General features: G+C 43.4%; 5 protein-coding genes across 22 annotated transcripts in view; 2 read left to right on the top strand and 3 right to left on the bottom strand.

Annotated features, from left to right (window-relative positions):
- The first annotated feature begins 4,528 nt into the window (after positions 1-4,528).
- ITM2B (integral membrane protein 2B) lies at positions 4,529-26,344 on the top strand. Its single transcript, XM_028703975.2, has 6 exons — positions 4,529-4,780; positions 15,527-15,655; positions 18,131-18,337; positions 21,559-21,669; positions 22,963-23,113; positions 25,670-26,344. The coding sequence occupies exons 1-6, from the start codon at positions 4,658-4,660 to the stop codon at positions 25,756-25,758; spliced, it is 810 nt and encodes a 269-aa protein (XP_028559808.1). The 5' UTR covers positions 4,529-4,657; the 3' UTR covers positions 25,759-26,344.
- Positions 26,345-31,287: 4,943 nt separating this feature from the next.
- Positions 31,288-86,598, top strand: RB1 (RB transcriptional corepressor 1). Of its 8 annotated transcripts, XM_028703810.2 has the most exons (27): positions 31,289-31,442; positions 36,107-36,221; positions 37,579-37,688; positions 38,487-38,621; positions 42,705-42,743; positions 43,237-43,304; positions 45,200-45,310; positions 47,653-47,795; positions 48,510-48,587; positions 50,016-50,125; positions 51,996-52,073; positions 53,859-53,946; positions 55,000-55,116; positions 56,085-56,141; positions 56,228-56,259; positions 56,359-56,435; positions 57,808-58,016; positions 70,268-70,386; positions 73,408-73,547; positions 75,787-75,932; positions 77,655-77,759; positions 78,828-78,941; positions 79,549-79,715; positions 81,183-81,213; positions 82,769-82,908; positions 83,520-83,569; positions 85,471-86,598. In XM_028703810.2, exons 1-27 carry the CDS (start codon positions 31,372-31,374, stop codon positions 85,542-85,544), a joined length of 2,724 nt encoding a protein of 907 aa, XP_028559643.2. In that variant the 5' UTR covers positions 31,289-31,371; the 3' UTR covers positions 85,545-86,598. The 8 variants fall into 8 exon arrangements, 7 of the variants coding, with proteins under 7 accessions (XP_077775087.1, XP_028559643.2, XP_077775068.1 ...); XM_077918942.1 differs by lacking the exon at positions 48,510-48,587; XM_077918946.1 differs by lacking the exons at positions 83,520-83,569; positions 85,471-86,598 and adding an exon at positions 81,323-81,464 and having other exon boundaries at positions 82,769-82,905.
- Positions 63,518-65,880, bottom strand: LPAR6 (lysophosphatidic acid receptor 6). The gene has a single exon (XM_028703962.2). The coding sequence runs from the start codon at positions 64,697-64,699 to the stop codon at positions 63,659-63,661; it is 1,041 nt and encodes a 346-aa protein (XP_028559795.2). The 5' UTR covers positions 64,700-65,880; the 3' UTR covers positions 63,518-63,658.
- Positions 86,599-86,659: 61 nt separating the features above from the next.
- Positions 86,660-115,053, bottom strand: RCBTB2 (RCC1 and BTB domain containing protein 2). Of its 11 annotated transcripts, none has more exons than XR_013390662.1 (14): positions 114,862-115,047; positions 113,625-113,690; positions 110,722-110,847; positions 110,258-110,408; positions 108,709-108,875; positions 107,535-107,693; positions 104,937-105,044; positions 102,521-102,663; positions 98,958-99,148; positions 94,983-95,109; positions 94,727-94,866; positions 92,331-92,461; positions 89,361-89,553; positions 86,660-88,560 (listed from the first exon to the last, which is right to left on the bottom strand). XR_013390662.1 is itself a non-coding variant. In XM_077918979.1 (14 exons), exons 3-13 carry the CDS (start codon positions 110,845-110,847, stop codon positions 89,413-89,415), a joined length of 1,584 nt encoding a protein of 527 aa, XP_077775105.1. In that variant the 5' UTR covers positions 113,625-113,690; positions 114,862-115,047; the 3' UTR covers positions 86,660-88,560; positions 89,387-89,412. The 11 variants fall into 11 exon arrangements, 8 of the variants coding, with proteins under 8 accessions (XP_077775105.1, XP_028559686.2, XP_028559673.2 ...); XM_077918979.1 differs by having other exon boundaries at positions 89,387-89,553; XR_013390663.1 differs by lacking the exon at positions 86,660-88,560 and adding an exon at positions 93,478-93,583 and having other exon boundaries at positions 89,415-89,553; positions 114,862-115,053.
- Positions 115,054-119,551: 4,498 nt separating this feature from the next.
- Positions 119,552-119,702, bottom strand: part of LOC114582708 (uncharacterized) — a 2,626-nt gene continuing 2,475 nt past the window's right edge. Inside the window, exon 1 of the mRNA XM_077918933.1 lies at positions 119,552-119,702. This exon is cut by the window's right edge and continues 2,475 nt beyond it. The gene's annotated coding sequence lies outside the window, so the exon portion shown is untranslated.

Below are 119,702 nucleotides of genomic sequence, written 5' to 3'. Positions count from 1 at the left end.
AATAATAATAATAATAATAATAATAATAATAATAATTTATTATTTGTACCCCGCCCATCTGGCTGGGTTTCCCCAGCCACTCTGGGCGGCTTCCAACAAAGATGAAAGATACACTAAAATGTCACATATTAAAAACTTCCCTGAACAGGGCTGCCTTCAGATGTCTTCTGAATGTCAAGTAGATGTTTATTGCTTTGACATCTGATGGGAGGGCGTTCCACAGGGCAGGCGCCACTACTGAGAAGGCCCTCTGCCTGGTTCCCTGTAACTTGGCCTCTCGCAGTGAGGGAACCGCCAGAAGGCCCTCGGAGCTGGACCTCAGTGTCCGGGCAGATCGATGGGGGAGGAGACGCTCCTTCAGATATACTGGACCGAGGCCATAACATAAACATAAACAATACATGGCATTTATTTGCTGCAGGTTTTACACATTACTTTAGAAGAACTCTGTATTAACACAGTATTTATATAATCTTTTCCCAGACTGTTTAAGTCTTTCATAGACATGATCTCAGTAAACCTTTAAAGGCAATATGAGGATTCTCCAGACTGAGGCTAGTGACTGTGGGGGGCTGTGGCTCAGAGAGAGTAGCTTGCCTAGAGAATCATCATCATCATCATAATTTTATTTAAAGGTACCCCTGCCCGTACGGGCCAGTCTTGCCAGACTCTAGGGTTGTGCGCTCATCTCACTCTATAGGCCGGGGGGCCAGCGCTGTCCGCAGACACTTCCGGGTCACGTGGCCAGCGTGACAAGCTGCATCTGGCGAGCCAGCGCAGCACACGGAAACGCCGTTTACCTTCCCGCTAGAAAGCGGTCCCTATTTATCTACTTGCACCCGGGGGTGCTTTCGAACTGCTAGGTTGGCAGGCGCTGGGACCGAACGACGGGAGCGCACCCCGCTGCGGGGATTCGAACCGCCGACCTTTCGATCGGCAAGTCCTAGGCGCTGAGGTTTTACCCACAGGTGGCTCCCAATCGAGTATTAAAAACAATACAGCAATAAAGATTACAAACTTCCCTAAACAGGGCTGCCTTCAGATGTCTTTTAAAAATAGGATAGCTGCTTATTTCCTTGACATCTGATAGGAGGGCGTTCCACAGGGTGCACCACTACCGAGAAGGCCCTCTGTCTGGTTCCCTGTAACCTCACTTCTTGCAATGAGGGAACCGCCAGAAGGCCCTCGGCGCTGGACCTCAGTGTCCGGGCTGAATGATGGGGGTGGAGATGCTCCTTCAGGTATACAGGACTGAGGCCGTTTATGGCTTTAAAGGTCAGCACGCTTTGAATTGTTCTCAGAAACGTACTGGGAGCCAATGCAGATCTCTCAGGACCGGTGTTATGTGGTCCTGGCGGCCACTCCCAGTCACCAGTCTAGCTGCTGCATTCTGGATTAATTGCAATTTCCGGATTACCTTCAAAGCTAGCCCCACATAGAGTGCATTGCAGTAGTCCAAGCGGGAGATAACTAGAGCATGCACCACTGTGGTGAGACAGTCTGCAGGCAGATAGGGTCTCATCCTGCGTACCCAATGGAGCTGGTAAACAGCTGCCCTGGACACAGAATTGACCTGCGCCTCCATGGACAGCTGTGAGTCCAAAATGACTCCCAGGCTGCACACGTGGTCCTTCAGGGGCACAGTTACCCCATTCAGGACCAGGGAGTCCCCCACACCTGCCCAGCCCGTCCCCCCCCCAAAAACAGTACTTCTGTCTTGTCAGGATTCAACCTCAATCTGTTAGCCGCCATCCTTCCTCCAACTGCCTCCAGACACTCACACAGGACCTTCACCGCCTTCACTGGTTCTGATTTAAAAGAGAGGTAGAGCTGGGTGCCAAAAGCAAGGAGGAGAGAGAGAGACTGACCAGCTCCCCCCAGGCAACATCCTCATTGTTTTCTCCCCCCTTACTTCATCAGATGGAGCAAAATATGTTTATAGTTTGATTTTGATTTACAAACCGGGGTGGGTGGGGGGAGGGGGCAGAAATAAAAATTACTGTGGTTTGTCTCATGTTTTTAATTACTCATAGCTCATCACTAGGCAGTGTTTATTAAAGTTACTGTGACCAATACAAAAAAATCAAAATAGTTTGCACTTTACATTCAGGCTTTGCATTGGGGGCTGTATCCCAAAATTTAAGCTATTGGGTTTCATGAGTTTTCTCTGTGCTTGCAGGCTTTGTGTATGTCTTCAAACAGCACTCAGGGTTACCTCATTCTGTGTAACTCCTTGCTCCTGCCTGAGACTACCAAAGCAGGTTCAGATTCAGTTTTTATTGGCAAAGAGTGTAAACATGGCTTGGGTTATTTAATTATTATTTTTTTCTATAGGCCACCTTTTGAGGCATAGCTTGCTCACAGAATTGTAGAGCTGGTCTCAACAAAGAGTAAACCAAATGTTGTATATATAAATCAAAAGGGAACACCACAAATTGATATTATTGATAGCCGAGTAAGATTGTCTTCTATGAACACGGTTTTAACAGTGACTGTGAGGCCAATTCTGGATCCACATGTCCTTCCACAGTGGGGACATAGGTTTCCGGGCAGAAGTTGATCATGGTGAGGGTTTGCCAAACATGCACATTTCTACTTATCGCCCTGAGTTCTAGTGTCTTCAAAGTCCATGACACCTTTGGTAAAGGCTGTTTTCCAACTGGAACGCTCGCAGGCCAGTTTTTTCAAGTTGGTGTTTATACTACATTCTTTTAAGATATGCCTTGAGAGAGTCTTTAAACCTCTGTTACTGACCACCAGTATTACGCTTTCCATTTTTAAGTTTGGAGTAGAGTAGTTGCTTTGGAAGACGATAATCTGGCATTCACACATGACCAGTTCAACAAAGTTGATATTGAAGAATCATTGTTTGATACTTATGATCTTTGCTTTTTCCAGTACACTGATATTAGTTCACCTGTCTTCCCACGTGATGTGTAAAAATTTTCAGACACCCCATTGATGGAATCTTTCGAGGAGTTGGAGATAGCGTTTATAAGTGGTCCATGTTTCACAAGCCTACAGTAAGGTTGCTAGTACAATAGCTTTGTAAACAAGCATTTTGATTTCCCTGCAAATCTCCCAGTCCTCAATTGAGAGAAAGCTGCACTCGCAGAGCTCAGGTGATGGTGGATTTCAGCATGAATGTCAGCCCTTGTGGAAAGGTAGCTGCCCAGGTAGAAGTGATTTATGCTTGGATTTGTGGTGCTGCAGAGGGGTGTTTTGTGCTTGTTGGTGCAGCACTTTGTTTTTGCGGATGTTGAGTGATAGGCCAAGCTTTTCATAAGCTTCTGCAAATATATTTAGGATGATTCGGAGCTCATCCTCTGAGTGTGCACACACTAGGTTGTCATCAGCATATTGAAGCTCCATGACGGAAGTTATGGTGACCTTACTCTTTGCTTACAAGGCTGTATTTTGTCTCCCTGCTTATTTAATTTATATGCAGAATACATCATGCGAAAGGCTGGGCTGGATGAATCCCAAACTGGAATTAAGATTGCCGGAAGAAATATCAACAACCTCAGATATGCAGATGACACAACCTTGATGGCAGAAAGTGAGGAGGAATTAAAGAACCTTTTAATGAGGGTGAAAGAGGAGAGCGCAAAATATGGTCTGAAGCTCAACATCAAAAAAAACGAAGATCATGGCCACTGGTCCCATCACCTCCTGGCAAATAGAAGGGGAAGAAATGGAGGCAGTGAGAGATTTTACTTTCTTGGGCTCCATGATCACTGCAGATGGTGACAGCAGTCACGAAATTGAAAGACGCCTGCTTCTTGGGAGAAAAGCAATGAGAAACCTAGACAGCATCTTAAAAAGACCCTGATGTTGGGAAAGATGGAGGGCACAAGGAGAAGGGGACGACGGAGGACGAGATGGTTGGACAGTGTTCTCGAAGCTACCAGCTTGAATTTGACCAAACTGCGGGAGGCAGTGGAAGACAGGAGTGCCTGGCATGCTCTGGTCCAGGGGGTCACGAAGAGTCGGACACCACTAAACAACAACAACTCTTTGCTTTCAGCCTACTCAAATGAAAGAGATTTCCATCTGTTCGATAAATGATTTCTACTCCGGTGGGGAGTTTCCCTTTGACAATGTGTAGGATCATGGCCATGAAAAAAATAAACTGGGGTGACAACCCAAGCCTGTTTAACACCTGATCCCACTGTGAATGGTTCACTCTGAAAGCCCTGGGCCTGCCCTATTTGCGGGCTAGGGAGAAAGACGTTTCTTTTCCCGCTGGCCAGGTGCGGGTTTGCGGGGAGGCAGCCGGGCGAGCTGCCCTCGAGGGGGGCGGCTGCCCCAACGGGGCCCGGCCAGTTGAACAGCCACAGGCGAGGAGGAGCCGTCCGCCTTTGGCGCGCCTCTCCTGCGCGGGTGGCTCCTGAGGCAGCTTCGCCCGGCGGCTCCCCCGGGCCCGGTGCCTCCGCCGCAGGGCCTGGTCGGGGCGGGCGGCGCGGCCTTGGCTCCTCCCTCGCCCCGCCCTCTTCCGCGGTCGCTTGCCTGAGCGAGGCGGAGGCGGAGAGCGCAGGGAAGGGAGGCAGAGGCGCAGGAGCGGCGCGCACCTAGGCCCCAGCCCCACCCTCCGCCGCCGCCAGCCCAGCGGAGAGCCGGAAGTTCCCGGGATCGCCCCTCAGCCCCCGCCGCCATCATGGTGAAGGTGTCGTTCAACTCGGCCTTGGCGCAGAAGGACGCCGCGGGCCGGAAGGAGGAGGACGAGAGCAAGGAGGAGGGCGGCTGCAGCCAAGTGCTGATCTTGCCCCCCGGCGCCAAGGTGAGCGGGCGGGCGAGGGGGGCCGGCTCCGTCCGCCAAGGCCCCTTCGGGAGGGAGGCCTGCGGGGCGGCCCGGCCCAGCGCCCTGCAAGCGCCGCGGAGAGGCCAAGGAAGAGCTCGGGGCGGATCTAAAATGGCTGCCTCGGGAAGAGCCGCCGAGCTTCGCCCCCTGCTCTTCGGCGGCCTTGTTTTCTCCGGGCCGCGCTGGGAGCTGCCTCCTCAGTCCGGGGGGCGGCGGGGCCCTTGGGGATGCCGAGTGGGCCTCGCCCCGCCCCGCCGCAGTTGCCTCGTTAGCGGGGAAGGAAAGAGGTGCGTGGGCAGCTCCATCCTGCTCGGGTAGCCGCCTCTTTTGCAGCAAGACGGAGGAAGGTGAAGCGTCGTTGTGCCAGGTTCCCAGGCGGGTCGGATGTTGCAGCAAAAACAGCGGAGACAAACAGATCTATTATGTCGGAAGCTTCATGGCTGGCCTTTCCTCCAAGCGCAGGGAGTGTAACCGGTTTTCTTTACACCTGTATTTCTGCCCGCTGAAAAGCACACTTAATGTAGCTGACGAAGTAGTCAATAATCGAGGAAAACCTATGTTAAAATTAATAATTGCTCTACACATTGCCACAGGATATTGTACCAAATTGTGATGACATCAAGTAAATCATTACTTTTATGCAGTGAAGCAGTGAATTTAATCTCCAATAAGGCAGTGGATGAGCCATTTAATTTCCATAATCCCAGTCAAGTTAAAACTGGTTTGCAGCATTCTGATAAGTTTTAGGTTACCATTTTATAATGATGGTACATGGTAGTTAAAATAGTCTGGCGTTTTCTGACTTTCTAAAGACTAAACAGTTCATATTTCCACTTTATAGTTCTCTAAGCTGCAACTGTACGTATATAGATTACTACAGCAAAGAGGAAATAGGATTCAGCAACATCAAGCTATTGAAACTTTTGCCATGGCTCCAAATTTGGCATTCCTAGGTTTGGGTTGAAGCTGTTTGGAAAACGGATACACAATTGTTCTTCAAAATGGAGAGAAAGATTAATTATGAGATTAGTGAGTTTTATTTTTTAAAAAAATGTTTTCACTATCAATTGGCACAGTTAGATCTGCTCAGTATACTGTGTTAGATTTCAACTGTCCATCTTCAGTTCCTCTGATATTTTAGCTGAAGTAGACCAAAGATCTTTTGCAAAGTTGGTGCTATCATTTGATGTGGAAAGGTGGGGGTTAATTTGGTCTTTGTAACAGCTGTTCAAGAAGCTGCTGCTCCCCCCCCCCCCAATCTTTCCTTACTTGGGATCCAAGCTCTAAACAGTGTATTGTGGGGTTGAGGTAGGGGTGACCCTTTTTTATTTCCCTTGAGTTGCTGGTTTGTGTTATCCAGCAAGGGCCTAGTATTAAGGAAATTAAAGGAGGAAATCAAGCATACAAACTTTCCTGGTATGTTGATGTTATTTCACTCTTCCTCTCTGACTTGATTTAATCTTGCTTCATAGCAAGAGCTACAGAATCAACTGGGCAATGCAATCAGCTGGACTAAGCCAAAAGCAATCCCCCTTGCCTAACACTTTGCACTGTCTGCCTTGCCTGGAACATTACCTGGAAAATGAACAGATTTGATGCCTACACTTCTGTACAGTGGGCCTGCCACTTACACAAGAGTTTGGTTACAGGGGTCCGCACACAAAGGCAAAATTGGGAACCGCCTTCCTGTGAGGTAGGGGGCTGCATACTGGGGTCTGGGGAGGACCTGGGGGGGCCCTGAGAGCTTTCCAGGGCCCTTCTGTGACTTTCCCAGACCCCAGTAAGTGAGGTGGTGCCTCCTTTACTGGGTTTTGGGACATTCCCAAAGCCCTTGCTCTGCCTTCACCAAAGTCGGGTCAGCGAGGGAAGGAGGCATGAGGGCTCCAGCCTTGTCCCAGAGTCTTGGCACCTCATTCGCAAAGTCTGGAGACTGTTTACTTGGCTTTGGGAAGGTGGCTGAAGGATTTCTGCTCTCCATTCCACAACAATACTTTGAAAAATGTTCAGCTGTTTCAGAGATTTTTCCTGGGGGGTGGAGTCTAAGCTATGTAAAACTTACTCCAGATAACATGCTAACAGCAGAGAGAGGCTTGATTCATTAAAACATCAATCATAATCAATACCAAAATACATTTTTATTAGCACAAACTAAATGATGGATTACCTTGACTGGGCACAAGTGACCCTATCATTGCCATAGCATGGCTCAGATTCACTGGTCTCAATTAGGTATTTACATATGATTGCTGCCAGGAAATAGACTAGGAGTACAGTGGCAGAGCAAGCAGATTTTGACCCATTTGCTGTTAATTTACTCAGTACAGTGGTACCTTGGTTCTCAGACTTAATACATTCCAGAAGTCCATTCCAAAACCAAGGCACGCTTTCCCATAGGAGGTAATGCAAAATGGATTAATCCGTACCAGACTTTTAAAAACAACCCCTAAAACAGAAATTTAACATTAATTTTAGTATCTAACGAGACCATTGATCCATAAAATGAAAGCAATAAACAATGTTAATGGTTTTCTTGCCTTTGCTGCTTTTATTCATTTCTGCAGTTGCACAATCGATCGATCAGTAGCTGAACTGGGTTCTACACAGTTACAAAAACAAAGTCACAAGTCATCCACAAAAATGAAAAAGCCACACAAACAAAAAGACAAAAAATAGCAAAAACAAAAGCACCAAATATAAGATCCAAATATCACCTCAGAACACCTCAGAAACAGAATACTTCTTTTGGAATGGTAGGGCGCAAATTAGCAGCACAATACTAAAACCGGAAGAGGAACTTTTCAATTACAATGGTAGGACACGAATTAGCAGCGCAGCACTAAAAATGGACGCTCAGGACTCAAAGCAGAGCATGTTCGGCTTCCAAAACAAAGTTCGAAAACTGGAACACTCACTTCCGGGTTTTCAGCATTCGGGTTCCAAGTAGTTCAAGAACTAAGCTGTTCAAAAACCAAGGTACCACTGTATATGGGGTTAGGTAAAGAGACACGGGTGGCACTTTGGTCTAAACTACTGAGCTTCTTGGGTCAGCACTTCAAATCTGCACGATAGGATGAGCTCCTGTTGCTCTGTCCCAGCTCCTGCCAACCTAGCACTTTGAAAGCACACCAGTGCCAGTAGAGAAATAGGTACCACTGCAGCGGGAAGGTAAATGACATTTCTGTGTGCACTGGCTTCTGTCACAGTGTCCCGTTGTGCCAGAAGCGGTTTAATCATGCTGGCTACGTGACCCAGAAAGCTGTCTGTGGACAAACGCCAGCTGCTTCGGCCTGAAGCGATATGAGTCCCACAACCCCGTAGTCGCTTTTGACTGGACTTAACCGTCCAGTGGTCCTTTACCTTCTTACCTTTACCTGTCTGGGCTAATCCACATATCCTGACCTCCTTTAAAACAATCCTGTGGAATGCACAAATGTATATACTCTAAATGAAAACTTGTATGAGAATAGTACCTTCATATATTTTTACATGCTCCAATTTAGGTTGCTGTGCTGTCCTTATCTACTTGGCAGTGTAGACTCAGTACCATGCTAACAGTTCTGAAAATTTATTGGTCCACTTTCCATGTAACACACTAAGCCAATTTAATGAGTGAGCGTGAACGTACTCAGCAAAATTTACAGCTGCTTCACTTTTCTTGCAATCCTGCTGCTGCCATGTTATGAATGGGGCAAGACAAAGAGAGAAGCAAAGCAGCTCTGACCTTTGCTGCTGTGCCTTCACTCTTGCTCATTCACACTTAGCTATGGTTTGATTTAGCAGAAAATGCAGATTAGGCCACAGACCTAAGTCATGCTTAGAACAGGCTGTTTGAAATTGCTAACTTATGAGTGTAACATGTTGGGCACCATGCTCTGGATCCCAACACCTTTCCATTATCTGAATAATATATGTTGGTGATGCGTTCCATTCAGGTGTACCTTTTGGAACTTCCTTTTGGAAAAAAGTTATGTGTAGAAGTTATGTGTAGCGCGGGTGGCGCTGTGGGTAAAAGCCTCAGTGCCTAGGGCTTGCCGATCGAAAGGTCGGCGGTTCGAATCCCCGCGGCGGGGTGCGCTCCCGTTGTTCGGTCCCAACGCCTGCCAACCTAGCAGTTCGAAAGCACCCCCGGGTGCAAGTAGATAAATAGGGACCGCTTACTAGCGGGAAGGTAAACGGCGTTTCCGTGTGTGGCTCTGGCTCGCCAGAGCAGCGATGTCACGCTGGCCACGTGACCCGGAAGTGTCTGCGGACAGCGCTGGCCCCCGGCCTCTTGAGTGAGATGGGCGCACAACCCTAGAGTCTGTCAAGACTGGCCCGTACGGGCAGGGGTACCTTTACCTTTTACCTTAGAACTATAATAACCATTGAGACATCACTCCCTGTGCTAGGCTACAGCCCAGTGAAGTAGGTGCTATCAAAAGGCAATCCATCTTCCTTGTGTTGAGGATTCTTTCGGGGAACAATCCCCAAAGAATACGAGAAAGCTTGGGTACAGCTTGTGGTTAGTGAGCAGAGTTTCACCAAGAGTTCTGGCTTGAATAGCTCAGTTGGTAGAGCATGAGATCCAGCTGAACTTCCCAGTAGAGGACAGCAAACTGCAACATGGTACTTGCTTTGTGGATATGGAGATCTTCACAGTGTACCTAACCAAGGATCCTGGGGAGAACATCCCTGCTCTCTGGGTGACTGTGGTGAAAAGTGGGGAAGAAGAAGAGAAAGAGACATAAATATCCTGTGCTGGGTGTTGGAAGCATCTGGGTCTGGTCCGACTTGCAGGTATAGGGCGCTACACTACTACTGTAGTAAATAAACCGTTTTGACCTCTTGCATTTTCCTGCAGAGATGCTTTAAATTCTAATCAGGTTGAGCACCACTTGGGGAGATTTTTGTTTCTTTCTTTTAGTGTTAGTGTACATCAGGGGTGGCCAACTCCCAAAAGACTAAAATCTACTCAGAGTTAAAAACAGAGTTAAAAACTGGCAGTTCAGGTCAAAGTTGTTGAGCTTTCTTTAGAGGAGCCAAAGTTGTTGAGCTTTGGGACTATATGGAATTGGCGGAAATGACTGGCAGAATCCAAGACCAGGGACAAGAGTTGGTGGAAGAAGATTGGAAGAAATTTAAAGACTATTTGCAGAAATATTGTAAAATTAATGAATGTTAAAATGATGTTGGATTGAAAATAAGTGGTATTGCTAACAAGGCTAATAAGAATATGCAAATATGGATTGATAATGGATGAAAATAAATAGTTATAGCAGGTTACGATATAGAGTTAAGATAAATGAAAGAGGGTAAGGATTTGCTGAATTGATTATGTAAATGGGAATACAAAAAAGGGGAGGTGTGAGGAGGTCAAGGAAACAAGTAAACGAGCTTAAAGACATCGAAAAATGGATTTATTTCTAAATTTTTTCTTAGTTATTTGTTTCTTGTATTTTGTATTCTTTTTTTCCTCTTCTATGTATTTTTTGGTAATTCCTGTATTTTTCTTTTTATTTCTTTTTCTCTTATATGTTTTCTTCTTATTTTGTGTTCTTTTTATTCTGTAAACTTATGTTTTTTTGTAAAACGCTAATAAATATCTTATATAAAAAAACACAAAGTTGTTGAGCTTTGGGGGGGCGGGGCGGCGTTGCAGTGATCTACCAGGGTAGATCGCAATCTACCTCTTGGATGTGTCTGGTGTACAGTGGTACCTCAGGTTACATACGCTGCAGGTTACAGACTCCGCTAACCCAGAAATAGTACCTCAGGTTAAGAACTTTGCTTCAGGATGAGAACAGAAATCATGCTTTTTTTGTGGTGGCAGCGTCTACAGTCGTACCTTGGAAGTCTATTTGACTTCCAAAACATTCAAAAGCACGACTTCTGATTGGCTGCAGGAAGCTCCTGCAGCCAATCGGAAGCTGTGGAAGAAGCCCCATCAGCCGTTCGGCTTCCAAAAATAGCTCACAAACTGTAACACACTCTTCTGGGTTTGCAGCATGCAGGAGCCAAAATGTTTCGAGAACTAAGCTGTTTGAAAAGCAAGGTATCTTTGGGTGGGGAGTAGTTTGAATGATAGGGGACGCGGGTGGCGCTGTGGGTAAAAGCCTCAGCGCCTAGGACTTGCCGATCGCATGGTTGGTGGTTCGAATCCCCGCGGTGGGGTGCGCTCCCATCGTTCGGTCCCAGCGCCTGCCAACCTAGCAGTTTGAAAGCACCCCCGGGTGCAAGTAGATAAATAGGGACCGCTTACTAGCGGGAAGGTAAACGGCGTTTCGTGTGGTGCGCTGGCTCGCCAGATGCAGCTTGTCACGCTGGCCACGTGACCCGGAAGTGTCTGCAGACAGCGCTGGCTCCCGGCCTCTTGAGTGAGATGAGCGCACAACCCTAGAGTCTGGCAAGACTGGCCCGTACGGGCAGGGGTACCTTTACCTTTACTAGTTTGAATGATGATGTGCTGTGCTGCTTCCAAACCTGTGATCCTGTGTATGGGGCAGAATATATAAAAGGAAACAAGCCAAACCAGTTCCTTTGTTAAGGTAATGACTTTGGCTGCCTGTTTAAGTACTGCAATTTACCAGTCTAAAGAGGTTGCCATAGAAATAAATGGGTGGGTGTCAACACCCCACCTGGCTGGAAGATAAAAGTAGGTACAGTGGTACCTCTGGTTAATTTGTTCTGGAAGTCCGTTTTTAACGTGAAACCGTACTTCCGGGTTAGCGGAGTCTGTAACCTGAAGTGTTTGTAACCTGAGGTTTTTGTGCTGGAGACACAGAAAAATGTTTGCTCTGTGCTGGATTTTGGGGGCTCCCTTGGAAACGAATGGGGAAGCAAGAGATAGGTAATTTTAATCTGCTTCACTATGCTAACTTTTGTTTGTTTTAAAGTAGGGTTGTGTTTTTTTCTTGATTTTACTGTGTTATCTTTTTGTAAACGAGTTTTAGGGTTTTGTAATCAAGCAATGTATGAATTTTATGAAATAAGTGAATTTGCTTCAGAGCTAATGCTGACCTTCATTCAAAGAAAACCAAGCTTTGGGTAAGCGTAGGAACCCATGGATTCTCTCACTGCTTAGAGATTGGAGTGGCACGTAACAGTACATTTTCCTCACTAAATTCAGATTTTCCCAGCCTGAAGATAATCTGATATGGGAAGAAAATCAAATATAAAGTTGAACGTTGTCTGATAGTAGACACCCTGGAACATATAGTATTGACGGGTTCTTTTTCATATGTGGTGGCCTCACCCGCTCCTCCTGTTTGGGTTTCATCAACCCAACAGAAAGGATGCAGCTTGCTATTTTTATACTGGCTGTTGCTGAAAGTGCATTCATAGTTGGTTTTTAAAATCTCTTTTGCACAGAACTGCTCTTGCATGAAACAACCGTATTTTTTAATTTTAAAAATTGCAGGAAATGGAGTCAGGAAAGGAAAACAAAGGGTGCAAGGAGGTGACAGACTATTCTGCAAGAAACTCCAAGTTCTTGGCTGCTTTGCAGTAACACACGTGCATGCACGCACACACAGTGATGTTAAATTCTCAAGAATATTCTCAATTACTGAGAATATTAGAGAATTTTCATTTAAAATAGGAGAATTCACCATTCTAAGGTGATGGCACCAGTAATTGTCATGTTTAGGTTTGGTATAAGGAAACTCAGTAGTTAAATCCTATTTTATTCTTCCATTAGAACGTGTACATGTTATAGGACAAGTCAAAAAATACAATTGGCATGTTAAGGTTTGATACAAGTAAATTCAGGAATAGGCTATCTTGTGCTTCTAATAGCTTTAACACTTAACTGTTTTGGTGACTAAAACACAGCTTGATAAACAAAACTTTATGCATACATATAAAAAAGAAGCCATTAACATTACATATATTAGCATTATATGATAATATATTTCAGTATGTCTATCTCTGGTAAATGGCACTGCAAAAACCAATTACTGGCACTAAATAATAATATAGAAATGAACAGCTGTTTAAATCAAAGCCACCTCACATGCTGTTACATGTAGTTTTATAGGCCTGGGTACTTCTAAGTGTATAAAGCATTAAAGCTACTTTCTGTAAAAACACACACTGTATGGCCAGGGGTATGGAATTGCTAAGAATAAGGTCACACCAAAATAGAAAAAAGGCTGTTACATATAGTTGAAATACGTACGAATTCTAATGTTTATCAGATTAAATGAATAGCATTTTTAAAACTAAAAAAATGTTTTCTGTAGCTCAAATTTCAGAACTGTCAATGGTGAATGACACAATGCCGAATAATGTAACTGGATCAAAAAAATCATTATTCATTACTTACACTGGCAATATCACCGCTTGACTTATTATTTATTTATTTATTATTAAATGCGAGTTGTAAAACTGGTTCTTGCATCACAATTTATAGTTTGTGAAGAATATTCTCCAGAGAATTTTCTAGCAGAGAATATTCTCACCTAACTACACACACATACCTTTGCAAATCTGGTATATTGAAAAATGTGTATTAAAAAAAGTAAATGTTCGAGTGTGCCCTTGCTTTCTAGCTAGATTTATCCCTACAGTACCAGTGAGGAAATGTCTTCTCACCACAAGCTTGGAAGTGGGGGATGGACCAGCTTGGCAATGATTATAGGCTTACAGAGTTGTGACCAGTTTTCAGTTACTTGATCTTTAAGACAAAGCAGAGCCTGTGTCTGTCTGTCTCTCTTTCTCAAATACTTGCAAGCATGCCCAAAGTGCACCTCAGGTTTCTGGAATTTAAGGAGGGCAGGAAGGGCTAATTGAATGGAGGGGACAATAGCATACCGTGCAAGTACATCCCATAAAGCACTGCCCACTAGTGTGGATGTTGAGTTAAAAATTGCAAGCTGTCATGTGTGGATGAAAGTGTGCACATGGAAACAGTGACCCGTGTACAATGAACAGCCTAGTCTGGACACAACCCCATGCCATTGTCATTAACAGGTGTTTTTTTTCTTCTGTTGTCTTTATATTATTGCACTAAATACACTTTATTATACGAACAGTGTGTGTTCACTATATAATTGTATTTGCTGTGATTTTCCACCCTAATTTAGAGGGAGAAATCCATTTCTGCTTCTTCCATTCTTTTTCCCCCAACTAAAGCGCTTGAGGTTTGATAGCTGTTCCATCTGAGTTCACTCCAAATTGTACACAGAATCCTTTCTTTCTCAACACTCTTTTTGCCAATTTAGGATGTCTCTTGATCTCTCCGTCCATGGCTTTGTTGCACTCCTTGGCTGTTTCATTCCTCCTAGACACTGTGTGAAGGACCTTTCCATTTCACCATCTATTGCCTTCAATTATACCATTTCACTCTCCTATTCTGGCAGTCATCTATCAGTGTTGTTTTCCATAGCCTTTGAGTCCTCTTTAATTCCATTTTCTATTTCATCCTGTTTTCATGTCCCATTTTATCATTTCAGCTCTAATTTCTCTTAATTGCTCATCTAATAATTGCTGTAAGATGTCAACAGTCAATGGAATGCCCAGCAATGTATTTGCCATACTGAATGTACTTGGTCTTGTTAATGGTTCAACCCAGCCACTCCCTTAAGATATTCACATTTTCTACCTTAAGAAATTCAATCTCCCACGTCCACCATAAGATCTTCACCGCATTCTCCCTTATCAGACCAAAATTCCTTTCCCATGGGAGAAACTGTTAAGTAGAGGAATTACTTTCCATTTCAAGGCAAATATTCTGTAGGGAAGCAGAAAATTAAAAACAGAACACTTAGAGAGCTCCTTTGCCCATTTAAAAACTTCATTGGATTAAAAAATTAAAGCATGCTTTTTGTTTTGTCTTTAGCCTTTTATAATTGACTCGTCTCAAAATCAGAAAGTAGCTCACATACCAGATGTAAATTTCCACTGACAGACAGCTAAACCTCTCAATTTCAGAGATCTTAAGTCCCACCCCCTCTGGGTTTCTAGGAGCTGGCAGCTTCTCAGTCTTCTGACTCAGGCAGCAGCTTTTTCAGGTTAACCCCCATTTACTCTTTATCTCTAGAGTGAATTTCAGTAACCAGGATTGCTTTGGCTTTCGTCATTCACCACATAATTATCTCTGTTGGTGAGCTGTCGACAAAAGTTGGTCAATTTGCCATGACCCCCCAGAAGCCCCCCACCCCAGTTATATAGCAATTTCAATATTAAAAAATATACAAGATAACAATTCAAAGCTCTCATACTAATCATTTTTACTTAGAAGTAAACAATGTATGTACTTGAAGTTAACAGTGGTGCCCCGCAAGACGAATGCCTCGCAAGACGAAAAACCCGCTAGACGAAAGGGTTTTCCATTTTTGAGTTGCTTCGCAAGGCAAATTTCCCTATGGGCTTGCTTCGCAAGACGAAAACGTCTTGCGAGTTGTGATTTTTTTCGCTCCCCCCCCTTTTCTAAGCCGCTAAGCCGCTAATAGCCTTTTAGCCGCTAAGCCTTTAATAGCCGCTAATAGCGCTAATCCGCTAAGCCGCTAATAGGGTTGCTTCGCAAGACGAAAAAACCGCTAGACGAAGAGACTCGCGGAACGGATTATTTTCGTCTTGCGAGGCACCACTGTATCTACTTTGATTTCAGTGAGTGTACTCTCTGACTGTGATTTAGTTTGGTATCACCCTATGCCTTTACAAAGAACCACATATCCATGCATCTATATGGCCTTATAATGCTTGATGGGCACAACTTGATTACTGTTTCCCTTTCTATATTTATAGGATCCAGAGGGCGTGGTACCTATCGCACAAAGGAGGGCTTGGTGTTGGTGTATGTGTTTTGGATTAGCTTTTATGCTTGCTGTGGTGATACTTGGGGGTGCCTATCTATACAAGTATTTTGCATTCCAGGTAGGTTGAATATATTACTTAAATGAGTAAATACTTTAATTGTTCTCTTGGTACTATTTTGACAATTTTCTGCTAGTTACCCAACTTTAACTCTTCATAAAAAAGGTGAAGGTAAAACCCCCAACATATTTTAACCTCTTGCCCTTGTATACTTGGAGCTAATTCACATGTTAATTTTAATCTTTTTGTAAGGAAAGTTCCTGCATTTAACGTGTATGGCCAGGGATCATCAGTTTGGGGGGACCGGTTTTACTTGCCAGCCTCAAATCAGTTGTTGTTAGGACACTTCTTTCCCAAAGCTAGGTCTCTGAAACTTTGCATGACCTCAGAGATAATAAATCTGCTTCAAGCTTGGAATTGAGAGCTGAAACAAACCTTCCCCCAACAAATAAGAGATAGAGGGAGGATAGAGGCTTCTTCTGCATCTGCATCTAATGGCTGCTGCAAGCTCAGCTACAGATAGGTGCTTCAAGCTCAGAACTGGGAGAGTTGAGGCACAGATGCAAGCCTGTGTAAGCTCTCTTCTTCGATTGAGCACAGAGCACAGATTGAGACAGAGGCAAGATGGGAAGGCTTAAAGCATGGGTAGGCAAACTAAGGCCCGGGGGCAGATCTGGCCCAATCGCCTTCTCAATCCGGCCCATGGACGGTCCAGGAATCGGCGTGGTTGTATTATTATTATTATTATTATTATTATTATTATTATTATTATTTTATTTTATTTTATTTTATTTTATTTTATTTTATTATTATATTATTTAAAATGCATCTCTGGGTTATTTGTGGGGCATAGGAATTCGTTCTCTCCCCCCCCCCCCTTCAGCATACAGTCTGGCCCCCCACAAGGTCTGAGGGACAGTGGACCGGCCCCCTGCTGAAAAAGTTTGCTGACCCCTGGCTTAAGGGTATGAGGGAGTGGGGATTGGGATGTGATCTGTTTATTTCCCCCCAAGGAACTTTTCCATTAGAAAAATGAGAAAATAAAAAATTGTGCAAAAGTTTTTCAAAATTAAATATGAAATCCTCTTTCAATCATTGTTTTGAAATATTTTTTCAGCCAACTCACTGCTTCAAAACAACTAGATACAAGCTTCAAAGGCAATAATGTTAGTGATTGCTGATTGAATTCACTGAATTGCTAAGTAGGGATTCGGTGCTGGAAACTATTTTAAAAGCTTCAGAATGCAGAACACTTCAGGTATTTGATCTAAAGGAGGAGTCATATCAACCATATTGCCCCTGCAACATGACTGCTAAACATATTTATAGTATAGCCTACAACAGGCTTCAGATTCCTCCATATTGTGCATCAAATGAAAAATGTGATGCATGTTTGAAAATGCATATGTGCAATCAGGGAATAAACTTAACATGAAAAACTGGGGAAATGTCTCAATTTTTTTCAAATCTTTGAAGCTCAAAGTTCAAAATCCAAAGCTATACACCTGAAAGATGATGATTAGATGAGACAAAATAAATGAGTTTTTCTGTTATTTTCAATTCTATATTATTGATGGAGTAGGATATAAGTAATTCAGGGTTCAAGATATCGAATCAATTATGTGCGTACATGACATCAGCTTCCTGTTTATAATTATGCTACAGTAATATCCAAATTTATTGCAGTTCTTTAAATACATTGAGTTGAATCCAGACTTAGTCGAAACTGAATTAACACCTATTGATTTCATACTTGAAGCATGACTAACCATTATAGGAATATTTTTTTCTATAGGAAAACTCTAAATACAAGAATATTTAGAATTTTTTCCTCTAAAAACCAAAGTTTCTACAGCATAATGCTGGTCTAAATATTGGTTCCAACCCCTCATGATAAAACTTTCCTTATTTTCTACAGTGTTCATAGTTTCAATTTTAAACTGTTAAATTTTATTTTTAATCTAAATTTTCCTGTTAAGAAAATAGGATATAATAAATATTTATAGCAAAGCTTCCCGGGCATTTTGCAAAAACACAGTAAGTTATATGTGATATTTTATTGCTTTTAAGAACATGCAACAATAATAATTTTACCCCACCCATTTGGCTGGGTTGCTCCAGCCACTCTGGGAGGCTTCCAATTCCTAAAAGCATAATAAAAATCAAACATTAAAAATGTAAGCTTAGGAGATGTAAGTCTAGGTTTGAGAAGAGAATCCATAATGTATGTATTTCTGTTTTCCCAAACTACTCCCACAGTGTTTTTAATTGACTTTAAAACTTCCAGATATTTCAATTGATTTCCCCCCAGAAATTTCCTGTCTCTAACTGGACACCTGGACCTGCCTGGGTTACACCTGCTCTTCACGCCCTGCCTCCCCTCCACTATGCTTCTTGAAATAGCTTTGAGATGAAAGAAAAAATAGCACTTTAGTGCATAAGGAAGGGGTCTGGTACATATTAATGGTTTAAGGGTGATTATAAGTGCCTGAAAGCTTGCATAATATTTGCTTCACTTTTAACTTTGCCCTTTAGGAAAATGGCGTTTACTTCTGTGGAATAAAGTATATTGAGGATGGCTTAACATTAAGTGAGCCAGATTCAGGCGCCCCAGCTCCCCGTTACCAGATCATTGAAGAGAACATTCAAATCCTCAAGGAGCAGGAGGTGGAGTTCATCAGTGTGCCTGTTCCAGAATTTGCTGACAGTGATCCAGCTGATATCGTTCATGACTTTCACCGGGTAAGGACAGTCTGTAATGCGAGTGAGAGTTTCTTGCCATATGCTTGTCTGTAGCCATGGATTGGTTGTGTTGACTTTCAAAAGCAGGCTGTAGTTCAGTCCCTGACATCTCCGACTGGGCTGGGAAAGGCTTGTATCTGAGACCTGGAGAGCTGCTGCCAGTCGGCATAGACTAGGGTGGGCAACGTATTTTCACCTGAGGATCTTATTTGTTCCTGACCAGTCTTCTGGAGGCTGCATGCCGGGAGAGGGCAGTGCCATCATGAAGAAGGCCACTGCTCACATGCATCCACAAGTGACACAAAAGTGATGCATACACTCAGGCAGCACACACATACCAGCTTCTCATGTGCCATGCCCTATGTAGCCATTGGGAACTGCCACATCAAGGTGCTCCAGGGGCTTTGAGATGGCAGCTTCATGCCATTTGAGTTACTGCAAAACACTCCAGCTGTCTTCTCTACCCTTTCATGATGGAACTGCCACTCCTGATGAGTTCATTGTAGAGCCAGTGCTCAGGCTGTGTTGGAAATGATGCCCTTTTCCAGTAATGCTCGGATACTGGCACTGATTGCTGAACGTTCTGGCGCAGAGGTTGTATTGTGAAATTGGAGAGAGGCCAGCATGGGGCAGGTGAAGCCAGAGGAGGACCACTAGCCACTGACAGTTGACAGAACTTGTTATATATTTGATTTTATTGCCAATGCCACAGTGCGTTCAGTGCATTCAAATTCACAAAGCATTCAAAATCAGGGAGTGTCTCGAGCCCAGATAGAAATGCTCAGGCCGTTCATCATCCTTGTGTAGTAGAGAATATTTGAGTTAGATCAGGGGTCTGCAACCTTTAAGACAAAAAGAGCCACTTGGACCTGTTTCCGAAGATAAAACAACAACTGGGAGCCGCAAAACCATTGCGACATTTAAAACAAATATATCTCCGGAGCCGCGATCTGACAGCGGGCGGGAAGGTGACGTCGGGACGGTGCGTGACTAATGCACGCACCACCCCCATGCGACGTCACAGCCAGTACAGCGCCCGCCACAGTGAGGAGTGTCGGGGCGCACAATGCCCCTCCTCCCCTCGCTAGTATCCACCCCGGAGCCGCGGCAAAAATGTAAAAGAGCCACATGTGGCTCCGGAGCCGCGGGTTGCAGACCCCTGAGTTAGATGGACTGATGATACGATTCAGTTTAATACAGCTTCCTGTGTTCCTGTGCAATCTCATAGTTGCAATAACCGCAACTACTGAACATGCCCTAAAGCCTGTGAACAAGAGGGTTTGGAATGTGGCAGGTATGGAAATGGGAATTTTCAGTCCTTAACAAAAGTCCTGATTTTCTTCCCTAATTCATGTCCCAGACAAGGAAATGATGGATCCCACCCCCACACCCCACCACTGATTATGGTAAAAAAATAATGATGCGAGTACAAGGGAGCCCTGCAGCAAAACGTTGCAGTGCATCTTGCTCCTAACAGAAGTACTGTTCTAGGCTTCACCCAGCCTGAAACGGGAACCTTGCACTGCTTGGAATTTACCATGGGCACTGTCCCACTTTTTCCTGCCTGTGCAAAAGGGCTTCAGATTGGTATGGAACAACATTTTATTGCTGCGTAGTGTAGTGAGGAGGGTAATTCACTGCTTGCCATAACGCTTTTAAGGGCCTGGGCAGGTCAGCATCCTCGCTCCCTTTTTCATTGTCTTTTCTGTTACTACCTTTTCAACATTCCAGGGTTTATCTTCCCACAATCATCAGACTTGCATCATTTGCCCAAATTCCAGTTCCTTTAATCTCCCTTGCAGTGGAAGTGAGAGCTGCCCATAGAAAGCAGTTGGAAAGCAAATTGTTTTAACTTGGCTATGATTGATCAGCACTGTTTATATTGTCCCCCACCCACAAGGTTTTAATGATTGATGTTTTAATGCACTTTTAATCTTTTGCTGGAAGCCACCGAGAGTGGCTGGGGAAAAATAATAATAATAATAATAATAATAATAATAATAATAATAATAATTAATAATTAATAATTAATAATAATAATAAATTGCTAGACTCAGCAAAAACTAGCAGCCGCCCGGAGTTCATGTTTCTGGTATTCATTGTGAACTAAACAGTTTCCTCCATACAATCAGTTATATCCAGCAGTTTCCTTCCTGCAGAATGGAAATGGGGTAGCTGTGATCTTCAGGTGTTGCCCTCCAACTCCTATCAACCTGAGCCAGCATTCTCAATGGTTAGGGACCCACAGTGTGGCCTCAGTGTACTTTCAGCTGATGGGATATGTGGCTATTTGAGTTTACTTTTAGATGAAATTTCCCCCCTTCTCTCTCTTTCCCTCTCTCCAATTTTTTTACTGCTCTAGAAAACCCCCTCAAATTATGATTTGTCTACCTTGCATAAATTGGGTTGTCTTACTGTAGTAACTGAAATTCAACACATAATTATAGAACCCTGCATATTAATTTGATATTTATTTTAGAGAGTTGAATAAGGAAAATCACATTAAGCGTACTTTGATTGTCATCTACCATTTTAGATAGTTTGCATGTGACTTGAGGGTTGTACTGTATAATAACAATTCTCCTCCAAATAGTTTAAATCACATGCCCAGAAAACCATCACATTTATAATTTGAAAACACTTAGTACATAAAAAGTACTAGGTTTTATTGTGTTTTGCACTTCTTAAATTAGGCTGGGATATTCATGCAGCGGCGTTTCCGTGTGCGGCTCTGGCTCGCCAGAGCAGCTTTGTCACGCTGGCCACGTGACCCGGAAGTGTCTTCGGACAGCGCTGGCCCCCGGCCTATAGAGTGAGATGAGAGCACAACCCCAGAGTCTGGCAAGACTGGCCCGTACGGGCAGGGGGTACCTTTACCTTTACCTTTTTATTCATGCAGCAAAATGTGGTGGTGGGAACCTCAGTTGGCAGAATGGTTTGTGCCACTTCAGGTAATTGGATCACATTTTTTTAGTGCTTCCCAACGTGAAAGACACTGCTCCCCCGCCCCCCAAAAAAGGAAGAAACGACCATAGAAAACTAGCACAGAAGGCTGGACTTTTCTTGTTGCTTGTTTTGTTTTATCTGAAAGGGCATTACAAATAGTATCTGCAAAGGCAGGCATTCAGCAGGAAAATGAAGTAGCAATTAGAATGATTACTCATACATAATTTTGTATGTTTAAAATTACTAACATGCTATTTGTGACATCTTCTCATCAGAGACTTACAGCTTACCTTGACCTCAGCCTGGATAAATGCTATGTTATTCCTCTAAACACGTCGGTGGTTATGCCGCCTAAAAACTTTTTGGAGTTGTTGATCAACATCAAGGTATGATTAAAATTCATGTTTCTTTTTGAATATATTCAGGCTAGATCATTAAACTTTCATACTGGAGATAGAAGTGTATGTAAACATGAAAGAGCACTTAATATACTACAGGACAGCAGAATGTTGTAACTTCATTAGCTAATTTGTTATTTATAAAGTCATTTTAAGAATTTAAAAAATAATAATTACACTGTACACAATTCAAAAGCATAAATTACATTGTTTGAAGAATGTGGTTTAAGTCTACCTTGTCTATAATCAGTTAATTTTTACATTATAGCATCTACATAAAACTTGTTTACGCATTCAAACAACTTCTCAACAAGAATGCTGTTTCACAGAATAGGGGTAGTCACACTGAAAGCAATGCTTGGAGCTGTGGTTGACTAGGCTTCTGATATTTTTGATATATCAAGGAGAAACTGTCCTGCAGAACACAGTTACTTACTGAGTAGATAAGATAAGGGGGTCTCTGAAATAACCTGGTCCTAATCAGTTGTTTTGAAAAATCTTAATACAAATTATTAATATTAGTTTTTTTAAGTAATCTTGTCTTGAGGGCCATTTTTGCTAGTAGCCCAACCTTTCAGTTTAAATTTGTGTTCCCCATTATGTCCAAATTGAGAGAACTGCAGGGTTGCCATACGTCCAGAATTTCCTGGACATATCCAGAATACTCCTGTTTCTAGCTGTGTCTGGGCGGAAATCGGTCAAATGTCCGGGAAAATCCGGATGTATGGCAGACCTTGTCAGTAGTGCCATTTTTGCTTATTTCCATTAAAAAAAATTAGCCAAAAAAGCTCAACAAGTTTGGCCAAAAAAAGCAGAACTTTTCTGTCTGGATTTTCACTGTTTGAAATATGGCAACCTGAGCTATGGTTATTTTAAAAAATAGTGTTATAGTGGTAGCATTAAGCCAAAAACCATTTGGCAGCTTTGAGAGATCTTATTGAATATATTAACAGGGCAAAACTGCCACACTCCTTGACATTAGCCTTGGCAGAAGTATATGATACAATAGTTATCTATTATTATTTATATCAACTGTCCATCAAAATGTGATTCACCATTTCTCCTCTATTATGTTTTATTGTTTTCTAAAGTGTGCAAAATTGATAAAGAGTATTTTTTAAAAGCAATTTCCTTCTACCTTCTGCAAAAAGTCCCTCCCCTTCAACACACATTTTGCAGAACTGAACTTTTTTCCCTGCAGAACAATTGTAAAAACGACTCATCTGACATCATTAACATTATTGAGACTATACTGTTGCACTTTTATTTGGGTTGATGTAGGCTGGAACATACTTGCCTCAGTCCTACCTGATTCATGAGCAGATGATAGTTACTGATCGTATAGAAAATGTGGATCAGCTGGGCTTCTTCATCTATCGCCTCTGTCGTGGCAAAGAGACCTACAAATTGCAGCGCAAGGAAATGCTGAAAGGTATGGTTGGCATGTGGATGGGGAAAAAGAAAGGTACCTCAACTCTGTTGAGGGTGATGGCCCTCCTGATAAGTGCCATATAAAATAGTGAAAGTGTAGCATCCCAGTGCTCTGTATTCATATTGTGACAGCCTGAGACTTTGCAACTTTGCTGCAGTTCAAGTGTAATGGCATGCGTTTGTTGGCCCTCATGCTAAATAGTTACAGTGGTGCCTCGCAAGACGAAAAGAATCCATTCCGCGATTCTCTTCGTCTAGCGGTTTTTTCATCTTGCGAAGCAACCCTATTAGCGGCTAAGCGGATTAGCGGCTTAGCGGCTATTAAAGGATTAGCGGCTTAGCTGCTAAAAGGCTATTAGCGGCTTAGCGGCTTAGAAAAAGGGGGGGAGCGGGGGGGAAATCGCAAGACTAGCAAGACGTTTTGTCTTGCGAAGCAAGCCCATAGGGAAAATCGTCTTGCGAAGCAACTCAAAAACGGAAAACCCTTTTGTCTAGTGGGTTTTCCGTCTTGCGAGGCATTCGTCTTGCGGGGCACCACTGTACATTCTCACATGGAAACTCTTAGCATTGAGGACAGTTTTTTAAGCCATTGAATAGTGTGCCTTGTACACTGTTGCAATATCAGTAATTGCATGTTTAGCACTGTGGTCTTATTCAGAGAATATACTTCACTAAGAACTGTAATAATAAATGCATAAATGGAATGGTAAACTCATGGACAAATACATAAAACCAATTGCACGTGGTACTTGATTATTTAACCAGTTTGAATCATGCTACTTTTATGCATCAAGCACTTCGCATAAGATTTAACAACAGTGCAGTGGGCACCAGTCAAATGTAAGCCAAGTCACCATTATTTTCAGTGGGTGACAGGCATGAGGTTAAACATTTACCATTCAAATTAGGGGACTAAAAATTGCTTAACTTGGGCTGAATCATGAGTTGCAGCATCTCGTGGTATGTTGGAATTGTCTCGTGGAACAGAATTGTCTAATTTTGCTGGAGCATTGTTTGGGACACAGAAGAAAGGAAGTACCTTTCAATGAAGACTAAACTTAATGTGGATCTGAAGAAGTGTGCATGCACATGAAAGCTTATACCCAGAACAAACTTATCGTATTTTTCGCTCTGTAAGATGCACCAGACCACAAGACGCACCTAGTTTTTGGAGGAGGAAAACAAGAAAAAATATATTCTGAATCTCAGAAGCCAGAACAGCAAGAGGGATCGCTGTGCAGCGAAAGCAGCGATCCCTCTTGCTGTTCTGGCTTCTGGGATAGCTGCACAGCCTGCATTCGCTCCATAAGACGCACACACATTTCCCCTTACTTTTTTAGGAGGGAAAAAATGAGTCTTATAGAGCAAAAAATACGGTAGTTGGTCTCTAAGGTGCTACTGGACAATTTATTTTATTTTTTTATTTGGACTGCATCAGACCAACATGGCTACTTACCTGAATCTTGATTACTCACAATTTTTAACAAAAGTAACTGTTGAGGCTTTCACCACAGCTCTTCAGTTGGGTAGGAAGAACATGATAGGGATGGCTGATCTGTGGCTCTTCAGACATGGTTGGACTCCAGCTCCCGTCAGCCAGAACCAGCATGGCCAATGGTCAGGGATGATGGGAGTTGTAGTCCAGCAATACCTGGAGAGCCAGTGTTAGCTACCCCTGGTATAAGGTGGCATTTCTTGCATTTGCCTGCCTTTGGCAGCAGAAACTGTGAGCTATGCTGGGGCAAAACTGAATTTCGTGGTAGCCTGTTCTAGAGCCTAGATTTGTTATAGTTGGTATGGCGATCCTGGCAACAATATCAGATGCATCAAGTTGGTTCAACAAGAACTGTACATATGAGCAACTCTCTTGCAATAAGACTGCTCAGAGCAAGTCTTGAGAGAGCCGCTGTGTCTGCTTTTCAGTTCATTAAATGTCTGCAGCTCCCTGCATCATCCAACATCCGTAGATTTGCAGCCTCCAGCCTTCACAACCTTCCTATCTTGACTCTCCCATGTAGTTTATATGTAGTAGCCTCTGTGTCTTGCAGGTGCTCATCAATGCCCTAGCGCAGCTGAGGGGCCTGAAGGAAGGTGGTGGCTTGAAAGACAAAAAAACCCCACTCCAATTAAAAACTGAACTTTTCTTTTCAGAAAAGCAGTTTGCATTCAAAACATTTTCACCAGCACTTTGAATACTTTCTGCCTATAACTGACCTATCAGCTAATAAGAAGTCACAGGGAGCCTCTTTGAAGGCCCAGCACCCATCAGCTGGGAGCAGCTGTAAAGGAAGTTGCTGTAACAGTTCCAGTTACCTCCTTTAAACTTTGGCATACACCAGGCACATGTCATTCTGATGCCAGGCTATTGATGGGTGGGTGGTCAAAGTTGAGGGTGGGGGGAGATAAGGAGCTGGCCTGCTGGCCAAACCCAGTTCCCTATTAATGACCTACAGAGTCTCCAGTTTGACAGAATCCCTCACAACAGTTTTCACAGGAAATAAAAGGCAACTATCATTTTTTAAAAAATCTTTATATTCTATTCCCTTTCCCACAACAGGAATACAGAAGCGTGAAGCAAGTAATTGCCGAAAGATTCGACACTTTGAGAACAGGTTTGTCATGGAAACACTCATCTGTGAAGAATAGACACACTGTAGTGACTGAAAATACACACATTGGCCCCGCCCTTTATATTACGTGCAGTGATCTTTATTTTAAGTCATTTATGTAAGTAGTGGACAAGGCTTTATAGCTGAATGCCAACACTTTTTATCTTACAATAAACCTTTTTAACGTTTTCCCATATTTTGAAGCATGGTGCCCTTTTTATATGTTCGAATAGCTGCTATATAAAGTCTTAGTTGTTAGTACATTTCATGTAATGAACCTTTAAGTAATACCAGGTCAATAATTTATCCCATCTTAGAGTAAAATTGGAGAATAATTCATCTGAATTTATTATAAAGAATACATGCACAAATGGTCTGCAACTCTTGAGATTTTTAATAGCATATTACTTGCAATGTTGGGGAAGCATTGGGAAAACAATTTGTAATAAAAGTGCAATTCATTTTCTTCTTTTAATACAGTTTCATTTAAGTTTGATTTCCAAGTTGCTGTTCTAGTATAAGCATCTGCTGTAACAAAGTTAAGCAGTAACGGAATGTTACTGACGTGTATATATGCTATGTATGTGCAGTGAAAATAAATATTACAAACCTGTTTGTCTAAATGTTTTTGTAACTTTTCTTTGAGGAATTTTCTTTATATTCTTATTCTCTGGGAATGTTTGAATTACTGGATTTTAATGCTAATAATATTTTAGAGCAGACTTGAGACTAAAATACTATAAATCACTGTATGGATTAAACAATAGAAACCATTATTAAATGGGAAATCCTAACAAGTAAACAGAGAAAATTGCTTCATGTTCTCAATTTTGTTTGTCCTTTTTCCACCACAGTTAGTTACCACAGTTGCCCCAGTGAAAGGGCCTTTCTGGGTTGCCAGTTGTGTTGCTAGAATGTGCCCCAAAATCATCCAAGTGACCTCAGTGAGCATTTTAATTTCAAATACTCAGATTATTTCTACTTTGAGTTAAGTATTTTTCTTTATTGACTTGATTGGGGAGGGCAGCTGTCCTCTTGGATACGCCCATGTCAAGGTATTTATGTCCACAGCATTCCACTGATCCACCAAACTTGTAACTCCAAAAAAAGAAAAAGAAACGAGATTTGTCTGGCTTGTTTTCAAGAAACCCATGCTGGGTCTTAGTAATTGCCACATCCTTTTCTAAAGTGCCCACAGACTAACTGTTGAGATTTGCTAGGTTTTTCCTTACCACCTCATTTCCTGTCTTGGGCTGCAGCTCCCTCCTGATATCATTTATTCTGTTATCACCAGGTTGGGCATTATTTTCTTTTTGGATGAAGATGGAGGCAAAGTAGGGTGGAATCCACATACACATAAAAACTGCTCTGAAAATGCTTTTTTTTTAAGTGTTCTTAAAAATACAGTACATAGAATTTTCCATAAGGCTCATCATCGCCATCATCTCATTGTATATTGCACTTAAAACACACTTAAAATGTTTTTTTATTTGCAGCTGTATAGCTGAGTCCTAAGTGTTGAGGAGTTTTGCCTTCTGTCACCCAATAGCATTTCTTTGTCTTCTCCACACAAATGGCTTACCACTTGCTTGTTCTTCCTCTGGCTTCAAACACAGGCAAAGAAACCTTTATTATTTTTAACGTCTCTTTCAAGCCTGAGCTTATTCTGAGCTTTACCCTGGCTGACCCTGCAACTGTTGGCTTCTCATGTGATTTCCCCTTTCTTCCATTTTTATACATGCCCTTCTTAAATCTCAGCTCATCTGTAAGCATTCTTTAGAATGCGAGATGAGCACTGCAACCCCCGTCCACGACTGGACCTAACCGTCAGGGTTGCATTTCTATTACCGTATTTTTCGCTCTATAAGACGCACCTTTCCCCCTTCAAAAATTAAGGGGAAATGAAAAAGGAACATGACAAGGTTGCCCTATTTCCCCTTTGTTGTTCATTTCGGTCCTGGAGGTGCTCTTGAATATGATTAGAGGGGACCGGTTGGTTGAAGGAATTCAGGTCGGAGCCAAACAGTACAAACTTAAAGCGTTTGCAGATGACCTGATTTTGACATTACAGGAGCCAGAATCTAGTACGAAAAGAGTACTACAATTGATTCATGAGTTTGGTCGGGTGGCGGGATTTAAATTAAACAAGCAAAAGACTAAGGTATTGGGGAAAAATTTGACACCTTCAGAATCAGAAAGGTTTCAGAAAGAGACAGATTTAAATGTGGTTAAAAAGGGAGATACCTAGGGGTAAACATAACAGCCAAGAACTTAAGTCTATTTAAAGACAACTATGAAAAGTGCTGGTCTGAAATTAAAAGGGATTTAGAAGGTTGGTCTAGATTGAAACTTTCCTTGTTGGGCCAAATTGCTGCTATAAAGATGAATGTATTGCCAAAAATGCTGTTTCTATTTCAGACCTTACAGATTGTGGATAAAGTGGAGTGCTTCAAGAGGTGGCAGAGAGATATCTCTAAATTTGTCTGGCAGGGCAAAAAGCCCAGAATTAAGTTTAAAATATTAACTGATGCTAAAGAAAGAGGGGGGTTTGCCCTGCTGGACTTAAGGGTGTACTATGAATCAGCAGCTTTCTGCTGGTTGAAGGACTGGCTACTTCTTGAAAACACTGATGTCTTAGATTTGGAAGGATTTAATAATGTTTTTGGATGGCATGCATACTTGTGGTACGACAGGGTTAAAAATCATAAGGCTTTCAAGAACCACATTGTCAGGAAAGCATTGTTCAATGTCTGGACAAAATACAAAGACTTATTAGAAAATAAGACCCCAAGGTGGCTGTCACCAATGGAAGCCAAGGCCCAGAAAAGACTCAATATGGAGGCCAAATGGCCGAAATATTGGGAAATATTAGAAAAGGATGGAGATACTTGGAGGTTGCAGAGTTTGGAGAAATTAAAAGATAAAGTGCGAGATTGGCTACATTATGCTCAGATCAAAGAGGCCTTCAAGTTAGATAAAAAGATAGGATTCCAGGTGGAAAAATCGAAGTTAGAAACAGAACTGTTAGAACCTAAGACCAAGGTACTTTCAAAAATGTATAACTTGCTGTTAAAATGGAATACTCGGGATGAAACTGTTAAGTCAGCTATGATAAAATGGGCACAGGACATTGGGTACAATATTATGTTTGCTGACTGGGAAAGGTTATGGACCACCGGTGTGAGGTTCACGGCATGTAATGCCCTAAAAGAAAATATTATGAAAATGATATATAGGTGGTACATGACCCCAGTCAAGCTTGCAAAAATATATCACCTGCCTGATAATAAATGTTGGAAATGTAAAGAAACTGAAGGAACGTTCTTTCACCTCTGGTGGACCTGCCCTAGGGTTAAGGCTTTCTGGGAAATGATATATAACGAGTTGAAAAAGGTATTTAAATATACCTTTCCTAAGAAACCAGAGGCCTTCCTTTTGGGCATTGTTGACCAGAGGGTGTTAAAGAAGGATCGAACATTTCTTATGTATGCAACAACTGCAGCAAGGATACTCATTGCTAAACACTGGAAGACCCAAGATTTACCCATGCTGGAAGAATGGCAGATGCAGCTGATAGACTATATGGAACTGGCAGAAATGACTGGCAGAATCCGAGACCTGGGAGAAGAAGCAGTGGAAGAGGATTGGAGGAAATTTAAGGACTACTTACAAAAATACTGTAAAGTGTACGAATGCTAGGAAGGATGCAAGATTGAAAATAACAGGGCACCAGCAAACTAGCTGAAAGGGATATGAGAATAGGTGAGATTAGAGAAGAAGATAAATTTTGGAGTAATGTTACGTCTAAATTAAGTATTTAAGTTTTTGATAAAAGTATTCAAAATTAGAGACAGAATATTGGAAGAATATAAAATAAGAATTGAAACAAGGTGATAATTTGCTGTTTAAAATTTTACAAACCAGGAACGCAGGAACGAGAGATGTGAGGAAGTGCAAAAAGTTAAGAAAATATGGTTATGTTTTTTGTATTATGTGTTAACTTTTTCTTTTTTATGTCTTTTTTTTGTTTATTGTATGTTGGTGATGGGTTTATATGTGTCGGCTGATTATAATGTTTAAAATCTCTAATAAATATTTTATTTAAAAAAACACAAAAATTAAAGGGAAATGTGTTTGCGTCTTATGGAGCGAATGCAGGCTCCTTGGCTTCAGCGATAGCAACGCGAAGCCTCCGAAGCGCAGAGGGAGTGCTCCCCTGCGCTCCGGAGGCTTTGCGTTGCTTTCGCTGAAGCTGCATGAAGCCCCCGGAGTGCAGTGGGAACTCCCGCTGCGTTCCGGGGGCTTCAGGCAGCTATCCGCAAGCCTTCGGTGCGCAGCAGGAGTTCCCGCTGCACTCCAAAGGCTTGCGGATAGCCGCCTGAAGCCTGGAGAGAGAGAGAGGGGTCAGTGCACACCGATCCCTCTTGCTCTCCAGGCTTCGCTTCACTGGAGAGGCGCTGCAGTTTTCCCTTTGCGCAGCGCCCCTTCAGCGAAGCTGGAGGAGAAATGGAAGGGGCCCCGTCTCTCCTGCTGCTTCGCTGAAGGGGTGCTAAGCAGAGAGGGGGAGAATCCCCCCCCCCCGTTCTCCCCCTCCTATGGTCCGGTGCGTCCTATAGAGCGAAAAATATGGTAATTTCACAGATGTCATGGTGTCTGAACTGGTGGCGATGGACCAGGAATGAGACCTTGGAGTGGTGGTCAATAGCTTGATGATGTGCAGCAGCAGCAGCAGCTGTTAAAAAAGGCAGATTCCATGTTTGTGATGAAGGAGTTGAGAATAAAACTGGTGCGGCAGAAATGACTGGCAGAATCCGAGACCAGGGAGAAGAGTCAGTGGAAGAAGATTGGAAAAAATTCAATGTATATTTACAAAAATATAGTAAAATTAATGAATGTTAGAAGGATGCTGGAATGAAGTTACATGGTTTTAGCAGAAATGTTATAAAGAATAAAGTAAAAATGGATTGTTAATGGGCCAAAGTGTAAAATTTAAAGTCAGATTGGGTTAAGGTAAATTATAGAACAAAAATTGAGAAAGATGGAAAGAATTTGCTGAAATAGTAAATTGAACTAGAATGCAAAAAGGGAGGTGTGAGGAGGTCGAGGAAATAAGTAAATGAAAGGTAAAGTTATGAAATATTGGATGTGTTTTAATGTTTTTTCTTCTTTTTGCTGTTGTTTATGTTTTTTCTTTATTTTAGATGTACTGTGATGTATGTTTGTTAATTTTTTATTGTGTTTTCTTTTTATGTTTTTTGTAATCTTTAAATGCTTAATAAACATCTCTTTAAAAAAAAAGAGAGAGAATAAAACTGGTGCCCAGTTCTGGCCCCACCTCGCTTCAAAAGGGTCGGGGCAGAAGGAAGAAAGTGCCTCTTGGCGCAGCGTCCCACTCGAGGCCCCGCTTCTACGGGAGCAGCGCTGGCCACAGGCCCGCAGGACCCGGCTCTCTGCCCCGCTCGGCGCCCACCGCCTGCCGAGGCTCCGCCGCCGCCCCGGGCCGGGGCAGCCCGGCATGCTTTGCGAGCGGCAGCGCCCGGGCGGCGACCTTCTGCCCAGGAAGTGACGCAGGGGGCGGGAATCTGCCGGAAGGAGGGGCGGGAGCCGCGGGCGCCGGTGGGAGGCTGGTCCGGCTGTGGCGGCGCCCGGGATGGCGACCCCCAGGACCCCCAGGAAGACGGAGGCGCCGCCCGCCGGCCAGGCCACGCCGGAGCGGGACAGGTGAGGCGCGTCCCCCTCGGTCAGGTCTCTGCGAGGCGGGGGCGCGGCGTTTCCTCTCGGTTGTGGCGAAGGGAGCCGGGCGGGGCTGCGCGGGGTCCGGAGGGTCCGGGGCAGCTTCGCGTCTCCGCGGGGCGGGGCGTGGAGGATGCCCGCCCGCCCGCCTCCCTCCTTCGCCCGCCCGTTGCTCTGGCGGGACTCGCGGCGCCTCACCTGCCACCGGCAGAGAGAGAGGACAGCGCTGTCCCCTCGTAACGCTCCTGCAGCCGGAGCAGATGTTCTGAAAAGGAGGGCGATGGATGTGAAGCAGAGAGAAAGGAAACGGCACCAGGGACACCATAGAATCATAGAATCATAGAGTTGGAAGAGACCACAAGGGCCATCAAGTCCAACCCCCTGCCAAGCAGGAAACGCCATCAGAGCACTCCTGACATATGGTTGTCAAGCCTCTGCTTAAAGACCTCCAAAGAAGGAGACTCCACCACACTCCTTGGCAGCAAATTCCACTGTCGAACAGCTCTTACTGTCAGGAAGTTCTTCCTAATGTTTAGGTGGAATCTTCTTTCTTGTAGTTTGGATCCATTGCTCCGTGTCCGCTTCTCTGGAGCAGCAGAAAACAACCTTTCTCCCTCCTCTATGTGACATCCTTTTATATATTTGAACATGGCTAACATATCACCCCTTAACCTCCTCTTCTCCAGGCTAAACATGCCCAGCTCCCTTAGCCGTTCCTCATAAGGCATCGTTTCCAGGCCTTTGACCATTTTGGTTGCCCTCCTCTGGACACGTTCCAGTTTGTCAGTGTCCTTCTTGAACTGTGGTGCCCAGAACTGGACAACAGAGAACAGAGATCCCGAAATGGATCTCCCCTCTCTCTCTGCCCGCCAAGGAACTTTTATTCTGACCCAGTCCTGTCATAGGGAGTGAGGTGAGGATTCCCCTGGCATCCCTGCTCCCTCCAGCTCCCACTTCCGCCTCCACCAGACTCCAGATGTCTCTTCCTGGGACCCCAGCCGCTGCTGCCATCCTGGCAACTACAGTGGTACCTCGGGTTACATACGCTTCAGGTTATAGACTCCGCTAACCCAGAAATATTACCTCGGGTTAAGAACTTGGCTTCAGGATGAGAACAGAAATCGCGGGGCAGCAGCAGCAGGAGACCCCATTAGCTAAAGTGGTGCTTCAGGTTAAGAACAGTTTCAGGTTAAGAACGGACCTCCGGAACGAATTAAGTACTTAACCCGAGGTACCACTGTATTGCTGACACATCTGCATTCCAGCACACTTTTGACCCTGGTGACATCCAGAATGTCATAGAGATGGGTTAGAAAATGAATAGAGTGTCCTTGCTCCATGTCGTGCTCTATCACTAGAGGCTTAGTTATAGGAAAATGGGACGTACGGTTGGCCAGAAATTCAGATCTTATGGATGACGTCTCATGCCTTTCTCCCGCCAAATGGAAATGGATAAAATTAGTGTCTAATCAGAAAAGCTTGTTGTAGCCCAAGGCAACACATGTAGTGCTTCAGGGCGAGTCCAACATGGCAGCCATATTTTTGTCACGGCCCACCTTGGGTACCAGCCCAGTGTGTGAGGATCCGTGCCTTGTCCTGCGCATAACCTCTAGGACTTGTACCTATCTCTACCATTCTCCCTTGGCTAGGTTTAATCAGACATGAAGGGCAAGGCTTGCAACAGCACATTGGTAGGTGCATAGTCAGAAGCACCTTGTCAGAAATAAAAGGCTGCAAAAACTGAAGTGAATCCCATAAAGCAGGATTTGATGAATCATTGGAAATCTCACTTGGAGTTGCAGCAGTCATTCATACAACCAGCTTTAAAATCTAAATCTCAAGAATTATTTCTGTCGGGTTAGAACTTTTCTTGTGAGCCAATAGTACTGTTTGTTTACTATAGCTATCATTTTGCACAAACGTTACTAATTTGGTTTTGGAATCACTGAGACCTCAATTGCATCTGCAAATGTTTGCAAGGAATTTGCACGCTTACTTCAAAAGGTAGCCAGATTTAATGGCAGCTCTCAGTGCAAGACCTTTCTTTAGATGACTGCTTGTTCTATTCATGGAAAGATTTTACAAATTGAGTAGAGTGTTGTCCCAATAAAACACACCAACCCCCCCCCAAAGCATCCAAAAACTAATTATAATCAAATGGGTTCTGATATTTGTAGATTTTAATAAACTGCAGCTGATGTTCTTTAATGTATTTACCAATAATTGTATTTAAACTTTTGATCAGAATCGTGGTCCATATTTTGTAATATTGGTTCAGGAAAGCAATAGGTTAATAATACTCTATTCTAGAGAAATAGTGGTTCTTTTTTGTTTTACCACCTGTTTGACTTAATCCCTTCTTGAGGGGGAAATATTGCATTACTTAATTTATTTCTTCTAACAAATTATATGCTAGGTAAAGGTAAAGGTACCCCTGCCTGTACGGGCCAGTCTTGACAGACTCTAGGGTTGTGCGCCCATCTCACTCTATAGGCCGTGGGCCAGCGCTGTCCGCAGACACTTCCGGGTCACGTGGCCAGCGTGACAAGCTGCATCTGGCGAGCCAGCGCAGCACACGGAACGCCGTTTACCTTCCCGCTAGTAAGCGGTCCCTATTTATCTACTTGCACCCGGGAGTGCTTTCGAACTGCTAGGTTGGCAGGCGCTGGGACCGAGCAACGGGAGCGCACCCCGCCGCGGGGATTCGAACCGCCAACCTTTCGATCGGCAAGTCCTAGGCGCTGAGGCTTTAACCCACAGCGCCACCCGCGTCCAAAAATTATATGCTAATCCCTTAATAAATGTTTTGTAATATTCTTCTGTAAAACCATCTGGCCCTGGTACGGTGCAATAACTTGATAACATTCAGAAATAGTTCCCAGGTTTCAGTATCCGTTGCAGGCCCATCTGCACTGTACATTTAAAGCAGTATCATACCACTTTAAACAGGTATGGTGCCTCCCAAAGAATCCTGTATACCTGAAAGAGCATTTCCACCACCAGCTCCGAGGGCCTTCTGGCGGTTCCCTCATTGCAAGAAGTGATGTTACAGCGAAGCGAGGTTGCAAAGGGCCTTCTTGGTAGTGGCATCGTCCTTGTGGAACACGCTGCAACCAGATGTCAAGGAAATAAACAACTATCTGACTTTTTAGAAGACATCTGAGGGCAGCCCAGTATAGGGAAGATTTTAATGTGTGGTTTTTTATCATTTGTTGGAAGTCATCTAGAGTAGCTGGGGCAACCCAGCCAGATGGACGGCAAATAAATAAATAAATAAATAAATAAATAAATCTCATCCTCATCATCCTGGGAACTGTAGTGGTTTAACAGTTAATCCTTCCCACGGAACTCTTGAAACCGTAGCTCTAAGCAGTAGTGCAGTGCGGCTGCAGTATATAATTTGTGTTTCTTGTTTTGGTGTAGAGTACGAATACCGTTGATAAAAGCTGGTTCATTATGTGCTGATGTTGCTGCAATACTACGTGGTCTGAAGAATGAACTTTATGATTGCCCAAAGAATCCTGATACTCTTCATCCTGATAAATGAAGAATAATCCATAACCCACCTTAAACTTAGCTTATGGTCATTTCCCCCCTACAAGATTACAAAGCAAATGTAGGCAAGATGGGGGATCTAGCAGAAGATGGCATGAATGCTGTGCGCAAAAGAAAAGTTCTTTAGTACACAGAAGCAGTCAAGTGGGAAAGCTGCCTAGAAGAGAAGGGACTGCAGTTCCATTCTAGCAGATGTAAAAACCAAACATCTCTTACTCAGTTAGAAGAGGTAGTTTGGCAAAATCTGTATCTCTATAAATTTGTGAACAACTTTGCATAGCCAATTTATTTGGTTCTTTTTGTAATTTGTGGTATTTGGAGGATTGTAACCAGCCATAGTAAAACAGTTCATACAGAGAGCAGAGGGGGACTTTAATGTAGGAATGTATAAGACTAACACCCAGTGAACTTCATGGCTGAGTGGGGATTTGAACCCAGGTCTCCCAGTCCTATTCCCTACCGACACTCTAACCGCTCGCTGGGGAGAACCTTTTTCTTTCAGTTTGCAAAGTCACAGTTTCTGTGATAGGTGGAGCTGTCAGTGAGGGACGTTGACTCATTCTGTACATTCATACCCGCATAGCATGATTATTTAAATTTTTAAATGTTTTTATTTCTGTAAAGGAAAACACTTCCCTGTAAATGGTACAGGAGCAGTGGCGTAGTTGAGGGGTGTGGAGCTGGGGGAGCATGGCCCCCAGGCACATTTTTTGGAAGGGAACTCCCCACCCCTGCAAAAATCCTGATCCTTTTTGTCATAGTTTCCCATCTGCACCCCATGCTCAACCTGCATTCCTAGAAGGAAAAGATGCAACAGATCCAAATAAAGGGAGCAAACCTTTATTCTTCCAAGCAAGCCAGCAAAAATAATATTATGAGACGAAATGAAAGGCAAAGCAAGTGGGATTGCTTTACTGCTAGAACCATTTATTTTTGAGAAATAAGATCACCATTAGAAGCCCCTTAAATCATCAGCCAGCACAGGAATCAGCAGCAGAAGCCCCACAAGCTTGTTTGCAAACCACAGCATGTCTCAGCGAAAGATTGGAGGGGACGGGTGAAAATCAGTCAGATTTTGATACATTTTTCTTCCTTAGGCTTCCATTTGCTGAAAAAGCATTTTTTGCCCTATGTGATGCTTTGCATGTGACGGACAGTGTGCGAGTAACCGCTTGGAAGACTTATGAAAAAGTGTCTCTGGATGGAGTTGTAGTAAGTATATGATTTGTTTCTTAACAGATTAATGACCATTTATCTTAGAATGTGCTCAAGATATAAAATACTTATGAAGACCGAGACAATAACACTAAACCAAAAACTTTACTAGCCTCTCTTTATACTCAGAACATTTTTTTCTGCCTTTGTTTCTATTTCATCTTATGCAGTTGAGTTGGTTTGCGAACAAACAGTATTGGTAGAAATCATGCATATGTAATGGTCTTCTAAAAAATAATAAATTTAGTGTGAACCTTAGATATTTCTGAAATTGCATTAATCAAATGTAGGCATTTATGACCAGTAACATTCAAATGGGGTTCAGTTCTTTCCTGTATAAGCACAACACTCATGTGCATAAAGACCTTTTCCCCTCCCCAATTGCCGTGTGCAGTTGGGTCCTCAGCAGACCAGGCAGGTCTAGGAATGGGAATCCTAGGCCTCCTGCCGTTCCCATGCAGATGTTCCAAGCTCACATTGTTGAATAAGGTGGAGAGGAGAAGCTGTATGGGCATGTGGGAAATGTTTTTGTTCCTCACCATGTCTAGATATGGTGGACGCGGGTGGCGCTGTGGGTTAAAGCCTCAGCGCCTAGGACTTGCCGATCGAAAGGTTGGCGGTTCGAATCCCCACGGCGGGATGCGCTCCAGTCGCTCGGTCCCAGCGCCTGCCAGCCTAGCAGTTCGAAAGCACCCCCGGGTGCAAGTAGATAAATAGGGACCGCTTACTAGCGGGAAGGTAAACGGCGTTTCCGTGTGCAGCTCTGGCTCGCCAGAGCAGCGATGTCACGCTGGCCACGTGACCCGGAAGTGTCTGCGGACAGCGCTGGCCCCCGGCCTATAGAGTGAGATGGGCGCACAACCCTAGAGTCTGTCAAGACTGGCCCGTATGGGCAGGGGTACCTTTGCCTTTACCTTTTATGTCTAGATATGTCCTGTGCATGTGTCTACAGGTACCCTGAGGAGGGAAACCTGGGCTCTGGTGTGCCCTGTTGGGCCACACGCATGGGACACAATCCCCTTCTGAAGTGTTAGAGTGCTTCTGTTTCCTATTGATGTCCATGGGAGAGTCTGGGATGTGCTTAATTTTTTCACATTGACATGAATGGGGTTTCAGTATCCTAATCTTAAAATCTATCTTAAAAACGAATTCCGCTGATTCTGAGGGGGTGCAGGAGAACCTCAGCTATTTTTATATCATTTGACATTTGCTTCTTGGTATCATTTGCCAAATCATACCAGCATATGCATATTCCTAAGAAAACGCTCAGTTTTGTCTTAAGAAACAACATTGACTACTCAGTTCTGCTTCTGATTTACAATGAGCATGAAAACTACTATTTGTTTTTTTCTAGGAGAGGCACCTTAAGAAAGAATGGTGGGGGATCTGTATTTTTACAGCAGCCATTGACCTGGATGAGGTGACATTCACTTTTACAGAGCTTCTGAAATGCCTAGGTATTAGGTAGGTTTGTTGTATCAGCTGAGTTTGATACAATTCAACAGGTATGGAATAATTCTGTATTTTGTCCGAGGCTTATTTCCTGACTACTGTGAATGGTTCTGTTGCTGTGGTTTTGCCTAAAGCAATGTCTAACCAGGGTCTAGGATTTAACAAGATAAATGTTTCCTTATTTCACTTGCATGAAGAGGGGTCTGAGATTAGTTTTTGTCAGATTGTACTTGAGAATGGGTAGGGACTGTTAACCTCCCTCCCTGTTTCCCATATCGAATCCTACCCTGCTGTGGAAGAATACAAATCCAGGCATTTCCTCCTGGCTGCAAAGCTTAATAGCAGCTTGGTGGGTTTGCACTTTTGGTCAGCGAAGTGCTGTGCTACTACCCTGATAACTTTTATCAAGCCCTCCATGCATTGCAGCTGCATTTAAATAACGGCTGGTGGAGTAGGGAATTGTGATAGCAGCTTTGCCATCTCATGTCTGTTTTAGGCCAGGGAAAGAGAGTGGCGTCAGTTGGCTGAAGGTTGAAGTGCGATGAGATACATTTTTTTTTTCTTTGCGACTCCAGGGTGAGGTGCTGGATAGACTGCCTGGGGCCTGTTTGCCTCCTCCTGTGCCTGGCTTGGGGATAAAGCAAATATTTTAAAGGCCCTATATGCTTCACTGCTCTGTTAACTGAGCAAAGCTTAAACCCTGTAGCATTGCTCAAAGAAAGTTTGGTCCTTTTTGAGAAATTGGCTTTTAATATGTGCTTTGAGCCTTATGGAATTACTTGATTATTGACTGTTATGTTTTTCTTGCAGCGTTTGCAAATTTGTGTACATGATTAAAGAAATGGATGTCAACATGGACACCATTAGTACTAAAGTGGAAAGTACTATATCACACCTAAAGAAAAAATATGATGTCCTGCTTGCACTATACCACAAGTTGGAAAGGTAAAGTGCTTATTGTTTGCTGCGTTCTAAAACCTAGTTTAAATTTAAATTTACTGTCTTGAGGGAATTACAGCATTAAAATGAACATTGTATTTGGGGATTAAGAATGGTGTAGTGGCTGGCATGTTGTGACCTGGGATACTGACATTCTAGTCCCCACTCAGCCATGAAGCTCGTTCGGTGACCGTGGGCCTGTCACTGTCTCTCAGAAATGATAGGTCAAGATATCCCTGCAACCTCCAGCTTAGTCTTGCTATTATTGATTGACATATCCCCCCAAGGTCCAAAGGACTGACAATCTTGCTGTTTATAGCAGCACAATCCCAAATCATACAGATAAATGAACAGAATATGGTTTATTGGGCTTTCTGAATGTCTCACTTACCATGCCAGAATTCCAAGGCACTGCCAAGAAAGATTGTTTTGAGTCTGTCTGGTTCCCCTTTTAAGTTAAGTTAATAAATAACAACCTAAATGTCAAACCTACAATTGCTCAGATCTCAATGTGGAGAGGTTTAGTTTCTCATAAACGAAGAGGCTTGACGCAGGTAACATGTTTATGATCTTAGCTTAGCTTATCTCTTTTATTTCATTGTAAAGGCAATAAAAACAATTTGGGGGGAAATCTCTTTATTATCCTGTGTTTGACTGTAACACAGTATGCATTGATGATATGATGAAACTGAAAAGCAAATAACAATTGATTTTTAAAAAATAAAAAAAAGTACACAATTCAAAATTACACAAACACACACAGTGTCTTTTGAAAATTGATAGTACAACAATGCTTTTCTGGATCATGTACTACTACTACTACTACTACTAAATTTTTATTTGTATCCCGCTGTCCCCAGTCGAGGCCGGGCTCAGAGCGGCTAACATTATAAAAACAACACAATATGCATAAAAACAGACATCAACTAATTAAAATACATCTTAAAATTAATTCAGACAAGTTAAAATCTGGGCAGGTGGCAATTATCAGCTTAATACTTGTGGTTAATACTTGCCAAGACCAACTGTTTCCACTGAGCACACAAAGACCTGTGAGCGGGTTGGGGGCCTCCTTCGGGCTTGTTTTTATTCAAAGGAAAGTAAGTCTGACCTGTGCAAAGAACCTTCCATAATGGAAGATGATTGCCCTCTAGCCAAGTCTGCTTTCTATGGCTGCAAAAGCTTAAATATCAAGAATAATATAGTCTCCGTCAGGGATGGCCTCTTGGTAGCCACTTTCTGGATGAAAGTTGAGATTAATATTTAATATTCTAGGGGGAAAGTAATACAGGGTTGTATCCAACCAAGTTCCTCTGACACAGCAGGAATCGCCCTTTCTCTCCTCCAAAGTCTTCTGTGGGGAGGGGCAGCCCCATGGCCTGAGCAGAGGTCTGCTCTGTTTGTGCGAGGGCCGTGTGGGATACAACCCACAATCCTCAGCACTTGCCTCTCTGACACAGACAGCTGCTGGATCAATAGATAGGGACAGTCTCACTGTGTCTAGGTTTGTAGCAAATACCAGTGTATGTTAAAGAGCAGCTTGGGTCTGATGTGACATAATTTTAATGTAAGATTTCCCCCTTCTCTGTACTGAATAGTTGGGTGCCAATCCTCCATTTCTAAATTAAATAACTGATGGGCCAAAACATTGTTTTAATGCAGATTCATATGTTGGTTTACAATACAGTGGTACCTCAGGTACTGACTACCACTGTAGTCAGTTAGAATCCCCTCCAGATGACCAGGCAGGAGAACATGGCAAAAGTTGTTCTTTTTGTCTCTCTCTGTGGTGATATATCACTGACATGTAGCTAGGAGGGCTATTAAAGAAAATTGTAGGCTAGTCGTCTTGTGGACATATTTGTTGGCTAATATTTACAGAGCGGGTGGCGCTGTGGGTAAAAGTATCAGCGCCTAGGGCTTGCCGATCGAAAGGTAGGCGGTTCGAATCCCCGTGGCGGGGTGCGCTCCCGTTGCTTGGTCCCAGCGCCTGCCAACCTAGCAGTTCGAAAGCACTCCCAGGTGCAAGTAGATAAATAGGGACCGCTTACTAGCGGGAAGGTAAACGGCGTTTCCGTGTGCGGCTCTGGCTCGCCAGAGCAGTGATGTCATGCTGGCCACGTGACCCGGAAGTGTCTCCAGACAGCGCTGGCCCCCGGCCTCTTGAGTGAGATGGGCGCACAACCCCAGAGTCTGGCAAGACTGGCCCATACGGGCAGGGGTACCTTTACCTTTTTATTTACAGAGCCAGAACTCCACCCATGGGACACTTGCCTGGAGGAAGGCAGGGGTGTCCATTCTCCTTTCCCACTATGACCCTCCAAAACCGGAGGGGGGGGGAGGAGATAGAGGGCTGCTGTGAGGAGGAGAGATTGGCAAGAATCACTCTTTCTTCAGCAGTTATAAACTAATACACAATTCACATCAGTGACATACTGTTAACATCACATTTTAAATAGCAATTGCTAACAGGACAGCACAAGCATAAATGGGTCTCAGCAGCAGAGCACAAAACCATGAGTCTTTTGAATAATATTTGCAAATAATGGCATGTAAATGTGTGTGTGTAAATTATGTAAATTATTGTGCTACATTTGAACTTGCATGTTTAAATTTGTTCATTCATTCAGTAAAGATACTGGTACCATACTTAAGATCTCAAAATAGTCTACTCTTTATTGCTCTTGGATGGCCATCTGTCATGGATCCTTTAGCTGAGTGAGATTCCTGCATTGCAGGGGGTTGGACTAGAGGACCCCTTGGTCCCTTCCAACTCTGCGATTCTGTGTTTCTAATACGTCCTTTAGCAACACCCTTCCACCACAAATTTGCAGCATTGAAATCCTCCGGGCTGGAAGGGGGTGTTTGAAAGGGAACAAGGAGGAGAAGTTTTAAACTTCCTGTTAAGTCTCCCTGTAAAATACTGCAGGGAGTATCAGCATCCAGTGGTACCTCTGGATGCAAACGGGATCCGTTCCAGAGCCACGTTCGCATTCTGAAGCAAACACAACCCACGTGTGCGAGAGTCACGATTCGCTGCTTCCGTGCATGCACGTGACATCATTTTAAGCATCTGCTCATGCACAAGTGGCGAAACACGGAAGTAACACATTTCGTTACTTCTGGGTCGCTGCGGAACGCAACCTGAAAATGCTCAGCCTGAAGCTACTTTAACCCGAGGTCTGACTGTACTACAGTACATAAAGGGAACAGAGCAGTTCCCTCAATCTGCCAGTTACTAGCATGTCTCTCAAGCTGAGCTGAAGTTTGGATAAGGGAGAGGAATAAGCAACTCTGCTACACAAACACAAAGTAAAAACAAAAACCTGGTATCATTCCTATTTGGGGCTTGTTGTCCAAGAATATCCGGGTAACCCTGAAAAGACGCACCCCAAGTTACTGGACATGCTTTGCTTTGTATGCAAGGGATCTTCCTTCTTCCACAGCCCAGAGGGGCTCCATATCCACACTGAACTCTTCCTCGGAGGGTTCCTGGACCCTCACAAACCTCTTCCTTCCTGCCTGCCCCCCTCAGCCTGAGGGGACGTAATGCAGGGGGCTTCTCGCAGCCTCACACAGGAGAGATCCGTTCCCTGGTCTGCTTCCCTTCCCTTCCCCAGCTCCCTCCAGCCTTGGGAGGCCTTTCTCCCCCCACGGCCTCAGCGCCTGCAGCCACAAGTTGGATCTGAAGTCTTAGGCAAGGCATAATGCGACAAGGCTTCAGAAACTGCTCACAATCATAAAATTCCTTGTTGCAGAACGTGCCCGCCGCCGTGGGCTTTTCAGGTGCTTGCTAAATGGTACATATATATAAAATAATAGTCTATAGTATAATACTATATAGTATAGAAATAATAGTAGACAGATTTTAGCATTCATATGATAGTATAAGTTTCAGCATAACTGGAAAAACCACTGCAGAATTTCATTTTGCATCCCTTTGCTAAAACCCATCTAGGATCCAACCCTCTCCCAGCAAACACATTTTCTTCAAAGCAGCTGTGACTTTAGAATACTCTGGGTGTGCTGAGTCGAAATCTTAAGTTTTAGAGTGCACTGATACACCTTTTTTCTTTTTCTTTTTAAAAGAACTTGTGGACTTATCTATGTTGAGCATCCTGATGATCAGTAAGTTTGTCTGTTTTCATAAAATCAAAGAAATGTTGATGTGTGAGCTGCTAGCTAGTGCATAGGTTCACAAGATAGCCGTTGGCAAAGGGTAGGAGTATATTTCACCGTTATAATGTGAAGGTATATTGTTTTAATAAACTGTGTTGGGGGTGTGGGGGTGCTGTTTTTGTTTGTTACTATGTTAGGTATTTTTATATTACAAACTGCCCTGTCATCCTCGGATGAAGGGTGGTATAGAATTATTATTATTATTATTATTATTATTATTATTATTATTATTATTACATTTTTAGAGAAAACTCTGTGTCCCAGAGCAAGCAGTTCAAGCAGCCCCAAGTATACAGTAACTGTATTTTTTGGCTTAAAAACTCACAGCCACACAAAGCATTAAACCCTTGGTTTAAATCACTTAGCTGCATACCTTTTAAAAAGTGTTTTAAAGCAGGAAATGTAGAATCGTCACTGTAATGTTTTTCTCTTCTATTTGTAGAGTTTGCGCTGAACTAAGTTCTTCACTAGTTCTAAAACTATGCTGGATCATGTTTCTTTTGGCAAAAGGTAAGTAGTAGTATCCTTCAGTGTTTAAAAGAAAAAAGAACCCCCCAAAATTCGTTTGACTATTTTGACTCTTAAGCTTTGCATTAATATTATAAGCCACCTGGAGAATGCTGTTATTGGGACCATATAAATGCTGTAGGTAGATCAGTCAATCAGTAAAATAATTTGAAATCTGAGAAAAGCAAGCATAGGGCTGGTTCCTACCTGGTGTGTGTGTGTGTGTGTGTGTGTGTGTGTGTGTGTGTGAGAGAGAGAGAGAGAGAGAGAGAGAGAGAGAGAGAATTGGGCGATATTCAGCTGGTAAAGTGATGGCAAAGCTTATCTCAGGAATACAATTGAAAGAGGAAGTTACTTATCAACTATAAGCTGATTTTTTTTCTAGGCATAGTTAGGCTTAGTTGGCTTGCTTAGAGAATCTTCCTGTCAATTTTACCATATAGTTGCCAAGCTAAGCAGTCATATTACCAAGCTGAATTCAGTGCTGCATTTGTGCTGAAATAAACCACCTGATCATGTATAGTGGAGGCCTTTGTGTAATACCTTGGAGTGCTACTGTTGGTTAGCGTGGGCATATCCTAAAGCAGCAGGGGCCATTTTGGATAAACCGTGATGACCTGCCAGTGACCTGATATCAGGCGCAAGAGAGTTAAGGGGATCTCTTATTTCAAATCTACATAAGCACCATAGCACTAAGGTTGGAGGGAAGCCTTCAATGAGGAAAAGGTAGCAATGAGACCTCTTATCTCTTCTAAGCATCACGGTGGTCAGATCAGAGAGAAGCTGACAGCTTAAGGGAGAGGTTTGTGGAAATGCTGCTTTTTGCTGTCATTCTTATCTCTGTGGTGCTCAGTCCTCTGGAAAAAGCAAGCAGAGGAATCTTAAGGGGAATGGGCTGGAAATGCTAAACATGTGTGTGTGTGTGTGTGTGTGTGCGTGTGTGCGTGTGTGCGTGTGTGCGCGCACCTGTCTGGCTGCTTGCAGGTCTGGTGTGTGAGAGAGGGAGATGGAGAGGGAAAGAAATGTGTGCTTAGTGCGCATATTTGGGACAATGGAAGAGGGAAAAGGCACATACAATTTTCTTGTTTTTGCCTCCTTGCCTTTGCCTTGCCAAGTTTTGCCCTGCCCACCATGGGAATGTGCCCCTCAGAAGGTTGGACAAGCTCTGATCTGGCCCTCAGGCTGAAATAGGTGCTCAGTTCCTGTCTTAAAACTTTATTTGAGCGAGGTCTTGAATACTAGGCCTTGAAAATTGTTCATGATTATAAAGTGTTTGGCAACCTAGAGAATTTGCTGAAGAGCCATAAGATACATGGTGTTGCATCCAGATGGTCTCTTCTGCAAAAGGAAGAGCTCCTTTAATTCACAGAAGGAGCTGAGCTCCAATAGAGGCCTCTGCTGGAGGGAGGGGAGCCAATGTCTGCTGATTCCCCCAGTCACCCACCCACCTTCCCCCTGTTCTGGAATGTCCCCAAACTCTCCCTTGTAGCTTTTCAGGAAGCCAAAGGGGCTGCAAGGGAATGGGGATTGTGCAACAGTGGCCACCCTCCCTTCATCCAGCAGGAGTGTCCCATGAGCTCTAAATCCACGCCTAGAGGGCAGATTCAGCCGCCTATATCCATTAGGAGAAGCCAGCCCAAGGGCTCCTGCTAACCCAGTGGGGTTTTGCCTCATGCCCCGATTGGGAGAACCCTCCAGAAGAGCAGGAAAGGGGAGATCCTTATGCTGAGCAGGCAGAAATGCTTGGACTGGCAGAACACTCTCCTTAGCCCTGTCTTGAATTCCACCCTATCTATTTCCAGCCTAGTTTTCCCAAATGTGAAACATGATACATTTTTCACTTATGGTTTAAAGAGGTGTTGATTGAAAATGTTCTCTCATTTTTCTAATGTTTTCAGGAAAAATACTGCAGATGGAAGAAGATTTGGTTATTTCCTTCCAGTTGCTGCTTTGTGTCCTTGATTATTTTATCAAACTGGTGCCTCCAGCAGTACTCAACGAACCATACAGTAAGGATTTAAGCTTTTCATTGCACACAACAGTAAACATGTTTGTAGTTCACATAAGAGATTGTGTGTCCTGTCCTGAAAAGATAATTTTATAAGTTGTTTACACTGACCCCACTTTCATTTACTGTGTTCCTTATATTTGTGCCCCTTAGTGCATTCTGTACCAGAGCAACTGTTCAGCCCTGCAGATATATGTTGCTACAAAGGAGCAGCAAAAATGTAAAAGCTTACACTTAATAATATTTGGGAATCATGCTTGAGTATTGAAAACAATAACTGCAATATTTGCATTTTGTAATACAGTACTTGCATAACCTTTGTATTGCTGCAATGCCCTTTAGAATCATTTCCCCATATTCTCTACATCTCTGAAAGACTTGTCGTGGTCACCGACAGGACTTTCAAAAAGAAATGCCTAAGTACATTCCAATAGTACATTCCAAACCCAAAGAGGGTTTTTAATGAAAATGACACAAAGAAAATGGAAACGTCTGTTTTAATCTGAGTTTTGTTCTTGTATTTTTGCATGCTGCTTAAAAATATTAAAATATTGTTTACAAATCTTTTTTAAGGTAAATAATAAATATTTACCTATGAAAGTTTTATTTGTACTTTACTAACTGGCCTGGTGGGTGCTTGAATATATGTTAGACTTTGGTTTAAAGCATCCCTGAAATCTTTCAGAGAGCTATGTCATGTTTAAAAAGGTTTTTTAAAAATAAAATTGTTTTGTGAATTTGTCCTAGAGCTCTGTACAAGCTGATATTCTGGCATCAAAAATATATGGTGATATGTATACTATAAATGTACATGTCACGTGAATGTGTCCTCTGAATTTTGTAGTGATCCGAGTCAGACTCCATAGGCCAGGGGAAGCCAACCTTTTTGGACCAGTGGGCACATTGCAGGATTTAAGAGTGCTGTTTTGCAGTAACAAAATGGCTACCATGGGGGAGTGGCATAACATTGCAGCTCACTTCAGAAAGTCAGCCAATGTAATTGCTGCCCAATTACAACAGTACCAGTATAACAGTACCAATTTCCAGTACCAGGAAAAATGTACACAGTAGCCACAATGACTTCTCTCCCTCGCACTTACGCCATATATGCAGACCACTGACACACAGGCCTCTCTCTCGCGCGTTCACACCCCCTTCAGGTGCACAGCCACACGTGCCACCCTCCCCCCTCTCTCTCTCGCCAAATGCATCTCCTCTGTCTCTCTTTCTCTCTCTTTGACCACACAGTCATGCGCCCCCCATCTCACACTGCACACATATCTCTCCCCTCTCTCCCCCCTGCCTCTTCTCCCCCCACCCCAAATCTTTCCAAACCAGCCAGAATGCAGTTGGGGGGGGGCTTCCAGTTCTAGCAGCCACTCCACACTTCTGCCATTTCCTGTTATTTAATTTTTTGTGGGTTACCTGGACACAGGTGCCTGGGGATGCCAGGGAAGGCCTTTGTGAGAGTCGTGGAACCCAAGGGACCAAACTGGTGATCCTCACATAGGCAAAAGGCCCCAGTCTATAAGGCTATTGCTTCATGCTGTTCTTCATTACTGTTGAAAGAAAACCCTGAAATAGTGCCAGTTGCAGCATCATTTTAGATTTCAAGATGAGGCAAAATTGTTTTGGTTGGTGGCTGAAAAACCAGACACATTTGATTCAGAAATACTAAATTCTATTAATTCCTAAGTGTGAGACTAAAATAGTGTTCCTGTTTGTAGAATGACATAGAAAGAAACACAATGAGTTCTAGAACTATCTAAAATGCAACACAGATATTTCTAATACTGTTTTTATGTTTTAATATTTATTGCAAAACCCCTAAAAGGGACAAAAAAGATAGATAACCAGATCTTAAAAATTAGGGACACCATTTTCTGATTGCACTGTAAAAATGTCTGTGTATGTGTATACACACACACACACACATTTTTGTTCCTTTTAGGGGTTTTTCAAGAAATATTAAAACATAAAACCAGTATTAGAAATATCTGTGTTGCATTTTAGATAGATCTCGAACTTATCCTTGTGTTTCTTTCTATGTGATTCATAGAGAGAGAGAAGGGAGAGAAGCCGAGGGATGGATGTGAATGCAGTTGAGTGTTGAGGATTAAGGGCTTGTGCCAAAGTTTCAAGGATATTTAAAGAAAGCAGGAGTCTTCGGAGGGTTATGCATAGTGAGAGTTACTTCTTGTTTAATAGGTGTTCTCATTTCCCTTTCAGATATACAGATAAAGCTTTTAAAAACTTATTTTCATATGCTTAAAATATTGCTTTATTGCATTTTGCTTTGACTTAATGATGTATGATGAACAAATACTTGCCTTCTTCCCATAGAATCCCTGAGCGCAATGTCTGTTAATAGCTCAGCTCGAACTTACAGGCGAACTCAAAACAGGAGTATACGTACTTCAAAAACAGATACAGAAATAAAGGTTATCGAAGAGCTTTGTAAAGAACATGATTGTAATTTGGATGAGGTAAAACCAGATTAGTGTTGTTGTTATTATTAAAAAAAAACATTTTTTGCAATGTCCTTCCCTGCCCCCCCCCCGTGACCCACTCCCTTCCTCAATTGCCTACAATCCCCCACTTCTCCTCCTAGTTTCTCAGCCTCTTATGTCCCTCTCCCTGCGATCTAATGCCTTCTGATCCCTTTTATGTTTGTCCTGGTAAAACGGATTTCTCCCACCGCTTAGAGAAGCTGCCCTGCCCTGTTGCCGGCACGCCACGGACTTCTCTTCTCCCTCACATCTTGACCTCAGCAGTTAATATATGTGTTTGTTCCATAACCTCATAGCCCCCCAGTCAGTGTATAAGAATGGGTTGAAGTCCAAGAGCAACAATCTGTTATTTATCTATTACAGTTTCATCTGATGTATCTACTCCTAACATTAATGACATAATAGCCTTCGGCACTGAAGGATTCCCTTTTTCCCCTCTTTGGAAGTTGAAACCTTTGCCTTGTTTTCAGTGCAGTGGGGTCAGGAAGAGTGCCTTTGAACAATGTCTTGAATTTAGCTCTCAAAGGTTAAAGCAATTGAAGATAATAAAGTAATTTAAAAATCTAATGTCTGCATGTGGGCAACTGCTCAGACCTGGAAATAAGTTTTTCAATAAGCTTGTTTTGCTATCTTATGCATGAAACTAAGAGACCACCTAATAGTGACACTTTTTTTTTTTACCTTTTCAAGGTGAAAAATGTTTACTTTACTAGTTTTATTCCATTCCTGAACTCTTTGGGTATTACACCTTCCAGTGGACTTCCAGAGGTAACATTAGTGTAATTTTAAAATCTTTAATTAAGGGTTGTCACAGTGAATCCTAGTTATGTTTTTGTTAGTTTTATTCTGTCTAATTCTTATAAATAGTTTCTATAGGAGTAGCTACTTCACATCTTTTTGATATGATAGGTCCTTGGAACTGTCAGATTAAAGAGATTAAGAAGAACTTTCAACTGACAATCAAAGGGTTGTCATATAGATGATGGAGCAAATTTATTTCCTGTTGTGCCAGAGAGTAGGGCTCAAACCAGTGAGTTCAGTTACAGGAAAAAGGACTTAGACTAAACATCAGGAAGAACCTCCCAATTGTATACACCAGCAGAATACATTGCAAAGAGCTAGACTGTTGAAAGTTTTGAAGTACAGTGGTACTTTGGTTCTCAAACGCCTTGGTACTCAAACAACTTGGAACCCAAACACTGCAAACCCGGAAGTAAGTGTTCCAGTTTGCGAACCTTTTTTGGAAGCCAAATGTGCTCCATTTTGAGTGTTACGCTTCCGTTTTGAGTGTTACACAGAGGTCTGTCTGTTTTTGCTATTTATTTTGTGTTTTTTGGTAGCTCTTTTTGTTTTGTTTTTGTGACTGTAGAACACAGTTCAGCTACTGATTAATTGGTTGTGTGACTGCAGTACATTGTTTATTGCTTTCTTTTTATGGATCAGTGGTATAAAGGTAAAGGGACCCCTGACCATTAGGTCCAGTCGTGACCGACTCTGGGGTTGCGGCGCTCATCTCGCTTTATTGGCCGAGGGAGCCGGCGTACAGCTTCCGGGTCATGTGGCCAGCATGACTAAGCCGCTTCTGGCGAACCAGAGCAGCGCACAGAAACGCCGTTTACCTTCCCGCCGGAGTGGTACCTATTTATCTACTTGCACTTTGACGTGCTTTCGACCTGCTAGGTTGGCAGGAGCAGGGACCGAGCAATGGGAGCTCACCCCGTCACGGGGATTCAAACCACCGACCTTCTGATCAGCAAGTCCTAGGCTCTGTGGTTTAACCCACAGCGCCGCCCGCGTCCCTTATATCAGTGGTATAGTTAGATAGTAAAATTTATCTTAAATTGCTGTTTTAGTGGTTGTTTTTAAAAGTCTGGAACGGATTAATCCATTTTGCATTACTTTCTATGGCAAAGCGTGCCTTGGTTTTAGAATGGACTTCCGGCACGAATTCAGTTTGAGAACCAAAGTACCACTGTATAGGCTCTTGGATGCTGTAACAGTAGATTTTGTTCCATCAGTAGTGGGTTGGTGGAGTAGATTATTTTGGAAGTCTCTTCCAACTGCACAGTCCTCTAATTATTTTCAGGAGTGAATTGAATTGCAAATAAATAGCTTTCATAAGAATAGTTAGACAATTGTGAGCCTAGGTCTCAGTCTTAGTTTTTTCCTTTTGTCCCCTTTTTGTTGAAACCCAAGGTTGAGAATATGTCGAGCAAATATGAAGAAATGTATCTGAAAAACAAGGATATTGATGCCAGATTATTTTTAGAGAAAGATGAAACTTTGCAATATGATCGCACTGAATGGTAATTTTTTTAAAATTGCTTTTTTTTTGCATTGTAGTAAATTCTACTAATTCTTGAAGCAAAATGGAAACCTGGGGGGAATGTTTCTTAACTAATCTATCTTGAAGGATTTTTCCAATGATAAATGAGTTAAGAGCTGTAAAATTCTATGCTATGTGAGAATAAATAATAAGGCTTTAAAACCGCTGCTTTAGAATATGGCTTCTATGGATAATAATACATGTATGAGTTCTTTCTAATCATCCTCCTTCTCCCAAAATGTCCTGTCATTTTCCCACTTGCTTTAATTAATACGTTTAGAGCTGAGATTCTCAAATACTGATAATGAGCTTCTCTTCACTGGGCTGTCATCATGGACAGCCGGAGGCCTGACAGCCGGAGAAACATCAGCTGGAGGCCTGATGTTTCTTTCTTGGAGATGCAGCTGGAGTCTGTCATGGCAGCAAGTGAGCGCTCCATCCCTGTGTGCCCAAGGAAACTGGCCTTTTCCCAGCACTGGCCAGCAGGGGAAAGCCTTCCCTCCCCCTGCGGACGGATTGCTTGAGGTCCCACCTGGCTTGACCTTCGGGGGAGTTAAGGCTTTCAAAAGATTTCATGTCGTTGACACACTTTTTAGATATGCATCATTTTGCAACACAGTAATTGGGACGCGGGTGGCGCTGTGGGTAAAAGCCTCAGCACCTAGGGCTTGCCGATCGAAAGGTTGGCGGTTCGAATCCCCGCGGCGGGGTGCGCTCCCGTTGCTCGGTCCCAGCGCCTGCCAACCTAGCAGTTCGAAAGCACCCCCGGGTGCAAGTAGATAAATAGGGACCGCTTACAAGCGGGAAGGTAAACAGCGTTCCGTGTGCTGCGCTGGCTCGCCAGATGCAGCTTTGTCACGCTGGCCACGTGACCCGGAAGTGTTTCCGGACAGCGCTGGCCCCCGGCCTCTTAAGTGAGATGGGCGCACAACCCCAGAGTCTGTCAAGACTGGCCCATACGGGCAGGGGTACCTTTACCTTTACCTTTTAATTGAGTTTTACTAGGAAACCGGAGGTTAAACTAAGCCATTTCCAGCCCCAGGAGGAAAGTGGGAGCATTTGCATGACATACCTACACAGCCAACACACTAACGTGTCACGACACACAGTTTGTAGCTCTGCTACAAGTGGAAAGGCCACTTTTTAAGAAATCTTCCCTGGGTCCCGAAGACTTAAATAACTATCACCAAGTTGCAAATGTCCCCTTCCTAGGCAAGGTTTTTGAGCAGGCAGTTGCTAATCAGCTCCAGGCTCTCTTGGAAGAGACTGGTTTTCTAGATCCATGTCAGTTGAAGTTTAGGCCTTGTTTTGGCATGGAAACTGCCTCTCCCGTCTCTTGGGGAGTGCAACCCGTCCATCCATCCATCCATCCCTTCATCCAGGGCAGTTTACAATATAAAAAGACAAAAATACACACCGTAATAACAGACAATAACACCCCACCACACACATACACTCACAGTTTAAAAGGGCATAGATTAGATAAATTAGATGAAGGCCTGGGAGAAGAGGAACATTTTTACCTGGCACCTAAAGGTGTCTAATGAAGGTGTCACACAAACCTCCCTGGGGAGAGCCTTCCACAAACAGGGAGCCACCTCTTCACTGGAGCAGAAGTGAGCAAACCACAAGCTCTTGTATGATTCAATGAAACCATGGCTTCATATCCTGGCTTGTTTGGATATATCCTGGTTTGGATATTTCCTGGATATTTCCTGGTTTTGTGCAAAGATCAAAGTGCTCATTCATACCTACCTACCAAGCCAAGAGTTTGTTGTCCAAATGCAGGCATCTTGGCTGGAATACATCGGGCTTTTATGCAGACAAGTTAACATTTTTCTCATGTTAAGTTTACAGTTGGAGAGAACACCAACCAAGAATAACCCAGGTTATGATCCTCCTGTTGTACTTCCGCAGACCCCAGTTCGGTAAGAATAATTGTCCTAATTTTGAATTTAGTTGAAAAGGTTTAGAAAATTATTTCTACGGGTACAGGAAATACGGTGAGTTTATTTGAAATTCTGTTTGTCCTGCAAGTGCTTCAATTCTGATTTAATGCTTCTGCATAAAAAAGCATTTGCAAAGTCCCTACAGACAGGCTGAATGGTATCACTGGTCTTTCCATCAAAACCAGCCTTCAGCTCACAAAAATAGACCGTAGTCAATGTCTTCTGGCTGACAACTTCTCTCCACAGTTAGAATGCGTGTCAACATTGCATGGTTTTAATCAGTTCAGCCACTGCTCCCCAGAAGCTTAATCAGAACTTCCATAGCTGCTGCAAAATTAAGTTCATAGATCGTATGAAATGTTGCTGAGGATACTAGTGATATGAATGCAAGGAAGTACCAGCCCTGTTTTTAATAATGTTCCAAAGGAGGTTATTTTTGGTAGTTGTGTTCAGCTGATCAAATCTTGGCTTACTAACCTCTGGGTCAGTAAATTCTGTGGAACACCTCGCTACCAGGAAAATACCAAACTCTGCCTCCATCTGCTGCCATTTGGTGACTTCTGCCTCTGCAGCACCATTTTGTGATTGATGAATTTCAGTGAGTTAGTGTGTCCTGGAGGTAGACTTTTTGAGAAGCCCTCTTTTAATCTTTCCTCATGCAGGAGTTGCTCCAGCCCCCTGATCATTTGGGTGGCTCTACTCTGAAACTTGCCCAGATCTACAGTATCCACATTGAGCTGAGGCATTTTCATATTAGCAGATCTATTTTAGATCCCTTTTCTAGTATGATCCCTAGGATGGATTTTGGTGGGGACAAAGCACAACGCATTACTTAATGCTGCCCTTTTTGTTTTATTTATATTATTGTGATTTTATTGTTATATTGCTTTATTTATCACTTTAATCTCCTGGTCATAATAGGCATTATATACTGTAACTAATTTAATTAATAAATAATGCCCTTGCACACAAGCTAGGAAGCTATGGTTAATGACTTCCAAACAAACTTGAATATAAAGGGATAGTTTGATATTGGCTGCATATCTTGGTTTGTTTAGAAGCCATTAACCATAGTTTCCAGTGTTGATGTAACAGGAAACTATTGTCACAGCGCTGTCAGACAAGAATGTCCAGAGTGAGGAATTAACTCTTTATTGTCAAAAGTACACTTGCAAGTTAGGGGAAGGCAGGTCTATCAGTCCACGCCTCAGCTGCTACAAGGTGTGCACCCGATGAGGCAGTTGCCGCAACAGAGAGTCCTGGCCCCCAACCTCAGCTTATGTATCTTCCCGATCTGAGCTGTGTGCAAGCAGGTGCAGACTCTGCCTGTGTGAACCTGCTTCTGCTCCTCCCTCTGCAGTCCTCTTCTGGACCTGGGGAGCAGGGGAGCTGGGGGCAGGAGGAAGAAGTGTGGAAGCCCTGGGCTCTCCACCAGCCTCTTCCTTCTCTGCCTACATGCTCCCTCAGATCACTGATCCCTTCTTCCAAGTCAGTCCCAATCCCCCTTCTCCCAGTGCCCACTCTTCAGCGTCTAGCCAATCCCAACAACTACAATTTCTCCTGCTTTCCAGGTACCTTCCCTGCTGTTGGAAGGAAGAACTAAGCATGCAGGTGTAGGAAACCTGTTCATATTGCTGTTCGTTATGTAGATATTTGATGTCCAGATGTGGCTGATGTATCATTTTATGTGGTGATTTTTTTTCTGCTCAAAGGCAGTTTCTTCATTTCAGAAAATAGTAATAAAAATACTTTCCCCCTCTGTAGTGCTGCGATGAATACTATCCAACAGTTAATGATGATTTTAAACTCTGCAAGTGATAAACCATCAGATAACCTTATCTCCTATTTTAACGTAAGTACCATCACTTTAACCAAAGGGACTGGTTTGAATGCAGTATAAAAAAATCAGAATTTAATGTTATTTTATGCTTCACAAATGTTTCATGCTCTAACATGCCCTTTTCATGCTACTTCCCCACCCCGGCTTCAGGTAGTATAGCCCTATTTATCTCCAGGTCTCCAGAGGCGGAGCTAGCTGTGCCCCCGGGGGCAGGGCGAACTGCCTGCGGGGGTGCGTGGCGCAGTGATGTCCCCCCCAGGGATGACACCCAGGGCGGGCCGCACTCACCGCACCCCCCTTCCTCTGCCAGTGCCAGTCTCTATACCTTTTTCTAACTCAGAATATTCTAAAGTAGTAGAAGGAATAGATGATAACTTTTAAGCATCATATTAAAGCTCTACTAAATATCCTAGTACGTTTGTTTTGCCAGCAATGTAACTTTAATTCCTTGGCAGGACATACAGATTTGGGTAAGAGAGGAATGGGGCTGGGGTAGTGGTTGTTCCCAGAGATGATAGAATGATCCCATCACAAGCACGCTTGCTAAGTAGACTTTAATGTCTTTTGAATAATGGAGAGGCATTTGTGAATCTAGATATTGTAGTGAGAAAACCCTTTTTTGCAGTGTTTTATTTAGAACCTCCTTGTTAGGTGGTAGTCTCCTGAATTGTGGTAAAGTAATTGGGTGTACGTATTTAGACTTTTGAGGATTTCATAGAAGCCTTTTTTGCTGCCAGGAAAGATATTAGCCCATTTTCCGCTCTCAAACTTCTTTGTTGGTTGGCTTCCTTCCTTCCTTCCTCCCTTCCTCCCTCCCTCCCTCCCTTCCTTCCTTCCTCTCTCTCTCTCTCTCTCTCTCTCTCTCTCTCTCTCTCTCTCTCTCTTTCTCTCCCCCTCTCTTTGTCCCTCTCCCTCTCTCCCTGACCTCCCAGATTTCTCACTGAAAATCAGTTCTTCATGACATAGTAATTCCATTAAGCATGAGCACTAGCAGAGGATAGTTCTTGTTTATCCAATATATTATATCTGTTCATCTAAGGGGAAGCTTCCCCCATCTCATTACAGAACTGCACTGCAAATCCTATGCAAAGCATATTGGAAAGAACAGAAAACCTGAGCCGTGTCTTCAGAGAGAAATTTGCTGAAGCAGTTGGGCAAGGATGTGCTGAAATTGGATCACAGGTGGGGTTCTCCGTGGCTGTGCAGGCATCATTCCAGGCTGCATTTGAATGCACCTTCAAACTGCCCTTCTTGCAGGACTCAAGGAGGCTCTGCGGCTGCTGCTGGTCCTCACAGTCCAAATGTAGAAGTGCTTTTGCTTTTGCTCTTTACACACAGCTGAGATAGACCAGTGCCTGGCCTATGCCAGCTGTGCTGATTTAATTTCTCCCGGACCCGTCCCACTCTCTGGACTGTACATTTGGTATCCAGCAGGAAGCTTCTACCTGAATATCCCGGGGCTGGGGTGGTGCGGAGTGTACACTCTAGTCTGGACAGTACAGTTTACTGCAATTATGAAGCTAAAGTTGTTTTCCAGAGGCAAACTCATGACTTTTCATTTCAGATTCTTTCTTGATGTATCGTTTGCTTCTAATTCTGTGACTAGGAATGGATATTATGCAAAAATATTACATTAGACTTAGTGAGCCATACAAGCCCATGCAGAGCTTGCTTGAGTCTTGTTACAATAAAGTTATGAACTCAGACAAAAAAGCAGCTGTTCCCTGGAGGGCCCCCGCTTACCTCTGCAAGGTCTGGGGCAAGTGGTGTACCTGGTTGCCCCCCCCCCCATACAGGCCTGGAGCCATAAGCTTGGGTTGAGTTGCAGGACCGTAATGTCTTGCCAGGAGGCATCTAGCACCCTTTCTCCTGAGAGTTTGCTTTGATTTCCAAATAGTGCGTTCCAAAAAAACCATGCAACAAAAACATTTGTTGGGGATGGATTTCTACAAATATCCTAGTCTTGGATATGCCCTTTTCTTCTTTTCTGGGGTGTGCATGTGTCTGATGTAGTAGAGCAGTTCTCTCTAAATGGCCACATCAAACCCATTAATCACAAATAAACTGAAGTGTATTACAGAAGGTCATTCTCTTAAAGCAAAGTATTGTTACAACTTATTACATCAGCTTTTAAATTGTTTTTCCCCTAGAGGTATAGGCTTGGTGTACGGTTATACTACAGGGTGATGGAAGCCATCTTAAAGTCGGTAGGTGTTCAAATTACAGAATTTTAAATATTTATATCCCCTTTATAATGGGCTAAAATATATCTTCATTTATCCATTTATCTTAGGAAGAAAAACGCCTATCAATTCATAATTTTAGGTATGTTTGGCAAACCTACTTCAAAGTTATATTTTAAATACATCTAAAAAATGTTAATGTTGAAATGCTGAAAGACTGTCTTTTTTCTCTTTCTTATAGCAAACTTTTGAATAACAACATCTTTCATACATCTCTGTTGGCCTGTGCTCTTGAAGTTGTCATAGCTACTTATGGCAGTAAGTTGTATATCTATGCCATATTACGGAAGGGGCTGTTTCATCCATAGTGATCAGTCATGATCCTTCCCCCCTCCCTCACCTTTCCCCACACAGCCAAGACTTCCCTAGACTTCCCTAGTATTTACTTTGTTTCACCTAATGCTGGTAAGAGTCCATTGTGGTGTTTTGTGTGTGAATTTTATCCTTGCGACAATGCTTTTAATATCAAATTTTTAAAACTGAGTTATTTACATTTGAAATACTGATTACTACATTATTTGCAAAAGGAACACCAGACAGATTAATGCCAGAAGGCTTGGGGGGGGGGGTTTAATGTACCCAATTTCCTAAACTTTTATAAAATTGCCACCTTTTGTATAGCATTCCTTCCCCAGTCTCAAGTTAACAGACTTCCAGTTTACTTCAGAAACACTGAACCATTAGGGTGTGTGGAATTTTTCAGATTCCTTAGAATGAGAGGTGCTGAAACACGGCTTGGGAATTCCAAAGATATTTCAGTTAAATTAATATAATTTAGTTTTGCTTGGTAAGTAAAATGTGTGTAAAATTGCGGGTGGCGCTGTGGGTTAAACCACAGAGCCTAGGACTTGCCGATCAGAAGGTCAGGAGTTTGAATCCCCGCAACAGGGTGAGCTCCCGTTGCTCAGTCCCAGCTCCTGCCAACCTAGCAGTTCAAAAGCATGTCAAAGTGCAAGTAGATAAATAGGTATTGCACGGGGGGAAGATAAACGGCGTTTCTGTACACTGCTCTGGTTCACCAGAAGCAGCTTAGTCATGCTGGCCACATGACCCGGAAGCTGTACGCCGGCTCCCTTGGCCAATAAAGCGAGATGAGCACTGCAACCCCAGAGTCGGTCAAGACTGGACTTAACTGTCAGGGGTCCCTTTACCTTTTACATAAAAAATGATTGCCAAGTACTTGCAATAATATTCTATATTAAACTTATTAATAATAATTAATATCATTTGGCATTGTGCTATATTTTCAGAAGGTAAAATTAAAATTCTTAGATTTTCTGAAAACAGTAAATGTAGACTTACCAAGCTAAATGTGGTCCAGTTACCAAAAAATAGCAGATTTGAATTCCTCACATCCCACAATTATTTTTAAGACCAGACCCCTCACTGAATCCCCCCCAAATAAGTTTAACCCCTTAAAATGACATGCTCTAGAACCATAGTTCGTGTGCGAATTTGTTGTCTGATCTCAGATCTTAAATGCTGGAGCAAAACCTGTTTTCCACAGGACTTCCTTGGATCTGGAACTTTGAGAATAGGGACATGATAAAGAGCACATCTCAGTGTGTAGGAACAATTTATTGAGGATTGTGTTATTCAACAAAAGAATAATCAGTTGTGTTCTCTTTAGCCTCAAGGAATGCTTCACAAAGTGAAAGTATGAATATGGAAACAGATTTATCTTTCCCATGGATTATCAACATATTTGACTTAAAGGCCTTTGACTTATACAAGGTTATAGAAAGCTTCATTAAAGCAGAACCAAACTTGACAAGAGAGATGATAAAACACCTGGAATGCTGTGAACACCGTATAATGGAATCCCTGGCATGGCAGTCAGTAAGTTGTCTTCTCCATTCAAATACTAGCAAGGTCTAAACCTGCTTAGCTTGTGACTTCAGGCAACATCAGGTGTGTTCAGGGGTCTATGGCTTTAGGCACTGGTAAGTTGCTTTCTAAACATAAAAACGTAGTGTATGACAGGAGTATGGATACATAAAATATATGTTATTTAAGAAATACCACCATTTTATCTCTCTGTCCTATATTTGCACTTGTCTGTCATCTCACTGGCAATGTAGTGTGCATGCCCTCTCAAGTTAAAGCCCAAGAACCCCTTTGGCCAACCTGGTGCCCAAGGCTCGTTGGCTTACAGTTGGGTGAGGGGAGCAGCCCCTGGCACTAGTGGTGGTTAGAACTCCAAAGGGTGGGGTGGGGACATTGTGTGCCTGGCTTCTGACACCAAGCGCTAATTCTTGCCAGATGGGTAGCGGGGAGGTACAGGGATCTCAGTTTCATGCAGGCACAGCAGAATAACCAATCTGGTCGTCCTGCTGCCGCCCCCACACCATGTGGATCTCCCTGTGCCTTGCCCACTCCCTCTTGGTACGCAGCAGCCCCATCTTCACCAACCTCCTGGTTGCTTCTGCTAAGTGACCTCTTCTCCGGGGGGCGGGGTGAGGGGGAAGAGGAGGCTGCTCTGGGCAGCCACTCCTGGCCATCAGTTGGGCTGGGCGATACCAGCTTTTCAACATTACGGTATATCGCCAGCCAAACATTGCAGTTTGGTGATATTCCACGATGTTGAAAAAACAAGCTGCATTGGCCTCTTCCCATGAGGCACCTGTGAAACTGCCCCAGCTCTCGCCTTAGGAACTGTGGCGGTTTCACCCAGGCGCTCACAGGCTGGAAAATTGCAGCTTGTTTGCGCAGCTCAGCTGGGAATTGAGAAGGTTCCCCCTCCCCAGCTGAGTCAGCCCTGGTGCTCCCCCTGCTCCCCTAAGCTGAACAGTTTCACGGAGCCCCCACCCCGTCTCTGGGTCATGGGAGCTCATTTAAGTGCTTGGCAGTTGGTTGCTGCTGTGCTTATAGCACCACCCGGCTCCAGTTCATTCTCCACAAAACTTTGATATAGATAGGAACTGTGGAAAGGCTTTCTGCCTCAACTACAGCGTTTCTTTGTGGTCACACACCATTCTAAGTTGATGGAATATTTCTTTGACTTCTATTAGTTTGTTAAACCACAGAGCCTAGAGCTTGCCGATCAGAAGGCCGGCTGTTCGAATCCCCGCGACGGGGTGAGCTCCCATTGCTCGGTCCCTGCTCCTGCCCACCTAGCAGTTCGAAAGCACGTCCAAGTGCAAGTAGATAAATAGGTACTGCTCCAGCGGGAAGGGAAACGGCGTTTCCGTGCGCTGCTCTGGTTCGCCAGAAGCGGCTTAGTCATGCTGGCCACATGACCCGGAAGCTGTACGCCAGCTCCCTCGGCCAATAAAGCGAGATGAGCACTGCAACCCCAGAGTCGGCCACGACTGGACCTGATGGTCAGGGGTCCCTTTAATAATAATAATAATAATAATAATTTTTATTTATACCCCGCCCTCCCCAGCCAAGGCCGGGCTCAGAGCGGCTTACAAGCAATAATAAAAACAAGTTGAATGATTACAACTTAAAAACAAAATTAAAATACAGTATTAAAATATTGAAACATTAAAATATTAAAATGTAGCCTCATCGCAGGAGGAGAAGGAAAAGAAAAAAGAAAGAGAGTGTGCTCTTTACCGGCGTGCTCTGGTCCATGGGGTCACGAAGAGTCGGACACAACTAAACGACTAAACAACATTAGTTTGTGACTTCTTGCACATATTATATGGTTTTCGTTTATGAATTAAGAAACAATTGATCGTTTCATCAGTATTGCCAATACATTATTAGTCCACGAGTTGCCTTTTGTTGATCAGATCATCCGGCTGAGGTCAGGGCAGCTGCACACTCCGCAGTCAAGCGGCTTAAAGATCCCTCTGCATCATAGGAGGGCAGATTGCGATGGCGGTTTCACTCCGCTTTATATCGCTGGTGAAACTGCTACTGCTCCCGAGTCCCTCTGCTAGCAGCGCCACTGGAGGAAGGAAATCCAGCAGAGGGACCCAGGAACAGCTGCAGTTTCACCATCAGTATACCGCTGAGTGAAGCCGACACCACGGTCTGCTCCTCCTCCTGGTCCTGGGCAATAGATTGATATGTCGCCCAGGCCTAGCCATCAGTCCCACCTTCCCTAGAGCAGCGAAAGTGGCAGGACTCCTTTCCCCTCTCTGTGTTGCTTCCAGATGGGCCTTCTCTTCAGGAAATATGAATTTTTGTTGTTGAGATGGGCTGCTTCACAGTTGGTTATTTCGCAGTAGGGTGGGGAGCAAAATGAAATTCTATTAAAATCATTACCGATAGAAGAAATTAGGACTGTTATTCTTAAAATTAGTTCCTGTAAAGCACTGGGGCCAGATGGTTTTCCTGTGGGTGGTACGATGCATATCTAGATTTCTTGCCCGCTAAGCTTCTTTCTGTTTATGAAAATGCCTTTGAGGCAGGTACCCTGTCAACTTCAGTGTCAATGTATGAAGCACATATTTCTCTGAAACCTGGCAGAGTGCACACTAATGGTGAAAATATAGACCAATCTCTTTAATTATGTTGGTGTTAAAATGCCGGCAGCAATTCTGGCTAATATCTTGATCAGTGATTTCAACAGTGTGTTTCATTCAGCAGAGAGCTGACCATCTAAGATGGGAAACCAATTTAGTGGCTATATATAGTCTTTGAATGGGCCTGGCTGCACTTACTTCTTTGGGTGCTATAAAAGCATTTGACAAAGGATATTGGCAGTTTGTGTTTGTTACTTTGGAAAAGTTTGGATTTCCTCAAGAACTTATAAAATGGATTAGAATTTTATACCAACCTCCTAAATCTTAAGTAAGGACAAATGGAATTGTTTTTGATCTGTTATTTGGAGAAAGTTACAAGTCAGTGTTCTCCCCTGTCTCTAATGATATTTCCAAGCCTACAATTCTGTGTTTCTGTTACGTATCAGTCCACATTTATCCAATGTTGTAGAGCATTGAGTTAACAAAAGTTGCTTACAGGATTATCTTCATCCCCCCAAAATAAAAACAGAACCTGTTCTGTAGAATATTACCTATACTGTATTGTTTAAGTTGGCTTCTCTTGGCTGCAAAATTATTCTGCCCAGTAGATGTCAGGCTTTTCCATCTTACACTGTATAGTTTCAGGCATGAAAAACACACTCTTTCTCTCTTCCTTTGTAGACATTACAGCTAACCTTGGTTGTATCCTTCCTTCTCCACATGGCAGATGCGACACAGCTGTGATACCTTACATCTAGCTTTCACTTGCTTTCTCCTTTACTGACTGTTTCTTTGATCTTTTCTATTATTATTTTTTCTACAACAAACAAGTTCTTTGCACAAGGCTTCCCTGGGAGCCTCACGGCTGGGAATGAATTTGGCCTTACATTGTTTTTCACTGCCCTCTTGGATTGCATACCACCCCTCACCCTCCACTGTCCTTGGCTTGAGAGCTTTGGGATATGAAAAAGTATTAGTTTCTTTCTTTTTTAAACTTGGGGTTGCGTAACTGGCTGTGCTGGTGAGACACTCTGTCTCGTCCTTAAACAAAGGGGCATGCCATTAAGAATGAAGCTTCTTGCAAATGGACATGTTCTGGGAAGTTCCTATGAAGCTATTAAATTAGCCATGGTGAAAAAATCATGATGGTTTGGTAGATGAGCATGTTGCAATAAAATTCTCATAACTGCAGTCTTGGTATCTTTTGATAAATATTCTGGATCATAGCATAGCTTGCAAATGGAAAATAAAACTGCGGCCCTGAAATAAAAGTCAGTATTAAAATGTGTGTGTGTTAGTGGTACATGATTCAGAACGTGGAGGCCACTAGTAACGTACATACATTTTAATCAAATGTCAACAACTCTTTGCGCAGGAGGGAAAGGCTAAGCAGGAGAAGAAATACTGTTCTGTTGGGCACCGGGCACCTGTGGGAAGCATCACTTGGTCATTTCCCACATCCACTCTTTCCTGAGAGATGTTAGCAAACCTTGCAGCTTGAGTGAATTAGATTGGAATAATCACTTAAAATTTCTGGAGTTCAGAGTCTTTTTTCACTCAGGAACTTTTTACAGTGGAGAGGAATAGCAGTCATTTTGTTTGAAGAGAACAACAAAATGGCTCAGCATTTAGGGATGGAGTTAACTTACAAACAAACCATGTCCTCATGTGGTTTAAAACCACACATGCACTAGCTACTAACTCAAGAGAAGGAAATGTATTTGCTTTTCTCCAACAAGGGGAAGTCTAAAAGGAAGCATGTGCTAATAGCCACTGATTTAGTGTACTCTGCACACCTCCAGAAGGCACTGCCAGACTCTCTCTCTTGCCCAGTTGTCCTGTCTGAGGGTAAAGGCTGGAGGGGAAGAAGGTGTAACTTCCAGCTGCCTTTGCTATTCTGGCCTCACATGTGTGAAGTACCAGATGGTGGCTGGCAAAACCAAACTTCACTGAGCTAACTGTAATCGTTGTAATAGCAGGCTGTGTATTTGTAGCATACATTCTGAAATACTTCTATTTCTCAGCTTCGCTCTAAAAACATTTACAAACAGTTATTGTACCCAGAGCACTGTTTTCTGTTGAGGCCAATTAACAGAGCTTTCTCAATGGAAGTACACAGTGTAAACAGCAAACTATTTGCATTACATGGATGAATTCGTAGAACGACTATCACAGGGCTAAATTATCAACATTTCCCCTCCTCTGCCTACATAATGCAAGGGAGGATTTATGGCAAATTTACTTTCAGTTTCAGTGAACCAGAAATTGTGTTTTAAAATAAACGATTACCTGCTAACAAACCAACTTTATGCCATGAATTACACGAAGCTGCTTTCTTTGTTTACTAGCTTGCTGATTTATATGAACCTAACAGTTTGCTCCAGCTTGCTGTGACTCAAGCTCCATTTGTCCTCTGTTCAGCATGTAAAAATAAATTCCGAACCAAAGCAGCAAGTTCCTTGACTAGCAGAAGCATACATTTCAAGCAACATTAATCTGTACACTCCAAGTGTAATTAAATGTTGTTTGCAAAGAAGTGAAGACTAACCTGGATAATTAATTTAGCATTAGATCACTTGTGATCAGACCACTCCCCGTCACAAGGATCAGTCCTTTTGTGTCTGGGGGGTCTTACAATAGGTAGGATTATTGTAGGTATTAATCTTCACAAGATTCTTTGAGCCTCTGGTGTACACAAATTTGCTACAAGAACATTGACAATAAATGGGATTGATAATCTTGCCAAGTTAGGTTTTAAACTTGCAGTGCAGCCAGTGTTATGGTACGGTGACCTTTTCTGATGTACAAAATAGAAAAAATAATGCAAGGTGTGTGAGAATCCCTTTTCATGTTCGTTATTGCAATAGGGATAATATTTGAAGCTTTTTCTCATTAGAACATAATTTATAAATTGTGAGAGGCTAGTTTTAAATAATTGCTTTAATCAATATAATCTTAATTGTTCTATGTACAAACATACAAGCAACTCCTTATACAAAGAAACAAAATACCTACAGATTTTTTTAAAGGTTCATTCTGTCTCTCCCATTCTCTCGTGTCCATTTATATTGCAGATTCACTGTCAAATATTCTTGTTTTTATGGTCTGGAGGCCATGTTGAACGAATTTGTCAGAACCCTTAGTTTCAGGGAATCTATTATCGTATCTTCTAGTCGACCAGCTCTTCATTTTTATTGAATTTTGAATAGTCTCTGAAGTAAAATAATAAACTATGGGGTCAAAGCAACAGTTTGAAACTGCAATACATAGAGTGATTGGATACATAGTCCTGACAGCAGCAACTACTGAACAATTAATCCACGTTTGTGTTCTGATCAGGGAATAGAGTATTAGGGTAATGTTATATGGCACAAAACAGAAACAGAAAATCAGCAAATGAACAAAAATCATTTTAAGGACTTTTTTTTTGCTTAATTTATTCCGACTTAGTGTAACTGGCTTATTTAAAGTTCTTAAAACCATTGTAGAGCAAGTAACATTCAATATCAGTGGAATTAAAAACCCTACAATTTCAATGAAAATTATAATCCTTGAAAGATAGGTTTTCCAAATTTTTTCAGAAAAGTTTTCAAAGCATGTCATTTGGGGGAGTCCTTCCATGGTGACATGAACATTGGTGGATTGGAAAAAGCTTGCTGGGATGCTTCCTCCTATCACAGTTATCCAGACCGCAGCGCAGATGATCTTGGCATTTCTTCTTGTTCGAATAGCCTTAGATCGAAAGGGGTGAACGATAGCTAAAAAACGGTCAATGCTTATGCTAGTCAGAAAGAAAATGCTTCCGTACATGTTTATATAGAAGAGTGTGACCGAAATCCTGCAAAGTATGTCTCCAAATGGCCAGTCTTTGGATGCAAAGTAATAAATCCTGAAGGGCAAGGTGAAAACGAAAAGTAGGTCTGATATTGCTAAGTTAAGCATGTAAGTGGTTGTTTCGTTTCGTACTTTCAATACGCAGGTGAAAATGTATATAGCAACGCAATTGGATATTAAGCCAAGAACAAATACCATACTAAACATGCATCCGTACAACGTATACTTGAAGGAGTCTTCAGCAGAACAGTTAGAGCTTAGCATTGTCATGCAATGAACTGCTAAAACTAGCTGCTGCTTCTTCAGTCAAGCCGTACCTTGTATTTTGGTGTAGTCTCCGTGAAATCCTCAGATGGTGCGTAAAACCAGTCCTTGAGTGATTTCATGTGGGTCCAGCTTGACTTTGAAACTTCACAGCTGAATTTCAGTATTCAACAGAGAAGATACCATTCTGCTGGTCACTGGCAAATAATTATTTTCTTCCAAATGCCGTAGTAGTTCTGGATGAGAGGGAGCATCTCCTCATCCACAGTGAAGGTGTAATTAAGCTTAACTTCTTCACATATTTCTGTAGAGGTTGATCCGTCCTGTGGTGCTGTAGAAAGCACTTCAGATAAATCCGTTTAAAAGTTACTTTCCGAGTTACGTGGGAACAGACTTCCTTGTGTTAGCACTATGCTGGCATTTTTCTTTCCTTCGTGCCGTTGAGTAAGTTCTGACCCCACAGGGTAGAAAGCAAGCCAGCGAATAAAATTCCTAAGCAAGTATTTTCTTGCTGATCTTAAGCTCTCCCCACAGCTGCCAATTAAATGGTGTCTTTGCTTGTTCAGAGAAGGCAAACTAAAGAGCACGCAAGCCCAGGCCCCACCCCTGCTTACTCAGCTTGCTAAATGACATGGCAGGAAGAGAAGGCTGGGACTCAGAAAGGAAGGGTTCAACTGCAAATTCTTTAGCAAAAGTCTTTTTTTTAACCTTCCATGCCAGAAATATATTTGAACTGAGAGCCATGCAAACTTGACTACCTGGCTCAGAGTGGCAGATCAAAACCTTATTAATACTTTTAAAAGTTAGGTGTGCCTTAGGAAGTATAATTAAGTAAGCAGTTTTTAGTTACATTTCATTTTTATTTCTATGGCTGCCTACCATTTTAATTCATCATTCTGTTGATTGATCTGTTATTAGGTTTAAATATAAGTGAATTTCCATTTTAAATGCTCAGTGTAGGTGTTGGGGGACATTGCAAGAAATGTAAGAACTTGCAGAGTTGCTTAGAAGTCATCTTTAATGTTTTCTTTTTCAATTCTCTGTTATAGTAACTCAAAAATCAAAATAGTCATTTTCTCTCTCTATTTTTAGATTACACTGAAATGCCATATCTTTTTTTACCTCTTGACAGTAAAGTGAATCACAGCGTTTCCTTTCAGAGGAAACGCCCAATAGTAGAGAAATGAAACAGAAAGCGCTGTATTCCTCTAGTCTAAGGTGTCCAGCTGTTCCACAGGCTTTCAGGCCCTTGCTACCAGAGAATGCATTCATAAATGAATCAGGACAGCATAGGTAACCCTCCGCAATCCAAAGTGCAAAGTAAGCATTAGAAGATAGTTTAGAAAGCATCCACTTTTGAGAAGAGATCACTCTGAGGTTCTGGTCCTAAAGACAAGTTGTCAGTGCTTGATAGAACACAGTTACAAAGCTACATAAATGTAAAAAGGTAAAGGTAAAGGTACCCCTGCCCGTACGGGCCAGTCGTGTCCGACCCTAGGGTTGTGCACCCATCTCACTTAAGAGGCCGGGAGCCAGCGCTGTCCGAAGACACTTCCGGGTCACGTGGCCAGCGTGACGAAGCTGCTCTGGTGAGCCGGCACCAGCGCAGCACACGGAAACACCGTTTACCTTCCCGCTATAAAGCGGTCCCTATTTATCTACTTGCACTTGGGGGTGCTTTCGAACTGCTAGGTGGGCAGGAGCTGGGACTGAAAGACGGGAGCTCACCCCGCCGCAGGGATTCGAACTGCCAACCATGCAATCGGCAAGCCCTAGGCGCTGAGGTTTTACCCACAGCGCCACCCGCGTCCCTTACATAAATGTATGTTACTACAATATGCAATGGACCTTTAGAAAGCATTTTCCCATTGTGAACTCAACCATCGCTTAAATACCTTTCTCACCACTATGTATGTACGCGTCTCCTAAATTAATGGATGGTTTGACAAGTATAGAAATGCTCATAATAGACAAATATCTCTGCTGCTTTGCACCCTAATTTCAAGTACGATTTCTTGGGAAATGATTCCTGTTTCTTGGATATGTCAACTCTAAAAAGGGCATGTGTGGAAGGCTGGCTAAATTTAACCCTATATATGTTACTGTGATTTTAATATGCTGTGTTAATCTTCCAGTGAAATTAATCTTGGGCGACTCTAAAAACAGATTGCATTAGTGAAAATTGGTGATGAATATTTGAATGGAATGTTTAATAAGACCAACCTCATCAGTATTATCCTTCCAGTGTAATTTAGCAGCAACTGTTCTACAGACTTCAGCAAAGAAGTGGGACTGCAGAGCTTCTCCATAGGCTAACCTACGAGGCCAGCAACTTTTGGCTCTTCCGCTCTTTGAATTTTTTCCATTCCAGCTGGTCAATACAATAATTCTGTAACTTAGAAGTAGTGCCTGAGTTTGCTTTCTTCCCCCTCCTTACCAATGCCTGTTTCTTTTGTGTCATAATTTATGGCAGGAACTGAGTTTTCATTATTTATTTAGTAAATTTATGTCCCAATCTTCCTCCCAGACAAGCCCAGGGTGGCAAACCACAAAATTGAACTCTACAACAGCCTATTTAGAAACACCTAAAAGCAACCCCAAACCTTCACAGTTGCTAATTTCAAGGCTGTCAACCATCTAATGGCAAGGTGATAAAAAGTGTTTTTAAATTTCTTCTAAAAATCTGTGATAGACACACCTCACCAGGGAGGTCATTATGCACTACAGAGAAGGTCATGCCATGGGTCAGTCCAGCTGGACAACAACCAGAGGTGGCACCACCAAGAGGGCCTCCCCTGCCAACCATGGGGCCCAAGATGGTTGGTTTTGGGGAAGTCCTTTAAGTACTTGGTCCCAAACCATTTGGCTTTGTATGCTAGGACTAGCACCTTGAATTGGACTAGTGTGGAGCCTGGTGGCTGGTGGCTCCATCGGGCTGCCCCATTTATCAGCCTGGCAGCCACATTCTGTACTAGCTGTGTCTTCAGTGGCAGCCCCACCTGGAGCGCATTGCAGTCTCAATGGGAGACCCCTAGACCATGAGCACCAGAGGTCAACCTGTCTCGGTCCAGGAGTGGCTAGAGCTGGCAAACCAGCCTGAGCTGGGCCTAAGCACTCCCAGCCACAGAAGACTCAAGTGACAAGTTGGAACCCTGAACTACTAATAGTAGCAAACTATTTTGAAAGCATTTTTTCAGCTGAAGAGGGGTGCAAAAAATGGTTTAAATTGTGTTCTTGGTCCTTCTAATCCTACTTCCATTACTCCTCGTTGGTGTGAAGAGAGTAAGAATGTCCTCAAAACACAGGACTTAGTGATGTACCTTTTTAAAAACAACAACAACAAACTTTGGGGGATTTTGACTTGTATCCTAAGATAAATTTCTGAAGTAAGTGCCTTAAGCTAAGTTCGTGGAAAGACAGTTCATCTTTCCTTCTGTGAACTGCCTTAATGGTGTAATCTTTTGTGCCTACTCAGAAGGAAATGCCAGAGAGTTCTGTGGGATTTATTGCCACGTAAATATGCCTATGATTGCAATCTTAAGACTATCCCCGCTGACCTTTGAGTGAGCCCCCCCTTGACTTTTTTTTATGGGTGGACATTCATAGACTGATTGCGCTGTCCACTTGTGCTGTGTGAGAGACAGACAAGGGCTTGCATTTCAGCATCAGAAAAATGTAAAGTATGCAAAATATAATGATCATTTATTCCTTTTTGTATTTTCTTCCGGAACCTAATTGGGAAGACTATTCCTGATGTTCTCAGCTGACATCCCAAGGCTTTTATTTCAGTAGGAATTGTTTGATTTAGAGGACAGAATAATATTCAGTCTTGTTTTTTGTGGCCAAGCTACCTTGGGAACTGAACGTTTCTTTTAAAATTGTCAACAATTTGGCAATCTTACTTGCAAGCGTAGGCAGTGGTAACTTAAAGTGCATTGTTAGGATTCTTTTTGTCTTTTGAAAGGACTTCATGGGTTAGAAGAGTGAAGAAGAGGGGCATGCAAGTAAGATATGGGTTTTCCTCCTCCACTTACTAATCTGTAGTTTCCTTATCTATTAACTCTGGCTATATTTACCTAACTGAGCTGAGGCTTACAGGTTGACTCAAGTGGAACTCTGAACTGGACTACTTTGCAGTCAAATGTTTTCCTGTAACAGAAGGTTTTGCAAAAATATCCCATAACTTAAACAATTTCTTTAAAATAAATCATGTTTAAAATAATGTGTAATTTGGTACCCTAAAGTGTCACTTAAAAGCTTTGAAAAGGAATTTAAGATAATGAAGTTTACACAAAAACCCCATCAAGGAATATTTTCTGTACTGTAGTTAGAATTGCATACATAGAATGGGTGTACAAAGTCCAGTTTTGTGGGTGTGATAGTGGACTCTACATTATTCCTCTGAAAGGCTTTTCTACAAACTGCAAAAGGTCTCTGGTTGAGTCCCTTTTGTCTCTAGGTAGCTGAGAGGGTTTCTGTCTGCAACCCTTGGTGGAATTATTTACTTACTTCACTAAATACTTCAGCTTTATTAGTCGGAAGTACATCATATTTCAATGGAAGTTACTTCCAGGTAACATTAGAGGCTGCATGAAGAGGCAGCACTTTCACTGTTGAGCCTCTCTGACTGCTACAGAAAGAGGCTGCGTTGCCCATTCTGAGTCACAGGCCAGGGTCTCGCCATCATGAAATGAGCCTGGCTTGTGATTTCCTTTCAGAAGTTCCTGCTTCAAACACGAGGAACTTGAACAGTTCCTCGTTTAACAGGAAGTTAATGGTGTGTTTTAAAATAGCTAAAACATTGAGCCCGGTTCTTTTCAGACACAGCATTCTTCTGTATTTGTCACATACTGGTTACCTACATTGAACCGTCAGTCCACCATTACAAGGAAATAAAGAATTGTTTGAAAATAGTTTTTAGTATTTACCTGTCTTGGTTCTTAACTGAAAGGTTGGAAGGGAGCAGCTTGAGAAAACTGGAATGCTTCCGGTAATTCTGTATTTCTGATGGGCAGCCAGACCAGTTAGAGTTTAGCGAAATCGCCAAATTCTATCAGGTTCCACATTCATACGGGTATTGTTCTAGCCAAAGGCCATGACAAACCTGTAGCAATAATACAGAACATACAGCCATAATAGAAGCCAACATCTGTGATGAAAGAGAGAAGATACCTGAGACACAAACAAGATTAAATCTAGGTTGATTTCAGATCAACCCCCCCAATCACCCAAACAACATACATCTATTTTATCTAAAGCGTTTTTCCTGATTTGTTTTGCAGCTCGTGCATAGACAGCTGCTCTGTGTATTACAAAGCTATTATTGTCACTCAAACTCAACCGTTGCTGCTGAGGCGCACCTGCTTGCTTATGCAAATAATGATTTCAGAAAGCGATATAAGGGCGAGGCTAACAGATAAGGAGTGATTTCTTCCACCTGAGATTACAATCTAAATACATGCCTACTATTGTAGTAGACTTTTTCTTTTCTCGTTATTTTCAGCTATTTAAAAACTCAAGAGAACTCCAGTACAGTAACTAATCAGATTCTTATGTTGCTGGCTTTTGTTTTAGGATTCACCATTATTTGAACTCATAAAGCAGTCTAAGGAGCGAGGGGGGCAGCCTGACCAATCTGACTCTCCCAACTGTTTCACTCAGCCTCTTCAGCATAACCACACTGCTGCAGACCTGTAAGTAAAATTACAGACAGAGTCCTATGAGAATATAAAGATACTCACTTGGTCCATTGACTCTTTGCCTACTCTGACTGGAAGCAAGTCATCTGCTCCATTTAAGTTCACAGACGTAGGCAGTGATCACATATGAGATAGCATCTCCATGGGGTCCCCACAAGGAGCACCTTTTCCCAACTGAACTGGCCAACCTGCCACTACTGTTCGGAGATGGAGACCGTCCGACCAAGGGGTTCCACACATTGGCAACCTTGAGATTGCATTATTGCAGCGGTAGGGCATGTTGAATTTTTAAACTTTCAAAGTTCAAAATTGAGGAGTGCTAAAAAGTTGTAATGGGACGTGGGTGGTGCTGTGGGTTAAACCACAGAGCCTAGGGCTTGCCAATCAGAAGGTCGGCGGTTCGAATCCTGGCAACAGGGTGAGCTCCTGTTGCTCGGTCCTTGCTCCTGCCAAGCTAGCAGTTCAAAAGCACATCAAAGTGCAAGTAGATAAATAGGTGCCGCTCTGGCAGGAAGGTAAACGGCGTTTCCATGTGCTGCTCTGGTTCGTCAGAAGTGGCTTAGTCATGCTGGCCACATGACTGTACGCCGGCTCCCTCAGCCAATAAAGCGAGATGAGCGCTGCAACCCCAGAGTCGGGCACGACTGGACCTAAGGTCAGGGGTCCCTTTACCTTTACTTAAAAAGTTGTAACGTGACTTGGGAATTCAAAAGATATGTTGGTTAAATTAATATAATTTAGTTTTGCTCAGTAAGTAAAATGTGTGTAAAATTGCATAGAAATAATAAAAATGACTGCCAAGTGCTTGCAGTTACAGGTGAGATCCAGGGTACCTTATTGTATTGTGAAAGAGCTTTAATACAATTTTATGGAGAGAGAGAGAAAGAGAGAGTCCCTCACTTGTTCTGTTAGTGCCTCATTGGCCCAGGGAGTTGGTTCTCTGAGAGCCTCCCTTGAGCAATGTCTCCAGGGCTTCCTCTGTCTTCAGGCAGGAGGAAGGAAGCTCCTCCAGTTGCATCAGTCCAGGGTGTCTGTCTGGCCTCAGTGCCCACCCACATGTCAAAGATTTCTTGGAGAAGCTACACTTCTTTCTCCACTAAGAGTACACAGATCCCCTACATGGCAGTTACACACAATACTCAACACTTTCACCATGGGTGTAGCCAGGATTGGGGGGCAGACATTATTGGGGGGGGGGAGCAGAACTGAGTTATCTGTGACACAATCTGTCAGTCAGTTAGTTAGTTATTTTTATTTATTTGCTTGACTGGGGGGGCTGCCTCTCCGGCTATGACCATGTAGTCACTTTGTGAAACTGCTCTGCTTCTGTCCTTCAAGACACCTTTTCTGAGTGCTATGCCATTGGCATAAGGAGCGTCTGCATTCAGTGTAGCACCTTAAAGTGTAGCACCTTAAAGACCAACTAAGTTAGTTCTTGGTATGAGCTTTTCGTATGCATGCACACGAAAGCTCATACCAAGAACTAACTTAGTTGGTCTTTAAGGTGCTACTGGAAGGAATTTTTTCTGCTTTGACTATGGCAGACCAACACGGCTACCTATCTGTAACTGCATTCAGTGTGTTATCCATCAGTAAAGATCTGGCGAGAGCCAGTGTGGTGTAGTGGTTAAGAGTGGTAGTCTCGTAATCTGGTGAACCAGGTTTGCGTCTCCGCTCCTCCACATGCAGCTGCTGGGTGACCTTGGGCCAGTCACACTTCTCTGAAGTCTCTCAGCCCCACTCACCTCACAGAGTTTGTTGTGGGGGAGGAAGGGAAAGGAGAATGTTAGCCGCTTTGAGACTCCTTAAAGGGATATCAAATCCAAACTCCTCCTCTTCTTCTTCTATGTACAGTCCACAGCGACTGTAACTCTAAGGATCTGCTTCAAGATAATAATAGTAATAATATATTCCTGTTTTCCACAGAGAACAGGAGTCAGTGCTGCCTTCTTGATGTCTCCATGCTCTCTCTCCTGAGCAGGCATGGGGCACCTTAGATGTCTGTAGAACTCTGTGCACGCACACAGGCACACAATCATTTCACATTTTCATCCTCGCTCCGAGGCAGAGGCCTTGAAGGGGCTGCTTGGGAAGCCGTGGTGTGCCAGGCTCCTTATCTCGGGCCTCCTGTGGGGCTCACAGCACATTCCACAAAGCAGCAGCTGCAACTGCAGCCTTCATTACCAATACCGCTATTCAGGACATTTCCAGGGCAGCTCTCTGGGGCTCCAGTGCCCACATTTATGAGACACTACAGAGTGGATCTACATGCATCAGTTGTGGTGGTCTTTGTTTGTCTGCCTCAGGGAGTGGTGTTTTGATTCCCACCCTATGTCCCTACAGGCCCTGGTACATTGCACAGTCGCATTTTGCTAGGAAAATGGAACACTGACCATGCACTCACCAAATGGTACTTACCATGCAAAGGGCCCAACTTGAATAAAATTTTGGGAGACTCAGGGAAGCCCCGCCCTGCATAACTGATCACAAGACATGGTGCACGCACACCATTTGAATAGTGATGCCCGTCAACTTTGGGGGAGCCTATCCCCCTCACATATTTTATGGGGGGGCTGAAGGGACCTTGGCCCCTAGGAGTTGGCTCCCAAGTTACTGTGAATGCAACTTCCCAGCAGAATAAGTGTGATAACCACCAGCAGACCCTGCATACAAACTGCTCCAAGCCTCATGCAGCAATCACTGAAGGATGGGGCATTCCTACCCTCAACAGAGTTACATTAGAGGCCCTGTTTTCTGACTAGTTTTTCCATGCTATATTCTGCATATGTATTATTTCCACATGTTATCTGTGATCTTGGAGGAGCTTCCATCTATGTTTGGGTGTGACAGTAAGCCTGGGGAGAGGCAATGGAGGAAGTGATGAAGTTTAGCCTGGAGCAAGTGGGCGGATATAGTTAGCCCCAAGTGGGCTCACTCGCTTATTCTGTGAGAAATGTCCCATTCATGGTTAGCACCCAGTGTTCCATTCTTGTCGATTTTGTGTTGTTTCCATAGGTACCTGTCCCCAACAAAATCTCCCAAGAAAAAGGTGTCTTCCGCTTCAGTATATCCTCCTCCAGATGGTCCGCACGCATTGGCAAACCATCCTCAAAAACCTTATAAATCTACTTCTCTCTCACTGTTTTACAAAAAAGGTTGGTGTGTGTGTGTGTGTGTGAGAGAGACACATTTTTATTTTCAGGCAGTGGGCAGAATCCACTGCGACAGGATTCCACCTTTCTCTCCCTCCCCTGACTGCCACCTTTGCACCCCAAAAAGCCGCTCCAGAAGGTCTTCCTTCCATGAGCTTGTAAAGGGCTGCAAGGGGAGAGCAAGAGAGCGGCAGGAGTAGAATTCTGTTCTGCTCACACAAGGGCAGCAGCAATGGCTGCCTCACTTGGATCATCCAGAGAAGCGGACACGGAGCAATGGATCCAAACTACAAGAAAGAAGATTCCACCTAAACATTAGGAAGAACTTCCTGACAGTAAGAGCTGTTCGACAGTGGGATTTGCTGCCAAGGAGTGTGGTGGAGTCTCCTTCTTTGGAGGTCTTTAAGCAGAGGCTTGACAACCATATGTCAGGAGTGCTCTGATGGTGTTTCCTGCTTGGCAGGGGGTTGGACTCGATGGCCCTTGTGGTCTATTCCAACTCTATGATTCTATGATCTGTATTCCATTACAGACGTCATCAAGAGAATGCCGTCAGGAGCAGGGAGGGGAGGGAATGAGTTTCAGTCCTGCACATTTGAGGAAGATTGGCAATTCATAATAATGGAGAAATAAATACTGTTGCTTGCAAAGAACTGCATGCAGTGTTCTGCGGATCTTTTGGCTGCAGCAACTTGTGTTCCTCAAAGCTTCCTGAGTGAAAGGATGTGGTAGATGGGTAACTCCTATCAGTAAGCAGAAATTCTTTTTGTTTATGCAGTGGGCACTCATGATGCAAGCATATATATTTGGGAACTGCAGAACACTGATCCTTATCTCTCTTTTATTTCAGTTTAAAAATAGTCCCGATGGATATTTATCTTTTAGCATTCTTTTATCAAAAGGATGCTATTGTAGTGCAGTAAATTTTGAATCATCTTGTGGCTAGTGCAAACAGGACAGAACTCCTATAGCAGAATATTAATACATTAGAATAGATTTAAAGGTTATCAAAGAAAGAAACTGAGCAAGAATCAAAGTTAATGTATGTTAAAATAACTTTATTATTCAGATTCATACAATATCTTAGGCTTCACTTGTCACCATTAAGATCAGTAGCATAACAAACAGCAACAAGGAAAGGCTCAGCAAACTATTAGGGAGACTGTTTTTATGTAAACAAAATCTAATGGAAAATATCTTAAGATCTCTTGAGCAAAAACGTTCTACACAGTATCAGTTAATCAGAATTTGAAACTTGCATAAGAGGTTCTTCTTCACCGAACCTTATCAGCAAATCTCACCATTTATTAAAAACTGAGCAGCTTTCTTTTTCATTTAGAAAGAAATGGAATAAAGACTTCGTTCAAGATATAGACTGGATATCAATATTTAAACATACTCCAACAAATTTAATCCATGCCTATTAAAGGGAAAAGTTAATGCAGTATACCAAAGGCATTAAATCTGCATAAATTCAGTATGGTTTATACTTCTGATATTTGCTAATTATGATGTCCATCCACAAACATTTTTGCTCCTGAATGACGAAAACCCAGGAGTAAGTGTTCCGGTTTTCGAACGTTACTTGGAACACGAACGTCCAAGACGGCTTCCGCTGTGCAGAAACCTAGCTGTCAGGCAATCGGAAGCCATGCTTTTGAAGCCGAAGGCACTTCTGGAACGGATTACATTCAAGTTCCGAGGTACCACTGGACTGGACTGATATTTGGCAAATTAAATAATACCACCTTCCCTCTGTATCTGAAAGACATCCTGCTAGTTAATTTAACAGGAGAAATAGAATTAAATGATTTATAGCTAGCTCTTACATTATTTTCAGGGGCAAAAACATATTGCCAAATACTGGAAATTAGATTTAAACCTTCAAATATCCGACTGGCTGGTTAATAGCTGGGAAACAACCATTTTAATTTATTACACACATGCATTTTAATACAGTAAATATTCTTAAACCCAAAGCTGCATAATTTCTTTAAAACAAGAGTAGATGCATCAAAAGCAGATCTGTTTTTCTGAGCAGTTCACTTCTGTACATACTACGCTCTGCTCAAAAGTGCAGAATGCAACAATGCATTTGAGAAATGCTGTAGTGTTGCCAAATAGGCTGTTGGCTGGAACTTGGTTCCATTTAAAATCACAATGCTTTGCTTTAAATTTCTGCAACGCTAAATATTATGTGACAAGCAGTGATTTGAAGATGATTCTCCCCTCTCCTCTCTAGTGCATTGGCTGGCTTATATGCGATTGAAAAACTTATGTTCGCGTCTTCTGTCTGATCACCCTGAACTTGAACATTTGATCTGGACACTCTTTCATCACACACTGCAAAATGAATATGAACTTATGAAAGACCGGCACTTAGACCAGGTAATGAGTCTGGCGGGTGTGAGCTGATTTCAGTCTTGTGTAAGCTTATGCTTCTTTCTTTTTTTAACTTCTCCATGGTTCAGAAACGTTGTGCGGAATTTGCGAAGTAAGTGTGTGTTCTTGAGAAACCCAGTAGTGTTTCTCAATCTTCTCCACACAGAGAACCGACCACTTGCTTGTTCTTCCTCTTGCTTCAGACATAGCCAAAGAAACATTTATTATTTTTAACCTCCCTTGCAAGTCTGAGCTCATTCTGAGTTTTAGCCTGTCTGACCGTCACCCTCCAACTATTAGCTACTTGTGTATAATCCTCCTTAGGGATTTCCTCTTTCTTCCACTTCTTATACAGTGGTGCCCCGCAAGACGAATGCCTCGCAAGACGAAAAACTCGCTAGACGAAAGGGGTTTCCGTTTTTTGAGTCGTTCCGCAAGACGAATTTCCCTATGGGCTTGCTTCACAAGACGAAACGTCTTGCGAGTTCTTGCGAGTTTGTTTCCTTTTTCTTAAAGCCGCTAAGCCGTTAATAGCTGCTAAGCCGTTAATAGCCGCTAAGCCGCTAATAGCCGTGCTTCGCAAGACGAAAAAACCGCAAGACGAAGAGACTCGCGGAACGGATTAATTTCGTCTTGCGAGGCACCACTATACACGCCCTTCTTAAATCTTAGCTCATCTGCCAGCTCCTTTTGCAACCACACACTTCTGTTTCCTTGTGGTACTGAGTAATAGAGTAATAGAGATGGATGCATTCAGCATCTGGATGCATCCTCTCCCCCAACAGCTTCATGCAGTTGTTGAATAGCATTGGTGAGAAACAGAGCACTGTGGGACATCATGGAACATATGGACTACTTGAAGTATACACCAAACATCCTTGCTTCTGAAGAAATGGGAAACACATGACATAGAATATTGGGGGGGGGGGGGGCGACAAAGCGACAACATAGCAAAACACTCTATAGTACTGTGATTAAATGAAAAAGAAAAATATCATTGGCACTGTCATTCCAGAAATATAAAGCAGAGCCCAGCTCTCAATAAAATTGTTTCCTCAATTATTACGTATTGCATTTATCTCACAGGTCAGGTTTATGATTAAGACAGGTTTGCCAGGTTTTGCATCTCTAAATGGACTGGGAATTTGGGGCATTTGAAGGATTGCCTTGTCCCACATGAATGTGTCTGAAATATAAGGTCCACATCAGAGGCATTCCTTCAGATGTTTGCACTAGTGAACATTAGGTGGGTGGAGACCAGCTAGAAGACGCTGTCAGTGATGGCCCCAGGCTTTATGAAACGTCTTTCCCAGACACATGCGGGAGGTACCAATACTGTTGTTGTTTCCGTGACAAGTTAAGAACTTTTTATTCTCCCAAACATTTAGTGGTTGATTTGGTGCAGTTTTTCTAAAATTTTGTTGCATGTTAAAATTGATATCTCCCCCCCTTTTTTTAACAAGTGGCGTATTCAAGTGCTTGCTGGTTTTTGTGTTATAATTTTGTTTGTGTATTTTTTATTATTTGTATGGCTGCTTTTAATAGAAATCAACATAGGAATCTTAAATAAAATCAATTAAACTTTTAGGTAATTCCAAATAGTGTGCAGTTCCATTTGTTGAGTGGTTGCTTAGAGTTCATCTTTTATAACCTCTGTGAGGGAGCAAAATGGAAGTGAGGGGCTTCATTGATGTCCAGTTCTGACAGGCACTCTCTGTTTTTCTATAGATAATGATGTGCTCTATGTATGGCATCTGCAAGGTGAAGAACATTGATCTCAGGTTTAAAACTATTGTGACAGCATATAAGGAACTCACTAATGCAAATCAAGAGGTATGGGAAACCTTTCAGTATCAGTTTTCTATATAGCTATTTTAATTATGGCTGATTTTAATTATGGGAACGAATTAATGAATATACAACAAGTAAATAATTATGGGTTATTATTCTAATTAGAGATGTTGGAATTTCTTGGAGATAAAGGTGTTATACTGGACTGGAGGAAGACTATTCTTGACATTTAGCGATCATAACAGTTGACGAGCCCCTTTTGGATTTTGTGTGTGGAAAGGACAGTGAATGAACCTGAAGTGTCTGGGATTGAAATATTGGGGAGGAACCGTGGGACATTGCCCTAGAAACAGTTGAATAGCACCCTGGAGTGAACACTTTGAATATTTTGAATAATTTTATATACACAATTGACAGATGAAGAATCAGAAGTCCTCTTTTATTTCTTCCTCTTTTTCTATCTCCTATTTTCATTCTTTTCCCCATTCTTCTTCTTCTGTTCACTTTATTCTTGCTTATGTCTTGTTTTGCTTTTCGATGTTCTCGATTCTGGGTTAATACACACAGGAAGGTGATGGTTGACAAAGGACTCTGTGTGAAAGGCAGGGAAGGGAAAATCTCCTGGGGGGGGGGGAGGCCGGGAGGGGAAAGGGAAGCTCCCAGGAGAGAGCTGGGAGGGTCCACCCCCTTTTGTTTAAGACAAGGGTTAAGATCTACCTTTGAGAGAGGGCTTTGTAAAACATAAATATATTTTCTCATTCTCATTTTGTTTCCCTTCTTCTTTTGTCTCCTTTCCATTTTTTATTTAAATTAGTTTGTTTTTTATTGTATTGTATGTGGGGAAAGTATCAATAAAAAGGGGGGGGGGGAGAAAATGATAGCATACGCTGAACAGTGTGGATGCATTAGTTCCTTAAAGGATGTCTTGAACTTTTGCAGTTCCTGAGTTAGATCCAGGAATGCCCTATCTAAAGGCAATTTTAAAGCAACCCAAACTCAGAATGGGCACCATAGAGGGACACCCTTCTATTAGGACTGCGCTATGTAGAAGAATAGAAGAAAATGCAATTACTAAAGAGAGCTTATATATAACTTTCTAATCCTGTCCAGACTTTCAAGTGTGTTTTGATTGGGGAAGGAAGATATGATTCCATTATAGTCTTCTACAACTCAATATTCATGCAGAAGCTGAAAACTAATATTTTGCAATATGCTTCCAATAAGGTAAGTAGTTGTGCTCCTGTCCCAAGTCTAGTGTAAATTAAAAGAAATGAGCAAAAATTAATTGGATTACAGGATGCCTATCCTGATAGGAAACTACATTAGCTCTTCATCTCATGCCTTTCTCCAAGTCCCTTCCGGCAGGGAGGCTCTGAGGATGAGGACCAGGGATGGGGGGGGGGGGGTGCCCTCCGCGGGCTGGTCTGCCTGGCACCTTTGCTGACATCTTTTTGGTGCCAGATAAAAACGTCCTCTTTCCTCCAGGCTTTTGATGGACTGTGACGCTGATGTTTCACTAGTGATGCTCTGTCAAAGCTTTCTGCCGCTGTTAGGTAGATTATTTTGTGCATTTTTAAACCAACGACTTGAGTTTTTATGTGAATGTATCTATATTATAAACTGACACACTGTTAAGACCATATTCATGGAAGACAATCTTACTCGGCTACGAGTGATCACCAAAGAATCAAGTTATAATCTAGTCTTACTTACCCTTATGTTTTTAAATATGCTGCAAGTAGCTTGGGGACCTTTTTTGTGTAACCAGGAACTAGCCTGTTTAATTGATTATGATGTTGTTAATAATCATCATATGTTTTCATGTTAACAGCCTCCAACATTATCGTCTCTGCCACACCTTCCTCACAGCCCTTACAAGTTTTCTCCTTCCCCTTTGCGTGTCCCTGCGGGAAACAACATTTATATCTCACCTTTGAAGAGTCCCTACAAATTCTCTGAGGGGCTGTTGTCACCCACTAAAATGACACCCAGGTCAAAGTAGGTAACCTGTTTCTTTAAGCAAATAACTGAATCAAACACAAAAACGAGCTAGATAGAATTCTGTTTCTGGGCTGAAAAGATCAGACTCTTGCTATCCCTTCATTATGTGAATGTTCAGGGGGCTCTGTCATCTCGTCCCCCTTCCCCATATCTGCTACAGGAGGTAGGGGGATTATATTATATTATATTATATTATATTATATTATATTATATTATATTATATTATATTATTATTCGGTGCTGCTAGTAACTAGTAAACTAACTACAAGCAATACTTGTTTTTGCTATGTCATATTCCTTACTGATTTATAGGAAAACTTTTTCAAGATAATGTGGAAGTATTATTGATAACCTTAAAAAGTATTAAGGATTAGAAGTCTGATGTTTTTAACCTGGATTTTCAGTTTCTACTTTAGCTATGCCATGACTATCTCATCTAAAACTTGTTTGGCCAAATGAAGCCTCTGACATGGGCTATTGACACAGAAACTTCAGCGATCTGAAGAAAAGAGGCTGGGGGAAAGGGCAGGGGAAGCAAGAAAATTAGTTTAGTTGGGTCAAATAAATGAAGCACCTCCAAGCAGCCTATTAGAATCATGCCCAGACTAGGAACTTCACTCTGACTGGTTGAACATATAGATATCATTGGTTATCAGTCCTTGTCTGTAGCATTCTCTCCCCTCCCCCTCAGGAGTAGTTTCTGTTGTAGTTTAGGGAGTTAAGAAAATGGGTTTTGATTTCTTTCCTTTGGAAAGGATATGTCTAGCTGATAAGACTTGGCGCTTCCTAAATCTGGGTGAAAAGGAGCAAGTTGAGCGTTATGAGGAGTATTGTGCAACTTCCTCTTGCGAACGTGACAGTTTTCACATGTCATGCCTTGTATATGAGGTAACTCTCATCTTATGCGAGGGTTTGGTTAAACAGGTGAAGCCAGGAGCCCCCGTAAGCGCTTCCCTGGTGTTGCCTTCTCAAAGCCCAAGTCTGGCTTCAGGAAAGAGGCGTAAGAGCTCAGGCAGGGTCCTAGAGTCCTTGTGCCTCCCAAACGTCCTTTTCTGAGTATACTGTAATGTTTCACTGTCACTATGGCCATTGGCTAATGTGAATAAAGTTTTATCTATCTATCCATCTATCCTCGTGCCTCCTTCCCAAAAGTGGGCAAGCTCTTGCCCAGTTTTAGAGAGGAAGTGGGAGGGCTCTAGGACCCTGCCACAGCCCTTGCGCCTCCTTCCCAAAGCTGGGCAAACCCACGATCATAGCTTTAGGCAGGTGGGGAAGATGAAAATAAATAAATGGAAAGTGGGTTTCCTTCAGTTTCCATTTATTCATTTATTTATTTCCCACCCATCCACACAAAGCTGCCATCACAGAAGTAAAATAAGCAGAAGATGCAAGTTATCTGTAATTTTTTGACATCAGTTTAATAGAAAAATGAGTTACGTTTTTACCCCATTCTTGTTTTTGCAGAATATTGGTCTCAATAGGAGAATCGTTTGGGGTGAGTTTTGTGTTTGAAATGATAATTGCTTTAAAATGGATTTAGAGTATTATGGTCAAGATGCACATTACAGAGCTACAACATGTCCCTTACATCTTTTTAAATAAAGAACATCTGCTGGACACACTGGAAGGAGTGCGTGACGCAGTTTTGTGGTTGGCTCTTTCCCCTCACAATTTGCACCCATCAAGCTACATGTCTTCCTTCAGGCGAAAAGATACAAGAATCTGTTTTTCTTCCCCTGTACTGAGGTGAGACAGGAGCAGCCTGAGGAGGGCAATTTTGAGAGGAAATTTACCAACAAGGCAAGGGCTAAACACTTTCCCCATCTCCCGTCATCTTCCTGCCCTTCTGATTTCAGCTCCATCATTAATAGTTGTGTTCAAGTGGTTGAATTCCAGTTAGTTTGGAAGTGAGCAGAGCCACACAAAAATGAGATACAGCCATACCTTGGTTTTCAAACAGAATGCGTTCCAAAAGTCCATTCGACTTCCGAAACGTTCGAAAACCAAGGTGCGGCTTCTGATTGCGCAGGTGCACCGGAAACAATAGCGGAAGCCATATTGGATGTTTGGCTTCCAAAATAACATTTGAAAACCGGAACACTCACTTCCGAGCTTCGATCATTTGGGAACCGAAACGTACGAGTACCAAGGCGTTTGACTGTAGTGGTTTCTACATACTGAGTGGACCATCTGGGTTGCAAGCCTCTTTCATCCTGACGTCTGGATTCCCTCATGGGCAGCCTTCCAAGGGCCACACGCCAGGGGTGAGGGGGGCTAGAAGCAAATGGACAGGGCTCTTACTTTTGCCCCATTGGCTGCATTCCAACCATGCAAAGGTGAGATCACAGGAATCTGCCTTCCAGCCAGTCAGACTACTGGCTCCTCTATCCCAGTGAGCGGTTGCAGGTTTCCAGGGTCTCAGGCAGGGATCTGCCACCTCACTTCCTACCTGAACCTTTTAGCATAGTGAAGGGTGGCAAGGAAGAGTGGCCTCCCTGCCCCCTGGGCTAAGCTTGAACAAGGTCTGCAGTGCTCCTGCTCCATGCTGGCTGGGACCTTGAACAAGTTCACAGTAAGCAAACTTCCATTCTCTCCTTGGGCTCAGGGTTTTTTGTGTTTCCTCCCTCCATTAACACTCGGCAGCTTATAGTACAGTATCCCAGAAGGAGTGATGGTTAGAGTTTGGAGAGTTAAAAAATAAAAAGAAATAAACACCAGCTCCCTATCCTAATCTATGTGAGGCTGTTTCAGGAAATAAGGAAAAGGAAAAAGTGTTTTCCCTGCTGAGACTTTGATGAGTTAATCCAGTCTTGTGCTTGGTAGAGGTCTATTCCAGTGATGTTCGACTGGAGGAAGGGAAGGGGAAGCGATCTACCCCTGTTTCTCCTTTGCCCTCTGAAAGGTGGAAAGACCTCTGGAGCACCATGGGAGGTTGTGATGGATCTGTTCCCTCCACAAACAGAAGGGCAACTCTGGATCAAACCCATAGTACTGTATTTCTAAGATAAATGGATGGATTTCAACTTTTGTGTGGTTCTCTGGCATTCTAGACTTCTGAAAAGTTTCAGAAGATAAACCAGATGGTGTGCAACAGAGATCATAATCTAAAACGCCATGCGGAAGTGAGCACAGCGCCCAAACCTCTGAAGAAGCTGCACTTTGATATCGGACAAGATGAAGCAGATGGAAGGTGAGCTTGTTTTTAAAGTGGTTGAATTCATTTGTCTTCATTGATATAAAATACTTTCTAAAAGGAGAATGGAATGTTTGGCTAAGCGTATGCATGTATAATTATGGCAATTAACATGTTTTATTTTTATGCAAATTGATAAGGCAGTTTCTGAATTTTCCAGAGCAGCTCTTAAGTCTTGCTGTATTTTATATTGAAATGTGCTTGTTTCTTCTGCAGTACAAATGACGACACTGGGAATTTTGGTGAAGCCTGTGTGTGTTTCTATGGTTATATAACTGGTTTCATACAGTAAATGAGATTATGCAAATGCCTAAAGTGCAGTGTAGACTGTGTATTTCTCTGTGTGTGTACACACACACATTAAGCTTGAATGAGAAACCCTGTCTGGTTTAAATGATTAAATTACGTTCTGATCTGCCGAAAGAGATTCCTTCACTCCCTTGGAAATTCCACAGAGTGATTAGGTGCAATGTACACTGAAAGTCATTCGGTGCAGTTTGCCAAACATGTATCCATGTTCTCATCTGGTTTGCAGTGGGAAAGCACATACGCATTTGCTGCCCTGGGGCACTAGCCAACCAACCATGCTTTCTTTTCTCTCTCTACAGGGAACACCTCTCTGGAGATTCCAAGTTCCAACAAAAGCTTGCAGAAATGAGTAAGTTCTTGTCTCCAGGGAAAGATAGTTCTCAATATAACGGAGAGTGACATTCTCAGGAAAGGAGGAAGAAGGGAACAATCCCTTAGAAGGACCCTTTCCCTGAGGCATGAGCAATTGTCCTCTCAAGCCAAAGCTACTCCTCTGGGGGAGTGGAGGGATCTTGGTGGTGGGTCAGTCAGTCATTAGGAACAAGAAAGCCGCCTGTGATGGGGATACAAGACTGGTGCAAAGGTTGTGGATGCTGCCTGTTGTCTATGTAACCTTGTAGATAGTGCTGGAGGAGTCAGTGGTCATGGTGCACATTGGCACCAATGGCAAAGGGAAATGTAGCTGTGAGGTCCTAGAAGTGAACTTTAGCTTGGTAGGATGTTGAATCAGGACTCTCAAGGTAAGTGCCTCTGAGGTGCCGCCAGTTCCAAGCCCAGAGACAGCTTGACAGCAGATTGGTCTCTGTGTGTGGATGAGACTGTATTGCGAGGAGGAGGCTTGGACTTATTTGGCACTGGGGAATGTTTTGGGACGAGCCAAGCCTGTACAAGAGAGTCAAGCTGCCCTTGAACCAGCATGGAACCAAACTATTGACACTTACAATATGAAGGTGGCAAAGCAGCTTTAAAATAGATTGTAGAGGGAAAGTTGATAGGAACCGAGGAGGGTCCAGTTCAGAATAAATCTTTGCCCAGAGATGAAGGTGAAATTTTGTTCAAATGTCTTTGGCGCTTGGTTTTAGTCTGTGGTGCTTTGACTTCTTTGAACTGCTGTCATGCACCACTACACTTTCAATGCCTAGATTCTGTCTCTCCTTTATAAGGAGAGAAGCTGTGTATAAATTTATATGCCAATGCTAGACGCCTCTGAGTCCGTAAGTGTGAGCTTTCGTGCTTGGTCTTAAGAGGAGAGCATTGATATAAGGGGCATATGGAGAACATGGTAGACTGGAGAAAACCAGTGGGATGCACTTAGCTCTGAATACAAAATCCATAGTAAAGGCAGGGAAGGAAGCACTGGAGGGGGGCATCATTCGGTATGTCAAATAGGGCACAGAGTCCAGCAAGCTAGAAATCCCCAAAGGGCAAGATTTCTCCATAGAAATGCTGCACATGGTGATACTGCGCCCCAAAGCTAATTTAGTGCTTGGGGTGGGGGTGTGCCATCAGCCCCCTGACCAAATTGCTCAGGGCGACGAAGAGGTAGAATTTTTGATGCACTGAATGACTTTGCCTTGGTTGTTCATGGAACTGACCAGAGGACTTAATCTTAAGTGGCACCCAGGATGCCTTTCCCCCTGAAAGGGAATCAAGGCAGCTTACAGATAAAATAGAAATAGCTTAAAACACTTGGGGGGGGGGGTGTCATTAAAAACAGTTGAACATTAATAGAATTAAAAGGTGTGCATGTATATAAGATCTATGAAAACACAGAGGTCATTACAATAAAAGCGGCATAGCACCAGCCTTTTCCTTAAAAATGGTCAGTTCCCAAAAGCCTGTTGGAATTCACCTGCTGGCAGAAGGAAGACAGTTTAGCCTGTATAGGGAGGGAGATCCAAAGTCTGGGAGTAGTTTAAAGCAAAACATTCACACCAATGGGGTGTTGGCCATGCACAAACAGCTGTGCAGTTTTCTAAGTCTGGGTTTCTTGATTTCGACTGTGCTGGCGTTCTTGGACTCAGTTGGGTTTCATGCCCCCTTGTGCTCTTAAGTCAGGTCCTTTTAATAACAGATGCAGTCCCAGGTTTTCATTATTCCTCTTGATACTGTTTTTATTCATTCTCTTCACATGTCCATTGTAATGAGCACCACATTTGTAGAACAAAGGCCAGATTAGCTGCTTATTTGCCTTCCGCTTATTTATCCTATTGAATGCCCAAAGTAAAACTGTTGTGCTTGTTTTTTTAGCATCTACTCGAACCAGAATACAAAACCAGAAACTGAATGATGGAGCTGATACTTCAACCACTGATCAAAAGTGAACTTCCACATTATGTGAATTGTATCTTTTGCTGTATCTTTATTGTCTACATTATCTTGTCATTTGCTAATTTGAAATAGTTGGGCTTTATAGCCAATGTTTTATAGCAGTATGCAATATTAGCTACTTAATTGCCACATATATGGGTTTTTTAAGTAAAAATTTCTTTGCTTCCAAAGGCAGCATTGGTGGTTTAATACTCTTTTCGTTTTATTTATACAAATTCCTTAGAGCAAAGGCACCTGAGATTTAAGTAGGCAGTCAAAATGCACTTGTGTTTTAAGAAATGTCATTTCAGTTTTAGACTTGCATGCACTATTTGCCTATTTTATGCATTAGAAACAAACAAGCAAACAAAAAAGCAGTTCATACATAATTTAATTACACATGCAAGGACTAAGATCTACAATGATGCTTATAACTTGAACATGAGGTGTAAAAGCTGATTGTACTTGAGTAGGACTGGATCCAGCTCACTGTGTAGCCATACTACTGAAACAAAGATGCTGTACCTCATTAATATTTCCACCTTCATTCCTTTCGTTTTCAAGCACTTATTTGCTTTTTGTAATCTGGTGGGCTTCTTGAATTTTACTGAAATGTACTGATAGGCATATTCACCATTTTCTTTTCTGCAGTACAAAATACTAAATGTGCTCTTTTCCATCCATATCTTGAACAAAAAAAGATGTTAAAAGCTTTCATGCAAATAGGTGGTTGAATTTTAAAGCTTAACTAGGCTATGAAAATGAAACCCTGGAGTTTTACTAGCAATAAGTTTAAGATTTTGGCTACTAAAGTTTAACTATCCTATTATAATTATGTATTGAAGCAAAGGTGACTACTGTCCATTGGAAGTATTATTCTTTATACAGATAAATATTACTGCTTCAAGGATTAATTTCACTTTTTCATGTAAGAAGGATAGTCTTCATGTAAGCAGCAATATATAGTTTTCCTTGTAGTTACGACCTTGAATTCTCATAACCCTGTGCATTTGATTTTGGTCCTAGGATGGCTTAGAGGTGAACTATAAAAATGGATTTTTTTTCTCACCTTTGTCTCCAAGTATGGATTATTTTCATGCTGCATGATTTATGGTTTAGAGAAAAAAACTACATTCTTGAAATGTTTATTTCAGTACAATACACATTTACAAACATTGGTAGTATAACGTTAATAGTGATTTCAATGCAGATAGATTGCTAGCAAAATACTAGTGTGTAACTATTTTTAGGGCTTTTTCACCTTTAGTTTATTTGGGCTTTTGTATTACTACAATACAGTTTCATATTCGCCTGCCATCCCTCCCTCTGCCCTCATGCCCTTTTGTTGTTGTTGTTACATTTTCTCTTCAGGTGTTCAGGTTCACATGCTCAGATAAGGGTTAGGGCAAAAGAGTGTCAGTGCTCTGGCTGGAGGGGTTTGCAGCCCTCTCTTCTGCCTCCTCCTAGCTGTGGCTTTTGGGTTACTGGGCGAAAGAGCAGTGTCTTCCTCCTTTTCTCATGCTCTGCCAAGCTCTCGCCAGCGCTGGAAATGAGGGTGGAGGAGCCCTCAGCTGGTGGACATGGGCAGGGACAGCAAATGCACTAGCTCCTTTGGGTCACTTTCCCATGGTTGCTGGCCAGCCAGCAGGTCCCTTTTTGGCCCTAGAGACACTGGATCTCCAAGGTTGGTCTGGTCAGGGCAGTTGTGGCAGAAGCAGGACCAAGGATCTCTTCATCCTCAGAAAGGGAGAGCTGATGCATTCTGTGGCCACGGGACGTCTTTCCAAGGATCACAGGAGTACAGCCACAGTATCATGCAAAAACTCCTTAATTTGGTTTGAATGGCCCACAAGGATGCTGATTTTCAGCAATAAGGATTAAATAAGCAACTTTTATAGCTTTATCTTACACAAGGTTTACTTGGCAGTAACACTTGTGTCATGCTCTCACTGGGTTGGGTGGAGTTTTCCTGGTGAGGAAGGCAGGAGCTCTTCAAGAAGTGGTTGCTCCCCCGTTTCCTGCTCTTGCCTGCGCTTTGCTACCCTTTTGCTCCTTCTACAGTCAGCAGAACTTGAGCTTGGTGAGTCTGGAGGGACACCCACTGTGGGAAGAGCTTATCGCTCCTGCCTTCCTCACCAGGACAACTCCCCCCAACCCAGTGACAGCATGACACCCTTATAAATCTACTTTTCAGGTCAATACCAGTCATACTTTCTACCATTGGAAAGTTTAAAAGCTCTTATAATTTACTTTGTAGACTAGAAACACCAATTTTCTTCCCCATTTTTCTTTGCACCCCATTTCACTTTGGTGACAAAGACAAAACAGTAGTGTGGGCTTTCTCTGACCTAACATATGCACAGATATGTATCAGAATTTGAAGCAGTTTCCAAGTTCCCACATACATGGAAGAGCTTTAGAAGACAAGTTCTAAAAATACACCTTAGTCAAACACACTTGAGTATTTTCTACCAGTTTTAACAGTGAAGGAACTAGCTCCTGTTGAGATTTCCCTGTAAGAGCGTGTGACTAGAGAAGGTTAAATTTAGATATCTGAAGCCCTAGAAGTGGGAGTGGAGGAAGAAGAGGTAAGCAAAGTTTAGTAGCTAAGGGGAAGAGCTCAGTGCCCCCCAAGATCTGCAGAATAAATTATACATAATTTATACAGGTTGGCAGAATTTAAAACCAGAGTTAAAAAAGGTAAGTGAACACAATCTCTTCAAAAATCCACTCGTTTTCTCCCCCAGCCAACCTCTTTCCCACAGAGCAGCTCCACTGCCCCTCCTTCTTTTATTGATGTTCTGACATATTAATGTAAACTATTTATCTGTCCTCCACCACCCGCCCTTGGGTAGATGGAAGCAGAGAAGTAATTTCTGCTGCAAAAGGCACTCACTGAAAGATGACTTTGTAGCTTGGAGTACAAAAGAGGTTTGCGATGCTGCTCCCTGCTCCTCTTGCCTCTGAGGATTATAGTGACAGCCTAGAAAGGACAACCACAGCAGAGGCTGGTATAATAACCAAATTTACCTGCAAATGAGGGAAACGCCAGTTGCTGCTGGTTTGTTTTAAAAAGTAAAGCAACCTGCAGAAAAAATACTGTAGGTTCTGGTTGCTGAGCGCATCTCAATCCCGGTCATGAGGTTATTTGCCACTGCAGTCACTTTTGTAGACGGCTGGAGCTTTTATGGCACTTGCTTTTAAGTGGGTTTAGATTTCTGAAAACTAGCCTAGGCTTAAACCAGGGAGTAATTTAATTCCCTGTCAAAAGCCCACAAAAGCTTGCCCCATTGTTGCAGCAGAGAGACTGATAGAGTGACACCATTTGAATTTCACTTAGGATAGTGTGTTGCTCTGAAGGGTTCGGCAAATAGTACAGATACAATTTTAGAGAATTCCACTGAATTCTACAATACATGTTTGGAACACAAGCATAGGTTACTTAGTCCCTCAAACTGGAGAGGACATGAATTCTGTCCATGCCCAAGCTAAAGCCAAGAGGTGGCAAACAGTAGAACATAGTGAAGTGGATAGACGAGGGGTACTGTGTCCTTTCCTAGGTTTTCCACCTAAGAGCACTAAGAGGGGGAGTTTTCCCTTACTAGGGCAGAACACGGATTCCTGAATGCTCCCCAATGCAAACTGCCAAACAGCATTTCTGCAAGGTTTTTCAAAGCTGAACAAGTGACATAAAGGAAGACGCAACAATATCCTGGGGGCGGGAGGAGTGGCTATGAGAGTCCCGCAGCCTTTTTTGCTCCATGAAGTTAGTGGCTATGTTTTGCGAGCCAAACTACATTCACGAGATGTACTCTTTTCCCGGCACTTACTTCATGAGTATCCCTTGTGAAAATACCTTGATTTTCTGCAACTGCCCTTCCTTCAGTTTTTAAACGCTCCCACTTGGCTGGCTTTGCTAATGAAGTTCTTCAGAAGGTCATGGTCCATTTCTGCAAAGCCTGATGTCTGAGTAACTACAGTCAAGTGGTTTATGCAAAACCGAAAGCAAAATTCCTCTAGTTCCTAGGAAGGAAATAAGTATTACATATGTTAGCGGAAATGGGACCACCCAAAGTGAAGCGACATGGCGGGTACATTTTCCAGGAACTGACATTTGCCGAAATTCAAAGTAAACTCTGACAGCAGCTGCCACCCATGGGCTGGTAACTCCAATTGCGGGTCATTCTATATCAAGTGATCCAGTTCTTTTAACCTCATGGAATTCAATTTTCTTAATATTTTGTACACTTTTTGAATGATCAAAACTAAGTTTAAATCTGAAATTTTATTTTTTTATCTCATCCCAATTTTGAGTTATGCGGGTTTGAAATAAAAAAACAATGACAATTTTGGCCTTGCCAGACAACACAAAAACCTTGAAAGCTCAGCCCAGAATTGAGATATTTCAAAACTAAAAATACCAATCTCTTCAGAACCTTTAATATGCTGTTGTCACATGATGGGCTTACTTTAAATTTTAAAGTTAAGATACAAAATTTAAAATTTTAAGACGTGATTTAAAAATTAATATGATTTTAAAATTGCCAAATATGTATTATTTAATATTTCTAAGAGTTACTTGCTAAATTTCATCTTGGGATCTCAATGGGATCACATTCAAAAAAAATATTTTGTACATACATGTCTGCCTTATTGGGCTCTATTTAGGATAAATGGGTCGTCTTGGGAGTAAAATATAGCAGAATAAACAAGACTTCAAACTGTAATATCAGTTACTTCAGGCATTTCTTTAGAAAGTTATTCAGTTAAAAGGTACCTGAAAAGCTAGTCAGGCTTATTTTTTAAAAAATGTGTTCCAAAGCCGAGTGATAGTTTGCTATTGCATGACAGAATTAACGCTTTGAAAGAATCCTTGTTAGTACAGTGGTGCCCCGCAAGACGAATGCCTCGCAAGACGAAAAACTCACAAGACGAAAGGGTTTTCCGTTTTTTGAGTCGTTCCGCAAGACGAATTTCCCTATGGGCTTGCTTCGCAAGACGAAACGTCTTGCGAGTTCTTGCGAGTTTGTTTCCTTTTTCTTAAAGCCGCTAAGCCGCTAATAGCCGTGCTTCGCAAGACGAAAAAACCGCAAGACGAAGAGACTCGCGGAATGGATTAATTTCGTCTTGCGAGGCACCACTGTACTTCATTTCAAACAGTCACTGGATCACAGGGCTGCAGAGTTGGAAGGGACCCCGTGGGTCATCTAGTCCAACTGCAATGCCGAAATCTCAACTAAAGCATCTGAGCCCATTAGCACTAAGCCACAGTTCAGCCTCTGCAAATGCAGCCAATATTGAAAATAAAGCTGGCTCCAGTAATATGAACCATACTCAGTAACCTGAATAAGAAAAAGCATTTGAAAAGAAATTGTATGAAGGCTGGATCTTGGGGACCCAGGACCAGAACTCTTCCTACTAAAAGGCAGGAGAAAAGTGAGTTTCTCTGACTGTCCATTCCCCCAGACGTTGGGGGGGGGGGGGGCATTCAGAACAGCAAAGAAGGTTGAGCTGGGAGCAGCAGGAAGATGGGGGAATGGGTGAAAATTGCCTCCATGCAGAAGGAACTTGCTCCTTTCTGTAAATGGAAGTCCATCCCTTAGTTAAGGAGAGTAAGTATATATCCAACCCTTGCTATTCTAGAATCATCACTTAAAGTTCTTCAAGAATAATGTACCATGCACCATGAATACACAAAAACAGCTCTCACAAAGGGAGTGTTCAAGATATTTTAAAGTGTACAAGTTCTGCTGAAAATGCAGCTTTGTGGCTAAGCTATGGATTTCGTTTATTGTTTTCCTTTCCTCAATATAGTATATTTCAGTGCAGACAATCTGTTGTGGTATGAACAGAAAGGGCAGGTCACTAGTGCCTGGTCCCATGAAGACATCCACGAAAGCAAGTCTGGAAGGAAGAGGGGAAGGGGAAAGTCTGCAGCTCGCTAACCTTTCGGATAGCTATTTGATATCTTGTAAACCAGAAAAAACTGTGACCTTCAGATTAATATTTGTGCTGTACTTTCAAATGTTCAAGCTTCTTTGCATCCTGTGTCTTGTCATCCTTAGAACAGCCACGGAAGATAGGCCAGGAGTATTCTCTCCAGATTGTAGATGGGAAGCCGAGGCTCAGAAAATGGCCCTTTGCCCCTGGCAGGACGCAGATAAGTGTGCACACTGCTGGAAGGGGGCTGCCCTCTGACTGGGGGGAGGAGTGCAGTGGTTTGTGGGTACCTGTACCAACCAGGAGGTAGGAATCAGAGGCAGGAGAAGCTTCAGAGCTGGAGGAAGAACAGGCAATTGCTCCCCGCCCTCCCCTGCCCCACTGTCTCCCAGAACCAGGAGAGGATGGAAGGGGGAAGGACAGAGGCGTCTTCCACGCAGGTGCCAGCTATTCGTGCACAGGCTGTGGGGAGAAGGAGCAGAACCTGGTGGAGGCAGAGTGCTCTGCAGTTGCTGCAACTGCTCCATAGAGTCCAGACCTGGGAACAGCTGCCTAGACTGCTTAGGTATCCTGAGCTGTAGAGGCGACTAAAGAGTTAGCTCTGCCATGTGTATTCCTTGGACTGGGAAGCACCCCTGACAAGCACCTGGAAGGTATATTACGAAAGCAAAATTCAAACTGGGCCCCTCCTAATTCATAATCATCATTTAAATTTTAATAATAATAATCTTATTCTTGATACCCCGCCCATCTGGCGGGGTTTCCCAGCTTAGTCTCTTAGTTACCAGATTATTTACAATACCAAGGGGTCTCAAACATCACAAGCATCTCTGCAGGAAACTATTAAGCCACATTCCTACCTTTGCTTCATACTTGACTGCGGCAGAAAGAAGAGCGATCGCATTCTCCTCGGAAATCCCCTGCTTGATTGTTTGCTGGCAAAGCTTTTTCAGTCTATTTTCTCGGTAGAAGGTTGCGAGGTCCAGCAGACCTGCCAGGAGAGAAGAGGGGGCAGGGGAAACACGTGGCCGCACAGGTTAGAAGGAAAGGAAACATTGAAGAGTTCATATTTTCAGTGGCACACAAACACCCAAACATTTAGGGATGATTTGCACATACAACATGCTTGCTATTCGCATTCCACAATTTTAACTCATCCCTATTTTTCTGAGGTTTCCCCGAAACAGAAACTCTGGATCTTAATATAACTGCCCAGAAGGGGAATAAGGCAGGAAAAATGCATTTGCTATAGTCCTGGATTTCTTGGATCAAAATGGGTAGACCACAGCTTTATAGCTTAACAAGCTGCACGGCTGCTTCTTGGGGGCACTATTTAACATGCTTCCAGTTTCCCACTGGATCGGGAATCCTGGTTGTCCAGGCATTCGGCTGAATGTGCAACAGTTGCCCCCTTCAGACCTTCCTACTCAGTGGGTGAAGACCTCAGGTTGCATTCAGGACAAGCTTGGCTTGGTCTGCATGGGATCAGTCAGGACTGAGCAACCCCCGTCCTGATTCCTGAGGCCTAAGAGCCTCCAGCAGAAAAAGTAAGGCGGACTGTATGTGTTGTGAAAGCAACCATTTCCTCATTCCCTTTTCTTCACACTGACTTGCGTGACAATGGCCTGCACCCCCCCCACCCCCACCCAAAACAGAGTCTGGCAACTGCTATGAATTGCATGTTCCCGTTATATAGATTCTGTGTTGTGGCGAGTTATGTGATGTAATGCTTATGCAGTGTTCCTTTTTGAAAATGAAAAGGGAAATAATTGAGATTTCACTTCTTCTTTTACGGAAGATGTGAAATACTATTGGGCCTTCAGTGTCAAAGGTCACATTATCAATTGAGCAATTATGCTGAATGCCAGCATAACTGTGATCATTTTTTATCAAAACTGCAGCCTGAGGAGAAGCAGTGATTTAATTTTGCTCAAGTATGCAAATGGTACATTAGGAAAATTAGGGATGCTGAAAATAATCAAATAGGGGCAAAGCCTCTGAGATTACCTGCAGGTTAGTTGAGCAGCGCACCTGGGGCTCCTCCTGCCACCACCTGGGGCAGGTGGCCCTCTGGCTCCCTCCTCTGGAGGGCAGGAATTCTGTACTGCTAAAGCTAATAAAAGATAAGGCTACTTAAGGTCTACTGCTCAGCTCCTTCCAATAACCCAGGATCACTTGCTTAGAGAACTTTAAAACAAGACTGGACATTTGTTAAAAGCAAAACCAGAATTCACACCCTGTTTTATTGGGGGGAAATACCACGGATGACTAGATTATCATCAGGCAATTGCTCTTTCTGCCATGTCCTGCTTACATCCCATAAAATCCAATCAGATACATCTTGGAAGGCTGTATGAGTGCTGAACTAAGGGGGCCTCCAAAGGAATCCAACGCAGGTTTTGCTTATTTTATCATTTATTCAAAATGTACTGTGACACCTACAGGTCTATCCAACTACATGCACACAAAATTATAATTTATCCACTTTACTGCTAATTAAGGCCTTTCTCAGAGGCTACAAGTTGGACAAATACATGTTGATTTCTCCAGTGCATTGACTCATAAATGCATCCAATGTACTGACCCATGAATTCTCAAATACACAGTAAGGATGCTGCATGCTGGAAGTGGAAAGTTAGTGCAGCAGATTCCATTCTGAAATTCAATGTACAAGCATCCTACCACTTGCGTGGGGGGTTATGCTCCAGGACCCCATGTGCATAACTGAAATCATGTGAAGTGGGGAGCATCCTCTAAAAAGCTTCCAAACCCCCTTTTTTCCTGCTCTCTAGCTCTCTCCCACTCTCTCCCCAATCCAGACTAAAATATCTGGAGTTGAAGATCTGGGCTGGCAGCTGCTGCGCTACCCCATGCATCAGCTGTTAGGCGGGGAAGTTGAGCAGCTGAAAAAAGCCCTGCCGTGCCTCAGGTCTCTTCAGGGCTTCCTCTGTCTTCACTGATCTCCTCTTCCGGCTCCAGCTACAAGGACTCTCTAGCTCTCTCACACCATTTCCAAGTTTAAATTAAATTATTTCCCAATGCCACGTGTATACATGATGGTGCGCAAATCGATCGCATATAAATGGGGGGACACCTATATAAACAAATGAAGAATCAAAATAAAAAAGGGCTGTTCTCAAAATATATGAAGTACTAAAGAGTATCACATGCTTTTCAATACATTCAACTACTTTACATTTTAAGCCTGCTGAAATGAACTTCAGCTCTTCTAAATGATCCCATTTCTTCCAATTACCTACTGCATCTTCAGGAGGAAGACTGATGCTGTCCGTGTACAGGTATTCCAGAAAGGCTCGGTAAACGGGATATGAGAATTCACTTATTTCTATAATTTCATCGTTATTGTTGTTTAGTACTGAACGGAAGTGCTCACACCTGAAGAATCACATACAAAAGGAAAATAAGTTACATCACTGGCAAGCAGTTTGATTCTGGTTGTAAAACAGAACAACAAAAAGGGAGAAAAAAGGGTGGGAATATTAGTTCCATACCTAATTTTGAGAAGGACTTTATGAACATGAATGTATTTTCCATCCACTTGAAATCTCACATCTGCATTATCTGGACTGTCAAATTCCTTCTTTATTGACTGAGCTACTGTTAAGTGGTCATCAGGCTCTAAACAAGACACCAATGAATACATTTAAAACACGCTGCCTCTCCCTTCGGCCCTCTGTTCACATGAACCAATGCAAAACAAGCAGGCAAGAGCATTTCAAGGAAAGGGAATGCAGGCAACCTAGGGAGAGATGGGACAGCCTTCCAGCCATTCTTCTCTTTAGAACATGACACCTAGCCTGGCCACATCAGGAGTTCTTTGCGTAACAGGAATTGTCTATCTTGGCTTGTGATCGAGGTGGTAACCACATCCTCATTTGTCACATAAGCAGCGGAAGTTCCCACAGTTTACACCCAGGCCCCCCAACCTAAAAAGATGAAGAGCAGAATGGAGCAGACTCCAGCGCAACCGGGGGTCCAAGGGCCCCCCCCCAGCCAGGGGCAGGCAGTTAAGGGACCAAGGGCCTACAGGGCAGTTCCTCCAGCTCTGCTGCCAGTTCTGAGCCCTGGCTGAGCTGAATACCAGCTATGATGGATCTGATTATAAATACAAAACCAAAGTGCTAACACAGAACTGCATTGAGCAAAGAAGGAAAATGACTCCATCCCTTGTGGGGGTTATGGCCCTAATCTGTTGCCTTGGATTTAAACTGCAAGCCCACGTTGCTCTGAGCTCCGCCCCCCTCCCCCCGCTTTTCAACTTGATGTTGCTCACAAACTGCCACTATGGTTTTTCCCCCTATCCCTTGGGTTCTGGGTAATTAGCAGAAGACAGTGCTAGAATTTCAAGGGTGGAGTTTCAGGTTTGGAGCTTGCCTGTGTCTGTCTGTGTGTGTGTGTGTGTGTGTGTGTGTATGCAAATAAACCATATAGCCTAAAGACACGACAGTCTCTTCTGTGCCTCATTTCCACAAACACAGGCTAAGTGGGGGGACTCTTGGAATGCCACAGTGCTGTGGAGTCTGGGGTGCCATGTAACACTCATTCTCTGGATGGTGTTGGAGGCTTCCGGCACAATCCCAAAGGTCAATCACAACCTGGGGGGGGGGGGAGCAGTTCAGAAACCGGGGAGAACCTTTTGAAGCACCCCTTGCCCCAATGCTGCCTTGGCCAAGTGCCTGCTCTAAGTAGCAGGAGCACCACCAGTATCTGCCCCACACAATTATAGCATTCAAGGAAAATGTGCTTGAGGTACCTGCAGCCACTGAGGGACAAAGGGAGATGCTTAGCCTCAAATGAAATAGCCATGCAGCCTCCAAACCACCTAGAAAACATAGAATGGGACGCCCTTCCCCACAAAGCTATGGGGTGAAACAATATCAACAGTTTTAACAAAAAAAATGGCCCATAGCTATGAGGGCAAGGAAAGGTTTCCCCCCATCTCTTTATCTAGGTGTCTCAGAGCCTGCAAAGCCCCCACTCCTGGTACTCTTTATGCCAGTGTTATGGGTGAAAGAAAAAGGAAATCAAACAGCATGAAATGTCAGCAAATGGTTTTATTTTATTTTTCTGAAAACAGTCTAATTTAAACAGAAAGCTGGAACTTAAGAAACAGGAGGGATGTGCCGGGGGGGGGGGGGAGGTCTACCTGCTCAGGAGATTTGCTGTGCTGACATTGTCTCAGCTTGTTAAAGGTAAGGTAAAAGACCCCTGGACGGTTAAGCCCAGTCAAAGCCGACAATGGGGTTACGGCGCTCATCTCGCTTTCAGGCCAAGGAAGCCGGTGTTTGTCCACAAACAGCTTTTCCGGATCATGTGGCCAGCAGGACTAAACCGCTTCTGGTGCAACAGAACACCGTGACGGAAACCAGAGTGCACGGAAACACTGTTTACCTTCCTGCTACAGCAATGCCTATTTATCTACTTGCACTGGTATGCTTTTGAACTGCTAGGTTGGCAGAAGCTGGGACACAGCAACGGGAGCTCACCCCATCATGCGGATTTGAACCACCAACCTTCCAATTGGCAATTGGTGGAACCTCCAATAAGGGACATAGGTGGCACTGTGGTCTAAACCTTGGCCTGTACAGAGGCTTCCCCAAGAGAGTCAGAGGCATTCTGCCTGAGGCAGGTTCCAGGCACCATCTGATGGCCTGTGTTTACTCAAGATGGTGCCCGCTTTGTTGCATACCCAGAGATTGGTGGGCCATTGAGGGAAGCAGTTTCCCTTTGGGCAGCAAGGCCAAGACTGTCTGATGTGGAGGGCAATCGAGTGGGACTGGCAATAAATTCCTCCTTGCAGCTACAGCAACTTGACTGTCCCAAATGTTAGCTCACCAGTCTAGGAAGATAAAGCACAGAGGCATTTGCCAACTGCTACCATGGAATATGCCCATTTTCTTAAGGACCTGGAAGCGTTTGCTGCTGCCAGAAGTCTTACGGGTTGATCCTTTCCAAGATGGAGGCATTGGGACAGGGAGAAAAGGAGGCAAAGTGAAAAGGGAAAGCTGCACCAGGGAGCTGGGCAAATAAACATGTGCTTTTTTTAAGCAAAGGAAAAGCAAAGAGGAGAGCAGTAAAAGACAGAAGGCAAGGGCTAAACTAGGCTAAAGAGAAGAGGAGACAGAAATAGGAGGCAGAATGAGCTGAGCTTGTAGGAGAATCAGTGGAGAATCAACAGACCCTGAGCGATGGGAGGAAAGAAACTGAGAGACCGACAGGAATTTTAGGATTGCGTTTCCTGCCTTCTGAGCAGTAGGAGGCATTCGTGTATGCAACACATATATTGTTTTTCAAGCTGACCTCAATCAGTTCACAAACTATTTTTACAATGATAAGGATTACTTTTTAAAAATTACAACAAAATGTGAAAAGCAAAAGCGCTTGTGGCTGCTTCTCTTGGGGCAAGATGGTTCTGCAGAAGCGCTGTGGGAGCTGGATGGTGACAGTTCACCAGGCTGCTTCTCTTTCTTTTCTACTTCCGGTTGGAAGTTTGGTTAGAACGTAGTGGGAAGCTAACCATATCCCAGGATCTTCTGTTTCTCACTCTGACTGATGAGGTCACTGCAGACATACGGTGCCATATGAACGGAGCAGCAGATCTGACGGAAGAGGCAACCTGCCAGAGCTGACACACTGGGGGTGGGCAGGGCTACCAGCAAAAGGGGGAAGGCCAACTAATGTAAATTTTACTGTTGTACAGGAGGCTAATTTCTACACACACTGACACCCCATCTCTGTCCTCCAGCCAGGCACACTAGAGTGCAGGGACATATTCCAGCCAGGCAGGAAAACTCCGGGACAGCCTTTCTCACCTCGGGCCCCAAGATGTCCTTGAATGGCATAATCCCTGACTGGCCATGCTGCTAGGAATGATGGGGGTTGTAGTCCAACAACACACAGGGGCCCAGGGTTGAGGAAGGCTGCTCTAGGACGATGGGCAGAGAGCGGGGTGGCCTGGGGGGGAATCCCAGAAGTCTGGGATTGTGCATTTTGGCCCCAGGCTCCCTCCTCCTGGCCTACGGCTGAGCTTCTTGCAAATTCTCCTTTGTGGTTCTGCAGTTGCTCAGACCTGCAACACAGAGAGGGAAGGGCTTTCCACAGCTCTCAGAACTGTGCCATTCAGTTGCTTTCCAACCGCTATCACAGCAGCGATGTTTTGAGCTTTCCTCTTCTCCTTGGGAGATTTAAGAGCACGTTCAGCAGAACACCAGACGGAAAGGAGCCTTCAGCAGTCCAAGTTAAGGGGGCAGGTGTCCCTTAGGACCAATATGGCAGAAGGCCTGCCTTTCACCTAAAGAGAAGCCATGTCAGAGGAGATAGAGCCAACCCTGACAAGGACGTGGGGCTCATTTCTCCCACCAAGCTGTGATCCAAACTATACCACTGAAAAGAATGCTATTTACATATCTTCAAGAACTGAGTAAGATACAGCAATGCAAACAGAAAAAAAATTGTCTGAAGCTCACCCACTGAGAGGAGACGCCAAGTCACTGCAGGAGTAGCAAAACAAGCAAAGACATCATCCGTGCAGACAAAGTGGGTGAGATGCGGCAGAGTGAGAGACTGTCCCCGGCACTGACCCCACATGTACACTTGGCCACCCTGGGTTTTAGCAGCAGAAGTGTGAGCGGAGTGACATGCAGCAATCTCTACGACTCTATATTTAAAAGCAAACATAAAAAAAACAGTGGCATAAGGACAACATGCAGTGACAAAGCTCAGAAGTCCTAGCTGCAGGTGGCCATTGTTCCAGGACCACTTGGGTGGATAAAATGCATATTTGTAACCTAACGCCCTCCTATCCCTTGCCTCGGCTGTAATTCTGATGGCCAGACTTGCATTTCTAGGCACATGTATCAGTTCTAAACAAACTCTCTTTAGACTCTGCCCCCTTGTCCTCAAAATCTTTGGTCAGGCTGCATAAACACTGCACATTGTTTTCAGCAATTCTTGTTTTTATCTGTAAGCAACCTTGAGCCCTGTCAGGGAAAAAGGTGGGGGATAAATAAATATATAGTAAGAATAGTAAGAATCCTGGGAACAGTAGTTTGTTAAGGGTGCTGGGGAGTTTAATAATAATAATAATAATAATAATAATAATAATAATAATAATAATATATTATTTCTACCCCAGCCACTCTGGGTGGCTCCCAACCAAATATTTAAAAAATGATACAGCATTAAACACTAAAAACTTCCCTAAACAGGGCTGCCTTCAGGTGTCTTCTAGAAGTCAGGATAGTTGTTTATTCTCTTGACATTTGATGGGAGGGCGATCCACAGGGCGGGCGCCACTACCGAGAAGGCCCTCTGCCTGGTTACCTGTAACCTCACTTCTCACAGTGAGGGAACCGCCAGAAGGCCCTCGGAGCTGGACCTCAGTGTCCAGGCTGAATGATGGGGTTGGAGATGCTCCTTCAGGTATACAGGACCGAGGCTGTTTAGCTTTGTGAGGGGTAAACTACTGTTCCCAGAATCTTTTTTTTGCGGGGGGGAGTCATTGCTATAAATTTATGATGTGTTTTTCTATGCTCAACTCGTATGTTTTCTAGGACCTATAAAGCATTTCAGTAGTCCTGGCTTCCACTGTTCCTGGGTCCTCAAAGTCCACAGCTATTATGGTGTTTGCTCCTCCCTCTCCCTGGCAGTGGGATGCCACACCCTGTTGCTTGCAGGAATTGCCTTAAGGAATCAGGTACTCTGTAATCTGCAATTCTCAAGAAAGCACGACACACCTCTGCCTCTCAAATAAAAAGGTCTAGTCTCCATTCAAACATAACATGACACCAGATTGTGTTAGGCCAAATTAACACTTTAGTTGTTTGAGCTTCCAAATATACAACACTCAAACCATGTTTTCAGTATTTTTATATGCTTTTATTTCACAACTGAGGACTGTACTTCATAATTTCATTAAGTCATTCGTCTCCATGGTGCAGTAACCTCTTTAGGCAAAACAATGGCCCTGTTTTTTTAATGGACTTTGAACTCAGACACAGCAAACCAGCCAGTACTACAACGTCAAGCTGTGATTTCAGATTCTATTTTGTCGGCTTCGTACAAACCACAGTTTGTGGGCAAACATGAATTCAGGCAATGAGAAACCATGGTCTATCCTGATGGCAACAAGTCCAGGCACTGCCAACTACAGTTAGGGCACAGCAGCAAGTTTGGAAAATTTCCCTTCTGTTTTAATGAATTGCAGGTTGTTGTTTTCTCTAAACCTGACATATCACACACACACACACACACACACACACACACACACACACACACACACAGTCTTTCTACCAAATCATGCTTCGTTTTAAAGAAGCCAACTTTAAATCATGGGTTATGAAGACAGCAGAAGTAGACAGCCTGGAGGAGCTGTGGTGCTCACCTGACCTCACTCTGGCTGAGATGCTGCTGCATACCAGGACAGGGACAGGTGAAGCAGCGGCAAGGAGTGCTTGTACCACACTGACCTCACCCCCCCATGGGCCTCCTCCATCCCAAGATGCAGCAGTGTCTTAGCCCCAGGGAGGTCAGGCGAGTGATGCAACCCACCCAGTGATGCCATCTGAGACTGTAAGAGAGCTTATTTCAATACCATAAACCACTTGGAGATTTTTTTACAATCAAGCATTGTATAAATTTTATGAAATAAATACCGTATTGGTATTTATTTTTTCAAATTCCAACCATGAAAAGTTAAAGTGCGACTTATATTCGCGACCTTACAAAAATTGGCTGAAACAGACATGCCGTGAACACGCCCCCCCCTTAACTCTAGCTCCTGCTGGAGCCCTGGCAAGCTCCTGCCGTTTCCTGCCTCCTCTGGCTTGGGGGGGGGGTGCCCAGGAGTGGCAGGCGGTGGGATGGCAAGTGCCACCATGCAGTTCCCCTCTGCCTGCCCTGCCACTGTTAATGGAGCAGGGGGGTGCCTGCCTGGTGCCAGGAGCGGTGGGATTATCAGCAGTGGGGGAGGCAAAGGGGGATTGCATGGTGGCGGCGCAGCAGCCCCCGCTGTCCCACCCCACCTGGCATGGTTTGAGGTGAGCTGAGCGCCCCCAGCAGAATGTCTCTCCTTGTCCAGCTGGCCCCCGCTGCTGTTTCTTTTTCTTTCCAATTGTCCATCAATATGCAGATGATACCCAGCTCTATCTCTCTTTCAAATCAGAACCAATGAAGGCGGTGAAGGTCCTATGTGAGTGTCTGAATTTTAAAGGTGCGGCTTATTTGCAGGTGTGGCTTATATTATATTTGTCTACACAAACCACAGCACACCTGCCTGAAAGCAGAACATCTCTCTCCTGGATGTGATTATAAAAGCATACAGGAAGGGCCCAAAGGCATCTGATAACTGTGATCCTTATTCAAGTACAAATTAGGATCTCATTTGTTAAATACGGTATTAGAAGCAAATTATGGAAAAAGGAAAGTCTTCAGCCAACACCTCTTGTCTGGGTTTACCAAGCACCTCACATTTCCAATAGCCAAACTGCTTCTTCTCTACTGCAGCACAGCATTGGGAAGGGGGACTGGCAGGCAACCGGGAAGGATATCCTGGCAGACAAGGGGATTCCTCTGCCCACTGCTTCTTTTCTGCAGATGTCTCCTCCTCATTCTGGCAGGGAAGCAGAGGAGCAGCAGCCAGTGTTTGGAAATGGGAAGTGGACTAGTAATGCGTAGTCCTAGCTTGATAAGCTGTAAGTGCAGCTCTATTATCCAAACTCTTAAAGCCTTGCACTTCTCATACTGGGAAACAACAGCTTAAAAGCACACACAAAAATAAGCTACTGCTTCCAAGAAAGACTGAGGAAAAGATACTGCCATTTCCAGCTACCAAGTTGCTCTTTTCCAATTATTCTTTTATTGCCAAAGCACCTTTGTATAGATCTATAGGCTTTATATTCAGAAATGTGAACAGTCTAATAATTTTACTATCTTCCTTACTTATGGATAATGTCTAAGGGGAAAAATCCCACAGTTACTGCAGTACAGGCTACAAATTCTGCTTATTGCGTGATTATTAGCAGGATCCTACCTGTCTTTATCCACAGGAACAGGTGCAGGGTAGGACTGGTTCCCTCTATTCCCAGTGCCTAACTGGCCATAGGAATTTGCTCCCCAGGCATACAGCTGACCTTCGTCCGTTAGCACTAAGGTATGTGCATAGCCACAGGCAACCTAGAAAAGAAAAGCACATAAAATAATTTGTATTCTTACATTTTTGCATTTTACATCCAAGAAGATTTATTAAAACCTTTAAAAACATTTCTGGAGAAGTATTTATTTAAAAAACCAAATGCGAAATACAGTTGAATCATTTATCACCATTCAAGATTCACAAACAGAATTCAAGAAGCTGATCTCTCTCGGAGTTTGTGAGAAATACAGCGGTGCCTCGCAAGACAAAATTAATCCGTTCCGCGAGTCTCTTCGTCTTGCGGTTTTTTCGTCTTGCGAAGCACGGCTATTAGCGGCTTAGCGGCTATTAACAGCTTTAAGAAAAAGGAAACAAACTCGCAAGAACTCACAAGAACTCGCAAGACGTTTCGTCTTGCGAAGCAAGTCCATAGGGAAATTCGTCTTGCGGAACGACTCAAAAAACGGAAAACCCTTTCGTCTAGCGAGTTTTTCGTCTTGCGAGGCATTCGTCTTGTGGGGCACCACTGTACCAGCTTCCAACATATCATAGAGTCTTCTGTCTGCATATGGCAGGACATAAGAGTGAATACAGATTGACACTTAGGCAATGTGTAAATTCAGAACTGACAGAAGATGACCTTATGCAGGATTAGGAACAGCCAAGGAAACAAGAAAAGGCAGAAGGTGGGCTATCTCAAACCAGTTGTCCGTGCAATCACAACACATCTACAAATACTCAGTTAAGTGTCTTGGGCCAGCATTGCTCAGATTAACTTACATTATGGAACAGGTAAAAAAACAAAACTGAAATAAGGCTAATTCATCCCAAGTTATTGGGAAATAAGTCTTTTCTCATTGAAATTTTGGTTTCTTTTTTATTAGACTAATGAATGGGACATTTGCAGTTTGCAACAGTCTCCCCAGCTCCCCCCCCCAAAAAAAACCCTTCACTCAAGGAAGTGTGTGTCTGCACACACACCCTTTCTTTTGAGTCTTTTTATTTCTGCAGGAGAGCAGGGAAGGCTGAGAGGAGATATGCTAGCCACCTTCCAATATCTGAAGGGCTGTCACAAGGAAGATGGAACAAACTTGTTCTCTGCTGCTCTGGAGAGTAGGACCTAAACCAATGGCTTCAAGTTACAAGAAAGGAGATTCTGACTAAAGATCAGGAAGAATTTTCTGACTCTAAGAGCAGTTTGGCTGTGGAACGATCTCCATCTGGAGGTGGCGGACTCTCCTTTGGAGGTTTTGAAGCCCATGTTGGATGGCCATCTGTCCTGGATCATGCTTTAGCTGAGACTCCTGCATTGCAGGGAGTGGACCGGATGACCCTCGGGTTCCCTTCCAACTCTGCAATTCTCACTCTTTCAAGGCAGCTGGTTTTTCTTCCTATATCCTACCTGTGCAACAGCAAATCATCTTTTCAGAATATACCAAGCATTCTGAAGCATTCAGCAAATCTCATTTAACTACCCTGTCTGAGAGAGAACCCCCTACGTTCTGCCTTCTTTCTATACTACCTAACTGAACCTTGTTCCTCCACATATCCACTTCCCCATACATGCCCACTTGACAACTTCTGCCTGCAGAACGGACCCTGTAACAGGTGCCGCACACTATTCATTCAGCACTTATAAGAAATGAGTCTTTTAGCATGGCAGCACCCACCCTTTGGAACTCTCTGTCTATTGACATCCGTCAGGGATCTGCATTGTACTCTACCCAGACACGTAGATGTTAACTTGTGTTTTAATCTGTTTTGAGCTTTACTGTTGATTCTGGGGATGCTCCCATTTTCAGCTGTCTCATGTTGAATACTTGCCCAGTCCCTAATATTTACCCATCTAGAAAATCCATTTCAGGATAATGGCACTGTACTGATAACTCAAGTCACTTTCGACAGTATCTTTGATAAAACATTAATTTCTTTGATGATATATGGTAGTGCAGAGTGCTCCTTTTTGAAACTCCAGTTAAGCAGACCCTCTTCCAAATACTTTGCTCGTTCTCTGTCTCCCACACAACAGTTCAGCCCAACAAAAGCCAATCAACACTAAATGCCAACTGAGCACAGAGCTGTTTTTGGGGTTCTTCCCCCTTGGAATGTTTTTCCTAAATATATTTTGGGCTTCTGTAAACCTGCAGCTTCCCCCAGGCATGTTGCCACCTCCCCTCCTGTATGGGGATAGCACTGTTTTGGCTGCATCAGTAGCCACACTTGGGAGGACAGGCTTGCTATCAGTATATAAGATGAAATACATAGCCCAGTAGGGTAATCTTTTAACGGAGGCCTGGCAACAAACAAAACCTACCCGCTGCACACGGATGCCTTGCAGAGCTGCTATTCTGCAAGGTGTTGGTTGATTGCCGCTATTGCCCAATCCAAGCTGACCATTGCCATTGTATCCCCAGACGTAAACCTTAGAAAGGAAGATAATTCCAGTTAGTTTGCAGGAATAAGAGTAAAGAAGAGGGGGGAAACAGGAGTACAGAATCCCCTATAATCTTTGTGTATGTGTGTAATCTTTGTGTATAATCTATGACACTTTTTTGAGAGAAAAAACCCCTTTCGTTTCCTTAAGTGTTAGAACCAGTTCTGTACTCCATGGGACCTTAGCATTCACCTGAGAAGCATCTAACAAGAAAAGATCCTGCCCAGTCCAATATATCTATGTGTACAGGGGTGATGAAATGACCCGCTTGATCAGGGAAGTATCTGAATGCCCCAATTTGCTTGGGTAGCTGCTGCCTTCTAACCTTAGCATTAGGTTGGAGCACACACTAGCTAGACTTCTCAGGTTGCAGAGGCAGCGCTGTTCAATGGTTTCCTGCATTTGCCCCTAAACTGATCCCATGAGCAGCTAAAGCACCTGGCTTTTCTTTTCATCTCACATTTGTACGCCGCCTTTGTATGTATTTGTATGTAGAGACAACAACAAAATCTACATCGAAGATCACACATCGTATAACAATCCAATCCAATGCAAATGAGCCATGATAAAGAATATGACCTTAAAATAAACAACTTATGTAAAATAAAGCAATATGCAATGATCCATTTAGGGTATATTACACTATTAAATTTACTCCGTACATATCAGCAAATAATAATTAAACAGAAATGCACTCTCAAACAATACCAATAAATAATTACTAGACTATAATCAATAAAAATAAAAGCGAAGTCAGAAAACTTAGAATACTACAATACATAAATGACCACGTAAAAAGATCAAACTAAGCAACAAAGTCACGTAGCTTATAAAAGTAACCAGTCCCTTGGTCCACACCTAGTTCCTGGTTCAGAACGTTTGGTGGGTCTCCCAGGGGGTCTCAAGGAAGGAAAAAGGACACTGCTCCGCTCACAGTTCTTTCTCCAGACTCTGCCCACTTCCCCTTCAGCAGCTTTCAACTTATCATGCCCTTTAATGCTTATGCGTTGTGGATGGGAAATTACCTGAGGAATTGCCCCTAAATTAGACCTAACCAAAATCTGCAGTTTTACTACTCCCTTTCACCCACAAATTTGATTTTTAGGGCAAAGAGGATGATGGCCAGGGGTGGCGTTTCCTCTACTTTACCATGCAAGCAGCAGTGGGGTGGTGGCACTCAACCCTGCGCTATTACAATTGTTCCATCAGCACAAGCATTTCTTGCCAGACAGAACAATCTCCGCTCCCTCCCTCCACATGTTGACGTAACACATGCACCCCAGAGCTGATTTGGAGGAGGGAATGTGTGGTGCTAGGAGGTGGGGAAGCCTCACCCTTTTAGTGGGAGTCCTTGTGCTGCTTCCAGCTGCTGCAACTATTTTGTTGGATCTTGCCCACAGAGTAAATGAAGACATGGGGAGGTGGATTTGCAATTAGTAAAAGCTCAAGGGAACAAAAAAGCCTTCACTAATTTGGACAGCTCAGAAAGGACCCAGTCAGAGAGGTTCCCTTGGAAGAACATTTCAAAGTTGTGGCAGAAGGTAGCCCAAATCTATGTAGCTACCAATCTGGTACTTACAAACATCCTATCCCCTAGTTTAACCATCAAAATCTGTTTTCTGGATTCAACTTTCAGCCTGTTGACAGTCTCTAGTCTAGACAGCTGTTAACAGACTTCATGAGGAGCATAAAAAAATAGAGCTGCACTCTGTCCACACACAGACCTAACACTCCAAACTTCCAATACCGAATTCCTTCTTTGCTCCATTTTGTCACCTAAGGTGAAATGGTAAAGGTGACAGAAGCAGCTTCCAGTGAGATCTCACCAGAAGCTGTCATTATGTGACCCCAGGGGCAGGATTCTGCTACCTGAGACGGCTGCTTCAGTTCGCCTCACTGGCCTGCCATCTGCACTGCCTCTGGGGCACCTCCAATGCAGAGTCTCTAGTAACTGAGATTGGTGCTCCCTTGTGAAGATGGGGGCAGAGCTTTCCGACAGCTCTGCCACACAACCGTACTGCAACATGCCTGCACTACCTAGAATGGGGGAAGGAGAATGGATACCCAATTATCTTCACCAGGGGCCTCTCCTCAGCCCTTCTGAAACACTCTTCCTTGCAGCACAATAGACTTTCATTCAAATGCTGTGTAAGAGGAAGCACAGAGGACAAGAAAGACTCACAAGCTTCTATGCTCAAAACTGTGCCCAGCTTGGAGGGAGGAGTTTACCCTGGTGAAATCAGAAATTGAGCCTTAATGACAGGAGGAAGCACTATTCTGAATGTTAAGAGACAGTTGTTCTCCAGACACCAGGAGAGAATATTCTGTCAGAATCTATCTAACCAGACTTCTTATACTTAAAGATCTGCCCTTAATTAGCAGCATTGTCTACTGTAGGGAGACACGGTCAACAATTTAAACACAAGATTACACACCATAAAGAAAAACAGCCCTTTTAATTCTGATGAATTCTCTTACCTCCCCATTTTCTACCACTGCCATTGAGCACATCTGGCCACAAGCAATGTTAATTGCAATCTTGCTCTGTAAGCAGCTAGTGACTCTCCGTGGAATTGGCTGGTTGGCTGTTGAGCCAGATCCAACTTGCCCTGAATTGTTGTAGCCCCAGGTATAAACCTGTAAAGAAACAAACTATATTATACGGTTATAATCCCATATTGAGAGAAATGCCAGGTCCATTTAATTCAATGGTAAAGGGACCCCTGACCATTAGGTCCAGTCGTGACCGACTCTGGGGTTGTGGCGCTCATCTCGCTTTATTGGCCGAGGGAGCCGGCGTACATCTTCCGGATCATGTGGCCAGCATGACTAAGCCGCTTCTGGCGATCTAGAGCAGCGCACGGAAACACCGTTTACCTTCCCGTCAGAGCAGTACCTATTTATCTACTTGCACTTCGTTGCTGGGCTGGCATGAGCAAGGATTGAGCAACGGGAGCTCATCCCATCGAAGGGATTGGAACCGCCGACCTTCTGATTGGCAAGCCCTAGGCTCTGTGGTTTAACCCACAGTGCCACTCGTGTCCCTTAATTCAATGGTACTCACTTCCAATAAACACATTTAAGATTACACTAATGTCAAAGACAAATGCTAAATTAAATCTCAGTTGATTTAGGCCGATGGAAATTTTTGTGACTCAAAATTTTCTGGAAAATTAATGTCACTGATAGGTCTGTGAAGAAATCATCCCAAAAGCAAACAAATAGAAGCAAATATTATTTGGAAGTTACATCTCAAAAAGAGTTCTTTCATTTTTGGTTTCTTGATACTAGATAAGATTGGCTCTCGTTTGTGGAAGCAATTACTAGGACAACAATGTGAGTATTCATGTATCTGAGCTAGTATCCCACTATATCTGGGATTCCCAGAGCAGATATTAACAATAATGTAATATAGTACATTTTAAAACAAGACACATCCCCTTGTCTAACCTCAGAAACTAAGGAAAGAGACATTATTTTTGCAGTGATTATGTAGCCCAAAAGGGCTACCAATGTAGCCCAGTGAACTTTCAGATGGCTATCAGCATACAATTTACACCCCAGTTTTATCCAGTCCAGAGTGCTTGCCCCTTTTTGTTTCAGATATAAAATTCCAAAGTTGCTTGAACAAGATTCTGATAGATTTTCTTACCTCTCCATCAGATGTTAAAACCATTGAATGATGTGAGCCACAGGCAACTTCAATCACTTTTTTGTTTAACAAGTTGGTGGAGATTTGGCAAGGAACTAAACCATGGTTGGTTGTTCCATTTCCCAGTTGACTATAAGCATTATGTCCCCACGTATATACTTCTCCTTCTACAATATAAAAAGAAAATAACTTTGAAAACATTACAAGCTATCTTTTTCCCAACTAAGAGAAAAAATAAACAATGGCTGAAGCTTTTTGTTCCATATATTGTCCTCTGCTGTGATTTAACCACTATGTACATAGAACACGATTAAGGGCAAATGTCAATTCAAGCATTAGCAAGTATTAATGGAGACAATAATGGTTCAAACAAGTTAAAGGGATGGGTTGTGCTCCATATATTGTCAAGCCTTCAAATGAAACAATTTAAATCTTGAGAATGTGCGAAGTTATATAACCCCCTCCTCTTTTTGGTAAAGTATAATCTCCATGCTTACTATGCATCTCAAAGTATAATATTCTCTCCTACTGGAACTTTATCCTGCAATTGGACACCTGAGGCAGATCTTTTAGGTTTAGTGTTGCAATCTCTCATTGCTAAAAAAAAAAAAGGGGGGGGAGACCCTACAGTGCATTGATCCAGATTCACATCCTTTCTACGACCCAACCTTGTAGAACTGAATCAACAGGGAAAGGCCTGCTGAAACAAGTTCGGTCTGGGATTGGAGGCAGCAACCACAAAAAACTTTTCAACTTTAATTTAGTTGTTTAGTTGTGTTCAACTCTTCATGACCCCAATGGACCAGAGCATGCCAGGCACTCCTGTCTTCCACTGCCTCCCGCAGTTTTGTCAAACTCATGTTCGTAGCTTCAAGAACACTGTCCAACCATCTCGTCCTCTGTCGTCCCCTTCTCCTTGTGCCCTCCATCTTTCCCAACATCAAGGTCTTTTCCAGGGAGTCTTCTCTTCTCATGAGGTGGCTAAAATATTGGAGCCTCAGCTTCAGGATCTGTCCTTCCAGTGAGCACTCAGGCTGATTTCCTTCAGAATGGAGAGGTCTGATCTTCTTGCAGTTCATGAGGAACGGGCCCCGTAGCCTTTACAGGCTTGAGAGAACTGAATCAAGAGCACAGAAAGTGTAACATGGATATATTCTAAGAGTTAGGAAAGCCTTGCTCTTTCCTTAGTGTTTCTACATGTTGTCCCTTGGTGTTTCTGAATCTGAGCTTGGCTTCACCAGCAAAATATGACTGTTCCTTCGTTATCTGCTTTTGAATCACTAATAGTGCAAACATCATTAACACAGACCATTTTCATTTATTATCATAAGAGTCCCAAGATCTGGACCATCCAGGTGGTAACACAAGTATGCCCATGAAAAAATAAGGGACTAGACTCAATAATCACCCCACAATCGAAAACTTAATATGTTCTTCCTTATCAGTGTAAAGAGTAGATACTGCTTTTCTCTTACAGTTAAAAATTAAATATCCCTGTCAAAGTAGACTAACAGAGTAGACGAACCACATTGAAAAGCACACAACATACCAGTGGTAGCAGCAACAACATGGGGGCCACTTCCATAGCTGAGGCAGGCTAGTTTTTTGCCACATAAAGTATCTAACCTTCGAGGTTCAATGCTGCTCTGTGTGTCACCGATTCCCAAACAACCACTGCAGTTAGTGCCAAGCGCAAAAACCTGTCACACAGTGATACTGTTAGTACAGAAAATATTTACTATCATAGTATTTCAGACTGAAAGTTTAATAAAATAGTTACAGTTTTTAAAGATTTTGTCAGATATTTTAATCAGAACTGTATCTTTGTTAAAGAAAATCAGAATTCTGCAGCAAGGATAACTGTTTTGGCACAGTAAAAAATTGTGCAAGGCAAGTTGACATCCACTCCTAGTGTAACATTTACTGTGCCCTGGAAATCTTAATCCAATGCGTGCTAAGACAAACATGATGTAGAGGCAAACAGTTATTAATTGTTATATCTGCAAAAGTTACCTCATCATTTTCAGTTGCATAAAGTACTTCATTTCCTGCACTGCCGAATACACAGGCCTGGCGAATTAACTTCAACTCCTCTTGAGAGCGGAGAGCAAATATTGGCCATTTCCCAACATCCAACATCTGTTCCAATAAAAACAATATATTGTAGATCAGTCTAAATAGGTTAAATGCTTCTTTTCATATTGTTTTTTTTAAAAATCACCACAAGTATTACATTGTTTTGAAACAGTTGTCCTGTCCATTTCACTAAAGATAAATGTGAATATAAAGTAAGTAAGAAAAGGCAACCAAATGACAAATGAAAAACAAATAGGACAGCAAATTATGAACCTAATCCCAACTACACGTATCACTTTAAAACTACTTCCTCCCACTTTATATGTTTTTAAATACATGTATCTGCTACAATGTTACCTCGGTTGTTGAATGCTTTGGAAGCCAAACGTTTCGGTTTTCAAACACCGAAAACCTGGAAGTGAATGCTTCTGTTTTTGAACACACCTCAGAAGTCGAACGACTTCCGAGGTGCGTATCTCCATTTTCTCAATGGAATTTGCCAACTGCCCATTGCGCCTCAGTTGCCGAACATTTTGGAATTTGAATGGTCTTCCGGACCAAGGTACAACTGAGGTACCACTGTACTATGATTTGTAGGTTCTCCTTTAGCAATATAGTGGTACCTCGGGTTACTAACTTAATTCATTCCGGACGTCTGTTCTTAACCTGAACCGTTCTTAACCTGAGGTACCACTTTCGCTAATGGGGCCTCCTGCTGCCGCCACAGCGCAATTTTTGTTCTGATCCTGGGGCAAAGTTCTCAAGTTGAGGTACTACTTCCGGGTTAGCGGAGTTTGTAACCTGAAGTGTTTGTAACCCGAGGTATCACGGTACTTGCTTCGTCCACATAATCGACTCCTTGGGAGCCAGCTCCTGTTTACTGCATGTCAGTCAACACACAGAGAGAAAAGCATTCATTTTCAACCCTAAAAAACATCACGGCACTTTATTGCAGGGTAGTCCAACCCACAGCCCATTGAATGAGGTTCTTATAAACACATTACATATAATTTAGAGTTCCTTTTTGGGCTGAGCAGAAGAAGATTCACAAAACAGAGACTGAAGTCTGGGGTTTTTGTTGCTGTAGTTCTGTTGGGACTGCAGCAGCACAAGTATACTCAGAGAGCGTTTCTCTCATGGACTCCCTGTTATGTAGGCATACTAGAGACCGAATTGCTATGGCCTGTGAAGGATGGCATTTCCCCTCTTCCCCTTTCTAGCACAGTGCTGTACAACAACCACGGTTCCTTGTATATGACTCACACCACAGTAGACTTCACTCATAGCTTTGTGACGGGTGGTTTCTTGGTTTCTTTCTTTTCATTTTTGAATCCAGGGCGGCTCAGCTAAGTGCAGAAAGCGCGGCTGGTGAGCCTAGGCTTGAGGTTCGCAGCACGGCATCCATCCTTCACTGAGGCAGCCTTTGGGAGGGGGAAGGGGGAATGGATGTCCCAAGCTGCCTGTTCTCTTCACGCTTCTGCTGCTCAGGCTCCATCCTCTGGCTCCTTCTCATTCCAAGGGTCCTAGTTGCACTGCACACAGCTAAGTCTAGCTGTCGCACGTCCTTCGCAGCCACAAGGGGCAGCTGACAGTGCAGCTTAAAAAATAAGGCAGGCCGGCAAGTTGGCTGTTTGGGCTCACACAAACGTTCAGGCTGCTTCTCAAACGCCATGTACCATAGTGTACCATGTATGTTATAGGCACACAGGCTGCAATCCAAGGCACCATTACTCTGGAGTAAGAACCACTGGAATAAATGGGACTTACTCCCGAGGAAATGTGCACAAGTTCAATAGGTAACCTTTACAACAAGGACGGGGAATCTGTGGACTTCCAAATGTTGATGGTCTGTCACCCCTACCTAAGGTCTGTGCTTGTTGTGGAAGTTGGGGGGTTGAGGTCGGATGAGGGAAGGGGTGGGCTGCAGGCCACACTGTCCACAGCGCCCTTGCTCGGGGGCATGTGGTTCCCCTTCTAGCCTTTCCGTAATGGCCACATGTACTGTGGTGGCACCGGTGGTCCTATGAGGAGGGGAGAATGGGGAGGTGGCTAATAGCCTTCTACAATAATTTTTGCATAGCATTTTGTGTAATAAATGAATATATTAAATATGTTTTAATGCTATATTTTCAATTAAATATATTAATAATGTATATTCAATACTATTTATTGCAAACACTTTAATTTACGATATGGAAATTTACCGTATTTTTCGCCTCATAGGGCGCACCAGCCCATAGGACGCACCTAGTTTTTTGGGGGGGAAATAAAGGGGGGGGGAATTTATTTTTTCCCCAGGCGCGGGGCTGGGGCAGGGAATGCCTGAGCTTCCCCCAAACCCAGCCCCCAGAACAGGTTGCTATCCGCAAGCCTAGGGAGCCCGGCGGAAAGTCGCGCCGGTCTCCCCAGGCTTGTGGATATCTGTCCCCCGAGCTTGTGGGGCTGGCGCTGGGGAGAAGCCCGCTTCTCCCAGCGCCAGCCTCCAAACCAGGTCGGGGATCAGCGGGAAGGTGCGCTCCGCCTCCCCGCTGTCCCCCGAGCTTGTGGGGCTGCCCGATATCTGCCTGAAGCCCGGGGGCGCTGTGCAGCGCGCCCCAGGCTTCAGGCTGCTATCCGCAAGCCTTGGGAGCCCAACGGGAACTCCTGCAGAGCTCCCAAGGCTTGCGGATAGCTTCCTGAAGCCTGGAGAGGGGTGGAGCGAGAGCGGTGGAGAGCGAGAGGGCGAAAAATACAGTAATTCAGTTCAGTTTGTGGCTCACAGGTTCTGTGTCACAGAACTCTAGCAGTCCACTTGGTCTGGGGTTGGACCACCCTGCTTTACTGTGAAGAACCAATCTTACCTTTTCAACATCAACAAATCTTAGTTTAGCTCATTTAGAGATGAAAGTCTATGCCATTTCTGTAGCCTAGAAAAATAAGAGCAAGAGGTGATTAGGGCAATCTGTGAAGCTCTGTCTGACAACATCTCAAGATTAAAGCCACCATCTGGGACATTTCCCCCATTATAGCTGTGAACAATCCCCTGTGCATGTAGTTTTTGAAATGCTGTTTTTAAAGTCCATACAGGACTGTGGCTTTATGCAGCAAACATATTTCCAGTGTTCCTGTGTTCTCTCAATGAATGCTCTGTGCACCATCAGATAACTAATTGGCTGTAGTTCTTTAGTGCGCAACCAGTGCCTCTCAGCAGATGCACGAACATCTTAAACAGCTCTGATGTTCATAGACACAATGAGCTGACCCATCAAAATTCCTCTCTATCCTGCCCATCTCCAAGAGCTCAGGCTGGCTTACAGTTGACACAAACCAGCAATACTAAGAACAAACAAAAGGTAAAATATATTCATCTACAAAACCAACTTATGCACATATAAAACACACCAATGCCAACATTGCATAAGAATAAAATAGTACAAATAAATCTACAGTTATGCTTTGACTCTGCGCCTTATGGACCCGACGGATAGCCAAGGCAGCTGCTGAAATTCTATTCTTTTATTTTGTATCTGATCCAGGCCAGAAGTCCTGCCGGCCACATGGAAAAGCTGCCTGTGGACCTCCCTCGGCCTGGAAGCCAGAGTCGCCTCGGCCTGGGCTTAAGCGTCCAGGGGGCCTTTACCTCTCTCCCCCCCCCCCCCCATAACCTCTGGAGAGCCTGTTGCCGGCAGGGGCTCCCTGTGAAGGGAGCGTGGTTCTCCTTCTCCCCAACCTGAATTCCGGCCGCTCGCCGAGCCCAGAGCCGGGGGAGCAGGCCGGTCTGGCGCGGCGCCTCCGGCCGCCTTTCCCCGCGGAGCTGAGCGCCTGGCCGGCTTCCAAGAGCGGCATCCATCAAGGGCTCTCTGGGGATGGGACTCTGCGCGGCCTGCTCCCGCTCCCGGGAGGGACGGGCCGTTTTCGGGGGCGCCGGAAGGAAGGCGCCGCTGACAAGGGAGGCCTCGCCGCCGGCCGGCTGGGCGGGCACCGCCACCTGCGCGCCTCCCTCGTCCCGGGCGCAGTTTGCGCGCAGCCCCGCAGAGGGACCACCCGCACCTCAGGGCGCCGCGACCCCGCCTCACCCGAGGGCCGCCCCCGCCTCACCGTCCTCCCGCCGCTGCTCCCGCCGCCGCCCGGCCTGCCTCGCCCTCGGGCGCCGGCCGCGTCCCTCCGCTCCGCCTGGGCCCCCAAGCCGGGTGCCGGGCTCTTCCGCGGCGGCGCAGCTCTTCCCCGCGCCGGGCTCTGGGCCTCCGCGTCCGATGGAGCCGGGCTCCTCTCTGGCGGCTCCGTCCGGCGGCCCCGGAGCCCAGTGTCCTGCCGGGGAGGAGGAGGAGGAGGAAGAGGCGTCAGGGATCCAGAGATTCTATGATCGTGCTTGCAATTCTCTTTCCAAAGAAATTGCCACACTGTGGAAATTCAGGGGAGAAATAAATGTCTAGAGGATTTTCAACCTCAGGACTTTGAAGCTCATAAATTTATAAAATGAAACCTAACTTTTTATGAACCAATTATAAAACAATTTCACAGTAATCCTTGTAAAGGTAGCCACAAAATGCACAGTAACCAAAAATGGGGAAAGTGGTGGCCATCTTCTAGGATAGAGACCAAGGACTAAGCAAAACAATTGGCAACTTAGATATTTTAATTCAGCAGATGTCTGAGGCTGCTTTGCTGTATTACTAAGAATATTTTACCTCCATTAATTTATTGCTGTTGCTTAAAGGAAAATGCATTTTTGTGACCTAGGAAACTGTAAGTAAAGAATGTTAAACTTACTTTGCACTTTGTGGTCTTTTTTGTTTTTTGAAACAAAAAAAATTCCTTGCAGTAGCACCTTAAAGACCAACTAAGTTAGTTCTTGGTATGAGCTTTCGTGTGCATGCACACTTCTTCAGATACACTGAAACAGAAGTTGCCAGATCCTTCTATATAGTGAGAAGGTGGGGAGGGGTATTACTCAGAGGGGGGTGGGAATGGGTGATTGGCAGATAGCTGTGATGAGCCTGTTGACGACTATTAACGACTGCAGTAGGTCTTACAGGAAAAAGCAAGGGGTGAGAAGGTGAAAAATGGCTTTGTCATGTATAGTGAGATAAGAATCCAATGTCTTTATTCAGTCCAGGTGTCTCCATGGTTTTAAGTTTGGTAATGATTTGCAATTCAGCAGCTTCTCTTTCCAGTCTATTTCTGAAATTCCTTTGTAGTAAAACAGCTACTTTGAGATCTTGTATAGAATGTCCTGGGAGATTGAAGTGTTCTCCTACTGGTTTCTCTGTCTTGTGATTCTTGATGTCAGATTTATGTCCGTTTATTCTTTGGCATAAGGTTTGGCCTGTTTGTCCAATATAGAGAGCTGAAGGACACTGTTGGCATTTGATGGCATACACAATGTTAGACGATGAGCAATTAAATAGTCCAGAGATGGTGTGTGTGATGTTGTTGGGGCCAGTAATGGTGTTGTCCGGGTGTATGTGGCAGCAAAGTTGGCATCTGGGTTTATTGCAGGCTCTGGTGCCAGTGTCCGTGTTAAGTCTGGTTGTAGTATTATTGTGGGTTAGGAGTTGTTTAAGATTGGGTGGCTGTCTGTAGGCAATGAAAGGTCTTCCTCCCAGAGCTTGAGAAAGAGAACTGTCATTGTCCAGGAGAGGTTGTAGATCTCTGATGATGCGTTGTACTGTTTTAACTTGGGAGCTGTATGTGATGACTAGAGGAGTTCTGTTATTTTCTTTTTTGGGTCTGTCTTGCAGCAAGTTCTCTCTGGGTATCAGTCTGGCTCTGTTGATCTGTTGTCTAACTTCATCTGCTGGGTATTTTAGTTCTAAAAAGGTTTGCTGTAGATCTCTTAGGTGAGAGTCTCTGTCTGTAGAATTGGAACAGATACGGCTGTAACGTAGTGCCTGGCTATAAACAATGGACTGTTTGGTATGTTTGGGATGGTGGCTAGAGGCATGTAGATATGTTTGTCGGTCAGTTGGTTTACGGTATAAGGTGGTGTCTATGCGCCCATCCTGTATTTTTATAGTAGTGTCCAAAAAATGTATTTCTTGCATAGATTGATTCATTGTTAGGTTGATTGTGGGGTGAAAATCATTGAATTTCTGGTGGAAGGTGTTCAGGGTCTGTTGACCATGTGTCCAGATGATAAAAATATCATCAATGTATCGCAGGTACAAGAGAGGTTTGAGTGGGTAGGAGTTTAGGAAACGTTGTTCTAAATCTGCCATGAAGATGTTGGCATACTGTGGGGCCATGCGGGTGCCCATTGCTGTGCCGCTGATCTGAAGGAACAGGTCATCACCGAATTTGAAGTTGTTGTGGGTAAGGACAAATTGGCAGAGTTTGGTGGCAAAGTCCGCTGTGGTTTTATCTGAAATGGTGTTCCTTATAGCTTGTAAACCATCGTTGTGTGGGATGTTGGTATACAGAGATTCCACATCCATAGTAGCTAGTATAGTATTGTTGGGAAGATTATTTAAAGACTGTATTTTCCTCAGGAAATCTGTGGTGTCACGTACATAGCTGGGAGCACTGATGGCATATGGTTTCAGAACAGTGTCCATATAACCGGAGACACCCACTGTGATAGTGCCAATACCTGAAATGATGGGGCGTCCTGGATTTCCTGGTTTGTGTATTTTAGGTAGAAGATAGAAAGTTCCTGGTCGAGGTTCTGTTGGTGTGTTGGTGAGGATCTGTTCTTGGATGTGTGGGGGTAGCTCCTTAACAATCTTGTTCAGTTCTTTTTTGTATTCTTGTGTGGGGTCTGAGTCCAATTTTATGTAAAAGGCGGTATTGGAAAGTTGTCTGTGAGCCTCCTGAATGTAGTCAGTTTTGTTCATGATGACAACAGCTCCACCTTTGTCTGCTTCTTTAATTATAATGTCTGGGTTGTTTCTGAGATTATCTACGGCTCTCAGCATGGTTTAGATTTTGTTGTAAGCGGTGGTGTTTTCTGGTCACATCTGTTTGTATTCTGTGGTTTTTTTTGAAAAAGTGGTAAATGGGGTTCAGCTGCTTCATGCAGCTGAACAAAATAAATAAGACTTAATAGCATATTCCTAGGCTTCCTTAATCAGCCTAATGATAGGACTTCGTACCCTGCTATTGGGGCTCTCGGTGTGTTAGTCCCACGTTTTAAAAACAGACACTGGCTCCCCCCCCCCTTTGTTAAACCACACACATGGGTCTCTAGAGGATTAAACATAATTAGTATATCCTCATACCGATTTCCATCAAAAAGTGAATTGATGACTTAAGTTATGGGTGGTTTGGCAGTCCTATACCTAGCATGCCTCTTTGGTTCATTTTCTAAGTAATTTTCGCAAATCAATGTCACTGGATAGTGACTCGGATGTTATTGGCAGGAAAGTTCAGCTTCAATGGAAGGTAGAGAATAGGTGGAAATCATTTCTATACATATGTAGGAGGAAGAAAAGGACAAAAGGTCTGGAATTTTCCATACCCCTGACCTGTTTTTGAATAAATGGCAACTCCCATTAGATGAAGGTTGTAAGGAAAAGAAAGCAATCAAGACCTGGTAAAGCCACTTTATTGTCCTCCTTCTTGGCACAGTAAACACTGTTACATAAATTACTGTACTTGCATCTGCTGCCGCTGGAAAGATCTCACAAATTCTCTCTATCTGAAGTTGGTGCAACAGGGTTGGGCAGTTGGATTTAGATAAGGAAAGTAAAAGCTCAAGGGTAGAAATACAAACAAAGTCTCTGAAATTTGATACCAATTTATTGAAGGGATAAAACGGTTCTTGCACCTGCATCTCAACTGTCTTAATGATTCCCCGTACGGACATCGAGATGAGATACTTTTGAATTGTGCCCTGAAACTGGTTGATTAGTGGCATTTTGATTCAGATTGTTGTTAAACCAAAGAAGTACAGACTAGCTTCCTATTGTTATTTATTTGTAATATTCCTCACCCACCCATCACCAAGCAGGCTAGAGAAGTTCAGCATCCAGTCATAAAAACAGAAAAGCTGTGAAACTATTCCAAATGTACGAGAACTGTAAAAATTCAGCCAAAGAGGTTTTATTATTATTTATTACATTTATATACCACCTTCATCTTCTAAGGATCTCAAGGTGTTGCACCTGGTTCTCCTCCTCGGCTCCTCCCCATTTCACCCTTACAACAACCCTGTGAGGTAGGTTAGGCTAAGAGATGGGGACTGAGTGGTCCAAGGCCCCCCAGTTAGCTTCACGGCTGTGGGGGGATTCGAACCTTGCGCTCCCAGGTCCTAGTCCAACACTTGATGACCATTACGCCACACGGGGTCCCACCAAACAAAATGCCTTAGCTGTCAAAGGCTGAGGTGAAGAGGACTGTCTTCAGCATGTGGCAAAAACTGAGGTGCTAGGTGCATTTCTGGGGGGATGGAGTCCCATCATTTAGGGGCTGCCACAAAGAAAGGACCCCCATTCTCTGCACTTCCAAGGGTGGCAGAACTACAAAGAGAGGGTTGATCTGCTGATCTTTAGCATGCAAGAATAAAGGGAAGTTTTCCTTCTGCCCATACCTGCTGCATTTTGGGGAAGCCTTGCACCCCTTTTCTCTTGCATTCTGGGAAGTCTTGCTTATAATCTTTTCCCTGCTTTTGCACACACTGTACAGTTCTGTTCTAAACACCAAAACATTCCCTTCTTGCTCAGCTCACCCTAAGTTCATGATGACTTGTTCTTTATGCCTAGCTGACCACATCTACAGAACTTGATTGTTATATTGTTTCGTGCCATATTAATCTCTAGTTACAATTTAATTAGGAGGCTTCATGCCTGTCTAGTTCCAGCTTCGATTCCCAGCCTTTAATCCATCGATGATAAATGATCACATGTAATCCCCACCTCTCACATGTAATTCCCGCCTTAGTACTTATGTTAACCAATCAGCAACAAGTTTCTTTGTGTATCAACCAATCAGCCACAGGCCCA

The sequence above is a fragment of the Podarcis muralis genome, chromosome 1 (genome assembly GCF_964188315.1).
Source record: "Podarcis muralis chromosome 1, rPodMur119.hap1.1, whole genome shotgun sequence".
NCBI classification, from domain to species: domain Eukaryota; kingdom Metazoa; phylum Chordata; class Lepidosauria; order Squamata; family Lacertidae; genus Podarcis; species Podarcis muralis.
This window is presented reverse-complemented; position numbering and strand designations above follow the sequence as displayed.

What these genes read in the sequence shown, in the direction of transcription:
- ITM2B (XM_028703975.2), top strand. Translation starts at nt 4,658, where the DNA reads ATGGTGAAGGTGTCGTTCAACTCGGCCTTGGCGCAGAAGGACGCCGCG. An exon ending in AGTTGTTGATCAACATCAAG is followed by an intron (nt 21,670 to 22,962) that starts GTATGATTAAAA and finishes GGGTTGATGTAG; the next exon opens with GCTGGAACATACTTGCCTCA. An exon ending in GCGCAAGGAAATGCTGAAAG is followed by an intron (nt 23,114 to 25,669) that starts GTATGGTTGGCA and finishes TTCCCACAACAG; the next exon opens with GAATACAGAAGCGTGAAGCA.
- RB1 (XM_028703810.2), top strand. Translation starts at nt 31,372, where the DNA reads ATGGCGACCCCCAGGACCCCCAGGAAGACGGAGGCGCCGCCCGCCGGC. An exon ending in ACCTTATCTCCTATTTTAAC is followed by an intron (nt 53,947 to 54,999) that starts GTAAGTACCATC and finishes ATCTCATTACAG; the next exon opens with AACTGCACTGCAAATCCTAT. An exon ending in GTGCTGAAATTGGATCACAG is followed by an intron (nt 55,117 to 56,084) that starts GTGGGGTTCTCC and finishes TTTTTCCCCTAG; the next exon opens with AGGTATAGGCTTGGTGTACG.
- LPAR6 (XM_028703962.2), bottom strand. Translation starts at nt 64,699, where the DNA reads ATGACAATGCTAAGCTCTAACTGTTCTGCTGAAGACTCCTTCAAGTAT.
- RCBTB2 (XM_077918979.1), bottom strand. Translation starts at nt 110,847, where the DNA reads ATGTTGGATGTTGGGAAATGGCCAATATTTGCTCTCCGCTCTCAAGAG. An exon ending in TGTTGTTGCTGCTACCACTG is followed by an intron (nt 108,876 to 110,257) that starts GTATGTTGTGTG and finishes TTTATATTGTAG; the next exon opens with AAGGAGAAGTATATACGTGG. An exon ending in TCCTCCTGAAGATGCAGTAG is followed by an intron (nt 92,462 to 94,726) that starts GTAATTGGAAGA and finishes CTCTCCTGGCAG; the next exon opens with GTCTGCTGGACCTCGCAACC.